The sequence below is a fragment of the Coregonus clupeaformis genome, chromosome 18 (assembly GCF_020615455.1).
Source record: "Coregonus clupeaformis isolate EN_2021a chromosome 18, ASM2061545v1, whole genome shotgun sequence".
Taxonomy (NCBI): domain Eukaryota; kingdom Metazoa; phylum Chordata; class Actinopteri; order Salmoniformes; family Salmonidae; genus Coregonus; species Coregonus clupeaformis.
This window is the reverse complement of record NC_059209.1, coordinates 55,759,212-55,902,987: the sequence shown is the minus strand read 5'-3', so window position 1 is coordinate 55,902,987 and position 143,776 is coordinate 55,759,212. Positions and strand designations below refer to the sequence as shown.

General features: G+C 42.9%; 7 protein-coding genes across 12 annotated transcripts; 4 read left to right on the top strand and 3 right to left on the bottom strand.

Annotated features, from left to right (window-relative positions):
* Positions 1-6,693: 6,693 nt before the first annotated feature.
* LOC121551948 (rho-related GTP-binding protein RhoF-like) lies at positions 6,694-8,799 on the top strand. Its single transcript, XM_041864631.1, has 5 exons — positions 6,694-6,828; positions 7,104-7,191; positions 7,539-7,648; positions 7,993-8,127; positions 8,635-8,799. The coding sequence occupies exons 1-5, from the start codon at positions 6,694-6,696 to the stop codon at positions 8,797-8,799; spliced, it is 633 nt and encodes a 210-aa protein (XP_041720565.1).
* A 1,056-nt stretch (positions 8,800-9,855) lies between these two features.
* Positions 9,856-16,233, bottom strand: LOC121551000 (calcium release-activated calcium channel protein 1). Of its 2 annotated transcripts, none has more exons than XM_041863494.2 (2): positions 15,892-16,233; positions 9,856-11,416 (listed from the first exon to the last, which is right to left on the bottom strand). In XM_041863494.2, the coding sequence occupies exons 1-2, from the start codon at positions 16,003-16,005 to the stop codon at positions 10,859-10,861; spliced, it is 672 nt and encodes a 223-aa protein (XP_041719428.1). In that variant the 5' UTR covers positions 16,006-16,233; the 3' UTR covers positions 9,856-10,858. The 2 variants fall into 2 exon arrangements, with proteins under 2 accessions (XP_041719428.1, XP_041719429.1); XM_041863495.2 differs by lacking the exon at positions 15,892-16,233 and adding an exon at positions 11,595-11,804.
* Positions 16,234-16,535: 302 nt separating this feature from the next.
* On the top strand, positions 16,536-44,934 carry LOC121550397 (lysine-specific demethylase 2B). Of its 2 annotated transcripts, XM_041862634.2 has the most exons (11): positions 16,536-16,728; positions 18,351-18,552; positions 38,139-38,363; positions 38,938-39,081; positions 40,064-40,150; positions 41,686-41,985; positions 42,164-42,975; positions 43,128-43,291; positions 43,431-43,592; positions 43,968-44,186; positions 44,469-44,934. In XM_041862634.2, exons 2-11 carry the CDS (start codon positions 18,499-18,501, stop codon positions 44,648-44,650), a joined length of 2,349 nt encoding a protein of 782 aa, XP_041718568.2. In that variant the 5' UTR covers positions 16,536-16,728; positions 18,351-18,498; the 3' UTR covers positions 44,651-44,934. The 2 variants fall into 2 exon arrangements, with proteins under 2 accessions (XP_041718568.2, XP_045082903.1); XM_045226968.1 differs by lacking the exon at positions 16,536-16,728 and having other exon boundaries at positions 18,189-18,552.
* A 3,644-nt stretch (positions 44,935-48,578) lies between these two features.
* On the bottom strand, positions 48,579-61,799 carry LOC121550747 (E3 ubiquitin-protein ligase RNF34-like). Of its 2 annotated transcripts, XM_041863107.1 has the most exons (8): positions 61,686-61,799; positions 59,461-59,679; positions 57,676-58,059; positions 51,595-51,657; positions 51,219-51,420; positions 51,052-51,081; positions 50,721-50,765; positions 48,579-49,957 (listed from the first exon to the last, which is right to left on the bottom strand). In XM_041863107.1, the coding sequence occupies exons 1-8, from the start codon at positions 61,689-61,691 to the stop codon at positions 49,770-49,772; spliced, it is 1,137 nt and encodes a 378-aa protein (XP_041719041.1). In that variant the 5' UTR covers positions 61,692-61,799; the 3' UTR covers positions 48,579-49,769. The 2 variants fall into 2 exon arrangements, with proteins under 2 accessions (XP_041719041.1, XP_041719042.1); XM_041863108.1 differs by lacking the exon at positions 50,721-50,765.
* Positions 61,800-68,818: 7,019 nt separating this feature from the next.
* LOC121550215 (anaphase-promoting complex subunit 5) lies at positions 68,819-79,674 on the top strand. Of its 3 annotated transcripts, none has more exons than XM_041862364.2 (16): positions 68,819-69,390; positions 69,479-69,558; positions 69,668-69,777; positions 69,917-70,154; positions 70,739-70,907; positions 71,052-71,242; positions 71,344-71,425; positions 71,578-71,670; positions 75,991-76,172; positions 76,418-76,553; positions 76,756-76,830; positions 77,254-77,375; positions 78,261-78,368; positions 78,529-78,676; positions 78,933-79,121; positions 79,237-79,674. In XM_041862364.2, the coding sequence occupies exons 1-16, from the start codon at positions 69,190-69,192 to the stop codon at positions 79,594-79,596; spliced, it is 2,484 nt and encodes an 827-aa protein (XP_041718298.2). In that variant the 5' UTR covers positions 68,819-69,189; the 3' UTR covers positions 79,597-79,674. The 3 variants fall into 3 exon arrangements, with proteins under 3 accessions (XP_041718298.2, XP_041718299.2, XP_041718301.2); XM_041862365.2 differs by having other exon boundaries at positions 78,933-79,095; positions 79,237-79,531; XM_041862367.2 differs by having other exon boundaries at positions 68,833-68,861; positions 69,462-69,558.
* A 563-nt stretch (positions 79,675-80,237) lies between these two features.
* Positions 80,238-128,236, bottom strand: LOC121550216 (glutathione hydrolase 1 proenzyme-like). Its single transcript, XM_041862368.2, has 13 exons — positions 126,593-128,236; positions 91,417-91,593; positions 91,156-91,286; positions 90,980-91,069; positions 90,433-90,625; positions 89,205-89,365; positions 88,910-89,059; positions 88,028-88,164; positions 84,621-84,808; positions 84,256-84,383; positions 83,996-84,108; positions 83,744-83,857; positions 80,238-83,589 (listed from the first exon to the last, which is right to left on the bottom strand). Exons 2-13 carry the CDS (start codon positions 91,587-91,589, stop codon positions 83,443-83,445), a joined length of 1,725 nt encoding a protein of 574 aa, XP_041718302.1. The 5' UTR covers positions 91,590-91,593; positions 126,593-128,236; the 3' UTR covers positions 80,238-83,442.
* LOC121551592 (leucine-rich repeat-containing protein 75B-like) lies at positions 94,662-126,597 on the top strand. Its single transcript, XM_041864295.2, has 4 exons — positions 94,662-95,261; positions 117,066-117,194; positions 119,006-119,121; positions 125,762-126,597. Exons 1-4 carry the CDS (start codon positions 94,977-94,979, stop codon positions 126,345-126,347), a joined length of 1,116 nt encoding a protein of 371 aa, XP_041720229.1. The 5' UTR covers positions 94,662-94,976; the 3' UTR covers positions 126,348-126,597.
* Positions 128,237-143,776: the final 15,540 nt, after the last annotated feature.

Here is a 143,776-nt window from a genome sequence, read left to right as displayed (position 1 = left end):
TTTACGCGCTTCAGCACTTGGCGGTCCCATTCTGTGAGCTTGTGTGTCCTACCACTTCGTGGCTGAGCCGTTGTTGCTCCTAGAAGTTTCCACTTCACAATAACATCACTTACAGTTGACCGTGGCAGCTCTAGCAGGGCAGAAATGTGACGAACTGTTGGAAAGATGACATCCTATGACGGTGCCACGTTGAAAGTCACGGAGCTCTTCAGTAAGGCCATTCTACTGCCAATGTTTGTCTATGGAGATTGCATGGCGGTGTGCTCGATTTTTATACACCTGTCAGCATCGGGTGTGGCTGAAATAGCCAAATCCACAAATTTAAGGGGTGTCCACATATAGTACACACATTGTGTATTTTAGTTATCTGTTCATCTGACTTCGCTCATTGATTTCATTTACTTACTTCAGCAATTTCAGTTTGGTTTTTCAGCATAGTTGTCTAATGTTGGTGGGGCATATTAATCTGTTTTTAATGTTTCTCCTGATTCACTATGTCTATGATAAATATAATAGTTTTCTTCAGTGTATTTTAAACAGAGCAGAGTTTTACTTTGAAGTGCAAAGTGTAGGAATAGGCCTACAGGTGAAATCAGTCATTGATACAGACATGGTGGTGTAGCAGGAAGATTGGAATGCTGTGAACCAAGACGTTGTGAGTTCAAATCCCAGGTGAGGACATTTTTAATTAAATAATAATTATTGTATGAATAAACACACACAATGCAATCATGTGTGTCAAATATGTACGTTGAAAAGCTGGATCAGTGTTTCACCAATCAGGGCCTTGATAGGCGACAGTAGCGAGGGGTGATATTTTTTTGGTGGGGAGGGGGGACCGTTTTCTTTGCAACCATCAGGTGACGTCCCTGGGACAAACCGGGAACTAGACAAAAACCTCCAGGGGGCCATGACACAACGTCCCAATAATGTTCAGGGGCCATGATGACACAACATCCCAAGAATGTCCTAAAAACGTCCCCGGGACAAACTGGGAAGAAGACAAAACCTCCAGGGGACCATGACACAACGTCCTGACGACTTTAGGCGACCATTTAGTGACGTCCCGGGGATATCCTAATGACTCATTATTGTTTGCAGGGATGACTAGCTAAATTATAAAATACGATTTTACAATGTTAGGCTTTCACAAGGCAATTCTGAGAAGTAGATTTTCTTCACAATACAACAAACATACGCTCATTCTGTTCAGGAAAACCCAGGGTATAACCCCACGTCATCTTCTAACTGTACATCAAACATAGTGATCATAAACGTTGACACTGTATATTACATGAGTTTTATGATATGGAAATGTGAAGTGGGCATTTGGACTCACGGGGGTTTGGCTTGCTTGTATTTATTATGGATCCCCATTAGCTGCTGTGTCACGAATTCAGCCGAGGCTGCCCCTCCTTGCTCGGGCAGGTTTCGGCGTTCGTCGTCACCGGCTTACTAGCCACTACCGCTCCATTTATCATCACTCCATTTGTCTTGTCTTGTCAATCGCACACATCTGGTACTCATTCCCTCATTAGCATGTGTATAAGTGTTCCCTCTGCCCCCTTGTCCTTTTGTGAGTGATTGTTTGTTGTGAGAGTGAGTAGCTCGGTTGAGCTACTCTTTACTTGTATGCAGCCAAGGTTGATTTTCCCTTGTGCTAGTTTCGTTCTGTCGCTATATGCGCTACATTATTGTACACTGAATAAACTCTTGATTTCGGTGTTTTACCTCCTGCGCCTGACTCCGTCATTCACACCTCATCACATGCTGCCAAGGCAGCAGTTACTCTTCCTGGGGTCCAGCAGAATTAAGGCAGTTTATACCATTTATCATTACAATACATTCACAGATTTCACAACACACTGTGTGCCCTCCGGCCCTTACTCCACCACTACCACATATCTACAGTACAAAATCCATGTGTACGTGTGTGTATAGTGCGTATGTTATCGTGTGTGTATGCGTCTGTGCCTATGTTTGTTGCTTCACAGTCCCCGCTGTTCCATAAGGTGTTTTTTAATCTGTTTTTTAAAAATCTAATTTTACTGCTTGCATCAGTTACTTGATGTGGAATAGAGTTCCATGTAGTCATGGCTCTATGTAATACTGCGTGCCTCCCATAGTCTGTTCTGGACTTGGGGACTGTGAAGAGACCTCTTGTGGGGTCCGAGCTGTGCGCCAGTAGTTCAAACAGACAGCTTGGCGCATTCAACATGTCAATACCTCTCATAAATACAAGTAGTGATGAAGTCAATCTCTCCTCCACTTTGAGCCAGGAGAGATTGACATGCATATTATTAATATTAGCTATCTGTGTACATCCAAGGGCCAGCCCTGCTGCCCTGTTCTGAGCCAATTGCAATTTTCCTAAGTGGCACCTGACCAGAAGACTGAACAGTAGTCCAGGTGCGACAAAACTAGGGCCTGTAGGACCTGCCTTGTTGATAGTACTGTTAAGACGGTAGAGCAGCGCTTTATTATGGACATACTTCTCCCCATCTTAGCTACTGTTGTATCAATACGTTTTGACCATGACAGTTTACAATCCAGGGTTACACAACTTGCTCAATTTCCACATGATTTATTACAATATTTAGTTGAGGTTTAGGGTTTAGTGAATGATTTGTCCCAAATACAATGCTTTTAGTTTTAGAAATATTTAGGACTAATTTATTCCTTGCCACCCACTCTGAAACTAACTGCAACTCTTAAGTGTTGCAGTCATTTTAGTCGCTGTAGTAGCTGACATGTATAGTGTTGAGTCATCCGCACACATAGACACTCTAGCATTACTCAAAGCCAGTGGCATGTCATTATAAAGTAAGGGGCCTAGACAGCGGCCCTGGGTAATTCCTGATTCTACCTGGATTATGTTGGAGAGGCTTCCATTAAAGAACACCCTCTGTGTTCTGTTAGACAGGTAACTCTTTATCCACAATATAGCAGGGGGTGTAAAGCCATAACACATGTTTTTCCAGCAGCAGATTATGATCGATAATGTCAAAAGCTGCACTGAAGTCTAACAAAACAGCCCCCACAATCTTTTTATCATCAATTTCTCTCAGCCAATCAGTCATTTATGTAAGTGTTGTGCTTGTTGAATGCCGTTCCCTATAAGCATGCTGAAAGTTTGTTGTCAATTAGTTTACTGTAAAATAGCATTGTATCAGATCAAACACAATTTTTTCCAAAAGTTTACTACGGGTTGGTAACAGGCTGATTGGTCGGCTATTTGAGCCAGTAAAGGGGGCTTTACTATTCTTAGGTAGCGGAATGACTTTTGCTTCCCTCCAAGCCTGGAGGCACACACATTCTAGTAGGCTTAAATTGAAAATATGGCAAATAGGAGTGGCAATATCGTCCGCTCTTACATAGTCCTCGTAATTTACAGCATTTCCCTCACTCAGACAACAAAACATTTGCAAAAGTTGACCAATTAGCGGGAGGGATGGGAGCAACTTCTTGTCATGAACAGTGCTCAAATTCAGAACTGCTGTCAGTCAAACCCCATACAGAGCTGTGAAGTGCAGAGCCTGAGCTCTGGCGTCATGTATAGCATGTTACTGTACAACCACTTTGTTCCAATTTAGGCGCGTATCAGTGTCCAAGTCCGCCATTTTCAACCCATACAGTGGGGGGGAAAAGTATTTAGTCAGCCACCAATTGTGCAAGTTCTCCCACTTAAAAAGATGAGAGAGGCCTATAATTTTCATCATAGGTAAACGTCAACTATGACAGACAAAATGAGAAAAAAAAATTCCAGAAAATCACATTGTAGGATTTTTTATGAATTTATTTGCAAATTATGGTGGAAAATAAGTATTTGGTCAATAACAAAAGTTTCTCAATACTTTGTTATATACCCTTTGTTGGCAATGACACAGGTCACAAGGTTTTCACACACTGTTGCTGGTATTTTGGCCCATTCCTCCATGCAGATCTCCTCTAGAGCAGTGATGTTTGGGGCTGTCGCTGGGCAACACAGACTTTCAACTCCCTCCAAAGATTTTCTATGGGGTTGAGATCTGGAGACTGGCTAGGCCACTCCAGGACCTTGAAATGCTTCTTACGAAGCCACTCCTTCGTTGCCCGGGCGGTGTGTTTGGGATCATTATAATGCTGAAAGACCCAGCCACGTTTCATCTTCAGTGCCCTTGCTGATGGAAGGAGGTTTTCACTCAAAATCTCACGATACATGGCCCCATTCATTCTTTCCTTTACACGGATCAGTCGTCCTGGTCCCTTTGCAGAAAAACAGCCCCAAAGCATGATGTTTCCACCCCATGCTTCACACTAGGTATGGTGTTCTTTGGATGCAACTCAGCATTCTTTGTCCTCCAAACACGACGAGTTGAGTTTTTACCAAAAAGTTATATTTTGGTTTCATCTGACCTTATGACATTCTCCCAATCCTCTTCTGGATCATCCAAATGCACTCTAGCAAACTTCAGACGGGCCTGGACATGTACTGTCTTAAGCAGGGGGACACGTCTGGCACTGCAGGATTTGAGTCCCTGGCGGCGTAGTGTGTTATTGATGGTAGGCTTTGTTACTTTGGTCCCAGCTCTCTGCAGGTCATTCACTAGGTCCCCCCGTGTGGTTCTGGAATTTTTGCTCACCGTTCTTGTGATCATTTTGACCCCACGGGGTGAGATCTTGCGTGGAGCCCCAGATCGAGGGAGATTATCAGTGGTCTTGTATGTCTTCCATTTCCTAATAATTGCTCCCACAGTTGATTTCTTCAAACCAAGCTGCTTACCTATTGCAGATTCAGTATTCCCAGCCTGGTGCAGGTCTACAATTTTGTTTCTGGTGTCCTTTGACAGCTCTTTGGTCTTGGCCATAGTGGAGTTTGGAGTGTGACTGTTTGAGGTTGTGGACAGGTGTCTTTTATACTGATAACAAGTTCAAACAGGTGCCATTAATACAGGTAACGAGTGGAGGACAGAGGAGCCTCTTAAAGAAGAAGTTACAGGTCTGTGAGAGCCAGAAATCTTGCTTGTTTGTAGGTGACCAAATACTTATTTTCCACCATAATTTGCAAATAAATAAATCATTAAAAATCCTACAATGTGATTTACTGGATTTTTTTTTCTCAATTTGTCTGTCATAGTTGACGTGTACCTATGATGAAAATTACAGGCCTCTCTCATCTTGGGAGAACTTGCACAATTGGTGGCTGACTAAATACTTTTTCCCCCACTGTATATGGGTACGAGTGTAAAGGGCTACAGAATAGGACTAAATCAAATCAAACTTTAAATGCACTTTAAATAAAGTTTGACTTGATTTAGTCCTATTCTTTACCTTTTGATTCTTGGTTGAGATGGCGACGTGAATCCAACATATAAATTAATAATTTGTATACAAACTGGAATTTGTTGACAACCAAACAACACAATTCAGTATCACTTTTGCAATACAGTAAATAGCCTATTAACTTGATGACAAGTTAACAAATGATACGCTATGTTGGATTCAGGTCTCCAACTAAACCAAAAATAAAAGTGAAAGAATAGGATTAAGCCAGTGGCTCAGATGAAACTATCCAAGCATTAGATATCCTTTAAAGGTCCAGTGCGTCAAAAATTAGATTTACCTGTGTTTTTATATATATTTCCACACTGAGGTTGGAATAATACTGTGAAATTATGAAAATGATAATACCATTTTAGTGTAAGAACGGTTTGAAAGAAATTCCTGAAATTTCAGCCTGTTTTGGTGGCCAATAATAGCAAGGTTTTAGTTTCCCTTCCCCACTCAGACCACTCCCATACAGTCCTAACTGAATTCTTGATTGAGAAATTGCTCTCTTACTAAGAAGCTATTTTTGTTTATTTTTGACCATTTTAATTTAAAACAATCACAGTACGGTACTTAATTGTTACCCAGAAATTATTTTATATTGAGATAAAAACAGCTCCATTGAGCCTTTAAATGTTGATATTTGATTGTGTTGTCAACTAGTGGGTCGATACTTTGAACATAATAAAATAATATCATGATTCTGTCCATATAGGCCTACATTAAAATATAAAAGGTATACAGCTAGGCTAGATGGAAAATAATAGAACTATGGAAAATGTAGGATCAGACGATTTAATTGTTGGAGTAAGTACCTAAATCTACAATAATTCATCAGGTGGCAAAATGAAAACAAACACCTTACAGTGAGGTGGGTCACCACAATTCTACCATATAAGCCATAATGCTATATGGCTGGTTTCCAGGACATAGATTAAGCGTTTCCATTTGTTCACTCTCCCGCTAACAGTTGATTGAGTTCTGCAGCTAATGAACAAGAGGTTGTCAGGTAGTTAGGATAATCTTCCTTTGATTAAATCTCTTCTGGCTTTTATGTGTTCCTTGATGAGGCGTTGGTAATGTAACCATTCATTAATAAATGGGTGGTGGGGCAGTGGAAAGAAGAAGGGCCGTAACAGGTTTCTTTCATAGGAGGGGTAGGTACTCAATCAACAGCAGCCTCCTTAAAACCACTGGATATTCAGCAAAGGTAGAAGGTGACAATGGACAGGTAGTCCAGTGCTATTAACTCACTAGGTTAAGCTAGTTTTCTCACTCAGGGTTTTTTTGCCATTTTATTCTTATCTCAAGTGTCTGCCTCCATTATCTTCTTCAACAAGTGGAGGCTCTTTTGCCACATTTTCATCTAGCTTCTGAGAGAGAAGCATGCTACAGAACATGTCAGGGGTGAGCAGTGGGCATACCAGGAGGCGAGAGGAGTTTAAGGTTGTGATAGTAGGTGATGGTGGATGTGGGAAAACCTCCCTACTCCGGGTTTGCACTAAAGGAGACTTTCCAGAGGTAAGACAACTGACAAAGCCAGCTCATCAGCTGGCTGCTTCTCTTCTCTATTTACACTTACATTTCAGGGAAAAGGGTACCTATTTACATTATTTATTCAGCACTATTATTATTCTGCATGTAGACATTATAGTGAGGACTGTAAGTGACAACACAATTTATATTTGCACACAAGATGACAAAAATAGCAAAGTTAACTTAAACCTTTTTAGCTACCATCTTTGAAATAACATTGAAAAAATACAGGACTTGAAAGAGAACTCAATGTCTTTCAGAAATATGTTCCATCTGTGTTTGAAAAATGTGTCGCCAACGTGAGGTACAGAGGCGCTGAGTTTCGCCTGAACATCTACGATACTGCAGGTAAGGTCTTACATATCCATGCTTTTGAAAGCACCAGTGCACTAACACCTGGCTAAACAGGTATCTTGAGTCTTTAGTGGGCATGTTGTGCTCATAATAGTCAAATATACAGTATCTTAGAAATGCAATAACAGACACCCTCTGGTTGTTAAAGAATCATAATAATGTACTGTACTATAAGTGAAATTCAGGAGAGAGTCATAGTAGATTTTAATGAAAGATAAAGGAATAACAGATAAGGCTGCCATTTGATTTAAGTAGCCAACTAGTCTTAAGAGTTATTTTATTTTGCTGTGCAATTTTCAAGACATTAATAATGCACATCCATCTATTTCTGTGTATTTCAGGTCAAGAGGACTATGACCGATTACGGCCTCTGTCCTATCAGAGTGCCAACATGGTATTGATCTGCTATGATGTCACTTGCCCCTCAAGTTATGACAATTTGCTAATAAAGGTACTGCACTCTTCTCTTCATACTTTACTGCTCCTTTTTCTGTTTGTCCACAGAATGAGGAAGAAACATGAACATACAATGCTATAATTTTCATGACATTTACAACAGAATTAATGTCCCTGAAAATAGGTGACAATGTCAGCTGACTATCAGAAAGACATTTGAATACTTGCTCAAGCAAGCATTTATCAGGTTCATGGTAAATTCGTTTTGCACAGTAGATGCAGTCACTCTCACAGGAATTATTCTATGGGCCATACAAAGATCCCACTGACTATAAATGTATTTTCACTGCATGACGTAGGATGTTTAGAATATCTAACTCTGTTTAGCATATCGTTCAGTGGTTCCCAGAGGTGCATCACTTCTGCCATGGCGTGCCCATTATTCTGGTAGGATGCAAAACAGACCTGCGGAAAGACAAGGTCTTGGCAAAGAAACTGTGGTCTTCAGGCCAGAACCCCATCACATACATTCAGGTAGAGATTTCATACATAGCCTTATGTATAACTTATCGACATTGAATGTACTGTCTATCTGCTGTGCAACTTACATGATAATATGTAATTCGTTTTGGGTTTATTGAAAATGCAATACAAGTGGTTAAATTAGGGTGGTTTGTTGGGAAAGGGAGACTTTGATCAGAAGTGTTTGATCAAAAACACCTTCAAAAGATCAATAGCAGTGATGAGATTATGTTAATGACAGTAATGACAATGCAAATCCCCACTCACCCCAAATCTGTGAGTGATAATCAAAATTCTGAATCGCCCTTTCACATGGACTAAATGTATTTATCTGCCATTTTCTTTTTGGCTAGTTCGTGTCAGGCAGGGAACCTTTGTCATGCAATATTTTCCATTTGCAGTCAGACTGAAAACTCTCAACAGGAAGTTACCTCAGAATAGTCTACTGAGGTAATGTTTTGTTGGCCTCTCTCAATTAGAATCACAACAACTTTTTTTATTTTTTATTCATCTGAGCAGGGTGAAGAGACCAAAATGAAGATCAACGCTGAGCTCTACTTGGAGTGTTCAGCCAAATACAAGGAGAATGTAGAGGACATATTCAAAGAGGCTACCAAACGAGCCATTGCAGCAACAAGGAAGTCCAGAAAGGCAAATTGGAAACGATTCTGTGCCCTTCTGTGACCCAGATACAGACAATGTTCTAGCCCTACTCTCAGGGAAAACACAGATGACAGACTGCGCGACAAGTCCTCTTTCACTATTGATGCTGCATTTCCACTGCATTTTACCCTCTACTAACCCACGTCCTTTGTGTGGTTTTCCTTCCTGTTAATTCTTGACATATCTTCTAAATGTGTTTCTTTAAAAGAAATGGACAATGCCCTCAAGTTATTACCCACAAATAAGGAAATTGGGTCTTGGACAATTTGAGCATGCGTGAGCAGGATGTTGTAAATAATTGAAGGTACCATTGTGTTTTTCATTTTGATGCATCCAATCTTTTCATTCATTTCAAAAGAGAAGGTTGACTCAAACAGTAATTCATTGTACATCATGTTTTTTTTAACTTTATGAATAAATGAAGCAACATAAGAGATTATCTTATATAATTATTTATTCAGTAGGCATAGGGTTGTTATGCATAACGTAATCAAATATACAAAATATGTATATTTTCATAATGTTAATGATTGTCTAATAAAGAGGTAATCTCAATCCAATCCCCTGCCCTTTGGAGAGACTCACCACAATGTAACAGATTTACAGTATAAGACTGATTTGGCACCAGACAATGCAGTATATTCATATGGTAAACATCATTGTGTGGGGTTTCATAAGCCCCAGGCACTCAAAGACAGCATCTTAAAAATCTTGGCCTCATGGCATTTAAAGGGGATGTTAAAATCATCATACTGAGTGTACAAAACATTAAGGACACCTTTCTAATATTGAGTTGCACCCGCCTTTTGCCCTCAGAACAGCCTCAATTTGTCGGGGCATGGACTCTACAAGTTGTCGAAAGCGTTCCACAGGGATGCTGGCCCAGGTTAACTCCAATGCTTCCCACAGTTGTGTCAAGTTGGCTGGATGTCCTTTGGTTGGTGGACCATATGAAATAACACTTCTTCACAATTGACTCATAAATAATAAAAACAGCAGAAGATCATGTGCCATTATTTGATGAAAGTAAATATGTGCACTTGGATCACATTAAAAGGTCGAAGACAAAGATCTGAATATTTTGCCTCCATAAAAATGTATTTATTAATTTGCCCTCTAGTTTGGTGAAGTATTTCCTCTAGAAGTAGCTACTTGTGATTTGTCGTGAATACAAAACAAACAGAGCTTTACAATATTGTTAAGGGAAGTACTTTACGTTGAGGATGGTATTTCAGCCTGACATGAGGAACTGGGAACAATATCCCAACCAACCAGTCTAATAATTCCACAATGTAGAGGAAAGGATAAACAAATACATTTCAAATTCCACACTTGTATTTGTCTATCATGTAACAGTATGTGTGCTTAAAATACATTAACTCATCAAATGACCATCGGAGCAAATCTGATCAATTGTATGGAGTTTAAAATGTTAAAATATAAAAGGTATATATTCCAGACCTGATCAAATGGATTAAGGTCAACTAACTAAAAATCTCAATTCTGCTCTTCCCTTGCACCAGCACTATTACAGCAGTTACTACATTATGCTCTCCTGAGCAGTTTTCCTTTCATGGAAATTGGCTGGTTATCGTTTTGTTAAATTAATAATTCTAGCTACTTCACAAAATGTTCTCTTACAGTATGTTCATCCCACACTTTTGGTGTTCCCCAGCCACCATAGACTAAACTTAGTGTAGTTATGTGTATGTGACATAACTACAAATATCATCTTCTATGTAATGAAGATGTAAAAAATATTTAAAAACTATTTTCATACAGGTGCTCACTCACATTCAGACAATAGACATGCAGCAAAGTAAACAAAATAGTGGCTTGAGTCCAAACTAGTGAACAATACAAAGCAAATTCTTCTGACCTCTCCCCAACTATTTACACAAATAGAAAAAGGCCTAGAGCAGAGTCCAAATCCCAATACAAAACACCTGAAAAAAGGATATATTACTATATAAAGTATCCTTTCTCATGGTGCTCATGCAAATAGATACTTTTGAAATGTTTCATTATAGATTTCTTCCAGCTGCCTACTGCTCTAACTCCTTCCTTGTGTGTGCTCCCATTAGGGGAAGTGGACGGAGGAGGGCTGCAGACTGGTCGTCTCCGCCCTGTGGTCCAGCTGGTTCTGCAGCCGGGTGATATTGGACAGCTCCTCCAGCTCCCGAAACTGACGGTCAGTTTTGTGACTGACTAGAGAGCGGTAGAAGTGCACAGCGAACACGATAAAAACCAGTCCAAACGGCACCATGATGGCGGTGGAGACGATGGCTGCCGCCTCACCAGAATTGACGGTGCTATTTTTATCACTTGGGGGACTGAGGGGCAGGAACTTGACCCAGCACAGCAGAACCACCTCGGCCAGGAAGAGAAGGGTGCCGATGACAGTGGAGAAGGCCCAGGCCAGCTCAATGTAGCAGTGCATGCGCTCATGGGGCGACTCGTTGATCGAGTTCAAGTTGTGAACGTTGCTGACGGCCTCCAGGTTTGGCAGGATGCAGGTGCTGATCATCAGGGCGAAAAGGTGCACTGCCACCAGGACAGTGGTGCAGGCGCTGAAGGCTATCAGCAGCCCTTGGGGATACACATGATTTTGCTCCAGCTGCACCTCCACCATAGCCACCTGAAATAGGCACACATTTTCACACGGTTACAGGCTGACCGAAAGAGCAACGTGCAAACAGGATGATGATTCAGAACAATTTGAACAGAGACAATTATGTAATTTATAGCTCAACCACTGCATGTGACAATTCCATGTTTTTTCTCTATAGAGCGGTTGCAGTTGTGTCACAAATCACCTAGCAACCACACCAGGCGCCGTTGTTGGTAGACCAGTCAGTCTGGTGGAACTTTGTTGCCCTGTGTCCCCCAATCGTCCACATGGCTGGCTGCGTTTTGCTACCACCGAAAAACAATCGGAAAGATTGCCCATTATTTCGTTTTTTTCTAAGCACCCAGAAAACAGAGGCAGTGGGAGAACCTATTCAAGTAAGTAAATATATTTTGAAAATTATAAACAATTATGCACTGTTAGATAGCTAACTTTACATACTGAATAGCTAGCTAGCTAAGTGAATTAAATATCACCACTTAGCTAGCTAGCTAATATGAAGTTAGCTAGCTATCTTGATGTACAGTGCATTCGGAAAGTATTCAGACCCCTTGACTTTTTCCACATTCTGTTACTTTACAGCCTTATTCTAAAAAAGATTATATTAGATTATTCCCTCATCAATCTACACACAATATCCCATAATGACAAAGCGAAAATAGGTTTAGAAATGTTTGCACATTTATTAAAAATGTAAAACAGAAATAGCTTACTTACATAAGTATTCAGACCGTTTGCTATGAGACTCGAAATTGAGCTCAGGTGCATCCTGTTTCCATTGATCATCTTTGAGATGTTTCTACAACTTGATTGGAGTCCACATGTGGTAAATTCATTTGATTGGACATGATTCGGAAAGGCACACACCTGTCTATAAAAAGCTCCCACCGTTGACAGTGCATGTCAGAGCCAAAACCAAGCCATAAGGTCAAAGGAATTGTCCGTAGAGCTCAGAGACAGGATTGTGTCAAGGCACAGATCTGGGGAAGGGTACCAAAACATTTCTGCAGCATTCAAGGTCCCCAAGAACACAGTGGCCTCCATCATTCTTAAATGGAAGAATTTTGGAACCACCAAGACTCTTCCTAGAGCTGGCCGCCCGGCCAAACTGAGCAATCGGGGGAGAAGGGCCTTGGTCAGGGAGGTGACAAAGAACCCAATGGTCACTCTGACAGAGCTCCAGAGTTCCTCTGTGGAGATGGGAGAATCTTCCAGAAGGACAACAATCTCTGCAGCACTCCACCAATCAGCCCTTTATGGTAGTGGCCAGACGGAAGCGACTCCTCAGTAAAAGGCACATGACAGCCGCTTGGAGTTTGCCAAAAGGCACCTAAAGACTCTCAGACCATGAGAAACAAGATTCTCTGGTCTGATGAAACCAAGATTGAACCATATGGCCTGAAAGCCAAGCGTCACGTCTGGAAGAAACCTGGCACCATCCCTACGGTGAAGTATGGTGGTGGCAGCATCATGCTGTGGGGATGTTTTTCAGCAGCAGGGACTGGGAGATTAGTCAGGATCGAGGGAAAGATGAACGGAGCAAAGTACAGAGAGATCCTTGATGAAAACCTGCTCCAGAGCACTCAGGACCTCAGATTGGGGTTAAGGTTCACCTTCCAACAGGACAACGACCCTAAGCACACAGCCGAGACAACGCAGGAGTGGCTTCGGGACAAGTCTCTGAATGTCCTTGAGTGGCCCAGTCAGAGCCCGGACTTGAACGTGATCAAACATCTCTGGAGAGACCTGAAAATAGCTGTGCAGCGACACTCCCCATCCAACCTGACAGAGCTTGAGAGGATCTGCAGAAAAGAATGGGAGAAACTCCCCAAATACAGGTGTGCCAAGCTTGTAGCGTCATACCCCAAAAGATTCAAGGCTGTAATCGCTGCCAAAGGTGCTTCAACAATGTACTCAAAGGGTCATTTACTTATGTAAATGTCATATTCCAGTTTTTGCTTTGTCATTATGGGGTATTGTCTGTAGATTGATGAGGGGGGAAAAAACAATTTAATCCATTTTAGAATAAGGCTGTAACGTAACAAAATGTGGAAAAAGTCAAGGGCTCTGAATACTTTCCGAATGCACTGTATTTATCATTGTAAATAAAAAAAGTAAAAAAACGAACGCCATTTGTAGCTAGCTAGCTAACAGCCATGGCATGGAAGAGGGTGAAATGATTATCAGCGCCAGCTGTCAAAGAAGGGAGAGAGTAGGCTACTCTGGATACGGTATGTACGGTTGTGGGAGGACATTATGAAAAGATTCTCCAGTTCCAGGCCATAGCGAGAAAAGCTATGTGGACAGAGCGATATAGAAAAATAATATTCAGTGCTGTCTAATTTGAGTATAATGAAGCCTGTTTCTTTGTGATGTTTTCTGTCCTCAGATACAGCAAGCTGTGAAATCCTGTATGCAGATGAAGAGGTCCCAATGAATGGCCCAATGTCCCAAGAGAATAAGGGTACATCCTTGTATACCATGTGTTATATGTGTACCTATGTTGGCAAATGTTGTAAATAAAAATAGTTTTAAAAAGTCACACACAATGTATAAACCTATTACAACTGGAGCAGGCCAACCCTTCTGTTCCAGCCAAGCACTAACACAACTGATTCAACTTCTCAAACCAAATTAGTCGATAATCAAGTGTGCTATTGCTGGGCTGGAATAGAAGTCTGCTCACCAAGTCGATTAGGGATCAGTGGCGTGAGGTTGGCTACCTCTGGTATTTACTTTTTTTGTTCACCTGAAATTATGCTTTTGTAATAATAGCCTAACTACTTGTTACTAAAATGTCTAAACCTTTACATACAAGTTAGCTTACTTGTACACTTTGAAATAATATTAAATAAAGTATTGATTCTTTGAAGTGAAGTGTTTAAACTTGTTAACTTAAAACTGTTATTCAAGATGAACTAGTGTCAATGTTGACTAATCACAGATCACAATCCTGCAATAAAGAGGGGAGGGGAATCTGTCTCTGATTAGTCTGTGTTTCTGTGTTGTATTCTCAAATGAACATTACCTTTTTTTTCAGTTGTAAGCTCTCCAATTAGTTTTATTTGATTGTCACTCTCTCTGGATATCAGCCAAAAAGGTTTATTTGCTTTTATGACTGTTCTAGAGTCTTATCTCCTTGGTGTTTCATGATAGCGTGTAATCTGTACAAATATTTTTTTCCCTGTTGTCTTTCCTGCATTGTTAGAGCAGCCAAATACTGCACAGAAATGTACCATGGTGATGAATCAAGTAGTTTTAGGCACCGTTATCATGCAGCTTGGGGTAGCCACTCAGCGGTTGTTGTTGATGCGGTGGTCTTCCAACATGGCCGCCAGGAGGCATCGTCACCTGGCAACCCTCTATCGGGTGCAGGACTGCACAGGAAGATGTACAAATGTAGTTTAGCCTAGCCCCTATGACCAGCTGACAACTGTACTGGGTCCAACTTTCTGTTGGGTGAGTGACTGTCAGATTTGCCTTGTGTATAATTTGCTGCAGTTTATTTATGGTAGGTTAAGGTTTAGATTGGACTCACTAATGCCATCCTTAATTTGCATCTGGCCTTGCATAGGGGTTTAAACTTGCAGATACATTTGAATGCATTCAACTATGCATATGCAAATCTATGCGTCACAAATTGCAATGTAACCGGTTTCATACAGAAATAAATTAAATTGTAGGCCTAATGCATATCGTTAAATATGTCCACTGGTTATTTTCAATCAAAACAGTCTTGGTTTATCCAGCATTATAGTCAAATACTGGTAGGATGCTACAACCTGGACTCAGGAGTAGACGTAACATAGTAAATGTAAATCCGGGACACAGAAATGTGTATGTTTCGTATGGTATGTATTAATTTGAGGCTGTCCATCATCCATTTCGTATGATATGTTACGTATTACAATTCGTATAATATGTTTTACGAATTTGCAAAACGTATGATATGTTATGAATTCCAATTTGTTGTGGCTTACGTTAGCCACCTACCTAACGTTAACCACAACAAATTGGAATAGGTGGCCAATGTTAGCTAGGTGGCTAACGTTAGCTAAGCTAGGGGTTAGGGTTAAGTTTAGGTGTTAGGTTAATGGATTAGGGGAAGGGTTAGCTAACATGCTACGTAGTTGCAAAGTAGCTAAAAGTACTAAGTAGTTTAAAAAATGCTAATTGGCTAAAATGCTAAAGTTGTCCGTAATAAGATTCAAACTCGCATTATTCGCCCAACCAGCCACCCCGACCAACAACCCTACTTTCATTTTTGCCTTAAGTAACCATCTGTCTTATGTAACCATACCAAACGTAACATATCATACTATTTAGAGTGTCCCAGATTTACATTTACGTCTAGTCTATGAGACCAGGCTGGTAGAATAGCCAACCAGTAGGTGTAGTGTCAAGAAATAGTGCGTCATAACACTACATTTTGTCAAGGTTGTCAGAAGCCGCTCCAATCCATATGACTGGGTCCTGGTACTCACCATTGCGAAACCCGACAGGAGAGCTGAAGTTCTGCTCGTAGCCTTCAGCTTTGCTCGACTCAAGTAAAGTTTTCTCCATGACAGAGCTTGCAAAGAGTGCTCGTTCAAACTCATTTTGGTAATAACTTTTCAAGCAGTCAACCTGTAGTTCTTCCAAGTGGATGAGTCGATAAAAAATACACGCGCTGTGGACTCATGCGACTTGACATACAACTGTACTTCTAAACTAGAGATTTGTAAAAGAAAACTATGATTTCAAAAAAGGTTACCCTTCTGCTACTGTAGCCATAACTAATTAAGGAAACGACAAGATATACTACCCACAATCCAATGCTGTTTCTGTGTGCGGCCGCACTTCTTGCGGAAGTTGCAGTAGTTGTAGTGCGCCTTTGTGGGTTGTGTGGCTGGTCTAGATCTGAATGGGTGCATGTTTGAATAGCCCACATCAACTTCGTATAAATAACGCAAACAATGTGTTGAATACCGTGGGGTTATTGTATTTGTTTGTCCATCCATAGCCAATAGAATTGCACAAACGTATACCATACTTTTCACTTCTTGCATTTCAGCCATAGAAGATTGACAAGATTCTAGTACCAGCATTCCATCTGCAACAATTCGATGCATCTGTGACATAGGACGTGTTGTAAGCTGTCTCTCAGTGTGCTATTGGCTTGGTCGTGTTCATTAGTGCAATTATTAATTCATTATCCGATTACTGGATTTGATAGGAGACATGCAATTGAGCAACCATCTTTGACTGCCACCTAGTGGAGGGCATATCCTACATTATGACAAATCAATGGAGCCTGAGCATGAAGGCCTAGAAATCATTTTGTAAGTACCGCTTTTTATCAAATACTTTCATGTGTTTAACTAACCTTTATTGGTCTCCCTTTTAAGCTATTTGGTGTGCACATTTATACTAGTGCAATGTGTTCTTCCCTTTTATATTGCTTTGATTGTATGTGCGCTCTCATACTCGTATCTCCCCTCACACAAGTGCTGCTGCTGGCTTTGAGAGTATCTGCGCTGTGAAACTTCTTCTCATTGGTTTTGGTGACAGGTTTATGCACTGACCAAGTACACAAGACAAGGTGGGTGAGCACACAATCATGTACAATGTCCCTGATGTCAGAGAAGACAAGGCCCAACTAGGCATGCAGAACAATCTTATCGTATCTGTTTATGCCAGTTGTTGGGGGCAGTCTGCAGCCAGTCAAACTCGGTGTTGAACTAAATGTCCTGGCAAAGCGCCTAGAAACAGAAAGTAGATGAAGTCCCTTGTGACCAGCAATGGACAACAGCTTATACTGCCTCCTTTTCAAGAGTTTCATATGATGGACTTATTAAAAGAGTGTGACGGATGGCTGTGGCAGTACATTTGTCATTTTAGTCTCTTGTGAGAATAAATGTTTCTGAACAAACACATGAGATAATCGAAGGCTCGTGAGTCTTTCTCACCTAAACAAACTCTTCCGAGGTTTGTAGAATCGTTGTCCAGTATAATGCGCAGTAGTTTATATTTTGTGGGGTACTCTGTGGGATGGGGGGGATTTGGGAAAGGCGTGTGCAGCTGTCGCTTTGTCCATCATATTTTAATCTAACAATTGTATTATAATATCCTACCATTTCATATGTTCATATGCACAGATGCAAGAAATTCAACAAGAAAAATAAGGTTCTGGGCATTATTAGATCAGACTTGAACAGTATAATGTCTCGTGAGTGGCGCAGTGGTCTAAGGCATTGCATCGCAGTGCTAACTGTGCCACTAGAGATCCTGGTTCGAATCCAGGCTCTGTCGCAGCCGGCCGCGACCGGGAGACTCATGGGCGGCGCACAGTCGGCCAGGGTAGGGGAGGGAATGGCCGGCAGGGATGTAGCTCAGTTGATAGAGCATGGCGTTTGCAACGCCAGGGTTGTGGGTTCGATTCCCACGGGGGGCCAGTATAAAAAAATGTATATATGTATTCACTAACTGTAAATCGCTCTGGATAAGAGCGTCTGCTAAATGACTAAAATGTAAATGTAATAGTGATGACACACTTTTGTTAAATTGGTAATACTTTTGCAGCAATTAATTTAATTATTCCAATGAAAGCACTCAATGTCCTACATTAGTACTTTACTTACTGGAACTACCAAGAAATCACGAGATAGTCAGAGGAACAAAAGGCCTATCTGTAGACATTAAGGAAAGAGCAATCAAACCCAGAGTAGCTGATGGCTTCCTGTATCTGTCACCAAGTGAAAGACATCTTCAATTATTCCTGACCATTCCCTCCCTACCCCCCTCCAGTCCCACCATCTCTGACTCTGGGCGCCCTTTGAAAGCAACCCTGTAACCGAATGCCATCTGTCTCTCCATTGGCTTGGCCTGTCCCCCCACTCCCCTCTCCTGACCTTCCCGACGCATATTCATGAGGCTTCCTGTCGCCTTGTGTGTGTCTGTGCAGCTGCCTGTTCCTGTGTGTGAAGAGAGGGAGAGGGGGGCGACTGAGAGCGAGCTGGCAACAGCAGAACAGAACAGCAGCCGGGCTGGAGGCTTCAGCCATGTCAGTTTTCTAAACAACGCTGGACAGACGATGAGAAGAGAGAGGAACCATGGCCTTGTCACTGAGTGCAGACGAAGAGGATTATGATTCAGAATCTGAACAGGTTAGACAACAGAACATTAACACCGAACACATTGGGTTTCTAATCGGCACGCTGTTGTTTTTCTCAAGAGGGGCTTTGCTTTAGACCTGTAATCGTGAGTAGAATGTATTTTCTCTCCCCACCTTCCTCATTTCTCTCTACCTCCACTCACTTAGCACCATGAGCTGGAATAGTGTGACGTTAGTAATTTGATTAGGGAATGGAGGGAAAAGGGAAACATACTTTGTTGTTCCGGTAACTAATCCACTGGGCGAGAGCTAGCCTAGCTATTTCACAGGTCTTAAGACAGACACCTTCTCCTGTCTCTGGCTCTTGTCGTATCCAGGCGATTTATCTCAGACAGACCGAATAAAGAAAGGAATGAGCTACCCACCAAAGTAACGTTAGTTATTTGATCTCCATACTTGATTTTCTTATGTGATCCAGGATCCTCAGAGCTCAGTTTTTGTGGTCTCTCTGTTGCCTACTAGATGTTTATGTCACACTGACCTGTCAGATTATGTTCTTGGTCAAACTACTGTGATTATGGAAAAGGATCGGCCATTGTGACTGGTATTTTTGTGTGAACAGTGAGGGTGTGGGAGAGTAGTGTAGGAGGCAGCATGCCTGTACATGTGGGGCCTTTCACTTCACCTCAGGCTCAGTATTGACAGTTTGTTACTTAAACTAAAGTAAATAGTTTACACTACCTCAGACCATGCCTGCTGTAGCTCCATTATGTCACATTCAGGTCTAGCTCTCTTTATACACATACTTATTTCTTCCATGTCTCAACTATCTGGATCACTAAGAAAATACCTCATATCCTGTGAATTGTTCTCACATAAGGTGATTTTCTTGTCCCTCTCATTGCTCATATAACTCACACCTCACCATGCTCCGTGCCTTTTAAGAGGGGGATGGGGAGAGGGAACAATGAGCAGCCAGTGTTTCCCCTATATTCATTTAGCAGTGGCGCACCGCAATTTATTAATTACATATTTTTATACATTTTCGGGATGGAAAAATGATTTCAGTGTAAACGTGAATGACTCAAACCAGACAAAGTATGTAGAAAATGTAATTCTCATATATATATATATATATATATATATATATATATATATATATATATATATATATATACACACATACATACAGTGCCTTCGGAAAGTATTCAGACCCCTTGACTTTTTCCACATTTTGTTATGTTACAGCCTTATTCTAAAATTTATTAAATACAAAAACATCCTCAGCAATCTACACACAATACCCCATAATGACAAAGCAAAAACCTTTTTGCAAATGTATTACAAATAAAAAAACAGAAATACCTTATTTACTTAAGTATTCAGACCCTTTGCTATGAGATTTGAAATTGAGCTCAGGTGCATCCTGTTTCCATTGATCATCCTTGAGATGCTTCTACAACTTCATTGGAGTCCACCTGCGGTAAATTTCTATTGATTGGACATGATTTGGGGAGGCACACACCTGTCTATATAAGGTCCCACAGTTGACAGTGCATGTCAGAGCAAAAATCAAGCCATGAGGTCGAATAAATTGTCTGTAGAGCTCAGAGACAGGATTGTGTCGAGGCACAGATCTGGGGACGGGTACCAAAAACTTTCTGTAGCTTTGAAGGTCCTGAAGAACACAGTGGCCTCCATCATTCTTAAATGGAAGAAGTTTGGTACCACCACGACTCTTCCTAGAGCTGGCCGCCCGGCCAAACTGAGCAATCGGGGGAGAAGGGCCTTGGTCAGGGAGGTGACCAAGAACCCGATGGTCACTGACAGAGCTCCAGCGATCCTCTGTGGAGATGGGAGAACTTTCCAGAAGGACAACCATCTCTGCAGCACTCCACCAATCAGGCCTTTATGGTAGAGTGGCCAGACGGAAGCCACTCCAAAGTAAAAGGCACGTGACAGCCCATTTGGAGTTTGCCAAAAGTCACCTAAAGACTCTCAGACCATGAGAAACAAGATTCTCTGGTCTGATGAAACCAAGATTGAACTCCTTGGCCTGAATGCCAAGCGTCACGTCTGGAGGAAACCTGGCACCATCCCTACGGTGAAGCATGGTGGTGGCAGCATCATGCTGTGGGGATGTTTTTCATCGGCAGGGACTGGGAAACTGGTCAGAATTGAAGGAATGATGGATGGCGCTTAATACAGGGAAATTCTTGAGGGAAACCTGTTTGTCTTCCAGAGATTTGAGTCTGGGACAGAGGTTCACCTTCCAGCAGGACAATGACCCTAAGCATACTGCTAAAGTAACACTCGAGTGGTTTAAGGGGAAACATTTAAATGTCTTGGAATGGCCTTGTCAAAGCCCAGAAGTTGAGAATCTGTGGTATGACTTAAAGATTGCTGTACACCAGCAGAACCCATCCAACTTGCTGGAGCAGTTTTGCCTTGAAGAATGGGCAAAAATCCCAGTGGCTAGATGTGCCAAGCTTATATAGACACCCCAAGAGACTTGCAGCTGTTGTCAATTTGTTGAGGTAATCTGAAGAGATTCACCCCATGCTTCCTGAAGCACCTCCCACAAGTTGGATTGGCTTGATGGGCACTTCTTACGTACCATACGGTCAAGCTTTTCCCACAACACCTCAACAGGGTTGAGATCCGGTGACTGCTGGTCACTCCTTTATAGACAGAATACCAGCTGACTGCTTCTTCCCTAAATAGTTATTGCATAGTTTGGAGCTGTGCTTTGGGTCATTGTCCTGTTGGCACACCTGTATTTGGGGAGTTTCTCCCATTCTTCTCTGCAGATCCTCTCAAGCTCTGTCAGGTTGGATGGAGAACGTCGCTGCACAGCTATTTTCAGGTCTCTCCAGAGATGTTCGATAAGGTTCAACTCCGGGCACTGGCTATGCCTCTCAAGGACATTCAGAGACTTGGCCCAAAGCCACTCCTGCGTTGTCTTGGCTGTGTGCTTAGGGTCCTTGTCCTGTTGGAAGGTGAACCTTTGCCCCAATCTGAGGTCCCGAGCGCTTTGGAGCATGTTTTCATCAAGCAGCTCTCTGTACTTTGCTCCGTTCATCTTTCCCTCGATCCTGACTAGTCTCCCAGTCCCTGCCGCTGAAAAACATCCCCACAGCATGATGCTGCCACCACCATGCTTCACCATAGGGATGGAATTGGCCAGGTGATGAGTGGTGCCTGGTTTCCTCCAGACGTTATGCTTAGCATTCAGACCAGAGAATCTTGTTTCTTATGGCCTGAGAGTCTTTAGGTGACTTTTGGCAAACTCCAAGCAGGCTTTCATGCCTTTTACTGAGGAGTGGCTTCCGTCTGGCCACTACCATAAAGGCCTGATTGGTGGAGTGCTGCAGAGATGGTTGTCCTTCTGGAAGGTTCTCCCATCTCCACAGAGGAACTCTGGAGCTCTGTCAGTGACCATCGTGTTCTTTGTCACCTCCCTGACCATGGCCCTTCTCCCCCGATTGCTCATTTTGGCCGAGCGGTCAGCTCTAGAAAGAGTCTTGGTGGTTCTAAACTTCTTCCATTTAAGAATGATGGAGGCCACTGTGTTCTTGGGGACCTTCAATGCTGCATAAATGTTTTAGTACCCTTCCCCAGATCTGTGCCTCGACACAGTCCTGTCCATGAGCTCTACGGACAATTCCTTCGACCTCATGGCTTGGTTTTTGCTCTGACATGCAGTTTCAACTGTGGGACCTTTATATAGACAGGTGTGTGCCTTTCTGAATCATGTCCAATCAATTGAATTTACCACAGGTGGACTCCAAGTTGTAGAAACATCTCAATGATTGTCAATGGAAACAAGATGCACCTGAGCTCAATTTCGAGTCTCATAGCAAAGGGTCTGAATGCTTATGTAAATAAGGTATTTCTGTTTTTTTATTCGTAAAAAGGAAATCCCGGTCGGCCATACCCTCCCCTAACCCGGACAACGCTGGGCCAATGTGCGCTGCCTCATGGGTCTCCCGGTCGCGGCCGGCTGCAACACAGCATGGGATCGAACCTGGGTCTGTAGTGACGCCTCTAGCACTGCAGTGTAGTGCTGCGCCTCTCTGGTGGCCCCGGATTTATTATTTTTTAAATCCATTTTAGAATAAGGCTGTAACGTAACAAAATGTGAAAGTCTGAATACTTTCCAAATGCACTGTATATTTACGTACAATCTTTGAGAATTAGGAATAACCTAAATAAAAGCTAGATAGTCAGGTAGAATATAAAGTTCTAAAAACTAATTTAGGATACGCAGGGTACGTGGGTTCCCCATTGGTTTTGTTATGTTTGAGCATAAGAACACAGAATTAGCCATGCCAAAATGTGCTTTCAAACTGCAAAATTCTTTAGCTCCATGGGGAAAATGTATAGAAAAAAACAGCAAGTATTTTTCTCTCTGCCACCAATTCCATAACAGATTTAAACCCCCCCCCCCTAAGAAAAAGATAAACGGTTAGCTCTTACAGCACTTGACCGCTCTTGCCTGTTTGGCTACGTTTAGTTGTAGGTTACCCCACAAGCAGAAAATACCTGCTAGACCAGTGGGATCCAGGACCTTATGGAGGAAGATGTAGGATTGTTTAGCTGAGTACTGAATCAAACACAACCCAGCTTCAAACTCCTTGCTCTCTCATCTTGAATAAACCGATAAATTATGTTTTCCAGGGGGCTATGAGCTAGGAAGCCCAGTGCATTAAAGGGAAAAAAAAAAAAAATCTACTTCATATTCATCATCTCCAGCACCACCCCAACATCAACATATGTGATGCAGTAAAAAAGAGAGGAAGATACAGTGGGGAGAACAAGTATTTGATACACTGCCGATATTGCAGGTTTTCCTACTTACAAAGCATGTAGAGGTCTGTAATTTTTATCATAGGTACCCTTCAACTGTGAGAGACGGAATCTAAAACAAAAATCCAGAAAATCACATTGTATGATTTTTAAGTAATTAATTTGCATTTTATTGCATGACATAAGTATTTGATCACCTACCAACCAGTAAGAATTCCGGCTCTCACAGATCTGTTAGTTTTTCTTTAAGAAGCCCTCCTGTTCTCCACTCATTACCTGTATTAACTGCACCTGTTTGAACTCGTTACCTGTATAAAAGACACCTGTCCACACACTCAATCAAACAGACTCCAACCTCTCCACAATGGCCAAGACCAGATAACTTTGTAAGGACATCAGGGATAAAATTGTACACCTGCACAAGGCTGGGATGGGCTACAGGACAATAGGCAAGCAGCTTGGTGAGAAGGCAACAACTGTTGGCGCAATTATTAGAAAATGGAAGAAGTTCAAGATGACGGTCAATCACCCTCGGTCTGGGGCTCCATGCAAGATCTCACCTCGTGGGGCATCAATGATCATGAGGAAGGTGAGGGATCAGCCCAGAACTACACGGCAGGACCTGGTCAATGACCTGAAGAGAGCTGGGACCACAGTCTCAAAGAAAACCATTAGTAACACACTACGCCGTCATGGATTCAAATCCTGCAGCGCATGCAAGGTCCCCCTGCTCAAGCCAGCGCATGTCCAGGCCCGTCTGAAGTTTGCCAATGACCATCTGGATGATCCAGAGGAGGAATGGGGAGAAGGTCATGTGGTCTGATGAGACAAAAATAGAGCTTTTTGGTCTAAACTCCACTCGCCGTGTTTGGAGGAAGAAGAAGGATGTGTACAACCCCAAGAACACCATCCCAACCGTGAAGCATGGAGGTGGAAACATCATTCTTTGGGGATGCTTTTCTGCAAAGGGGACAGGACGACTGCACCGTATTGAGGGGAGGACAACCTCCTTCCCTCAGTAAGAGCATTGAAGATGGGTCGTAGCTGGGTCTTCCAGCATGACAACGACCCGAAACACACTGCCAGGGCAACTAAGGAGTGGCTCCGTAAGAAGCATCTCAAGATCCTGGAGTGGCCTAGCCAGTCTCCAGACCTGAACCCAATAGAACATCTTTGGAGGGAGCTGAAAGTCCGTATTGCCCAGCGACAGCCCCGAAACCTGAAGGATCTGGAGAAGTTCTGTATGGAGGAGTGGGCCAAAATTTCTGCTGCAGTGTGTGCAAACCTGGTCAAGACCTACAGGAAACGTATGATCTCTGTAATTGCAAACAAAGGTTTCTGTACCAAATATTAAGTTCTGCTTTTCTGATGTATCAAATACTTATGTCATGCAATAAAATGCTAATTAATTACTTAAAAATCATACAATGTGATTCTCTGGATTTTTTTTTTGATTCCGTCTCTCACAGTTTCAGTGTACCTATGATAAAAATTACAGACCTCTACATGCTTTGTAAGTAGGAAAACCTGCAAAATCGGCAGTGTATCAAATACTTGTTCTCCCTACTGTAAGTGTTTCCAATTACATCAACCAATTAGTAGACAATGCCTATTTAAAATTGGTTAAAATCACATGATGCACACCGACGTCATTGGAAAAATGTATCTTCCATCTTTTTTACTACAAAACATAGAAACGATCCATTTTCACATTATGTTGAGTTTGGGGTGGTGCTGGAGATGATGAATGTGAAGTAGAAAAATTGTGAAATGTCCCATTAAACCCTCTCACACAGTCCATTGTTCATGAAGGTTATTTCATTCTTATTATTTTGGCACAGTTGTATAGATGTCAAAGACTTCACCTCCCCTTTGTGTGCTGTGGTGTGCTGTGGTCCACTGGAGCCAGGCAGAAGGTGAACCATGTGACTACCTCCCATAGCACTGATATCCACAGTGAATCTGTGAGTCGGAGGGCCTTACTCAGATCAGGCCCCCATCTAGGCCTAGTGTTTGAGGGCCTCAACAAACCAACCTAACATTCCTAGCACATTATTCAGCCAAGTTACAGTAAGTGCTGGTCAGTTGTTTTGTTTTTGTTCCTTGTCTTGAACTATTAAAGGTCAAGACTCTGTAGACAAACACATTAGTGTTCATACTTTTGTTTCTATTCCGTACTATTTCAGACCAGGGAGACTATATAAATGTCTTAAAGGCCCAATGCAATAAAATAATTTCTGGGTAACAATTAATTTAATTAAACTGGTAAAAAAATAAACACATTGCTTGAACAATACATTTGCTAGGACTGTCTGGCAGTGGTCTGAGTGAGAGGCCTAATTGGATGAGCGTAATGGGAGGGATTTGTAACCTGAAATCTAGCTGTTATTGGCAGAGAGGAATGAAACTCTTTAATTAACCCAGTCTAAGCTGAAGTATGCCCCAAAAATTATTTTAGTCTTACTGCTACAGTGCATTTGGAAGGTATTCAGACCCGTTGACTTTTTCCACATTTTGTTACATTACAGACTTATTCAAAAATTTATTCAATGATTTTTCCCTCATCAATCTACACACAGTACCCCATAATGACAAAGTGAAAACAGGTTTATAGAAATGTTTGCAAATGTATAAAAAAAAACAGAAATGCCTTATTTGCATACAGTTGAAGTCGGACGTTTACATACACCTTAGCCAAATACGTTTAAACTCAGTTTTTCACAATTCCTGACATTTAATCCTAGTAAAAATTCCCTGTTTTAGGTCAGTTAGGATCACCACTTTATTTTAAGAATATGAAATGTCAGAATAATAGTAGAGAGTGATTTTACTTCAGCTTTATTTCTTTCATTTTCCCAGTGGGTCAGAAGTTTACATACACTCAATTAGTATTTGGTAGCATTGCCTTTAAATTGTTTAACTTGGGTCAAACGTTTCGGGTAGCCTTCCACAAGCTTCCCACAATAAGTTACTTATTGTATGTAAACTTCTGACCCACTGGAATTGTGATACAGTGAATTATAAGTGAAATCTGTAAACAATTGTTGGAAAAATTACTTGTGTCATGCACAAAGTAGATGTCCTAACCGACTTGCCAAAACTATAGTTTGTTAACAACTATAGCCCGTCTGGTGTTCAACCTTCCCAGGTTCTCTCATGTCACCCCGCTCCTCCGCACACTCCACTGGCTTCCAGTTGAAGCTCGCATCTTCTACAAAACCATGGTGCTTGCCTACGGCGCTGTGAGGGGAACGGCACCTCCTTACCTTCAGGCTCTGATCAGACCCTACACCCAAACGAGGGCACTACGTTCATCGACCTCTGGCCTGCTAGCCCCCCTACCTCTACGGAAGCACAGTTCCCCCTCAGCCCAGTCAAAGCTATTCGCTGCTCTGGCACCCCAATGGTGGAACAAGCTCCCCCACGACGCCAGGACAGCGGAGTCACTGACCACCTTCCGGAGACACTTGAAAACCTACCTCTTTAAGGAATACCTGGAATAGTATAACAGTAATCCTTCTACTCCCCCTCCCTCACCCCCCCATTAAAAAAAGAAGGGAAAAAAGAGTGGTTGTCCCACTGGCTATCCTAAGTTGAATGCACCAATTTGTAAGTCGCTCTGGATAAGAGCGTCTGCTAAATGACTTAAATGTTAATGTTAACAAGAAATTTGTGGAGTGGTTGAAAAACGAGTTTTAATGACTTCCGACTTCAACTGTAAGTATTCAGATCCTTTGCTATGAGACTCGAGATTGAGCTCAGGTGCATCCTGTTTCCGTTGACCATCCTTGAGATGTTTCTACAACTTGATTGGAGTCCAACTGTGGTAAATTCAAGTGATTGGACATGATTTGGAAAGGCACACACCTGTCTATATAAGTTCCCACAGTTGACAGTGCATGTCAGAGCATAAACCAAGCCATGAGGTCGAAGGAATTGTCCGTAGAACTCCGAGACCGCATTGTGTCGAGGCACAGATTTGTTGAAGCACCTTTGGCAGCGATTACAGCCTTGAGTCTTTTGGGGTATGACGCTACAAGCTTTGCTTGGCACACCTGTATTTGGAGAGTTTCTCCCATTCTTCTCTGCAGGTCCTCTCAAGCTCTGTCAGGTTGGATGGGGAGTGTTGCTGCACAGCTATTTTCAGGTCTCTCCAGAGATGTTAGATCGCGTTCCACCCGAGCTCTAGGACATTCAGAGGCTTGTCCCAAAGCCACTCCTGCGTTGTCTTGGATGTGTGCTTAGGGTTGTTGTCCTGTTGGAAGGTGAACCGTTGTCCCAATCTGAGGTCCTGAGTGCTCTGGAGCAGGTTTTCATCAAGGATCACTCTGTACCGCTGAAACACATCCCCACAGCATGATTCTGTCACCACCATGCTTGACCGTAGGGATGGTGCTAGGTTTCCTCCAGACGTGACGCTTGGCATTCAGGCCAAATCTTGGTTTCTCTGGGTCTTCCTTTCCTGTGGTGGTCCTCATTAAGCCAGTTTCATCATAGCGTTTGATGGTTATTGTGACTGCACTTGAAGAAACTTTCAAAGTTCTTGAAATGTTCTCTATTGACTGACCTTCATGTCTTAAAGTAATGATGGACTGTAATTTCTCTTTGCTTATTTGAGCTGTTCTTGCCATAATATGGACTTGGTCTTTTACCAAATAGGGATATCTTCTGTATACCCCCCCTACCTTGTCACAACACAACTGATTGGCTCAAACGCATTAAGAAGGAAAGAAATTCTACAAATTAACTTTTAAGAAGGCACACCTGTTAATTGAAATGCAGTCCAGGTGACTACCTCATGCAGCTGGTTGAGAGAATGCCAAGAGTGTGCAAAGCTGTCATCAAGGCAAAGGGTGGCTACTTTAAAGAATCAAAAATAGAAAATATATTTTGATTTAACACTTTTTTTTTATTACTACATGATTCCATATGTGTTATTTCATAGTTTTGATGTCTTCACTATTATTCTACAATGTAGAAAATAGTAAAAATAAAGAAAAACCCTTGAATGAGTAGGTGTGGTTGGTACTGTATATATGAAAGATCAGGAAACATTTGTTGCAAAACAACCGACATGCACATGTTCGTGAGAGTCATCATTCCATAGAGGGGTCATAATAGTTTGTAGGCCAAACCGTTCGGACGCTACAGACGATGTTGTGAAAAGACCGATTTTCGGAATGTCTCATGGTCTGACAGCTCTAGCTCTTTCACTGCAGATGCGGAAGTGCGACATTGGCGGATGCGGTGGACTGTGCACACAAAAAAACATATCTGTGGCTTAAACTGATGGAAGTAAACAAATTAATTGGTTGTATTTTACACCCTTTTTCTCCCCAATTTCGTGATCTCCAATTGCGATCCAATTACGATCTTGTCTCATCGCTGCAACTCCCCAACGGGCTCAGGAGAGGCGAAGGTCGAGTCATGCGTCCTCCGAAACATGACCCGCCAAACCGCGCTTCTTAACACCTGCCCGCTTAACCCGGAAGCCAGCCGCACCAATGTGCCGAAGGAAACACCGTTCAACTGACGGCCTGCCACAAGGAGTCGCTAGAGCACAATGAGCCAAGTAAAGCCCCCACGGCCAAACCCTCCCCTAACCCGGACGACACTGGGCCAATTGTGCGCCGCCCTATGGGACTCCCAGTCACGGCCGGTTGTGACAGCCTGGGCTCGAACCCGGGTCTGTAGTGACGCCTCAAGCACTGGGATGCAGTGCCTTAGACCGCTGCAGCACTCGGGAGGCCAAACTGATGGATTTTCTATGAGTTTTTTTATTATTATGCTAATTAGATTTCCGTTGGGGGTGGGCGCTGACATCGACCTTGGGGGGTTTTAATGGTCTTAACATATACCGCCTGCTGATGTTGCCAGGCAGGCCAAAACTTTCATCAAAACTGGCTGAAATTTCAGACGAAGTTTTCAAACAGCTCTTACTCTAAAACGGCATTAGAATCATTTTCACAATTTCACAGTATTAATCCAACCTCATAGTGTGGCTCTACACTGAACAAAAATATAAACGCAACATGTTAAGTGTTGGTCCCATGCTTCATGAGCTGACATAAAAGATCCCAGATATTTTCCATACGCACAAAAAGCTTGTTTCTGTCAAATGTTGTGCACAAATTTGTTTACATCCCTGTTAGTGAGCATTTCTCCTTTGCCAAGATAATCCATCCACCTGACAGGTGTGACATATATCAAGAAGCTGATTAAACAGCTGAGTTGATGCCAAAGAGCTCAATTTTGGTCTCATCTGACCACAACACTTTCACCCAGTTCTCCTCTGAATCATTCAGATGTTCATTGGCAAACTTCAGACGGGCATGTATACAGTGGGGGGAAAAAAGTATTTAGTCAGCCACCAATTGTGCAAGTTCTCCCACTTAAAAAGGTGAAAGAGGCCTGTAATTTTCATCATAGGTACACGTCAACTATGACAGACAAAATGAGGAAAAAAATCCAGAAAATCACATTGTAGGATTTTTAATGAATTTATTTGCAAATTATGGTGGAAAATATGTATTTGGTCAATAAAAAAAGTTTCTCAATACTTTGTTATATACCCTTTGTTGGCAATGACACAGGTCAAACGTTTTCTGTAAGTCTTCACAAGGTTTTCACACACTGTTGCTGGTATTTTGGCCCATTCCTCCATCCAGGTCTCCTCTAGAGCAGTGATGTTTTGGGGCTGTCGCTGGGCAACACGGACTTTCAACTCCCTCCAAAGATTTTCTATGGGGTTGAGATCTGGAGACTGGCTAGGCCACTCCAGGACCTTGAAATGCTTCTTACGAAGCCACTCCTTCGTTGCCCGGGCGGTGTGTTTGGGATCATTGTCATGCTGAAAGACCCAGCCACGTTTCATCTTCAATGCCCTTGCTGATGGAAGGAGGTTTTCACTCAAAATCTCACGATACATGGCCCCATTCATTATTTCCTTTACACGGATCAGTCGTCCTGGTCCCTTTTCAGAAAAACAGCCCCAAAGCATGATGTTTCCACCCCATGCTTCACACTAGGTATGGTGTTCTTTGGATTCTTTGTCCTCCAAACACTACGAGTTGAGTTTTTACCAAAAAGTTATATTTTGGTTTCATCTGACCATATGACATTCTCCCAATCCTCTTCTGGATCATCCAAATGCACTCTAGCAAACTTCAGACGGGCCTGGACATGTACTGGCTTAAGCAGGGGGACACGTCTGGCACTACAGGATTTGAGTCTGGCGGCGTAGTGTGTTACTGATGGTAGGCTTTGTTACTTTGGTCCCAGCTCTCTGCAGGTCATTCACTAGGTCCCCCCGTGTGGTTCTGGAATTTTTGCTCACCGTTCTTGTGATCATTTTGACCCCACGGTGTGAGATCTTGCGTGGAGCCCCAGATCGAGGGAGATTATCAGTGGTCTTCTTTGTCTTCCATTTCCTAATAATTGCTCCCACAGTTGATTTCTTCAAACCAAGCTGCTTACCTATTGCAGATTCAGTCTTCCCAGCCTGGTGCAGGTCTACAATTTTGTTTCTGGTGTCCTTTGACAGCTCTTTGGTCTTGGCCATAGTGGAGTTTGGAGTGTGACTGTTTGAGGTTGTGGACAGGTGTCTTTTATACTGATAACAAGTTCAAACAGGTGCCATTAATACAGGTAACGAGTGGAGGACAGAGGAGCCTCTTAAAGAAGAAGTTACAGGTCTGTGAAAGCCAGAAATCTTGTTTGTTTGTAGGTGACCAAATACTTATTTTCCACCATAATTTGCAAATAAATTCATAAAAAATCCTACAATGTGATTTGCTGGATTTTCTTTCCTCAATTTGTCTGTCATAGTTGACGTGTACCTATGATGAAAATTACAGGCCTCTCTCATCTTTTTAAGTGGGAGAACTTGCACAATTGGTGGCTGACTAAATACTTTTTTTCCCCACTGTATGTGCTTTCTTGAGCAGGGGGACCTTGCGGGCGCTGCAGGATTTCAGTCCTTCACGGCGTAGTGTGTTACCAATTGTTTTCTTGGTGACTATGGTCCCAGCTGCCTTGAGATCATTGACAAGATCCTCCCGTGTAGTTCTGGGCTGATTCCTCACCGTTCTCATGATCATTGCAACTCCACGAGGTGAGATCTTGCATGGAGCCCCAGGCCGAGGGAGATTGACAGTTATTTTGTGTTTCTTCCATTTGCGAATAATCGCACCAACTGTTGTCACCTTCTCACCAAGCTGCTTGGCGATGGTCTTGTAGTCCATTCCAGCCTTGTGTAGGTCTACAATCTTGTCCCTGACATCCTTGGAGAGCTCTTTGGTCTTGGCCATGGTGGAGAGTTTGGAATCTGATTGATTGATTGCTTCTGTGACAGGTGTCTTTTATACAGGTAACAAGCTGAGATTAGGAGCACTCCCTTTAAGAGTGTGCTCCTAATCTCAGCTCGTTACCTGTATAAAAGACACCTGGGATCCAGAAATCTTTCTGATTGAGAGGGGGTCAAATACTTATTTCCCTAATTTAAAATGCAAATCAATTTATAACATTTCTGACATGCGTTTTTTGTTATTCTGTCTCTCACTGTTCAAATAAACCTACCATTAAAATTATAGACTGATCATTTCTTTGTCAGTGGGCAAATGTACAAAATCAGCAGGGGATCAAATACTTTTTTCCCTCACTGTATATGTCACCAACAGATGCATATCTGTATTCCCAGTCATGTAAATGCGTAGATTAGGGCCTAATTAATTTATTTCAAATGATTGATTCCTTATTTGAACTGTAACTCAGTAAAATCTTTGAAATTGTTGCATGTTGCATTTTATATTTTTGTTCTGTGTGTGTGTGTACAGTTGAAGTCGGAAGTTTACATACACTTAGGTTGGAGTCATTAAAACTCGTTTTTCAACCACTCCACAAATTTCTTGTTAACAAATTAGTTTTGACAAGTCGGTTAGGACATCTACTTTGTGCATGACACAAGTCATTTTTCCAACAATTGTTTACAGACAGATTATTTCACTTATAATTCACTGTATCACAATTCCAGTGGGTCAGAAGTTTACATACACTACGTTGACTGTGCCTTTAAACAGCTTGGAAAATTCCAGAAAATGATGTCATGGCTTTAGAAGCTTCTGATAGGCTAATTGATATCATTTGAGTCAATTGGAGGTGTACCTGTGGATGTGTATACTATGAAAAGTATGAAAATGTATGCACTCACTAACTGTAAGTCGCTCTGGATAAGAGCGTCTGCTAAATGACTAAAATGTAAATGTAAACTCAGTGCCTTTTTGCTTGACGTCATGGGAAAATCAAAAGAAATCAGCCAAGACCTCAGAAAAAGAATTGTAGACCTCCACAAGTCTGGTTCATCCTTGGGAGCAATTTCAAAACGCCTGAAGGTACCACGTTCATCTGTACAAACAATATTACGCAAGTATAAACACCATGGGACCACGCAGCCATCATACCGCTCAGGAAGGAGACGCGTTTTGTCTCCTAGAGATGAACGTACTTTGGTGCGAAAAGTGCAAATAAATCCCAGAACAACAGCAAAGGACCTTGTGAAGATGCTTGAGGAAACAGGTACAAAAGTATCTATATCTACAGTAAAACGAGTCCTATATCAACATAACCTGAAAGGCCGCTCAGCAAGGAAGAAGCCACTGCTCCAAAACCGCCATAAAAAAGCCAGAGTACGGTTTGCAACTGCACATGGGAAAAATATCGTGCTTTTTGGAGAAATGTCCTCTGGTCTGATGAAACAAAAATATAACTGTTTGGCCATAATGACCATTGTTATGTTTGGAGGAAAAAGGGGGTTGCTTGCAAGCCGAAGAACACCATCCAAACCGTGAAGCACGGGGGTGGCAGCATCATGCTGTGGGGGTGCTTTGCTGCAGGAGGGACTGGTGCACTTCACAAAATAGATGGCATCATGAGGAAGGAAAATTATGTGGATATATTGAAGCAACATCTCAAGACATCAGTCAGGAAGTTAAAGCTTGGTCGCTAATGGGTCTTCCAAATGGACAATGACCCCAAGCATACTTCCAAAGTTGTGGCAAAATGGCTTAAGGACAACAAAGTCAAGGTATTGGAGTGGCCATCACAAATCCCTGACCTCAATCCTATAGAAAATGTTTGTGCAGAACTGAAAAAGCATGTGTGAGCAAGGAGGCCTAGAAACCTGACTCAGTTACACCAGCTCTGTCAGGAGGAATGGGCCAAAATTCACCCAACCTATTGTGTGAAGCTTGTGGAAGTCTACCCGAAACATTTGACCCAAGTTAAACAATTTAAAGGCAATGCTACCGATTGAGTGTATGTAAACTTCTGACCCACTGGGAATGTGATGAAATAAATAAAAGCTGAAATAAATAATTCTCTATTATTATTCTGACATTTCACATTCTTAAAATAACGTGGTGATCGTAACTGACCTAAGACTAGTAATTTTTACTAGGATTAAATGTCAGGAATTGTGAAAAACTGAGTTTAAATGTATTTGGCTAAAGTGTATGTAAACTTCTGACTTCAATTGTGTATATATAGATTTCGCTCACTACATGGCCAAAAGTATGTGGACACCCCTTCAAATTAGTGGATTCGGCTATTTCAGCCACACCCATTGCTGACAGGTGTATAAAATGGAGTGAGTGAGTATCAGTTTCAATGACTCATGGATGTGTCATCCAGTGAGGATCACTCATTATTTAGCCACACTATTTACTGCTTTCTCTTGTAATTCAGAGGTTTCACATAACATGGCATATATAGACTATACTCACCCACTTGTTGGTTAAAACAAAATGAGTACTTACCTAAGACAAACAAACAAACTCATGCCCCCTTGGTAGAACAGAATTTTGAAGAACGTCATTTTTTTATATCAATCACATATAATGCTGATGCTGTTGCACACTGAGTGGCGCAGTGGTCTAAGGCACTGCATCGCAGTGCTAACTGTGCCACTAGAGATCCTGGTTCGAATCCAGGCTCTGTCGCAGCCGGCCGCGACCAGGAGACTCATGGGCGGCGCACAATTGGCCCAGCGTCGTCCAGGGTAGGGGAGGGAATGGCCGGCAGGGATGTAGCTCAGTTGATAGAGCATGGTGTTTGCAACGCCAGGGTTGTGGGTTCGATTCCCACGGGGGGCCAGTATAAAAAATATATATATGTGTTCACTAACTGTAAGTCGCTCTGGTTAAGAGCGTCTGCTAAATGACTAAAATGTAAATGTAAAATGTAAAATGGAGCACACAGCCATGTAAATTCCATAGATAAACATTGGCGGCGTAATGGCCCATACTGAAGAGCTCAGTTACTTTCATCGTGGCACCGTCATAGGATGCCACCTTTCCAACAAGTCAGGTCGTCAAATTTCTGCCCTGCTAGAGCGGCCCCGGTCAACTGTAAGTGCTGTTATTGTGAAGTGGTAGGCCACACAAGATCACAGAATGGGACCACGGAGTGCAGAAGCGCGTTGCAACACTCACTACCGAGTTTCAAACTGCTTCTGGAAGCAACGTCAGCACAAGAACTGTTCGTCGGGAGCTTCATGAAATGGGTTTCCATGGCCGAGCAGCCGCACACAAGCCTAAGATGACCATGCGTAATGCCAAGCATCAGCTGGAGGGGTGTAAAGATCGCCACCATTGGACTCTGGAGCAGTGGAAACGCATTCTCTGGAATGATATATTGCAGTCCTACAGACAAATCTGGGTTTGGCGGATGCCAGGAGTACGCTACCTGCCCGAATGCATAGTGCCAACTGTAAAGTTTGGTGGTGGGGGAATAATGGTCTGGGGTTGTTTTTCATGGTTCAGGCTAGGCCCCTTAGTTCCAGTGAAGGGAAATCTTAATGCTACAGCATACATTGACATTCTAGACAATTCTGTGCTTCCAACTTTGTGGCAACAGTTTGGGGAAGATCCTTTCCTGTTTCAGCATGACAATGCCCCCGTGCATAAAGCGAGTCCATACAGAAATAGTTTGTTGAGATCGGTGTGGAAGAACTTGACTGTCCTGCACAGACCCCTGACCTCAACCCCATCGAACACCTTTGAGATGAGTTGGAACACCGACTGCGAGTCAGGCCTAATCGCCCAACATCAGTGCCTGACCTCACTAATGCTCTTGTGGCTGAATGAAAGCAAGTCCCCGCTGCAATGTTCCAACATCTAGTGGAAAGCCTTCCCAGAAGAGTGGAGGCTGTTATAGCAGCAAAGGGGGGACCAACTCCATATTAATGCACATGATTTTGGAATGCGATGTTTGACAAGCAGGTGTCCACATAATTTTGGCAATGTAGTGTGTGTGTATATATCTATCATAAACACAGCAAAATCACGTTGTGAATTGCACTAGGCCTTTTAAAGATTTAACTTTTGATTCTTGGAAGAGGGTCAAACGAGAAGGAGAATAACCTGGCTCAGTGAGTATCAGTTTCAATGACTCATGGATGTGTCATCCAGTGAGGATCACTCATTATTTAGCCACACTATTTACTGCTTTCTCTTGTAATTCAGAGGTTTCACATAACATGGCATATATAGACTATACTCACCCACTTGGTTAAAACAAAATGAGTACTTACCTAAGACAAACAAACAAACTCATGCCCCCTTGGTAGAACAGAATTTTGAAGAACGTCATTTTTTTATATCAATCACATATAATGCTGATGCTGTTGCACACCGCTTTTAATATTTGGAGTAAGAGAGTATCAACTACTTTACTCAAGCACTCTGACAGGGTGAAGATGAGTTTGTTTGTTCCAGGGGAAAAGAGGTCATGCAGCACACATGGGATTCTAGTGGGCCTACACATTGATCATGTTGGTCTATCAGTGCGTTTGATGTTAAGGATCTGTTGTGTTGGATACAATTTTGTAGAGTTCTGTTCAAAGGTCACTGAAAAATATCTGTTCTAGGAATTTTAACAGTTCAAGACAATGCCAGGAATATGTCACAATCGCATTTGAATGTTGTGCAATGCTGATAGTCATAGTATTTGCAGCCTCTGTCTTCCTCCTCTGTCTTTCCATACACTTATTGGTTGATCATATTTATTATGAAAAGCATCAGATTGTAGTCTGTATTTCCCAATCCCTGTTGGAAGTTGCGTCGTCAACAACCTAATACGTTTGAGAATCTCAGTTTGGATCTGGATATATGCCTGAGGATGACCAAAGATGAAAGGTAAAAGGTTATCAAAACAACTCTACAAACCTGAAGAAAAGCTTCCTGATGAATGTTCTTGTGGTATGTTTCCCGTCCCCGGTTAAATGTTATTTTGGTATTCATGAAGGAACACTTTGTTCTCAATGACCCTGTTCTATTTTTTTTTCTTTCTCTTTAAGCCCGCAGCAAGAATTCCATCTGCTTTTGTAAAATGGAGGTTTTTGTCCTTATTAACCATATCTGTCCAGGAGGATGATTATGTAAGGGCTGTGACGTGTGTATCTCAGTGTTTTAGTTTGGGAGTGGAAGGTTTTCACTGTTGTGGATGAATCCTTCATTGAGGAGCATTGCTAGGTGGTAAGATGTTTTTGGTGGACCTGTGTGTTGCTGTCTTGTGATTCATGTTTCTTTTAATTGATGGACTTACTGGCTAATACAGTGGCAGATATTTTTTTGCCAGAAATACACAAGCATGCAGTGTTGACATGCTTGCTTAAGCCTAACAGGAGTGTGATAGCCTTCTGATTTTGCAGTGCTTGATAACAGATTGTGGTTGATTTGGATTTTCTGCAGTCAACTGTCCTCACACCCCTCCCTGTGCCTTGAAGTTCTTGTTACTGAGCTTTTGGTATTTAATTATCTGTGTTCTCTAATTGAAAAGCACTGATAATGTCATTAAGAGCCGTGTTCTGTATGTTCAACAGAATATATTTCCTCCAAACCTCTAGATGAAAACTGATCCAGTGTCTATTGATTGAAAGCTGTCATATTTGGACACCATGCAATTGGTAGGTTGTGTAAACGTTGTATAGGCCTTTATAGATGAGCTGTGCTGGTCACTGATGTCCTTTACAGGAGATAGGAGGCAAGCCACCATGCTCGACTGGGACTGAGACTGAGGGCTCTTTGTGACAACCAGCAGATTCTACTCAAGGTCCATTTCTATTCCATATCCACCACTCCTGCTGCTATAGCCTGTGAGGGAAGGAGAGTGGCCCTCCCTTAGGATCTACCTTCTATTGCACTCATCGATCACATCACATACATTTTTTTTAATGCCAGTAAGAACAGCCACCAGGGGAATGAATAACCCAATCTACAGCACATTCATCTGTTACTTTTTTCCCCAGCATATCTCCCATGGCCTCAAGCTATGTGTACTTTACTGCTGCGAGAGGAGTCATGAAAGTGATCCATTTCAAAACAATCGGAACCCCTCCCATTAAAGCTAAAGTACAGTGTGTCTCTGCTAGTTCCCATCTCCTCTCATTATTTTATTCAAATGGTTAAGAAAAGCAGGGGAACTGTGTTTCCAAGGAAACACTCGCCTCTGCAGCAAAGAAATGCTTCTCAGTAATGGTGTAGGGAATCTCTCATTTTGATGGTTTTATTGTTTTGGTGGCTCTAGGCTTGGGTGAAGAGCATTGAGAATCTTTTTTGGGGGGGACAAAAGCTGATTTACAGATTTGGCATTGTCATTTAGAAAGGTTTGTGGCTCACAGCCGGTGGCCCCTGCACTACCGTCTCACTAGCTTTATGGATGTCAGAATTAGACTGGAATTAGACCATAGAAGTAGAAGGTAGGTTACTGTCTTAGGCAACGGTGTCCATTGAATTGCCCACCTCAACCTGATTTTTATAGTTTTTCTCTCTGCAGCAACATGCAGCCAACCGGCCAAAGCCCAAGATGGGGACGTCAGCAGCGGTCAAGCTGCCGTCCAATCGCAGTGCGTCTGGTGCCAGACGCAGGAGAACACGCTGCCGAAAGTGTGAGGCATGCCTCCGAACCGAATGTGGAGAATGTCACTTCTGTAAAGACATGAAGAAGTTTGGAGGACCAGGGCGCATGAAACAGTCCTGTATCATGAGGCAGTGCATTGCAGTGAGTAAAACCACACAGGCTTTTCATTATCCATACTATTTAGCAGAGAGTTCAGTTAACCAATATTGTCTTATTCAATGATGCCGTGCTGTGCCACATGTAAAGACTGTGCATTTGACATGCAAACCATAATGAGAGGTTCACAGTTCAGGGTTTAAATCAAATAACATGCGCCGAATACAACAGGTGTAGACCTTACCGTGAAATGCTTACTTACAAGCCCTTAACCAACAATGCAGTTCAAGAAACAAGAGTCAGTGTAAGAGAGAACCAACCAGAAGTACAATGATACAGAGCGAGACATCAGGAAGTGAGTGCTAACATTTTTATTTGGCACAGTATGACTCATTCATCTGTCAATGGTCTCTAGATTCTGTTGAGTCCATTCAGTAGATATTTGTCTACGGCTTGGCATAGTCGCCAATGTCTGTTACTGATTCTCCTAAAACAGGAAACAGAATGCCCAGTAGCAGCTTATGAACACTTTTTCAAAATATTATTGCGCACCGGCATAGTAGACTCAATGTGTCTGACTCAATTAGTTTGTCACTGAATATGTATTTGTCCCTTGCAGCCTGTCCTGCCCCACACGGCTGTGTGTGTTGTGTGTGGAGAGGCAGGTAAGGAGGACACACTGGAGGAAGAGGAGGACAAGTTCAACATCATGCTCATGGAGTGCTCCATCTGCAGTGAGATTGTTCACCCCAACTGCTTAAAGGTGAGCTAGGATGAGCATGTCAAGTCATGACTGAACACGAGGAGTTTGATGATTCATAATTTGTGTGAGTGAGATTCACCTGAATGGTAGCTTAGTGGTTAAGAGCGTTGTGCCAGTAACCGAAAGGTCGCTGGTTCTAATCCCCGAGCCGACTAGGTGAAAAATCTGTCGATGTGCCCTTGAGCAAGGCACTTAACCCTAATTGCTCCTGTAAGTCGCTCTGGATAAGAGCGTCTGCTAAAAAAATAAAAAAATAAATGTTTATGATACAGTTGAGAGATTTGATATGCTTTGTGACTCAAATGAGGGCAATACTGTGTCCTGGAATGTTTGCTGCTGTACCAATGGCAGGTGGTTCACTGTGTTTGACTTTCAGACAGTTTTACAAGGCAGCTTGTTGAGGCGGTGTGGTGGGGACTTGCTGTTGTTGTTTGACACTGACTGAACCAGCTCATCAATTTCCCTCCTCCAGATTGACTTACAGAAGGCTACTATAGTCTCTGGGAAGGAGAAGTGTCCAGCTGAAATCACATGACATAAGAATACAACTTTGCAGTGTTGTTGACATTGCCGGGTCGAGCCGGATGCAAATAAAATGCAAAGTCACTCGTGCACTCTTAACAACCATTCTGCCAAACCATAGCATGATCTTGCTCAAACCTGTTCAAATGAAGGGAAGTTGTGACTGCCTTTGGTATTCCAGGCACATAATGTTCTAAAGTGGTAGGTAAAGGATTCCTGAAGAATATACATTTTTCATTTTGATAATAGGAATTTGTGAGAAGGTCTTTATATCAGATGTTAGAGGTTGTTGTTTGCCAGATATTCTCACTTTAAATGTCTGAGAAAAAAGGAAGTGTTTAACTGCCTCACATTAAGTGGTTTCAGTTCCCTGTTTGTCTCTGGTGAACACATTGTACTTTAGTCTAGACTCCCGTTCTGCCCTTCTTCTTAACTAGCTCTTTTACTTCATGCTTTTCAGGTAAAAGATGCCTCTGGCGTGGTGAATGATGAACTTCCTAACTGTTGGGAATGTCCCAAATGCAACTACGCTGGGAAAACAGGAAAAGTGAGTACCTATATGAATTCATCATTTATCCTCAAGTATGTGCAGAAATATCAAAAGTAACAGTCAAAATCAAAAGTAACAGTCAGAATCTGGTGTTTGGCCACCAGCTGCATTAAGTACTGCAGTGCATCTCCTCCTCATGGGCTGCACCAGATTTGCCAGTTCTTGCTGTGAGATGTTACCCCACTCTTCCACCAAGGCACCTGCAAGTTTCTGGACATTTCTGGGGGGAATGGCCCTAGCCCTCACCCTCCGATCCAACGGGTCCCAGACGTGCTCAATGGGATTGAGATCCGGGCTCTTCGCTGGTCATGGCAGAACACTGACATTCCTTTCTTGCAGGAAATCACGCACAGAATGAGCAGTATGGCTGGTGGCATTGTCATGCTGGAGGGTCATGTCAGGATGAGCCTGCAGGAAGGGTACCGCATGAGGGAGGAGGATGTCTTCCCTGTAACGCACAGCGTTGAGATTACCTGCAATGACAACAAGCTCAGTCCGATGATGCTATGACACACCGCCCCAGACCATGACGGACCCTCCACCTCCAAATCAATCCCGCTCCAGAGTACAGGCCTCGCTGTAACACTCATTCCTTCGACGATAAACGCGAATCCGACCTTCACCCCTGGTGAGACAAAACCGCGACTCGTCAGTGAAGAGCACTTTTTGCCAGTCCTGTCTGGTCCAGCGACGGTGATGTATGGTGAGGACCTGCCTTACAACAGGCCTACAAGCCCTCAGTCCAGCCTCTCTCAGCCTATTGCGGACAGTCTGAGCACTGATGGAAGGATTGTGCGTTCTTGGTCTAACTCGGGCAGTTGTTGTTGCCATCCTGTACCTGTCCCGCAGGTGTGATGTTCGGATGTACCGATCCTGTGCAGGTGTTGTTACATGTGGTCTGCCACTGCGAGGACGATCAGCTGTCCGTCCTGTCTCCCTGTAGCACTGTCTTAGGCGGCTCACAGTACGGACATTGCAATTTATTGCCCTGGCCACATCTGCAGTCCTCATGCCTCCTTGCAGCATGCCTAAGGCACGTTCACGCAGATGAGTAGGGACCCTGGGCATCTTTCTTTTGGTGTTTTTCAGAGTCAGTAGAAAGGCCTCTTTAGTGTCCTAAGTTTTCATTACTGTGACCTTAATTGTCTACCGTCTGTAAGCTGTTAATGTCTTAACAACCGTTCCACAGGTGCATGTTCATTAGTTGTTTATGGTTCATTAAACAAGCATGGGAAACAGTGTTTAAACCCTTTACAACTAAAATCTGTGAAGTTATTTGGATTTCTACAAATGATCTTTGAAAGACAGGGTCCTGAAAAAGGGACATTTTCTTTTTTTGCTGAGTTTACTTACTGTGCTACTTACCAATGCCCTGTCTGTTACAGGGGAAACAAACACCTCATTCTCTAGAAGTGGTAGTCACAGTCGATCTAGTTTCACTCTTGTGAAACAAGTACAGTAGCTCAGTTTGGTGACCCCGTAGTGATAAGCAAAAGGTATAAAGTTGTCTCCCCTGTTTTTCCACCTTTTTGGTCTGCAAGCAAAAAAGGGGACCAGGGTTCAAGTATGCGTCCAACCTCCCTGGCTCTCTGCTGAGGGAGCAAAAGGCGGTCAAGGAGGAGGGCGAGTCCACCTCTACGTCTACAGCCAAGAGCAAGCCTGAGAGGGATGAGACTCCCAGACACAGACCTGAGGAATGGGAGCCCCTTCACAGACAACCCCCTGTCCTATCCCCCAGCACCCTGCCTCGGCCCAGACCTGAGGACAAACTGAGGAAGAAGAGAAAGCTCTTCGATGATGACTATGAAGAGGACTTTGGTGTGAGGAAGAAGGTAGAGAGACTCCGATTTCATCATGTGGTTTGTGTTTGTTAGTATAATGTTACTCTGACTATAGGTGGCCATTTTCATGCTGTGCCAAGCAACTCCTTTTGTTAAATGTTTGGATGTTATGTGCTCTGGTATCCATAGTTGAACATGCTCTCTAACTAAACATTCCTATCCCCCACAGGGAAAGTCAGATGAACCTCTGTTCCCCAAACTCCTTCATCAGATCAAGATGGAGGAGGAGGATGAGGTGGATGAGGAGGAGAAGGCCTCTCTGTACCGGCGAGGCCTGGAGAGGAGAGGGCGTTTAGGAGATACCGAGGAGGAGGCAGAGGACAGGGATGACGAGGACACAAAGACAAACCTGTCCAGGCCTCCTCTCAAAACTCCTGTTCTAGACAGTGATCAGTCTCACTGCAGCTCTCCATGGGCCGGCCCCAGCAGTGAGGGGGGCAGTGAACCCCAGGAGAAAGGCCCACGTCCCAAAGCGTGCCGCAAACGCCGATTACCCAACAAGGAGCTGAGCAAAGAGCTGAGCAAAGCACTGAACCAGGAGATCCAGAAGACTGAGGACTGCCTAGCCAATGAGAACCGCCAGCCCCTGAAGGTGGAGCCAGAGAGTGAGAATGAGGAGCCAAAGAGGGGCTTCCGCAACAGCAGTGACCAAGGAGGGGAGCGCCCCCACCTCTGGACCAAGGAAATGAATGGCACCCCCTGGGAGCTGCGCCACTTCTACCCCAGCCAGATCACCCCTCTGGGCTTCAACAGGAGCTCCCCTGGCACCCGGCCCCTGCCCCCACACTCCCCACCCAAGTGTGTCCAAATGGAGCGCCACGTCATCCGGCCGCCACCCATCAGCCCCCCACCAGACAGACTGCCCTTGGTGGATGGGAAAACCCACACGGTGCAGCGAGAGGTCTGGATGAAGATCTTCGGACACGTCACACACAAGGAGCTGTGTATCTGCATGCGTGTCTGCAAGACATGGAACAGATGGTGAGAGCTCCATTCTACTCAGACTGTTACACTTCACATCACAGGTTTTTAAAAACATAAAGAAACACTTAGATTAAAATATACCAAGTATCTAAAACATTCGTCTGTCCATTACAAATAGAGTGTGTATCTCTGTTGTCTATCTCTGCCAGGTGCTGTGATAAGAGACTGTGGACCATAATCGATCTGAACCGCTGTAAATCTATCACTCCCCTGATGCTGAGTGGCATCATCCGCAGACAGCCCCTCTCACTGGACCTCAGCTGGACCAACATCTCCAAGAAGCAACTAAGCTGGCTTATAAACCGCTTACCAGGTATGTACCATGACCATGTCACACTCTGATCTATGGGACAGAAATCTATGTTTTGGGTCGAGATTAGAGACTGTCCACCACTCTGTGATTCTATCTCAGTGTTGAAACTCTTCTGACACTACTCCGCTCTGTCCTGCAGGTCTGCGGGTGTTGCTGCTCTCAGGTTGCTCGTGGGTGGCTGTATCTGCCCTCTGCACCTCTAGCTGCCCTCTGCTGCGAACCCTCGATGTGCAGTGGGTGGAGGGGCTCAAAGATGCCCAGATGAGGGACCTGCTCTCGCCTCCGACCGACAACAGACCAGGTAACCACCGGCAACAGGAGGGGAGAGTTAGGTGAAATTGACGTGACTGTATTATAGCACCCCCTGGTGGTTTTCCTGGGTGTGACCATTAGGAAGAACATGAGGGGATCTTTAGATTTTACATTTGAGTCATTTAGCAGACGCTCTTATCCAGAGCGACTTACAGTTAGTGAGTGCATATATTTTCATACTGGTCCCCCGTGGGAATCGAACCCACAACCCTGGCGTTGCAAGCGCCATGCTCTACCAACTGAGCTACACGGGACTACATAGTTCACATGTGTTTATTTAAAGGATGTTAACCAAAATTAATTACATTACTCGCCATGTTTGACTGCGAGACAGGAAATCACTCATATTTTGTTCCACCCTCAGGTCAGTTGGACAACCGTTGTAAGCTGAGGAACGTTGTGGACTTACGTCTGGCCGGACTGGACATCACAGACGCCTCTCTGCGTCTGATTATCAGACATATGCCGGTACTTTCCCAACTGGACCTGAGCTACTGCAACCACGTCAATGACCAGTCGGTCAACCTGCTGACGGCCGCAGGGACGACAACCAGAGACTCCCTCACAGAGATCAACCTGTCAGGTAGGAACCCTCAGTCAGTCACACTACTCTCACAACGTCAGTATGAGCTATAGGGGCTAAGATAACAGCACAGAGGCTGTTTCTAGTTACTCTGCTATTTTTCTTATTTTTATGTCTGTTAATATAGAATAAGTATTTATTCTTAGTCTGTTATCTCAATTTTATATTAAGAGTTTAACTATAGCTTGCAAGTCTTTATGTTGCATTTTAGCATACATAATATTCAATTCGACTCCGTACACATTTCCTCATGCCTGGCTCTGTTTTTGTCTCCCCCTCCAGTTTGTAATAGGGTGACAGACCATTCCCTTACCTTCTTCAAGCGCTGTGGAAGCATCTGTCACATTGACCTGCGCTACTGCAAACAGGTGACCAAGACGGCCTGTGAACAGTTCATAGCAGAGATGTCTGTAAGTGTACAGTTTGGCCTCAAAGAGGACAAATTACTGCAGAAACTCGGCTAGTTCATTGAGGGACACTGACACAGGCCAAAATGTACACAGCAACAAAGAACTACCTTTTACACTAAATGGAGCAAGACAAGGTTTCCCCCATCAAGCCTGGACTGGTTGGTTTTGTATGTTTATTTCCTCTTCATTGGAGAATCTACTGTGTTAGATTTCTGAACAAACAATGTCACATGAGTTGATGAGAGAAGCAGAGGTGTGTAAATGGACTGGGGAGATTTTTGCATCAATGTCTTTCTGGATGTTGCAGAATCCTTGTACTGATAAGGGGAAGATGTAAAGCTACTAGACAGAAGGAGATGGTGAAGGAAAACAAAGCCTGCATGAGTCTTTCTTTTTGTGTTTGTACCTTTATTTAAGGTTTATTTGTTGTATTGAATTTGTTGGGGAATTTGTTTTCTATTATTTAGGTTTGTTTTATACAACAATTCATGAATTGGGCAAAACATTTTAAGTTTAAGTGAAACTTTATGTGTACCATATACACTCCAGATTTCAACATATGAACAGATCCCAGATGACATGTCTTAGAACTGAATATTGACCTACAGATCTTTTATATCAGTTTGCCTTGACACCAATGGTAATATATATTTTTGGATGCTGTGTTTTACCTGATATCATGTGCCAATTTCTGAAGTTGACATTACAAGTTTTATGGTAGTTACTGACTTGGACTGGATTTACTTTACTTAAAACATGAAAATAAGACCATCATAAAATATGTTATAAATGTCTACAGCTGCAATATGTAACTTTTTGGGTGACCTGACCAAATTCACATAGTTAAAGATCTGTCATTGAAAGCAAGTCTAAGAAGTAGATCAGTTATTTCTATGCTTCCTGTTCTTAAGTTCCGTTTTTGTCTTTTGCTTTCGGTTTTGTACACCAGCCTTAAACAGCTGAAAAACACAATATTTTTGGTTATGGAAAATATATTTCACAGCGGTTTAGATGGTACTCTACACTATACTTGCTTATTTTGTCACAAACTGAAATTAGGCGAACTATTAGAATTTTTGCAACCAGGAAATGCCGAGGCGATTTCTGCATCTTTAAATAAATGTTGAACAAGTGGTTAAATGAATGCAGCTTGAAATTAATCAGTCAATCAATATTGACATAAGGAAAGTTAGTCAAATGTATTTTTAAATCTCTCAATGATACCTTCTGTATTTTCCTGTTTCATACAAATTTCAATGTCGTGTTTCACATGTTTTAGCAAGAGCCCATAATGTGAGTTTGTCAAGTAATTGAATCATTTTCCACCCATACATACAATAAGTGGCCTCCACAAACTTGGTGTGTAATGAGTTTCTTTGAACTAGCATTTGCTCATCCAATAATGAATTCCAAGACCGACAGATCTACTCCTTTGTTGTTGTTTTTTTATATTTGAGAGTAATCATCCATAATTATCTGTGTTTTTTTGCAAATAATATAATTATAATTGTCATTTATCTGTCGTGATTGTGGCATACAATGTCAAGTGAATGCTGTTGGCCACACAGATGCACATGATGTAGTTTTATATTTGTAAATCTAAAACCATGTCATTAAAAGTATATTTCTCTGTATAAAATCAGACTTCTCATACTATGATGACATTTTTGACCTTCAGCAGAGTATTTCCTAAATGCCAGGGTCACTGGTGACCCCGGGTGGCTTAGCTTTCAATGAGCAGGAAATAACATTGGTATTTGGACATATTTTTGGAACCCCCCTCACCCAACTCTGAGATCATGTATCAACCATGCTTGTATTTTTCCATTCAGCATTTGTCACATGGAAGCTGCTCTCTGCAGCTGTCTTCTCCTAGACAACGATATAATCTGGCACTCTAAACACTAGTTCACCCTACAGGATTGCATTCATTTTCCTGAAGCATTTTCCCATTTATCAAATTCTTAATCGCATTTTTCAAAGGGGTGCCAAGAACAAGTGGTCTGGGCATCACTACATATCAGACAAGTAGACAAAGTCAAACTAATGTAATCTTTAATTATCAAAATAAAAAGTTCAACATTCCCAAATACAAAGACCAGACGTTGCACAATTTGTTTAGCATATCCTTCCAACAGGAAGTGCAACCTGCTCAGTTACTGTAATCTCTCGCATGTGACATCTTTTTGGAAATAGCAGCAATGTTGACTGTGTGATACAGTAGAGTGCTTGGTATTTTAAAAGAGAAGGAAACAAACATCAGTAGGGAGATAACATCTCAAACCCAATCTCAGTGCCTATGTCTGAAATGGCACCCTATTCCCTGGCCTACAGTGCCTTGCAAAACTATTCATCCCCCTTGGTGTTTTTCCTATTTTGTTGCATTACAACCTGTAATTTAAATGGATTTTTATTTGGATGTCATGTAATGGACATACACAAAATAGTCCAAATTGGTGAAGTGAAATTTTAAAAATAACTTGTTTAAAAAAATACTACAAAATAAATAACGGAAAAGTGGTGCGTGCATATGTATTCACCCCCTGAAGCCCCTAAATAAGATCTGGTACAACCAATTACCTTCAGAAGTCACATAATTAGTTAGATTGCACACAGGTGGACTTTATTTAAGTGTCACATGATCTCAGTATATACACCTGTTCTGAAAGGCCCCAGTCGGCACCATGAAGACCAAGGAGCTCTCCAAACAGGTCAGGGGCAAAGTTGTGGAGAAGTACAGATCAGGGTTTGGTTATAAAAAAATATCAGAAACTTTGAACATCCCACGGAGCACCATTAAATCCATTATTAAAAAATGGAAAGAATATGGCACCACAACAAACCTGCCAAGAGAGGACCACCCACCAAAACTCACAGACCAGGCAAGGAGGGCATTAATCAGAGGCAACAAAGAGACCAAAGATAACCCTGAAGGAGCTGCAAAGCTCCACAGTGGAGATTGGAGTATCTGTCCATAGGACCACTTTAAGCCATACACTCCACAGAGCTGGGCTTTACGGAAGTGGCCAGAAAAAAGCCATTGCTTAAAGAAAAAAATAAGCAAACACGTTTGGTGTTCGCCAAAAGGCATGTGGGAGACTCCCCAAACATATGGAAGAAGGTATTCTGGTCAGATGAGACTAAAATTGAGGTTTTTGGCCATCCAGGAAAACATTGTGTCTGACGCAAACCCAACACCTCTCATCACCCAGAGAACACCATCCCCAAAGTGAAGCATGGTGGTGGTAGCATCATGCTGTGGGGATGTTTTTCATCAGCAGGGACTGGGAAACTGGTCAGAATTGAAGGAGTGATGGATGGCGCTAAATACAGGGAAATTCTTGAGGCAAGGTTCACCTTCCAGCAGGACAATGACCCTAAGCATACTGCTAAAGCAACACTCGAGTGGTTTAAGGGGAAACATTTAAATATCTTGGAATGGCCTAGTCAAAGGCCAGACCTCAATCCAATTGAGAATATGTGGTATGACTTAAAGATTGCTGTACACCAGCGGAACCCATCCAATTTAAAGAATGGGCAAAAATCCCAGTGGCTAGATGTGCCGAGCTTATAGAGACATACCCCAAGAGACTTGCAGCTGTAATTGCTGCAAAAGGTGGCTCTACAAAGTATTGACTTGGGGGGGTGAATAGTTATGCACGCTCAAGTTTTCTGTTTGTTTCACAAGAAAACATATTTTGCATCTTCAAAGTGGTAGGCATGTTTTGTAAATAAAATGATACAAACCCCCCAAAAATCAATTTTAATTCCAGGTTGTAAGGCAACAGAATAGGAAAAATGCCAAGGGGGGTGAACACTTTCACAAGCCACTGTATATAGTGCACTACTTTTCACCAAAGCCCCATAGGGCATTGGGTGCCATTTTGGACACAACCATTCAGACTGATGTCATCATGCTCTGCTTTTCATTTGGGGACATACCGCTCAAGCAAACCAATGCAGTAACACATTTCAATCCACCTGACAGTGAAACCTTACTCTTTAATAATAAACTAATCTGAGGGACATCTTCAATTCAATTACACATTCAAATCAAATGGAAAAAATATAGATATGTACATCTCATAGTGATATGAAACATTATATGCAACTGTACAGCAAGTCACTTTTCCTCTACATACTTCATATTCCACAAGTGCCAGTTAACTTGCAGCTATATATTTGATTAAAACTACAATAACGTATCAATTAAAAACAGACAATATCCCCTCCACTTCCAAGAAAGGAAACTGAAAATATTCAAAGCATTGTCGCTGCCTGATGGAATTACGTGCTCATAACTCAATTGTAAATTTGCATTTAGTTTTTCCATTTATTAAAAGCAGTAACTCCCCTCAATGTTGTGCTCTGAACATTTGATGACTCTAGGACCAAGAAAATGTATTCGAAATAGCTTCTGAAGTTTCATTATTGTATGTTCGTTAATGGGAAAATATGGTCATTTTGACCATTTCCTGAAAAGTTTGTTTGTGACGATATCCACAAGTTGGTATATTAACAAACAGAAAAAACATATTTGAATGTATTTAGCACCAGTTTTCTTTTTCATCTTAACATTCAGTGCTAAGACTATGACAAAGAGCAGATAAGATATTGGATATTGCCGTTATGACAGAATTAAAACACAAATATGAGACTTCCTTTCAAATCAAAATTGACCTCTATATGGGAAGACATTACATGATGGGTTTGGTCATTGGGACAGGAGGAACAGTGAGTTACAAGTCACAATTAGTGGTTCACTCTGTAGGTACCTGGGAACGATGGTGCGCACTCACAGCTCACATTCTTGTTTAAAAGTCAACATTAGTAAGAAAAAGCATAACATAAAGATACGGTAGATAACAAAACGTCAAGGATGTGTTTAGTAATGGAATGGAATGGGTAAATACAAGGGTAGACTGCTGCTCTCCTTTTCATTGGTCAAACACTGATTAGTCCCCCAAAACATAAATGGAAAAAAATAATGAGAACACTTCATTTCTCAAATTCATGATCAAGTTCACAAATAATGTAAGCATTTCAGGGGATAACAACAGAACACCCACAACTAGGACAGAACAACACAAAGATCTGTTTCTCTGGATGTGAATGTTTTGTTGAAGATGTGACACGGTGGTGGTGATGATGATGGAAGTGGTGGGTTGAGACATTAGGACTTGAAAACGTGCACGGCTCTCACGACGTACTGCCTGCAGATGGGACACTCGCTCATCCGCTTGCCACACTTGGTGCAGGTCACCATGTGACCGCACTCCAGGAGGACGCAGTCGATCACGGCGTCCATGCAGATCCTGCACAGGTTGTCATCCACATTGGTCAGCTGGGCCTTCTCCCCATCTGGAGGAAGACAGAGGGGAGGAATCAGAGAAGAAAGCAAAATAACAGGACATTCCATACATAGAGGGGAGGAGAGGAGAGCGATGATGATGTCAAGCCCTGGAGAGGTAGAAGAGAGTGGCACTGCCAGAGAGAGAGATCACAAAAATATCTCCTTGCTCGCTTATCCAGGGTCCCTTATCTTAGGAAGGTCATGGCTGGTATAAACCAGAGGGCAAGCGCCATACAGGCTCCTGGAAATGTCCCTGTCTGATAAAAAGGCTTCGCTATGAGGGGTTTCCATGACAATGAGACCCCCTTCATCACCTGACGGTGTATCAGTGGAGGTTTGAATTCAGACCCCAGACATCTTACCGCTGTATAGATTTAGCTTTATAGACACGTGTGTGAAATTATCAGACATCTTGGGCTTTCTAAGAGGTAATAAACTTAAAGATGGCGCTTGGATGACTGGTTCTTACTTGGCAACGGAAAGGGGCAATGAGGACCTCCAACAGCTAGACATGCTCAGATGGCATGAAGGTACCTTTGGTATGGATGAGATACAAAGACAGAACGATGGATGTGCAGCAGTAGTAGTGGTGGTGAGACCACATGTAGTAAGTAAGGTGATACTCCCTGCATGCATCACTAAGGGCTGAGGGCTGTGTATGAGGTTGGATGCCTGTGTTACATGCAGGCTGAGGGGCCATGAGATGGTAGGAGTGACCAGGTCAACAGTAGGAGTGACCAGGGGAAGATTTGCCTTTTTCAGATACCTTACCTCCAATCCCTCCATTGCAGATGGGAGGAGGGGGCAAGGCCACCACTTGTGTGGAAGGAGTAAAGCAACAGTCATTAAATACTGATTCTTTTTTATTTATGTTTTACTACAGAAATCAAGTCAGAAACAACCCTTGCTACAAAGCATTGATGGGATACAGGAACTCTGATGGTACAATATTAAAGTACAGTAATGAAGATACTGTACGTCCTGAGCTAGAATATCACTGACAAGGACTGAAGGGTTACATGTCAAGTAGCTGTACTTTCCATTCCTGTTACACAGACTATACATATCATCACGAAAGACAGACAGAGGAGTGATATTTTACCTGCAGTTATAGCTGTGTTCACGTTTTCCACTGGAGGATAGAAAGAAAACACATTTAGATTAATAACTACTGTACACCATTTTGATGTGCAAACATAGTGTGGTAATGACCATAGCAGTTGGCAAGCCAGCTCAAATGGATCTGGGACCAGGCTCACTGCTACTCACATGACTTCCTGTTCTCCTCGGTCTCCCTGTACAGGCGGCTGACACGCTCTACCAGCTCCCACTTCTCACAGCAGCCTGAATAGTTGACAAAGTTCCTGGCCAGGATCTCCTTCAGCTGTCTAACTGACAGGCCCTCGATGTCCCTCAGGCTGGAGATGTCTGAGAGAGAGGCCCGCGCTCGCGTCCGCATCTGAGGGCTCACCTGCAGGAGAGAGAGGAGAGTCATAAGCCATTACATACATGACACACACTGCACTGGAGAGAAAGGGGCAGATAGGACAGGATAAACTTGCACCCCTTTGAATAAGCTCCAGATGCTGTGAGAGGACATTTTTCAACAGTTAGCAGCCTACTGGGAGTGATGTTTATTATTTACCTCTGGTGTGTGCTCACTGGATTCCAGGTTCAGGAGGGAGAGAGACGTGGCGTCTCCTATATCCTGTTCAGACAAAACAAACAAACACATGACTCAGACGGAGGGCTGTGGCAGTCATTACATTTTGTCAGCCGGTTATTGTCATGCAAAAGGCTACCAGTCTCACGATAATTGACCGTCAATTAACATAAACACATTTAGCATCTCCAGGCCTCCATGCATACAAGCCACTGATGCACGCCTTTGGAACATCTACATTTAAAAAAGTAGAATAAATCAATTTAATATACACCATCACAATAAATCCATTATTTATTTTAGGCAGGTCTAAAGAAACATTATGATATGAAGGAAATGTATTTTAGAAGAACAGAATATGAGTTGGCCTACTGTATGTTATCTAGCTAAGCGCCATGCCATAGGCTTGGTCATTTATCAGACAAGATATGCTTATAAGTTCTGTGCCATTATTTTACATTACTTTATAGTAAGAAGAATGTAATCGAACTTAGCTGAATAAAAAAGAAAGGATATTTTTCCCATTACAGAGCGAGTGCGCATATGAAGTGGCTATGTTGAGCATAAAGGTGATCATTTGAAACATGTCCTATAGTCTAGATTCAGAGTTATTTGGCAACTTAAGTTGTGAATGATACAAACATTAGAATGTCTCAGAAATCAGAACATATATGGGCTGCATGATGAGACTATAGGCTATTGTAAAAATAACTTGCGCTCTGTTCCTTGCCTCAGGCTACACACATCAGGTGATCATATTTTCACCCATCAGACTATTCTCAATGTAATCTAGTCTTCACTAATATGTAAAATGTGTTTCGATTTACAATAGCCCATCATCAAATGGGTAGGAACAGGGGCAGGGGAACAAATACATGTCATCTGTATGCACTCTAATGCATTTTTCACTCATGCCGGAAAGGCTACTCCCGTTATGTCACTCCACACATCAACCACTGTTTGAGGAGCATGCAGCCTTTCGCTGCATGACAGGTGATATTCCGCCCAAACTCTGTATGCCATGGGCTCTACAACCTTGTTCCTGCAGCTACCCAGTGCTTAATTTGGGAAACCAAGTGAAATCTGTTCAGGAACATCGATAGTAACATGTTTTCACAACAAAACATATTTAATTAAACTGTTGACATCCCCTCTCTCTGCTCGCTCGTGAAAGGAATGGAGAGAGGGGAGGACAGGGAAATGCATGGTGGTGAGATATTCTGTAGCTAAAAGGTAATGAGTTAGCCTATTAATTATGAAAATACTTTTTTTTTTTTTTATCCCTATTACTAGGCTATTCAAAATCAAATACAAATGCACTATAATTGTAGGCTAACTCTGTAAGCCGCCCTGCACAATTAATGAACCAACGGCATTGCCTAGGCCTACACTTTATTCTCTGTACCCAACGCACTAGAAGACCAGTTCTTAAGGCTTTTAGCCGTATCCTTATCCTAGTCCTCCTCTGGTGATGTAGAGGCTAACCCCTGCAGCCCCCAGTATCACTCCTACTCCCCAGGCGCTATCATTTGTTGACTTCTGTAACCGTAAAAGCCTTGGTTTCTTGCATGTTAATATCAGAAGTCTCCTTCCTAAGTTTGAATTATTCACTGCGTTAGCACACTCCGCCAACCCTGATGTTCTAGCAGTGTCTGAATCCTGGCTTAGGAAGGCCACCAAAAATTCTGAAGTTCCATCCCCAACTATAACATTTTCCGTCTAGATAGAACTGCCAAAGGGGGTGGAGTTGCAATCTACTGTAGAGATAGCCAGCAGAGCTCTATCATACTATCCAGGTCTGTGCCCAAACAGTTTGAGCTTCTACTTCTAAAAAGCCACCTTTCCAGTAATAAGTCTCTCACTATTGCCGCTTGCTACAGACCCTCCTCAGCCCCCAGCTGTGCCCTGGACACCATATGTGAATTGATTGCCCCCCATTTATCCTCAAAGTTCGTACTGCTTGGTGACCTAAATTGGGATATGCTTAACACCCCGGCCATCCTACAATCCAAACTAGATGCCCTCAATCTCACACAAATTATCAACGAACCTACCAGGTACAACCCTAAATCCATAAACATGGGTACCCTCATAGATATCATCCTGACTAACTTACCCTCTAAATATACCTCCGCTGTCTTCAACCAGGATCTCAGCGATCACTGCCTTATTGCCTGCGTCTGTAACGGGTCCGCGGTCAAACGACCACCCCTCATCACTGTCAAACGCTCCCTAAAACACTTTAGCGAGCAGGCCTTCCTAATTGAGCTGGCCCAGATATCCTGGATGGATATAGATCTCATTCCGTCAGTAGAGGATGCCTGGTTGTTCTTTAAAAGTAATTTCCTCTCAATCTTAAATAAACATGCCCCATTCAAAAAATACAGAACTAAGAACAGATATAGCCCCTGGTTCTCCTCAGACTTGACTGCCCTTGACCAGCACAAAAACATTCTGTGGCGTACTGCATTAGCATCAAATAGCCCCCGCGATATGCAACTTTTCAGGGAAGTTAGGAACCAATATACACAAGCAGTTAGGAAAGCAAAGGCTAACTTTTTCAAACAGAAATTTGCATCCTGTAGCACGAACTCCAAAAAGTTTTGGGACACTGTAAAGTCCATGGAGAATAAGAGCACTTCCTCCCAGCTGCCCACTGCACTGAGGCTAGGAAACACTATCACCACCGATAAATCTACAATAATCGAGAATTTCAACAAGCATTTTGCTACGGCTGGCCATGCGTTCCACCTGGCTACCACTACCCCGGCCACCAGCTCTGCACCCTCCGCTGCAACTTGCCCATGCCCCCCCCGCTTCTCCTTCACACAAATTCAGACAGCTGATGTTCTGAAAGAGCTGCACAATCTGGACCCCTACAAATCAGCTGGGCTAGACAATCTGGACCCTTTCTTTCTAAAACTAGCCGCCGAAATTGTCGCAACCCCTATTACTAGCCTGTTCAACCTCTTTCGTAACGTCTGAGACCCCCAGAGATTGGAAAGCTGCCGCGGTCATCCCCCTCTTCAAAGGGGGTGACACTCTAGATCCAAACTGTTACAGACCTATATCTATCCTGCCCTGCTTTTCGAAAGTTTTTGAAAGCCTAGTTAACAAACAGATCACCGACCATTTCGAATCCCACCGTACCTTCTCCGCTATGCAATCCGGTTTCCGAGCTGGTCATGGGTGCACTTCAGCCACGCTCAAGGTCCTAAACGACATTATAACCGCGATCGATAAAAGACAGTACTGTGCAGCCGTCTTCATCGACCTGGCCAAGGCTTTCGACTCTGTCAACCACCGCATTCTTATTGGCAGACTAAATAGCCTTGGTTTCTCAAATGACTGCCTCGCCTGGTTCACCAACTACTTCTCAGATAGAGTTCAATGTGTCAAATCGGAGGGCCTGTTGTCTGGACCTATGGCAGTCTCTATGGGGGTGCCACAGGGTTCAATTCTCGGGCCGACTCTTTTCTCTGTGTATATCAATGATGCCGCTCTTGCTGCTGGTGACTCTCAGATCCACCTCTACGCAGATGACACCATTTTGTATACATCTGGCCCTTCATTGGACACTGTGTTAACAAACCTCCAAACAAGCTTCAATGCCATACAACACTCCTTCAGTAGCCTCCAACTGCTCTTAAACACTAGCAAAACTAAATGCATGCTCTTCAATCGAACGCTGCTGGCACCCGCCCACCCGACTAGAATCACTACTCTCGACGGGTCTGACCTAGAGTATGTGGACAACTACAAATACCTAGGTGTCTGGTTAGACTGTAAACTCTCCTTCCAGACTCACATTAAGAATCTCCAATCCAAAGTTAAATTCAGAATCGGCTTCCTATTTCGCAACAAAGCCTCCTTCACTCATGCTGCCAAACATGCCCTCGTAAAACTGACTATCCTACCGATCCTTGACTTCGGCGATGTCATTTACAAAATAGCCTCCAACACTCTACTCAGCAAATTGGATGTAGTCTATCACAGCGCCATCCGTTTTGTCTCCAAAGCCCCATACACTACCCACCACTGTGACCTGTACGCTCTTGTTGGCTGGTCCTCATTACATGTTCTTCGTCAAATCCACTGACTCCAGGCCATCTATAAATCACTGCTAGGCAAATCCCAGCCTTATCTTAGCTCATTGGTCACCATAGCAACAAGCACCCGTAGTATGCGCTCCAGCAGGTATATCTCACTGGTCATCCCCAAAGCCAACACCTCCTTTGGCCGCCATTCCTTCCAGTTCTCTGCTGCCAATGACTGGAACGAATTGCAAAAATCTCTGAAGCTGGAGACTCTTATCTCCCTCACTAACTTTAAGCATCAGTTGTCAGAGCACTTTACCGATCACTGCACCTGTACACAGCCCATCTGAAATTAGCTCACCCAACTACCTCATCCCTATATTGTTATTTTTATATTTGCACCACAGTATCTCTATTTGCACATCATCTCTTGCACATCTATCATTCCAGTGTTAATACTAATTGTAATTATTTTGCACTATAGCCTATTTATTGCCTTACCTCCATAACTTGCTACATTTGCACACACTGTATATATATTTTCTGTTGTATTTTTTGACTTTATGTTTTGTTTTACCCCCATATGTAACTCTGTGTTGTTTTTATCGCACTGCTTTGCTTTATCTTGGCCAGGTCGCAGTTGTAAATGAGAACTTGTTCTCAACTGGCTTACCTGGTTAAATAAAGGTGAAATAAAATAAATAAAAAATACTTTCTCTCCCAAATGTATGAATAGAAAGATTGGAGCATAGCATAAGGTAACCAATCCATCCAGTATGCATAATAATACAGTCCACACTCAAAGGCGATTAGTAATTTTGGAGTTTAGGCTAGACTAATTACATAGCAAAGACATCTTAAATAATGTTGTTTTTGTTTTTCTGCCATGCGTAATATGCAGTAGGCTATGTTTTGTATAATGGCACAATCATTATTTTAACTCAGGTTGTTTTTTTTTCAGGCTTGGGCTCATACTGTATTTGAGTATGCATAAGCTCTAATATGCATATGGGTGTTCTTGAATGAATCACCTTAGAAAGCCCTGTCCATGTTGTTGGCTTTGAAACAACATCCACAATGACCATGTTTTCCCACTCAGTTTCAACCTGTTGTTGAACTTCTTTCTTCAAATTGATCAACCACAGTAAGGCGAGTTTGATGTGATTTCCGATTGCATTTGCATTGATGTCAGAGTGGTTAGAGGGACAATAGAGCCCCGAGTACCAGGCCATTAGCAACCTGATCACAGGAGGTTGGTGGCTTCTTAATTGGGGAGAACGGGCTCGTGTTAATGGCTGGAGCGTAATCAGTGTAATGTTATAAAATACATCAAACACATTTTTCTATGTGTTTGATGCCATTCCATTTGCTCAGTCCCAGCCATTATTATGAGCCGTTCTCCCCTCAGCAGCCTCCTGTGGACCTGATGGTCGTTAGCTAGTTGGGTACTACCAATGCATGTCCTGAGTGCATAAGAGGACATTAGGGCGGCAGGTAGCTTAGTGGTTAAGAGCGTTGTGCCAGTAACCGAAAGGTCGCTGGTTCTAATCCCAGAGCCGACTAGGTGAAAAATCTGTCGATGTGCCCTTGAGCAAGGCACTTAACCCTAATTGCTCCTGTAAGTCGCTCTGGATAAGAGCGTCTGCTAAATGACCAATTATTATTACCATGACTCAACGGTCACATGGAATTTTATGACTGCCAGTAATATGGTCACCGCAACAGCCCTACTCAGACAGAAACCTCCACTATAAATCCTTAAAGACCAGGCAGGGATTAGGATTAATCACCTGCTGTTCAGTCCATTGATACCTTGGGGACTACTATGTTTCCATTCATAGTAAAACGTATACTGCTCTCTGCACCAGCTGAACAGGTAAAGTACAGGTATTTATAGCAGTCATCTCTTAATTTAGACCTGTCACTTCCAGAGCAGACCTAATACCTTTCACACTCCCTCTCTACCTGCATGACATGTACTGTACCTGGTTGGTAGTTGGGAAGGGTGTATAAGAAGTATGTGTACCTGGTTGGTAGTCCCTGAGCTGTCGCTCCTGCTGAGAGCTTCCCCCTGAGAGGCGGAGACTGAGAGCGCAGACAGCTCAGAGGCGGAGCGTGTGGCGGAGGGAGGCAGGGTGTAGAGGGAGCGGGAGTTGTCGTGGTCCTCCTCCCCCTCGGTCCCCTGGTGACACAGCACCAGGTCCACCAGGTCCTCCTTCTCCCTGCATGTGTCTGTGGGGACGTTGCGTAGCAGCAGGTACTGCCGCAGGTCTTTGACCCTCAGCCGCATCAGCTGTGGTCTCTGGAAGGCCGTCCCCTTCAGCAGGTGGCATGTGGCACATATACGCAGGTTCTCCTGAAGCACGGAGCACAGAGTGCAGAAACTCTTCTTACAGTCGCAGCAGATATGCTGGGGGAAAGAGAGAGATAGTGTGTGCGCATTAAGCAGGTGAAGAGACATGGACAAAGAGTAATGTAGGCTCCAGGGCACACTGTGCCTTAATAGGATCCACAAAGCCTGACCAATACTCTAGGCTAATACAATATTTTGCATGTAGAATTTGTCTCCACTAAAACATTCATGCGGATGGAAAACTAAATCATGTCTCATTCAATTATTAAATCTTGCAATCATCTCCCTCTATACACCTTGAATGTCAAAGCAACACAGGTTCTTAATCTTCAATAGAACTTTCACAGGCTATGTAGGACAGATGAGAGGAATGTGGGGTATTGGAGCTCCAACAAGCCATGAGGAAGCAGAAGATCGATGTCTTTATACCATTACTGCATTTTTCAATCATGTGTATCTGTTCCCCTCCCTCTCCAGACAGTCGGACGGGAGGCAGGCAGTTCATTTCTTTCATGTCACAAACATCAAACAGTAATAACATGCAAATGGCAGGATTAAGCGCTGTGTTGGCATGGTGACTCAGAGCAGCAGAGGGACCAGTTCAGACAGAGTAAAGGAATTCAACCCTGCAATATGGAGATGACATCTCCCTCTGTCATCACAACACAACCCTTTGACTATTTGCATTGATTCACTGCTGCTACTCGCTGTTTATTATCTATGCATAGTCTCTTTACCCCTACCTACATGTACATATTACCTCAATAACCTCGACTAACCTGTACCCCCGCACATTGACTTGGTACCAGTACCCCCTGTATATAGTCTCGTTATTGTGTTACTTTTTTACTTTAGTTTATTTAGTAAATATTTTCTCAACTCTTATTTTTCTTAAAACTGCATTGTTGGTTAAGGGTTTAGCATTTCACGGTAAAGGTCTACACCGGTTGTATTCGGCGCATGTGACAAATAAAATTTGATTTGGAGTGTAGCAATTACCTCTGCTGTGCCATGGGCTTGTAGTAAGTGCAGTCTCATGAGTCTCATGACGTAACTGGCTGTATTCAGCATATCCTATTTTGGCTCTCTCGGAGGACACATCAGATTACGTCTAAGGACAGAACTAATCAACATTGGCCCTTACTTAACAACATGTAGGCCTACTGTAGTAGGGTGTGTCTGAGGATGAGTGGCAAAAGAAACAAGAGGGCTACTCTGATCAAAAGTCTAATCTAATAAAATATCTAAGAATATCGGTGTATTCAATTTGATAGTGTCTCCTCAGTCAACACCAATTATAAACTATTCTATGGCTCAAATACCCAATCAGGTTCCTTCTTGGTCACCCCAAAGCCTATAAAAACACCCGTAACCATCTGGGACAAGCCTACAATCATATAGGCCATTCACACAGTAAGTCTACTAGCTGCCCCAATGGTCCCCAAACCCAACACCTACCTTCCTCCTGAAGACGGAGAAGGCCTGGCCACAGGCCTTACATACGAGGCTGGGGCTCCCTGAGGTTGTGGGTGGATATGTGGCGTATCCTGCGCTGGGGGCAAACCGGAAGGGTCCGGCACCGGCTCCGAACCCAGGCTGCTGGCCTCTAACTGCCCCTGTGCCCATGACTTCATTCAGCAGACCACAGCATGAAGCCCACATGGACGAGGCCCCCGCCTGGAGAACACAGACAGCAGTGTTTAGAGACTGCAGAGCTCCACAGACGTGAAAAGGTGTCACCACCTCAGTGAGGTATCCCTGTCAAACATCACCAGCAACAGTCCTGTAGTGTCGACAAGCCTCCTCTAATTGAGCTGGGACCCATCTGTGAAACACCAGACAGCCTATATTCATTATCACAGTGGAATCTACAAACGGATTGGCTTGATGCCGCAATGTATTGCACACAGGTTATTGCAAGTCTTAAAACATCTCCTAAAAATAGAGTGGACAAGGAAACACTGGCTATTATACTCTTAATATTGCAGCCACAGGAGAGGCTGGAGGCATCACTTTGTTATGGCTGAGGAAATTAAAAGCATAGCCCATAGCTCTGTGGTGACTGAGGACGGCACAATAGACTAGACATGCCCAGGAACTGCATGCTGACAGCCCTAAAATACCTACATCTAGCACATCCTAACAAACTTTCTCTAAATGGGATACTTTGTCTGCAGGGGAGAATGTGTGAGAAAGCAAAGGTGTGTAGTGGAGAAATGATTAATGCATCAGATAAACTAACAGACTAATTACCTCGATGAGTGGCTGCAAATGATAACTTGATATCTGTTCCCTTGCCATTTAATACTAGAGAATGCATTCCCCTGTATTAACATGGGAAGATAATTCCACAAACAAAATTTCAGTTCAGCTCCCATCTCTATCAATGAGGTAATCCGTTTCCAAACGTTGGCCCTATCATTTTCCCATTACTTTTGATCCTAGTCTCTGTTACATGAACAATAGTACTGAGCAGTAGTCAACTAGAGGAATATATTTACTCAGACAACAGGTCAATTTGTGCATAAATTGGTGTACTACTGTTGTTACTACTGTTGTAATACTGTTCCATTTTCTGCTCTCAAGTTGTTAGTCTAAATGTGAGTCTGTATTCATATTTTAAAAAAATTGATGCGTTGTGGGGGTGTTTCTCTTGAAGGTGCAGTTTCTCCTGGTAAATCAGCTTGTGTACATTGACTTGTACCTGCATTGAGCCCCCTACTGATCTGAATTATACAAGGTTCTACTAATCATCCACTCATATCTGCAAAATACCACAGTTGTCTCTAAGTTTGAGATTGTATCATGATTAAATTAAATAAAGTATTTGGTCGTATCCCTACTAATGCATATTCATTGAAGAGAGATAGTACAACAATAAAAAAAAAGTTGAATTAAGTGGGCAACAATGTGATAATTTTATATGAACATTATAACTCCCACTATAAAGGCTAAACGTCAATACACCCAATGAGCGTTAGGATTTCTACAGATGTGGAACCAAACAGCCTAAAGACAACTGTAACATAAATTCCAAAAAATCAATCATCGACAAGAAGCTTTCTTCCTAGGAGGGAGGATTTGAACTATGCATTAAATCACAAATATCAGTCACAAACAAGGAAAGACTAACTGTGCTAGCTAGTACCCTAGCGTTAGATGCAAAACATAAAGCCATTACTGTGCTACTCTTCCTTGGTCGACTCGTGGGGGTAATCATCAATAGCAATGACATTGAACATTAATACTGGTTATCGAGAAACTGCCTGGATACACTGTGTAATCTAGCTAGCTAGCTCTTATATACAGTTAGAGAAGAAAATCTAGCTAAAGTAGCTAGCTAACTAGTTAGCCTATTTCGGCAACATTGTAGCTGTACCTAGTAGCTACATACTGACAGTAGCTGATAGCTAGCTGCATTAGTTACCAAGCATCAATCCTACAGACAGAGATGATTAAACTCAGCTCACTCAACATAGCTAACGTTAGCTGGATATATATAGCTAGTTAGCTATCTATTTATTGTTAGCTAACTAGCGTGTGTAAAAATAAAAAGAACTGTGAGTAAGCTAACGTTAACTAGCATATTTGCTGACAGTCAACTAGCTAGCTTGACAGCAATGACCGACTGAGAATTGCGGTAAGTAGAATTTCAACTACAAATATCAGGAAAATAATTGTACCTTCATAGCAACTCCGGGTTGTGGAATTTGTGGCAAAAAAATGATAATCTGACCATTGCAACAACCCAGAGATCCTCACTTTATTACGTCTTCTGTTCTTCTTCTATGGGTTTTATGGCGGACTACAACCCAAAAAGGTGTATTGCCGCCACCAACTGGACGGGTTGAAACCAACACAAGGTAAAAAAATAAAATTAAAAAAAAATCCATACGTAATAGGGAAACTTAATGCACACAAATAAAAATAGTACATTGACAAAACAAAACTCCCACTTGTTCCTTCTTTCAAATCTCTGTATCTCCCTTCTCAGGCTTTAGGGCTTGAGAGGGTGGTACTGCTTGTGACAAGATTCCATGTAACTCCTTCGCCTAGAAATCATTCAGCCCCAGGAACAGCTCCGCCACATCCACAATGATTTCTATCTTCCTGGACCTTCTCTCCACCTTGGCTGTGTCATTAATCACCATAGCTATAAAGGCCACAAAGTCCACCTTCTTAACCTTTCAAATGTCAGGATCCTGCTGGTGAAAGGCAACCCCTGCAGCCTGCAGTGAAGGCCTATCCACCACCATGGACTCTTCAGGTGCACCATTCAAACCCTCAACCCTTTTAACAGCTGCTGCATATGAAATGCTTTGAACTCTTCCTTCCTTCCACCAGCATCTGGAGCTTTAAGGGAGACAGCGGGCGTGTTCGAGCGGATCAATTTTGTCAAGTCGTTGACGCCTTCCAAAGTGTGTTGCATTATAGGGATGTGCCTACATGACTGCCTGCATGAACTTCATGAAAACCATGTGATTAAAGTTCATGAAGGTTTGACTCCAGTCGACTGCAAATTTCTGCAGTTGCTCTTCACCAACTACTGCCGCATTCATGTGCTAGTTGGAACTAGGAAACTCTGAAATTTCCGACATGGTTGAACGCAGCACGTGCATAGAGTAACACAGTGAGTCATAATACCCTCAAAACCTAGCAGTCAAAAAGGGAAATGGTTCCAATCGTTCACCTGTATATTCACTTGTATTTACCCCCCTAAAATGAAACGCTAATTAGCTGCTAATGTGGCTATCATAAAGAACTAAAAATGCCATGATGATCTGGACGAGACTGAAGAATTGAGGCATGGTTATCAAAATGTCACACCAGGGTAAGCCTAAACAAAACACAGCCCTTATTTTAAGTGTTTCTAAAATCCCCTAAGGGAAAAATGAATGGTGGAAAAACTATTGGAACCATTTCCCTGTTTGACCGCTAGGTTTTATGGGTATTATGACACGTCCACTGTGGGGCTCTATAACTACAACCAGTTAGCAAGTTTTACATTTCAAAGTTTCCTAGTTCCGACTAGCACTTGAACATGGCATTCATCTTGCCGCCATCACCTGTATTGTGGGAGGTTCTATAGACCACGCCAGCCTTGAGTTCAATCATTCCTATGGCAAAAATAAATAGGAAAGGTATAGGGTTTTGGGATAAACGCCGAAAATAAGGTCTGAGTTTAAGACAAGCTTAGGAGATCTTATGTGTTTTGTTCTATGAGATATCAGTCAGTTAACATGATCTTTATGAATTATGACCCTTTATGTGCTTTTTAAATTACCTAAATGCAGAAAAATTGACAAAAAGTGACGTTAGCTGATGTAGATTATCTCATAGAACAAAACATAGAAGATCTCCTAAGCCTGTGTTTACCACAGACCTTATTTTCGGCGTTTATCCAAAAACGCCATTCATTTCCACATAGGATTTGTCCAACGAACCATGGCGGAATTAGTGCCTACAAAAAGACGCCATTGCTATTTCGCTCTATTGTCAACCAATCATTCAGTTTTTTTTTTACCCAGGCAGACGTGACCAAAGATGTGACTGAAACAGGAACCAACTTCATACAGTGGTTATGTACAATTAACAAAACAGAATAAAACAATTAATAAAAGTCCCATGATGGTAGTGACTATACATTACTGCTTATCACGTATTAAACATCATACATTACTTCACTTTAATAAAATATTTCAGTTATTGTGTATATTACATTTCAAATCAAATCAAATCAAATTGTATTTGTCACATACATGTGTTTAGCAGATGTTATAGCGGGTGTAGCGAAATGCTTGTGCTTCTAGCATATACCCAATACACACAAACTAGTAAGGAATGGGATTTAAGAATATATACATATATGGACAAGCAATGACAGAGCGGCATGGACTAAGATACAGTAGAATATTATAGAATAGAATGCAGTATATATGAGATGAGTAGTGCAAGATATGTAAACATTATTAAAGTTACTAGTGTTCCATTTCTTAAAGTGGCCATTGATTTCAATAGGCACCACCCTCTGGAGAGCCCTGCGGTTGAGGGCGGTGCAGTTGCCATACCAGGCGGTGATACAGCCCGACAGGATGCTCTCAATTGTGCATCTGTAAAAGTTTGTGAGGGCTTTAGGTGCTAAGACAAATTTCTTCAGCCTCCTGAGTTTGAAGAGGCTCTGTTTCGCCTTCTTCACCACACTGTTTGCGTGAGTGGACCATATCAGTTTGTCGGTGATGTGTACGCCAAGGAACTTGAAGCTTTCCACCTTCTCCACTGCGGTCCCGTCGATGTGAATAGGGTGCACCCTCTGCTGTTTCCTGAAGTCCACGATCATCTCCTTTGTTTTGTTGACGTTGAGTGAGAGGTTATTTTCCTGGCACCACACTCCCAGAGCCCTCACCTCCTCCCTGTAGGCGGTCTCGTCATTGTTGGTAATCAAGCCTACTACTGTTGTGTCGTCTGCAAACTTGATGATTGAGTTGGAGGCTTGCTTGGCCACGCAGTCATGGGTGAACAGGGAGTACAAAAGGGGGCTGAGCACGCACCCTTGTGGGGCCCCAGTGATGAGGATCAGCGAAGTGGAGATGTTGTTTCCTACCTTCACCACCTGGGGGCGGCCCGTCAGTTAGTCCAGGACCCAGTTGCACAGGGCGGGGTACAGACCCAGGGCCTCGAGCTTAATGATGAGCTTGGAGGGTACTATGGTGTTGAATGCTGAGCTATAGTCAATGAACAGCATTCTTACATAGGTATTCCTCTTGTCCAGATGGGATAGGGCAGTGTGCAGTGTGGTGGCGATTGCATCATCTGTGGATCTATTGGGGCGGTAAGCAAATTTAAGTGGGTCTAGGGTGACAGGTAAGGTAGAGGTGATATGATCCTTGACTAGTCTCTCAAAGCACTTCATGATGACAGAGGTGAGTGCTACAGGGCGATAGTCATTTAGTTCAGTTACCTTTGCTTTCTTGGGTACAGGAACAATGGTGGCCATCTTGAAGCATGTGGGAACAGCAGACTGGGAAAGGGAGAGATTGAATATGTCCATAAACACACTAGCCATCTGGTCTGCGCATGCTCTGAGGACGCGGCTAGGGATGCTGTCTGGGACGGCATCCCTTAATCACGTCGGCCATGGAGAAGGAGAGGCCACAGTCCTTGGTAGTGGGCCTTGTCAGTGGCACTGTGTTATCCTCAAAGCGGGCGAAGAAGGTGTTTAGCTTATCTGGAAGCGAGACGTCGGTGTCGGCGACGTGGCTGGTTGTCTTTTTGTAGTCCGTGATTGTCTGTAGACCCTGCCACATACGTCTCGTGTCTGAGCCGTTGAATTGCGACTCCACTTTGTCTCTATACTGATGTTTTGCCAGTTTAATTGCCTTGCGGAGTGAGTAGCTACACTATTTGTATTCTGCCATATTCCCAGTCACCTTGCCATGGTTGAATGCGGTGGTTCGCGCTTTTAGATTTGCGCGAATGCTGCCGTCTATCCACGGTTTCTGGTTAGGGTAGGTTTTAATAGTCACAGTGGGCACAACATCACCTATACACTTCCTGTTAAACTCAGTCAATGTTTCAGTGTATTCGTCTGAATTATTTTCGGAAGCTACCTGGAACATTTATTTTATCAGTGATGGAAAAAGTACCCAATTGTCATACTTGAGTAAAAGTAAAGATACCTTAATAGAAAATGACTCAAGTAAAAGTGAAAGTCTCCCAGTAAAATATTACTTGAGTAAAATTCTAAAAGTATTTGGTTTTAAATATACTTAAGAATCAAAAGTAAATGTAATTGCTGAAATATACTTAAGCATCTAAAGTAAAAGTATAAATCATTTCAAATTCCTTATATTAAGCAAACCAGACGGCACTATATATATATATATATATATATATATATATATATATATATATATATATATATATATATATATATATTTTTTTTTGTGTATAGTCAGGGGCACACTCCAACACTCCATCATTTACAAATGAAGCATGTGTGTTTAGTGAGTCCGCCAGATCAGAGGCAGTAGGGATGACCAGTGATGTTCTCTTGATACAGTGAGGGAAAAAAGTATTTGATCCCCTGCTGATTTTGTACGTTTGCCCACTGACAAAGAAATGATCAGTCTATAATTTTAATGGTAGGTTTATTTGAACAGTGAGAGACAGAATAACAACAAAAAAATCCAGAAAAACACATGTCAAAAATGTTATAAATTGATTTGCATTTTAATGAGGGAAATAAGTATTTGACCCCCTCTCAATCAGAAAGATTTCTGGCTCCCAGGTGTCTTTTATACAGGTAACGAGCTGAGATTAGGAGCACACTCTTAAAAGGAGTGCTCCTAATCTCAGCTTGTTACCTGTATAAAAGACACCTGTCCACAGAAGCAATCAATCAGTCAGATTCCAAACTCTCCACAATGGCCAAGACCAAAGAGCTCTCCAAGGATGTCAGGGACAAGATTGTAGACCTACACAAGGCTGGAATGGGCTACAAGACCATCGCCAAGCAGCTTGGTGAGAAGGTGACAACAGTTGGTGTGATTATTCGCAAATGGAAGAAACACAAAATAACTGTCAATCTCCCTTGGCCTGGGGCTCCATGCAAGATCTCACCTCGTAGAGTTGCAATGATCATGAGAACGGTGAGGAATCAGCCCAGAACTACACGGGAGGATCTTGTCAATGATCTCAAGGCAGCTGGGACCATAGTCACCAAGAAAACAATTGGTAACACACTACGCCGTGAAGGACTGAAATCCTGCAGCGCCAACAAGGTCCCCCTGCTCAAGAAAGCACATATACATGCCCGTCTGAAGTTTGCCAATGAACATCTGAATGATTCAGAGGAGAACTGGGTGAAAGTGTTGTGGTCAGATGAGACCAAAATTGAGCTCTTTGGCATCAACTAAACTCGCCTTGTTTGGAGGAGGAGGAATGCTGCCTATGACCCCAAGAACACCATCCCCACCGTCAAACATGGAGGTGGAAACATTATGCTTTGGGGGTGTTTTTCTGCTAAGGGGACAGGACAACTTCACCGCATCAAAGGGACGATGGACGGGGCCATGTACCGTCAAATCTTGGGTGAGAACCTCCTTCCCTCAGCCAGGGCTCAAGAATTAGCACATTAAGGACCTGGAGTGGCCTAGCCAGTCTCCAGACCTTAATCCCATAGAAAATCTGTGGAGGGAGCTGAAGGTTCGAGTTGCCAAACGTCAGCCTCGAAACCTTAATGACTTGGAGAAGATCTACAAAGAGGAGTGGGACACAAAATCCCTCCTGAGATGTGTGCAAACCTGGTGGCCAACTACAAGAAACGTCTGACCTCTGTGATTGCCAACAAGGGTTTTGCCACTAAGTTCTAAGTCATGTTTTGCAGAGGGGTCAAATACTTATTTCCCTCATTAAAATGAAAATCAATTTATAACATTTTTGACATGCGTTTTTCAGGATTTCTTTTCTGTTATTCTGTCTCTCACTGTTCAAATAAACCTACCATTAAAATTATAGACTGATCATGTCTTTGTCAGTGGGCAAACGTACAAAATCAGCAGGGGATCAAATACTTTTTCCCCTCACTGTAAGTGTGTGAATTGGATCATTTTCCTCTTCTACTAAGCATTCAAAATGTAACGAGTACTTTTCAGTGTCAGGAAAAATGGATGGAGTGTACTGAAGTAAAAGTAAAAGTTGTTAAAAATATTAATTGTAAATTACAGATACCCATAAAAACTACTGAAGTAAAATATTTTTACATAGATACTTTACACTACTGACTACATTCCTAAAGGTATCTTTGCTTTTACTCAAGTATGACAATTGGGTACTTTTTCCACCACTGAAATGTAGTAATAAACAGATTAGGAATATTGTTTGTGATACTGCATTTCCCTCAGTAAGATTTTTTTGGTTGAATATCTATGGTGATATACTGTAAGGGGAAAAGCATGGAAGATTCCTAACAAATATTGTATCAGTAACAAGGTAAAGGAAGTTTCATTTAAAATGTTAACAAATAATTTATCCCGTGAAACATGTTTAGGAAAGATTCAAGCTGAATATTGATTATATTTGTGATTTCTATAGAATGGAGACCATTTTTCACATGTTTTTTTTACCTGTATTTATAGTATAATTTTTGGGATTGACATACAAAGAAAACATAACATGTTATACAATTGAATGGTTTTGATATAATGATTTATTTCAGAAATTATGATATTGATAAGGATGTAGTATATTTAATTCAACAGCTAATAATAATAATAAGTAAATGTCATATCATAAAATGCAAATGGTCTGATTTTAAAACCGGACTTCTTTCACTTTATAAAGGAATTTAAACAATATGGCACAACTTAAAAAACTAAAAGGCAATTAAAACCTCTAGTATTATTAATGAATACGATTTGTTTGTGTAGGATTTCTGGCAATTTAAAAGGTTTTATGTATGCTTTTTTGTATGTGACTATTCCTCTTTTGTTTGTTGATGTTTGTTGTTTGTTAATAAAAAGAAAACAAATATATCAAGAGTTAAGTATAAATTGTGTGAACTATGTTTAAAAATGGGATATGTACAATTGGGACATTAACATGAATAAGTAGGCCTGACCTACATGAAGGGAAATGATGGTACTATGGCAAATCTAAAATATCATGGAGAAGACGATATCCATCATATTAAAATAATGTCAAATGTAGTAGAAAATAAATGAATGGGAGTTTCTTGTTGTGCTGATAGGACCAATCGATCCACTCTATGTACTGACATCTAGAGGCGTGGCCATGTAGCAACGTCATTAGAGAGGGACAGAAGGAGGGCAGTTTGAAGCAAAACTGACGGGGTGGTAAAAGTAAACATGTTTTAAAATCCATACAGCTAGCTACCAAAATACTACTGTCAATATTGCCTTATGTGGCAGACTATAAATTGCATAAGTCAACTTGTCAAAAAAATTGCTCACAAAAATATAAGATAGTTAGGTAGTCTCTCAAGTAGTTAGCAAGCTAGCGTGTTTAGCTAGCAAGGAAGTCAGCCTAGCTAACGTTAGCTATCTCGATAACATGGTTTGCGAATTGTTGCATGTTTTTCTTGATTATTTGGCTTCATACAACGCAGTTGAAATGTAACTTTATAATATTTAGCAAGCTAGCTAGCGAGTTAACTTTCCAATTTAAACAATGGCAAGCGTACATGAAAGTTTGTATTTCAACCCAATGATGACAAATGGGGTGGTCCATGCCAATGTCTTTGGCATCAAAGATTGGGTGACTCCGTATAAAATCTCCGTTCTGGCCTTGCTCTATGAGATGACCACGTCAAAACCAATTGCTCTTCAGGAAAGAAGGCGCTTGAACAAACTCATCCTGCCTCTACAACAGGTTGGAATATCTATTGATCACATTACAACTTCTACTTTCAACTGTCAATTGCTTGCTTTTCTTTATCAAAGGTTTGTCTGTCTATCAGGGTCCAGACTTGACTCTTGGCCAATTCCTGAAGACTGTGGAAGAATGTTGCCCTCAAACAGCATTTGCTGTGAAACTCCGGTATGGACGAGTCCTTGACTCAATTGCTGTGGCCTAGGCCTATGTTTAGTGTAAGAGGTCAGTGCTGCATGTTATCTGCTCTTTCACCACACACATTTTCTCTTCACAGGTTACAAGAAATGGCTGATGGAGAGCTGAAGGACATGGAATATTTCTTTGCCACCCTCCCCACTCCTTTCAGCGCTATTGATTCTGAGGCGTATAAGACCAGTGTTGTTGGTGAGTAATCGTATGCATCATTTGATTCAAAAGTCCAAAGGTTGGATCAACTGAGCATCGTGTTTAGTTAGAGAGCGGTGCTGTATGATTTTCCTTAGAATTTATGGCACATGATCTTGTCTTCTTTATGTTTTCTCAGGCCTGTTCATGAGACACATGCTCCTGGCCTACAACAAGCTGTCTTTCAGCCAGGTGTACAAACTGTACAAAGCCCTGCAGCAGTACTACCACAGTCACTACGCCCAGCCTGGTGATGTCCAGGTGGGGCTGCCTGCAGATGACTCTGACATGGATCTCACCAGCACAGAGGACACGGTAGGGGAGAGGATGGAGAAGGAGGAGCTGGACACTGCACCGCTGCATGAGTCTGAGCTAAGGTTTGTATAATTCCCTTGTATAAGTAAAAGCAGAGGTGGTTGTAGAGGGAGTACTGTGTTAGTATTGATTACATTTTAGTAATTTAGCAGACGCCCTTATCCAGAGCTACTTACAATTTACAACTCTTTGAAGAGGTAGGGTTTCAAATGTTTTCGGAAGATGGGCAGGGACTCTGCTGTCCTAGCTTCAGGGGGAAGCTGGTTCCACCATTGGGGTGCCAGGAAGAGAAGCGCTTTGACTGGGCTGAGCGGGAGCTGACCCCCGTAGGGGTGGAACAGCCAAGAGACCAGAGGTTGCAGAGCGGAGTGCTCGGGTTGGGGTGTAGGGTTTGAGGATAGCCTGAAGGTAGGAAGGAGCAGTTCCCCTTGCTACTCTGTAGGCAAGCACCAGGGTCTTGTAGTGGATGCAAGCTTCGACTGGAAGCCAGTGGAGTGTGCGGAGGAGCGGGGTGACATGGGAGAACTTGGGAAGGTTGAACACCAGGCATGATGACATGTAGTAATCATTCTCATCAGTGTGATGGTCATCAGCTTATCCTTTGCACATTTCTCTTTTTCCTTATTTGCTACCTTTTGTTCTATAGAAATGAGGATGCCCCGAGCAGAGGCCCACTCTCGCAGAAGCAAGCAGAGTACTTTCTTGCTAGACAGGCGTACCTTCTAAAGAATGATGAGAACAAAGCCCTGAAGCCAGCTGCCCTGCAGGACGAGCTGAACAACATGCTCAAGTTCAACCCTGACTTTGCTGAGGCGGTGAGGCTCTACTATCATATAATATGGACTCACCCAAACAAACATGACATAACATATGTCTTGAACAGAAAGTGAGTTTTTCAGTGATTTCCGGTCAACCTGATTGTGCTTGAGGCAGCTGTTGTGTGTTTTGTGTCTCTGCAGCATTACCTGAGCTACCTGAACAGCATGCGAGTCCAGGACATCTTCATCTCCACCCACAGTCTGTTACATTACTTTGACCGCCTCATCCTGTCGGGAAGCGAGGGAAAGAGCAACGGGGACGAAGGATACGGGAGAAGTCTCCGCTACGCTGCCCTCAACCTGGCAGCACTGCACTGTCGCTTTGGGCACTAGTGAGTAGTGGTGGGGAAAGTCTGTGTCAATTTAAGTTGCAATTTATTTATGCAATATTGATTCATGTCAAAATAAAAATCAACTCCAACTCTTGACTTAGTCAACAGGCTGACCTGGCTCTACAGGAAGCTATCCGAATCGCCCAGGAGTCCAATGATCACGTTTGCCTGCAGCATTGCCTGGTAGGAGCTTTTCCTTTTGTGTTATGCTCTACATACAGTATTTACACAATATGGGTGGTCAAGGTTGGTCCGTGTCTATACCTTATATCACTTTCTCAGCACCAATACTGTACCTGTGTAATCATCTATGAATGTCTTTGTATCTCTTTCAGAGTTGGCTTTATACGCTGGAACAGATGAAAGGATCTGACAGTTCTGTGCTAACTGAGGACTCTGTGAAAATGGCTGCCCACTTCTGTCTACCGGTAAGAATAGCATGACCGTGCAGAGAAGACTGGAGCACTCCAGGTTCTCGTACCGTTTTATGCAATACATTCAGATAATAGGCAGAATCTACCGCACACCCAAAGCTGATTTGTGAAGGTGGTGGAGGCAAAAGGCAAAACAGGAATAAGTCTCCGCACACTTCCAGCCAGATGTTAATTTATTTAAATTATAGCTGAGCTTTCGGTCAGTCGACATTCATCAGAACATATCTCCACAAACAATAGTGGGACAGATAATGCCACACAGCGAGCCAGAGGTAATTGCAGACACCTGTGGTAATCTAAAGTACCCACAAGGGCCACAAGTTCTCATATCAGATAGCAATACAGGATAGAACAGAACATGTTATAGATGTATTTCTACTCTAACAAAAACGCATGTACACAGGGAATGTGGTGTTGTCATAAGGAACCCATACCCTCAAAGAGAGAGCAATAAAGCCGAAAAACTTTAAAAGGAAAGAAAAGGAAAACATATACATCGCTATATACAGTGTATTCGGAAAGTATTCAGACCCCTTGACTTTTTCCACATTTTATGTTACAGCCTTATTTTAAAATTGATTAAATAGTTTTTTACCCTAATCAATCTACACACAATATCCCATAACGACAAAGCAAAAACAAGTTTTTAGAATTTTTAGCAAATTTCTAAAAACATTAAAACAGAAGTTACATTTACATAAGTATTCAGACCCTTTACTCAGTACTTTGTTGAAGCTCCTTTGGCAGTGATTATAGCCTTGAGTCTTCTTGGGTATGACACTGCAAGCTTGGCACACCTGTATTTGGGCAGTTTCTCCCATTCTTCTCTGCAGATCCGCTCAAGCTCTGTCAAGTTGGATGGGGAGCGTCACTGCACAGCTATTTCCAGGTCTCTCCTTAGATGTTTGATTGGGTTCATGTCCGGGCTCTGGCTGGGCCACTCAAGGACATTGAGACTTGTCCCGAAGCCACGCCTGTGTTGTCTTGGCTGTGTGCTTAGGGTCGTTGTCCTGTTGGAAGGTGAACCTTCACCCCAGTCTGAGGTCCTGAGCAGGTTTTCATCAAGGATATTTCTGTACTTTGCTCCGTTCATCTTTCCCTCGATCCTGACTAGTCTCCCAGTCCCTACCGCTGAAAAACATCCCCACAGCATGATGCTGCCACCACCATGCTTCACCGTAGGGATGGTGCCAGGTTTCCTCCAGACGTGACGCTTGGCATTCAGGCCAAAGAGTTCAATCTTGGTTTCATCAGACCAGAGAATGTTGTTTCTCATAGTCTGAGAATCCTTTAGGTGCCTTTTGGCAAACTCCAAGCGGGCTGTCATGTGCCTTTTACTGAGGAGTGGCTTCCATCTGGCCACTCTACCATAAAGGCCTGATTGGTGGAGTGCTGCAGAGATGGTTGTCCTTCTGGAAGGTTCTCCCATCTCCACAGAGGAACACTGGAGCTCTGTCAGTGACCATCGGGTTCTTGGTCACCTCCCTGACCAAGGCCCTTCTCCCCCGATTGCTCAGTTTGGCCGAGCAGCCAGCTCTAGGAAGAGTCTTGGTGGTTCTAAACTTCTTCCATTTAAGAATGATGGAGGCCACTGTGTTCCTGGGGACCTTCAATGCTGCAGATATTTTTTGGTACTCTTCCCCAGATCTGTGCCTCGACACAATCCTGTCTCAGAGCTCTACGGAAAATTCCTTCGACCTCATGGCTTGGTTTTTGCTCTGACATGCACTGTCAACTATGGGACCTTATATAGACAGGTGTGTGCCTTTCCAAATTATGTCCAATCAATTGAATTTACCACAGGTGGACTCCAATCAAGTTGTAGAAACATCTCAAGGATGATCAATGGAAACAGGATGCACCTGAGCTCAATTTCGAGTCTCATAGCAAAGGGTCTGAATACTTATGTAAATAAGATATTTCCGTTTATAATTTTTTATAAATTTGCAAACATTTCTAAAAACCTGTTTTCACTTTGTCATTATGGGGTATTGTGTGTAGATTTTAGGGATTTATTTTAGTCAATTTTAGAACAAGGCTGTAACGTAACAAAATGTGGAAAAGGGGAATGGGTCTGAATACTTTCCGAATGCACTGTGCATATGTAGAACCAGGAGAAATCTAGACAAAACTAGATAAAAGTTAAGGTAACCTGTTGGGGAAGTATCAGCCACTAGGGCCATCATGAATACAGGACACCCTAATACCAGGGAGGGTGTGTGTGAAGCTAAGATGATGACAATAGGAATTACAACATGACCCTCATCAAAATCCTCATAAAGTCCTAACGGCTGTAGGGTGCCTAAAGTATGAATCCAGAGGAGTTCTCTCTAGCAGAGGTTATGGTCATTATCTCCTCCTCTTGGTGACACTTCCACTTTCTCAATACCCTGGAATTGTAGAGAAGGCGCACTGGATAAAGTGAAACGCAACAGAGTAATTTTCATCCTTGCGTCTTATAGAAGAAGTCTTATGTTCACTTGTTCTCTGTTTCAAGCTTCTGTATGTCTTGCCCATGTACATGTTATCACAAACACAGCGTAGGATGTAAATCACGTTTTGTGTTGCATGTGATCATGCCTTTAACACTATATTTTTCCAGACCTAGGGTGTCGGAACTGTTCTTTTTTGGTGATGTTGCACTGAGCACCATTTGCCACAGGGGTAATTTATATCTCTCAGGGGAGTAAGGAGGGTTGTTTAGAAACCCTGTAGACGCTGGCTCGGACTAGTCTACTGCGAAGACTGGGGCCCCGTTTGTAGATTAATAAGGGGGGGGGGGGGTTCTTGAATTCCTGGCTGAGTGCCCGGGTCTGAGGTGAGCATATGCCAGTGCTTCATCACTATGTTTTTAATCATAAAGGCTTTGGGCGTGAATTTACACTGAACTAAAAGAGAAACGCAACATGTGAAGTGTTGGTCCCATGTTTCATGAGCTGAAATAAAACATTTAAAATAGAAAGGAAAACGCCGCACACTGCTGCTCATGCTTTAGGTCTTCATCAGGCGTCCTGATCACCTGAGAGCATGAGAAGCAGTGTGCAGTGTTTTCCTTTTGATTTTCCATGAGTTCACCTACAACTCCAGCACCTGCAGAAAGTACCTGGATGTGCGCATGTTCTTCAGCTTTTGTACTGAAATAGAAAATCCCAGAAATTGTCAGTACGCACAAAAAGACGTATTTCTCTCAGATTTTGTGCACAAATTTGTTAACATCCCTGTTAGTGAGCGTTTCTCCTTAGCCTATATAATCCATCCACCTGACAGGTGTGGCATATCAATAAGCTGATTAAATAGCATGATCATTACACAGGTGCACCTTGTACAGGGGACAATAAAAGGCCTCTTTAAAATGTGCAGTTTCGTCACACAACACAATGCCACAGATGTCTCAAGTTTTGAGGGAGAATGCCATTGGCATGCTGACTGCAGGAATGTCCTCCAGATCTGTTGCCAGATAATTGAATGTTCACTTCTCTATCATAAGCTGCCTCCCACGTCGTTTTAGAGAATTTGGCAGTACGTCCAACCGGCCTCACAAAACCGCAGACCACGTGTAACCACGGCAGCCCAGGACCTCCACATCTGGCTTCTTCACCTGCGGGATCTTCTGAGGGGGGGTGCTGAGGAGTATTTCTGTCTGTAATAAAGCCCTTTTGTGGGGAAAAACTCATTCTGATTGGCTGTGCCTGGCTCCCCAGTGGGTGGGCCTGGCTGCCAGTGGGTGGACCTATGCCCTCCAAGGACCACTCATGGCTGCACCCCTGCCCAGTCATGTGAAATCCATAGATTAGGGCCTAATTTATTTATTTCAATTGACTGATTTCCTTATATGAACTGTAACTCTGTAAAATCGTTGAAATTGTTGCATGTTGCGTTTTATATTTTTGTTCAGTATAGTTGAACTTGAGAACTAGAGAAGCTGTTCACAGAGGAATTCACTAGGTGGTGACATTTCTCCATCACGGTCCTGTAGGTAATATCCCAGTGCATCTAGGCCTTTTTCATGAGAGATATTCGTGTAGAGGCTTTCTAGAGCAGATGTAGCCAATATGATGTTGTCAGGGAGATTAATCAGTTCTGATATTTTATTAATCACATCTGTAGAATCTTTGACGAAGCTGGGAGTTTTTGCACAATCGGCTTAATTAATGAATCAACATAGTTGGAGAGTGGGTCTAGAAGAGAGTCTATACTGGCAACGATGGATCTGCCCTTATGTTTTTAAACTGAGAGGTCAGGCTATGGGAGTTCAGTAGGTCCAGGTGTTTACTAAGCCTCACATTACCTTCAGCCTCTCTCTCTCCTTGTCAGTACCTGGCGTCTCTGGGCATTCAGTCCCTAGTCCAGCAGGGGGCGATCCAGGGCAAGACAGCCCATGAGCTGATGGATGCTCTGAAGGACACAGACATCCTGCACTGGAAGCACAGCCTGTCAGAGCTTATAGACATCAGCCTAGCTCAGACTACGTCCATATGGAGAATGTATGGCAAGAGGTGGGTCTCCTTCACGCATCCTGATGCTCCCTGACAATCAGAATCCACACTGTACAGAATTCTAACCAGTGAGTTTATCTTTCAGTATAAAACCTGTTTTTTACTTGCATAGTAAAAAAAAAAGTGACTGTCAGTTATTGATGTCCAGTCTTGACTAATTTAATTCATCCAACACATATTTACTGACTGCATGTCTCCAACATCAATGTTCTGTCATGTCCTGTTGTACGTATGTGTTCTTCCAGCACCATGGCTCAGCAGCAGGCCCAGCTCCTCCTGAACATGAATAGCCTGGAGCAGGTTAACTTTGGGGTCCAGCAGAACAACACAGAGGCCTTTGCTGTGGCCCTCTGCCACCTGGCTGAGCTGCATGCTGAACAGGTACTGTAGTTAGTACACCTCATCCCACCTCTGTCTCTCCGGCTTCAGTCCCACTATCACATCTCCCTCGGTCCTCGTTTAGTTACTCAGGGCCGTTTCATAAGCATTGATGTGATCCAGATTACAGCTCAGGAGATGTGCACTTGTGTAGGCTGTTAGTGAGGCCTGCGCTAGTTACATGTTCCTGTCCCTCTCCCTCCAGGGCCTGTATGGCGCTGTGTCTGAGGTCCTGAAGCATCTGAAGGAGCAGTTTCCACCTCACACCCAACATGCCAAGGTGAGCCATTCTGAACTCCAACTCTTCTCTATCCACCAACTTTAGACTTGACCTCAATCCCCATGTTTAGCACTTTCCTATTGCTATAGTATACAGAAACACCATTGCTCTCGAGTGGCGCAGCGGTCTAAGGCACTGCATCTCAGTGCTTGAGGCGTCACTACAGACCACCTGGTTCGATTCCAGGCTGTATCGCAACCGGCCGTGATTGGGAGTCCCATAGGGCGGCGCACAATCGGCCCAGCGTCGTCCGGGTTTGGCTGGTGTAGGCCGTCATTGTAAATAAGAATTTGTTCTTAACTGACTTGCCTAGTTAAATAAAGGTAAAATACAAATAATAGGCAATGTCACTGACATGGCTGGTATGAAGTGGGCTGTAGGGAACTAACTTAATTATAATGGTTTGTGTTCTCTATCACCAAGCTGTGGATGCTCTGTGACATCAAGATCCAGTTTGACAGAGCTATGAATGATGGGAAATACCACTTGGCGGAGCCCCATGTCACAGCCATTGCTGCCTTGAACAAAACTGAGGGTCTCTATAGGTAAGGAAGGGTCTTGACTCAGAACAGAGAACACCTTTACACAGTCTTCCAGTGTTGTAGCTATCTGTATGTGTGTCGTTCCACCAATTCAGTGCCTTTTGAGAAGTGTAACTTGGTCCAAAAAACCTTCTTGATTTCACCTAATTTCAACATTCTGTCATGAAGAGCACATGTTCAACTTCATGAAAAACATGTTTTCCCATCTCAAAAAAGGACTATACTAAGTGCCAAATAAAGTAACAGGGTATGCAGTAGCAGGGTTGACGGTTTCATCTTAAATCAGCTATAAATCCTCTCGTGACAGGGGGAATGGAAGCTTGTTTTGTGTAACAAGGAGTGGCAACTGAGCCTGTCTATCTATGGGTGTTACGCTCGACCCGCTCAGTTTTCCACCACAAAACACTAGAACATAAAAAAAAAGATTAGAACCAGCTCACCTGCTTTTTTACGCTATGATTTAACTATTAGATGTTACATAAAAAAAAAAAAAAGGAATAGTTTCACCTTTATTCAAATGAGAGTTCAGTTCACGTAACAGGGTTGACCTTAAAATGAGGTTCAGGCTTAAATGAATCACTAATCACATTAAATAAATAAAAATCTTCCGATATAACTTTGTCAAAGTACCAAAATAATTTGGGCTTTACAATGATGGTGAAACTTGGAGAAATGTGGGGAATATGTGGGTTGAAATCTTCCTAGAAGTGACACAGGGTTGACGGAGGGACATTTATTGAATGTTGTCTATATTAAAGGGCACTTCATTTAATATAACAGGCTTTTAAAATGCAATATTGGCGCACAATTTCTATTTAAAATATCAAAGGGATGCAAAAGGCACTCTTTTCGTGGAACGACCCATGTGTATATCTGTCGTGTTAACAGGAAAGCTCAAGTGCTGAAGGCCTTGAACCGGACCACAGAAGCACACAGTATCCTGCAGAGGCTGCAGCTGTACTGTGAGAAGACCAAGTACACAGAGATGATCATCAGGTAGGCCAGCACTCTCTAAATGAAACACCAGACTCCATATCTGTCGATGGAGTCCTTGAATGTCGTGTGAATGTGTTTATCAAGTTGTCAAGGCTATTTTTGGGGTGTAAGGGTTGTTTATCAGATATGTGTTTTAGATATGTTTGTATGCATTGTGCAGGGTGATGCTGGCCACAGCTGAGCTACATTGGGAGTCGTCAGGTTTTGCCACAGCCCTTCCTCTCCTGCTGCAGGCCCTGGCCCTGGCCAGACAGCACCACCTACAGGCCCTGGTCTCCGAGACCATCCTTCATCTGTCTTTCACTCAGGTCAGCACAACAGACGCACACACGCAATATTTAACCCTGTTATGGCAAACACACCACTGTTTACTCTGTATAAAACCCCTACACATACTCATACACACATATTCTCAGATATACACATCTTCAAACCCTTTAACTTAGACGGAATTGCATACTGTATGCAAAGCAAACTCCCACATTTAGGCAAAACAAGGAAATTCATACTGGTTTATATTTAAAAACTCCAATAGTTTGTGTTCTTCTCCTTCCCCCTGTCCAGTTGATGCTGGGAGTGCCGGAGCAGGCTCTGTGTGTCCTTCATGAGGCGATGGAGCCCATCCTGGCCCATGGAGCGGTCATGGATAAGGGCAGAGCTCTGCTGCTGGCAGCCCGCTGTCAGATGGCCATGGCTGGGACCCGGCCCAACGGCCAGAGGCATGCAGGTACCGCACATCCCCAACACCAAAACGTAATATCACTAACTACCTCAAAGAAATGTACATGTTTGTGGATACAATTACTTTGTCATGTAAGTACACAGACAGGAGTCGTTCAGAGTCTTCCTCCCTGTTGTCTCCCTCCAGCTTTGGGCCTGGCTGTGCAGACATTGGGCGAGGCTGCAGCCTACTTCTCCATGCTGGACTGTAAGGAGCGTCTCCGTGACGTCCACTACCTGCAGGCCCGGCTGCACCACACCCTGGGACAAACCCCCCAACGCAACAAATGTGCCATGCTGTTCCGCCTCCTGGACCAGGAGCTGCAGGCGCCGGGGGCAGCTGTTGCCATGCGACTCTGAACAGTCATCACCACCCTACCTTCTCCGACACAGACCGGTACATAAACTTTTGTACTCTGTCATTGTCATGGACTTCTCATTCTATCCTGTCTTTTGGTTGAAATTACTGCATTACTTGTGTGTTAGAGTAGAGAAACAACTGGTTTAGGGCACTCCCAATTTACATTGCCAACTTGTATCGTCTATCTACAATATAAAGATCAGACTTCAAGTCTCTATAATCTTATTTCTCACGTTTGTTGTCCTTTTTTTTTGCAAAACGGAGAACAAGAGATTTTGTTCAACCTGAAAATGTTTGTCTGACAACCACTAGATGTCAAGCACAGCTATTGGAGAAAAGGTGCAGCCTGGTTTGGCCTCCCCACAAATGTAACGTTTATTTGCAGTAAAAACAGTTCCAACAAACGTAGGTGTTCCCCTCAGGACGTGATGGATAACTGTGCAGGATCCAGAGGCCTCGATATGGAAACCTAGATGCCTCCACTCCTCTTTGAGTAGCACCCACATAGTATTTGAATTTCAGCATACATACCGTTAGACAACAGTTGATCCTTTATTCAGGACCAGAACTATCTGATCCTTTAGAGGTAGTCATTGCCTCTGTTGTAGGATGTGGATAGAATAGATATGGACTATAGAGATAGATAGAGGTCTCGTCTGTGTATCTGTGCAATTATAGCGTCTGTGATGGTATGGGCAGCTCCATTGAGGCTATCTTCATTTTTAAGTAGTACATTTTCTTCACGATAGGCTAATCCCTCCTGATGACCCGGTTGGACATCACTCCAACAGGGTCAACAGGAGGGATCAGCCAATGAAGTTGGTCCCACCCAGTTGACTACATTAACATGGTGGAAGCCCTCAAATATGCTGCCGATGCTAATTCTACCTTTTGGTCTCTAGAGGCCTCTATCATTCTCTATGATATGGACTTGAATGTAGTCATTTATCATGTTCTTCAAAGTCCCAGTGGTGGGATCCCATCATAGGTCAAAGATAGACATACAGAGATATCTAGCATAGAGGATCCGCAGTCTCATCTATGCTTAGAGAATGAGGAAGGTTTAATGTATCTGAGCTGTCGGAGAGGCAGTTTTACCACGATATGATGAATGAGAGTAATATCAGAGCCGGGCAGAAGATGAATATGTTTTAAAGAGAGCATTGTGATTTTTCTTCAGCTGAAAGCATGCCAATGAAAAAGGGAATCATTTTAGCGGAGGAAAATATTTCCCAGAGATATGTGCACATTAATGTAATAGTCCTGAGATTATTTGAAATTTATATCTTTGTGTGTGTGCCATAACGTGACGCAATCTGTGAGAACTGAGCTGAACAATGACACTGCACATTGTTTTTGTTAGTCTGGTGTAGATTTATGCAACCTGTGAGAGTGATCATTTTTTATTAGGTTAAGTTATTCAGCATACTCAGTCAGTGCCAGTCATGAGCGCCATTACGTTTACATTATCTCTTCATAATGGCATTGATCCAAGATCAGGGGTTATGAAATATTAGGATATTTTCAATTTCCCTTTGGTTTGTATACAGAAGAAGCTTAGGTAATGTTTTGAATGCTATTAGACTAACATTGGTATGAAAACACTGAAGTTTTATTACTGATAGGAAGTATTGCCACAGTGATGCAGCCCTGAGCCTTCAAATATTACATTCTGGGTCTTTTCAGAGGTACAAAGCAGAAACAATTTAGTTGAAAGCCAATGGAATATTTAACATTTGAGTGGGCTGGTTTTTGAGAAAGTTCTGCATGTCCCTCTCACATAAATGTATTGTCATCATTACTTGAACCTTTTTTGGTTGATGTCAACAGCTTACATTAGACAAAAAGAAAGTATGTTCCATTGCCCTATCAATCTTAACTACCATGTAGGTTTGGTCCAGATGTTAAAAGTTTTTGTATGTTTATTGGTATGTTTGCACAAGAAGCACTCTCTACGGCCCTGTGTGGGGTCTGAAATAAGCTACACGTCACCTTCGCTCTATAAACACATACAGTAGATCATGGGCCTCCATGGAACAGGAGACGGGACAGAGCCTGTCTGTGTAAATACACACAGACTCACACTGCATAATTCACTCTGCTGTTGTGTGCATGTGTTTATATCTCTAGAGAGAGATGGAGAGGGAGAGACTGATAACGGTAAGCTGCAGCCGTGGGATGGCCTGCTGTGTCTCTTCATCAGACAGCACTAGATAGGGCATGTGCCCAGTGATGCTAAATGTCCTCTGCACCAGTGGCCTCCCCTGTATGTGAGCACTGTGCATCAACACTGACACTACTCTGTTCAGGCCTGTGCTGTCAAGAGGATCACATTAGTCTGGGCCATGAGATATGTTCTATTAGCACAGTTAGATGAGATGTATCAAAGGATTGAAAAAACCCTTGCTTTGCTATTTTTGTATGTAATATACAGCTTCAGTCCCGAATGTGTGATTTATTGGCTATGTAGCATCCTATACATCACTGGTCTATGGAAGCACAGGCAGTTCAATGGCTTCAGTGATTAATCCATTTGGAGGCTTTTGTAAAAGCCACAGCTGGCGCCAAATGCCACGTCTTGCTAAGATTTGTCAGAAGGAAGCTGCTGGGTATTTTGTTCTTCAGACTGTTGAAGGAAGTCGAGCCCAATTTTTTGGTTGTAGGTGTAAAATTGTAGTTCAGTCAGTTGTTTAGACATAATGTAGCTGTTATTAATCTATTGTGTAAACCTTTCAACAGTTCTTTGTTACAGTTATCGATGCAGAGAAAGAGGTCCCTAAGAATATGGGGAACAGGCTGAGTAATGTAAAATATATCTTATTTAAACATTTTTAATAACAAGCATGGCATGAGAACAATGCATGTTTAAAAAAATATATCTGCAAATGTAAAATACTCACTGTACTGCTACGGTCTTACTCGATATTAAACATTAACAATGTATGTGTCTTTCTCAACATTCTGCATCACAAAAAATATAAAAATACCATTTGAATAGGTAAATGGCAGCCATATTTGAGCCCTTACTAACAATAGGCCCCCATGGGCAATGGTCAGAGTTGAGATTAAATCAGAAAACTGAAAACTGTGATTTCTGTTTAACAGATCAGAATCTGCTTTCTCATGAAAGGAAAAATGTAGCTACCTGTGACCAACATCTTCATAAGGCAGATGGTAGACATGTAGCCTGGTTGCCTGATCTGTTTTCGCTTTAGCCAACCCATAAAGCACAAACAGATATAGCAACCTGACCAGTTAAGACCTGAGGTTAAGACCTGAGGTTAAAACATGCAGACCATTTTTCCTTGATGGAGAGATGAAACAGTCAATTCTCTACATTTGATTTGTTCAATGGACAGACAAACTACTTTGACAACCTTCCATATTGGTGTTCATATTCTCCCCTAAAACATTGCTTTTCTTAAATCTCAGATAAATGGCTATTTTTCTGTTAAACAGAAATATCGCTCATCATCACAGAGTAATTTGACTAATATGTTGGCTAATATTTCCTAGGCAAACTATTTCATAATGTATATCAGAAGATTCATGGCGTCCATTTAAGTTCTGGCCCATTGGTATTTACATCCAGCAGGAATCGAAAGTTGCAGTCCAGCGTTCTGCTACCCCACTGCATTGCATTAATAAACTTCTTTCTTCAAGATAATCGATAATGATGATCTCTTGATACAGCTAGGATTAAAACATGCCATTCTCAGTTGCAACCTCACTTCTTTTTCAAAACACAAAAGTTATTGATAAATAATGCTGAAATAAAAGCAGAAATGCTGCCGATTATTTGGTGTGAAGGGAGGAGGTATTGATGTGGAGTAAAGTCATTTTCCATATTGTCTTGAAATGAATTTCAGCTGAAGAACGAGTGGCTGTGTCACCTTGAGGCATTGTTCACGTGTCTTTGCAGATACATAGCTCTGTCCCTGCCTCTTTATGGAGGTACACTCCAGGTTTGGGAAGGAAGGGGTGAGGTTAGACTCAGTAGCCTGCTGGATGGCCCCCTTTCCTGGGGTCGGACTCGGCACAGAGCCACTCCCCCTGTCGCACCACCGCCTGAACCACTGAATCAGGAGTCATCAGCAGCTCTGTCACATGGTTCTTCTGTGCCAGGCCTTCTAATACACTCTTTTACACAAACACATGCATAGATAAACACACAAATAAATACACACACACACACATTATATTCCAGAGCTACCAAATGCCTTTTCAAATCAATAAAACATTATTTTTATTTAATTTAACAATATACGATGCAATATTGTTCAGAATTACCCACCTTTTCAAAGCCGTCCTCCACTACAGTCATATTTGGGTTGAGTTGATTGTGAATTCGAGGTTGTGTCACAGCTTTTTTGAGGTCGTAGTCAAAGAACAAGGAATTCAGAATCACCTATGTAAATGAGAAAAGAAAGCTACTTGTACTCTGATTCATCACAATATCACTATGTAAGGATAGATGGCTGTCATGTGTTAGTGTAGGCTATATCTGTTTTAGAGAGTACATTTATGTGTATGGATCAAGACTTACTAGGGCAGTTGCTGTGGTGATCTTTGTTCCACCAGAGGCTCCCACCACCATTTTCACTCTATTGTCTTTGTCAGAGATAATAGTTGGGCACATAGAAGAGAGAGGCCTTTTACCTAAAAATGAGAGAGATCTAAATATTCAGACCAAAAGGTATTCTCATAAAACAAACCAGCCAAGGATCAAACTGGGGCCATGTGTAAATTGAGAACTTTCAGTAGCCTACCAGCAATAAGGATATCGATTTCAGTTCCTATTCTCACCAGGCTGGATGAAGTTGTTAGGAGATGGAGGGATTCCAAAGCCGTTGGTGATGTATGGAGAGCTGAAGTCATCCATCTCATCATTGAAAATAATGCCAGTGGATCGGGACATGACTTTTGAGCCAAAACTGAAGATAGGAATGATAGTTAAGTAACTATAGGAGTTAAGTAACCTATGCATGTTATTTTTGTGTTAAATGCAAATAGAACATTCTTAGTAAGACCATCGGCAACAAAGGGTGTTTAGAGTGCACATGTATACTATATTAATGATCTGTCTCTGGATATCTATAATCTACCCTGTTGCATTATGTATTCATCAGTCCTATTGTCTCAGAGGAGGCCTTGCCTTGTAGGACTCTTACTATAGATTGATTGTGCTGGTGGCAGCCACAGCACTTCCATCCTCAGCTATGACGGACAGGTGTGCTGTCCCATGATTGTCTGGGACAAAATAATCTGGCTCGTAGTAGCTGTCAGGATGAGTGGTGTCATCTGTGATCTTGCTCCTGATCCCATCAGCAAAGTAGTCTGAGGTCATGTTGTGGATGAGCTGGAGGAAGATAAAATCATCAAACAGGAATTAGATGAATGACAGCAGTCAACAGCATGTCATTATAGAGCCTATTCAGTAAACAACTACAAACCATCTTTTTATTTAATAAATAAGTCAAATACAGTGCATTCGGAAAGTATTCAGACCCCTTCCCTTTTTCCACATTTTGTTACAGCCTTATTCTAAAATTGATTAAATAAAATCTACACACAATACCCCATAATGACAAAGTGAAAACAGGTTTTTAGAAATGTTTGCAAATGTATTACAAATAATAAACAGAAATACTTTATTTACATACAGTAAGTATTCAGACCCTTTGCTATGAGACTCGAAATTGAGCTCAAGTGCATCCTGTTTCCATTGATCATCATTGATGTTTCTACAACTTGATTGGAGTCCACCTGAGGTAAATTCTTGTGTCGAGCCACAGATCTGGGGAAGGATACCAAAACATTTCTGCAGCATTGAAGGTCCCCAAGAACACAGTGGCCTCCATCATTCTTAAATGGAAGAAGTTTGGAACCACCAAGACTCTTCCTAGAGCTGGCCGCCTGGCCAAACTGAGCAATCGGGGGAGAAGGGCCTTGGTCAGGGAGGTGACCAAGAACCCGATAGTCACTCTGATAGAGCTTCGGAGTTCCTCTGTGAAGATGGGATAACCTTCCAGAAGGACAACCATCTCTGCAGCACTCCACCAATCAGTCCTTTATGGTAGAGTGGCCAGACGGAAGCCACTCCTCAATAAAAGGCACATGACAGCCCGCTTGGAGTTTGCCAAAAGGCACCTAAAGGATTCTCAGACTATGAGAAACAACATTCTCTGGTCTGATGAAACCAAGATTGAACTTGATCCTTGATGAAAACCTGCTCAGCACCTCAGACTGGGGCGAAGGTTCACCTTCCAACAGGACAATGACCCTAAGCACACAGCCAAGACAACGCAGGAGTGGCTTCGGGACAAGTCTCTGAATGTCCTTGAGCGGCTCAGCCAGAGCTCGGACTTGAACCCAGTCGAACATCTCTGGAGAGACCTGAAAATAGCTGTGCAGCAACACTCCCCATCCAACCTGACAGAGCTTGAGAGGATCTGCAGAGAACAATGGGAGAAACTCCCCAAATACAGGTGTGCCAAGCTTGTAGCGTCATACCCAAGAAGACTCAAGGCTATAATCGCTGCCAAAGGTGCTTCAACAAAGTACTGAGTAAAGGGTCTGAATACTTATGTAAATGTAATATTCCAGTTTCTTATTTTTTATAAATTTACAAAAAATTATAAAAACCAGTTTTTGCTTTGTCATTATGGGGAATTGTGTGTAGATTGATGAGGGGGGAAAATAATTTTATCAATTTTAGAATAAGGCTGTAATGTAACAAAATGTGGAAAAAATTAAGTGGTCTGAATACTTTCCGAATGCACTGTGTATATACAGTACCAGTCAAAAGTTTGGACACACCTACTCATTCATTTTACATTTAAGTCATTTAGCAGACGCTCTTATCCAGAGGGACTTACAAATTGGTGCATTCAATTTAGGATAGCCAGTGAGACAATCACCCCCTTTTATTTTTTATGGGGGGGGTAGGGGAGGGGGTGGGGTGGGTAGAAGGATTACTGTTATACTATTCCAGGTATTCCTTAAAGAGGTAGGGTTTCAAGTGTCTCCGGAAGGTGGTCAGTGACTTGGCTGTCATGGCGTCGTGGGGAGCTTGTTCCACCATTGGGGTGCCAGAGCAGCGAATAGCTTTGACTGGGCTGAGCGGGAACTGTGCTTCCGTAGAGGTAGGGGGGCTAGCCACCCTTTGCCTTGATGACAGCTTTGCACACTCTTAGCATTCTCTCAACCAGCTTCATGAGGAATGCTTTTCCAATAGTCTTGAAGGAGTTCCCACATATGCTGAGCACTTCCCACATATTTGCTGCTTTTCCTTCACTCTGCGGTCCAACTCATCCCAAACCATATCAATTGGGTTGAGGTCGGATGATTGTGGAGGCCAGGTCATTTGATGCAACACTCTATCACTATCCTTCTTGGTCAAATAGCCCTTACACAGCCTGGAGGTGTGTTTTGGGTCATTGTCCTGTTGAAAAACAAATGATACTCCCACTAAGCCCAAACCAGATGGGATTGCGTATCGCTGCAGAATGCTGTGGTAGCCATGCTGGTTAAGTGTGCCTTGAATTCTAAATAAATCACAGACAGTGTCATAAGCAATGCACCATCACACCTCCTCCTCCATGCTTCATGGTGGGAACCACACATGCGGACATCATCCGTTCACCTACTCTGCATCTCACAGAGACACAGCAGTTGGAACCAAAAATCTCAAATTTGGACTCATCAGACCAAAGGACAGATTTCCACCGGTCTAATGTCCATTGCTCGTGTTACTTGGCCCAAGCAAGTCTCTTCTTCTTATTGGTGTCCTTTAGTAGTGGTTTCTTTGCAGCAATTCGACCATGGAGGCCTGATTCACGCAGTCTTCTCTGAACAGTTGTGTCTGTTACTTGAACTCTGTGAAGCATTTATTTGGGCTGCAATTTCTAAGGCTGGTAACTCTAATGAACTTATCCTCTGCAGCAGAGGTAACTCTGGGTCTTCCTTTCCTGTGGCGGTCCTCATGAGAGCCAGTTTCATCATAGTGCTTGATGGTTTTTGCGACTGCACTTGAAGAAACTTTCAAAGTTCTGACTGACCTTCATGTCTTAAAGTAATGATGGACTGTCCTTTCTCTTTGTCTAGTTGATCTGTTCTTGCCATAATATGGACTTGGTCTTTTACCAAATTGGGCTATCTTCTGTATACACCCCTACCTTGTCACAACACAACTGATTGGCTCAAAGGCATTAAGCAGGAAATACATTCCACAAATTAACTTTTAAGAAGGCACACCTGTTAATTGAAATGCATTCCAGGTGACTACCTCATGAAGCTGGTTGAGAGAATGCCAAGAGTGTGCTAAGCTGTCATCAAGGCAAAGGGTGGCTACTTTGAAGAATCTCAAATATAAAATATATTTTGATTTGTTTAACACAACATGATTCCATATGTGTTATTTCATAGTTTTGATGTCTTCACTATTATTCTACAATGTAGAAAATTGTAAAAAATTAAGAAAAACCTTGGAATGAGTAGGTGTGTCCAAGCTTTTGACTGGTACTGTATATTTGTGAGTGAAACTTTGTATTTGAAGGCTGTGTATCAGGGTTCTCACATCAGTGATATTGAGATAGCGTGGATCCCCTAGTTTGCTCCTCTTGGCATAAGCAAACCGGAAAGCCTCCACGATGCGGTGATACGTCAGAGTCTTTTTCTTGGCCGTTGAGACACTTGTGCCAGTGAAGTTATACCCTGAAGAAAAAACACACAAAAAATGTTGATCTAAAAACTTTTTGACTCTAGGGGGTCATCGGGGATTTCAAAATTCAACGGAGGGCTGCACTGATTTTTTGGGGACCGATTCTTTCGTCAAAATTAATTTGCGGGCCAGAAAAATAGGAGTTATTTGAAATTATATAGGTCCATTATCAAAAAAAATAATAATAATCGGCTGGCGCGTCATATGGGGCCCACGGACCGTAGTTTTCCCACCTTTGATCTAATATATCAGCCAAAAAACAGAACTATATGTTCATTTATCAAAGATACAGTTTTAATGTAATTCAATGTTTCCATCACAGGGTCATTTCCGTCCGATTCCGTCCTTGTTGTTGCACAAACACTAGCAGCTATGGTTGATGTCAAGATGTAGGGGACTAGTGCAGTTTAGTTCATTTCCAGTGAGATAATGTCCAGAGAGCTTACAGCAAATCTCTTAAGATGAGATGAGAAACTGGGAGACCTTGTGAGCTGTTTTGTTTACAGCCAATTAGTGGTGGATGATGATGCCCCTCTGTGTCTAAAGCATGGCTAATGATCTTCTCCATGAGCACACTCTCTGCATCTGGTAAATTAGCTGTAGCTGGATTAGTGTAGAGGGGTGGTGGTTATGGAGGGGGCGGAAACACTGTCCTAGGGGGTACAGTGGAAGGAAACTTGACATCCTCTGGTCTGCATGACTGAGTTCAGACTCAGAGTTATCTAGGCTGCTGCTCACCGTCCACTATGTTGAGTATGAGTGCCAGGACTGGGCCGCTGGAGGGGGCGTCTGGGATGTGCATGGTGTACTCCCCCACGGTCAGCTTCAGTGGGCTCTCATTCAACACAGGCCGGTACTCCAGCAGGTCCTCCAGGGTGATAATCCCACCTGAGAAGAGAAAATAATAACTGCTCAAGAAGCACATCGACAAACTGCCTATCAGATCTGTCTCGCCTGATCATCATCAAAGTGTTTACAGCAAGAATGATGAGCTTTAATATAATATTATAATGCACAAGAAATAGAGAAAGACCTGCTGCCTGGATGTCATCCACAATTGTCTGTGCCATTGTCCCATTGTAAAAAACATCAGGTCCCTCATCCGCTATCCTCTTGTAGGTGTCTGCTAGTTTGGGAAATGTAATGATATCATTTTCCTTCAGGATGTTTTTCTGGGAGTCACAGAACACTTCACTGGAATACAAAAACAAGAGCAGAGAACTTGTCAGGAGTTATCCAAACAAACCTGTAGAATAAAAGGACCAGCATTCCCATGGCATTGTCATCATAGGGTTTACAGCGGCCAATCAAATCATCAATGATCATAATAAATCACAGAGGAAGCCATGAATTTTGGACATCAATGTAATCACATTTTATTGGTTGCACTATATCAATGTGGTACTCTGTGATAAAACCCCACTAAAAATCATATTACAGTTCTTTAGAGAGCATGGATGGACTTAATGTTGAGAGTTAGAATAGTAGATCACACAAGGTGCAACTTCGAAATGTTGTTGTGCATCAGAAGTTTTTCTCTTGTTATGTTACTCAATTAGCCCATGTCAGCAAAAAAAAATTTGATTGGTAAGTTAGTCTAGCCTGCAATCTAAACTTGTAGTAATCATGGTCATATTACTGACCAGGGGACCCCCATTGATTTTGTTATTCACTGTCACTCAGATATCATATTCAAAACTGCAACAAAAAAATCTCCACCTAATGGTAAAATTGGTAGAATTGCAGCAAACTTGCTTTAAAACTGCCACATTTTCCATAGCCGCGGGAAGTAGGGCTGCTGAGGGTGCTGTAGAACACCCTCTATGCCCCATGGCAAAATGTGTAGAATTGCAGGAAATTAACTCTAAAACTTAAATTTTTCTATCTTCTGTCAAGAGGGGGGCTGCTAAAATGTTCTGCTCCCAAGGTGGGGGGGCCCCCCAACAAAATGTAACTTAGGGCCCCCAAAAGGCTAGGGCCGGCACTGACTGCATGTGTGGGTATGGATGTGGGTACACAGACCCGCGAACCACTGCGGCCCCTCATGATGAGTTCAGATTTTTTGTGGCCCCCACCCCTGTCAATGTTGCCCATCCCTGTTATAGAGCATTTACACTGTCATTAAAGGGTAGCTATTATCAACCATTCATATCACTTAAGTCTATCTTTGTCAATATTATTCGATTTGTAGAAGTGGTTGTAGTAGTAATATAGCATTTACAGAATACTTTTTTTCAGTATTTGTTTTCTCCTGTCCTCACCACATATTGGCATCTCCTTGAATAGCCTCCTTGTTCTTGGAGATGGCCTTGGCCAGGGCTTTGCCTATAGGGAAACCTAAGCGTGCCAACGTAATGCTTGGCTCAAACAGCTCCTTCCATGGCAGCCTGCCATGTCTCCTGTGTGCCATCTCGTAACCACGGATCTCCCCAGGAATGGCTATAGACAATCCACCTGTTATGCAGAGAAGACTTTACCACCTTTTGCACAAAGTTGAAATCATGCCCACAAACGATTTAAAATGCGTATCAGCCCATTTCCTCATTTTGATACATCAAACTGTTGCCCCCTTAGCAAAGCATATGATGCAGAAGGTTAGAGCTAATGTTCCTTAGAATGATGGAAGATCAGGGAAGAGGCTGACAGAAGGTTCAAACACAGTGTTATCTTCTCTCTATCCCTGTCTCACTGTGATACATGACAGCTACCATATTACTGTTCAACTGTTATCTCAGGATGGTTTGAACTACAGAACCTTCCTAGCCCACCCTGTACCTGACGTACATTCCAGAACAGTAAAAATTGTACCTTTCCGGGAAAGCTGGGTGTTATTGCCAAACATGTCTTCCGTCGCTTTCATGGGTGCTGTCTCCCTCGCATCAATGGTTTCTACCTTCCCTGTCAAGCAGTGATACAAAATACAGACAGATGGACGTTTGTTAGCATTTTTTCATTTGTGGAGTCTTGAGGACACACTGACTCACCTGTGGACGCGTTGTAGATGTTGAAGAAAAGACCCCCTCCAATGCCCATGCTGTGAGCGTTCAGGAGGCCAACACACAGCAGAGCGGCGATAGATGCATCCACCGCTGAGCCGTTCCTCTTCAGGATGTCCCTTGGTATGCACACACACACACACACTTAATGCTCCTTGTAGAGCTTAATCGTGTCCAGTCATTTGACTAAGCGTGTACCATGAATCATTGTATCAATGGGAATTAGTTGGCTAGTGTTACATGACTTACCTCCCCACCTCAGAGCATGTCCCAGCATCTGCAGCCACGGCAGCTTTTGAGTAGAAATGGTCTGAGGGTGAGATGGGGTTCTTGTTTCCCACCCCCATGAACACCCCCACGAACACTCCTACTGCAGCCACCAACAAAACCACCAGGCCAGCCACCAGGGACTTCCTGACCATTTTCCTACCCAGGGGAACCAACACACCAACACATCTTACAGTTAGACAGGAGCCTTACAGGTACTGTATCTTCCTGATTTAATGTATTATATAATTAGAAGTAGTAGGCTTTTTTTAGCAGCTAATACAGCATGCAGTCAGTCCTAGTGCTGTGTCTGCCTGATGAAACACTGTCAAAGGAACCTGTGAAGTGCCATGGGCATTGTGTCTCAATGTCATCACTATCATCCCAATGCAGAGGTCCCCCATGGAGCATGCTGTGGATTTTTAATCAGATATATTTGACTCAAATCTAAACTGTTGAACCAGAGTAGGCTTCATCCTGCCTTTGTGTGGATGTCAGAGGCTGTCCCTTGAGTTCACTGCATGTGTCACTTAATGATTTCTGTGAGTTACAAAATGGTACCGAGATGGTGGTTTTTATTTGACAAGCTCCATTAAACTTTAAACTCAAGCATAATAAAACAAAAACTACTGATAGATAATAGTGGTAGCCTACTACCTGGGATTGAGGCTGAGTGAGCAGGTAGCAAATTGATGACTATAAGAACCTAAAAATGTCCATTTTTTTTACATTTTTGTCATTTTAGCAGACGCTCTTATCCAGAGCGACTTACAGTTAGTGAGTGCATACATTTTTCATACTGGCCCCCTGTGGGAATCGAACCCACAACCCTGGTGTTGCAAACGCCATGCTCTACCAACTGAGTGTGAATTCCTTGTGATTGTACATTTGTCAAATGATGATACACTTTATTTCAAGTGAATATTTACTTTCACCCATGAAAAATGATAATATTCCTCTCACCTCAATGTTTTGTGATCCTGACCTGAAGTGACCACGTGGATGGCCCCTCCTATAGAGGACACACTTTTTTATCTTGACATGATCACACAGCCCTGTGTCAAACGCTGTGACAACCAACCCTGGTCTCCCTTACATAGGAAGCATAAAATTAAGTGTAAAATACAAGAAATTGAAAATATACACTGAGTGTACAAACCATTAAGAACACCTTCCTAATATTGAGTTACACCCCCCATGCCCCAGACTCAATTCATTGGGGCATGGACTCTACAAGGTGTCGAAAGCATTCCACAGGGATGCTGGCCCATGTTGTCTCCAATGCTTCCCACAGTTGTGTCAAGTTGGCTGGATGTCCTTTGGGTGGTAGACCATTCTTGATACACACAGGAAACTGTTGAGCGTGAAAAACCCAGCTGTGTCACAGTTCTTGACACAAACTGGTGTGCCTGGCACATACTACCATACCCTGTTCAAAGGCACTTAAATATTCTGTCTTGCCCATTCACCCTCTAAATGGCACACATACACAATGCATGTCTCAATTGTCTCAAGGCTGAAAATCCTTCTTTAACCTGTCTCCACCCCTTCATTTACACGGATTGAAGTGGATTTAACAAGTGACATCAATAAGGGATCATAGCTTTCATCTGGATTCACCTGGTCGGTCTATGTCATGGAAAGTAAAAAATGTGTATACCAAACAAAATCCATTGATTTCAAAGTTTAACATTTCAAATGACAGTTTCTGCTATTGGTTAAACTTTGAAATACATTTTAAAGTGAAAAATCTGTCTACACAGAAAACGTGGCAACCACATCAATGTACTCTTCACCATAAAGTACATTGTGTTATAAAATAATTATATTAAGAGTTTGTCTTATCAACCATTTTGAAACACTTACATAATAGATGTAACCCTGATATCTGATATGTGGCCTACACTTTAGAACTAAGCTGTTCAGAAGGGAACAACAATACACTGTAATGAGTTACTGAACACTGTAATGAGTTACATAGTAACATTTAGCCTAGTCCTGTGGTGTCCAGCAGCGCAACTGATTTACAGTATAGAAAACTCCTTACTTTCGGCCTCAACCACGTGTTCTGGTCTCTGTAATTGACCGGTAATCAACATAGCCTAATCAGCATGTGTAATCATTTTTATAACAACACTAAATTGCCATAACCAGCTTTGGCACACGCAACAGCACATTGCCTCAATCAAATGACGTGTTCTGTGTTCAGTAATGTTGATTTGGCCAGACATACCATATTTGGCCAGACAAACACTGGAGACATACGAGGTAGTTGGATACGACTTGATGGGAATTGGGGTAGCCATGTAATTCTAGACCGAACAGAGGGTTAAAACCCAGACAATGAGTTAACAAGCAGTTAACAAATAGTTAACAAACCAAGATTTTTGAGACAAAAATATTTTTCACATTGCATTTTAAACTTGTAAAGTTCATTTTAATCCTTTATTAGATGTATAATATGCTCTTTGAAGGAGTCTACAGTGATTTTAATTTAATCACACAGTAGCCTATTTCACAACGAATTATACAGGATTTCATCATTGCCAACCATGTCATAACACTTGACAGAATTCCAATTTTCAAAAATGAATCTCAATATCAAACAATGATATCCTAATCAATTTGATAGCATAAATCACACAGTTTATAGTTGATGATGAATTTACTTCCATATATTGCTCAAATGCACAGCACAGCATATGCTCCCTTATGGATTGGACAGCAGCTCACCCATAGAAATATAATCTAAATAGTAGGATTCTATTTCTATATGCTTACCATTGTCTATTATTGCTGCATACTGTTCTGAACCCCTGATGGCCCCTGTGACTACATTTGGCCTAATCTAGGGAATTCATGTAAAACAACAAAGCACTGTGGCCCCAACGCAAACTCTGTGGTTTATTCCACATTAAAAACTGGTCTCACTGATCATTTTTATAATAAACAACCCCCATGCAATCTATGTGATTGCTGCAAAAGGTTTAATGCAATTACAGCTCAATGTCACAGTAAATTAAGGTGGTAGAGTTTATTCACAACAGGTGTGTCCTAATAAAGGCTGTGCACTCTGTGTCCGTACCATGCACCTTCCTAAATTGAAGTCGTGAGAAGGGCGTGTCGTAACTTCGTAGGGCGCGCAATGGCACAAGAAGGCTGTGATTGGTTATGCGCGCCACGAGTCTGGTGTCTGCCGTCCAACACTGCACAAACCTAAACAACAGCGTAAAGGCATGAGCATCAACTGCTGGCACACGTAGACCATCAGAGATCATAAAATAAACAGAGCATTCGTCTTTCCTCGTAAATGTGTCACGGGCGAAATAGACAGTCATTGAATATCCGGTAACAGGTAAATCAGGAATATTGTGCTGTGTAGCTGTCTGTATTGGATGTTGTCTTCTGACAACAATAATAGGCTATAGGCTACAGATAATATATGGGCTATTGAACTGGGTTATATTTCTGAGTTTAGACAGGGTAATGTATTATGGTTGCATTGTGCAATTGTAAAATACTGTCGATATAAACACTTAAATATGGGTTCTAGATTAAGCAGACAGAGTAGTCTGGACAATGAGAATTTTACGAAAAGGCGTTGCAAGCATCTTGACAGCACAGGAGAAGGCGACAGAGGTGGAATTCGAGGCGGCGGCGACTTTCTGTTTACAATGATGCTGAAATCAGACAAACTGCCGGGGATGCTGAGGCGGTCCAATCACAGTCCCTACGTGAGGCGAGTGGCATGGATCCGAGAGATACAAAAGCTGCTCCGTGATCGCAGGATAGATCAGGCAACCGACGTGCTTAAACTATTGAGGAAGGTAAGGACAAACTATCTACATTGAATTATTGCGTACGAATCAATCAAAATTGCGCACAGTATGCCTACATCGCGCAAATGTGCATCGATCTGCTGTCATGACAAATGCCTGTCATCACTGCACGTCAACATGTGTGTTGTCAGTCCCATTCTAACAATTTTGATTTGAATTTTTCTAACAGATATATAAACCTTTCTATGCAGCTTGCGTAATTTAGACTGTCGTGGATAAGTCCCAATATTTCCGTTTATGCAGGAGCTCCTCTCCATTATTTAACATACATTTTAAGTAGCCTACCCATCCATACAGTGGCCACAGGTGCTCCTACTGTTGACGCGTTATGGAAGGAGGTGTTTGTAAACTATTAGGCCCACTACTCTCACTGTCAACCCTGGCATCTGATCATTTCCTTGGCACCACAGGTGCTGCTGCTATTTCAAATAAACCTTGAACAATATCACAATTACTATTCACAATATGATAGACAGATTTGTCTGAGTGCATGCACTTTTTCAGAGTTTCTAAAAATAACAGAAACAGGATGCTGGACCAGCTTGTGGGAATAGATGGAATCTGCCATGTATTCTCATAAATAGCCAGTTCTATGTGCAACAGCAGTGGTGTAACACATGGGACTGCAAGTGTCTGTCTGTAGAATGAATGCTGATTTCTTTCATTAACAACATTTTCCTATTTCATTACATTATCTTATGCCATTCCACCTATAATGATGTAATGATAATGTAATATGTTTAGTATTGACATTTGTTGGAAAACCTGCATTTGATTTGGTCAATTTAATTGCAACCTACACTACCAGTCAAAAGCTTGGACACACCTACTGATTCAAGGGTTTTTCTTAATTTTTTACATTGTAGAATAATAGTGAAGACATCACAACTATGAAATAACACATATGGAATCAATTTATATTTGAAATTCTTCAAATAGCCACCCTTTGCCTTGATGACAGCTTTGCACACTCTTGGCATTCTCTCAACTAGCTTCATGAGGTAGTCACCTGGAATGCATTTCAATTAACAGGTGTGCCTTCTTAAAAGTTAATTTGTTTATTTCCTTCTTAATGCGTTTACAGAAGATAGCCCTATTTGGTAAAAGACCAAGTCCATATTTTGGCAAGAACAGCTCAAATAAGCAAAGAGAAAGGACAGTCCATCATTATTTTAAGACAGTGCAGTCGCAAAAACCATCAAGCGCTATGATGAAACTGGCTCTCATGAGGACCGCCACAGGAATGGAAGACCCAGAGTTACCTCTGCTGCAGAGGATAAGTTCATTAGAGTTACCAGCCTCAGAAATTGCAGCCCAAATAAATGTTTCACAGAGTTCAAGTAACAGACATATCAACTGTTAAGAGGGGACTGTGTCAATCAGGCCTTCATGGTCGAATTGCTGCAAAGAAACCACTACTAAAGGACCCCAGTAAGAAGAAGAGACCTGCTTGGGCCAAGAAACACGAGTGATGGACATTAGACCAGTGGAAATGTGTCCTTTTTAGGTTTGAGATTTTTGGTTCAAACCGCTGTGTCTTTGTGAGACGCGGTGTGGGTGAACGGATGATCTCCGCATGTGTAGTTCCCACCGTAAAGCATGGAGGAGGAGGTGTTATGGTGTGGGGGTGCTTTGCTGGTGACACTGTCTGTGATTTATTTAGAATTCAAGGCACACTTAACCAGCATGGCTACCATAGCATTCTGCAACGATATGCCATCCCATCTGGTTTGGGCTTAGTGGGACTATCATTTGTTTTTCAACAGGACAATGACCCAACACACCTCCAGGCTGTGTAAGGGCTATTTGACCAAGAAGGAGAGTGATGGAGTGCTGCATCAGATGACCTGGCCTCCACAATCCCCCGACCTCAACCCAATTGAGATGGTTTGGGATGAGTTGGACGGTAGAGTGAAGGAAAAGCAGCCAACAAGTGCTCAGCATATGTGGGAACTACTTCAAGACTGTTGGAAAAGCATTCCAGGTGAAGCTGGTTGAGAGAATGCCAAGAGTGTGCATAGCTGTCATCAAGACAAAGGGTGGCTATTTGTAGAATCTCAAATATAAAATATTTTTTGATTTGTTTAACACTTTTTTGGTTACTACATGATTCCATATGTGTTATTTCATAGTTTTGATGTCTTCACTATTATTCTACAATGTAGAAAATAGTACAAATAAAGAAAAACCCTTGAATAAGTAGGTGTGTCCAAACTTTTGACTGGTACTGTATGTCATGTCGACTGTGTTTTGTCCATAAATGGCTGAAAATAAGGTTAATTTGCCACTGCAGTTTCTTGTGTTGGGTTGAAATGAAGCACAAATGGCAATTCTCAGTTATGAATCTAAGTGAAATCTGGATGTCTGCAGAGGCCAAACCAATACCCCCACCACAGTCTCCCTAACTCACGGTACAGTCTCCTCTACTGACAGGTCACTGGATGACTACTCTTCTGCTCCTATTGTCTTATTGGACTGGGGGTGTGAGTGCTGCCCCCCGTCAACCCAGCCCTTTATACCCTGGTATGGATAGGGCAGGATCTCACCTCCACTCTCTGCTGTCTAATGCACCCATTAGAGCCACGCATCCACCCTCTCTCTGTCCCTAATGTCTGCCTCCCTACTGCCAGCCCATTCTCTGTAATGGGCCTCGGCTGTTACAGCAGGAGAGTGAACAGCCGACGGTTCCAGAAATACAGAAATCACCCCATTTCATATTGGTTAATTCAAGTTTTGCCTCAGTAAGGGATAAAAGGGTTGTATTATGTAGATTCACATAGGTAAAGTACAGCATTGACATAGTATCTGTATAGATTTAATCGACCTATCCTGTTGGTAATGATTGCTACCAGTGTTGGGGAAGCTACTCTGAAAAGATTGTTTACCAAGCTACCAATTACTTAACACTGAAAGAAGTTAAGCTACAGTAAAGGTACCATTATGAAAAATATAGTTTACTTAACTAATGTTACTTTGAAAAAGTATTTATAAAACGGAGTCTGCTACTCTCTAATGTGTGGAATGGCCACTGGGAGGAGACGGATTCCGGACTGCACTCTGGTCAAAGAGTGATGACAGACACAGAAGCCTAGTCTATGAGTTTTAATGATGAAATAGAGTATACATGTGGTCTGTGTACAGAGGGAAACTTTACTACAATGTAAATCCAATATGCAGTGGGTCTAGGGTATCTGGTAAGGTGGAGGTGATATGATCCTTAACTAGCCTCTCAAAGCACTTCATGATGACAGAAGTGAGTGCTACGGGGTGATAGTCCTTTACCTTCGCTTTCTTGGGTACAGGAACAGTTGTGGACATCTTGAAGCAAGGGGGGCAGTAGACTGGGATAGGGAGAGATTAAATATGTCCGTAAACACTCCAGCCAGCTGGTCTGCGCATGCTCTGAGGACACGGCTTGGGATGCCGTCTGGGCCGGCAGCCTTGCGAGGGTTAACACGCTTAAATGTCTTACTCACGTCTGCCACAGAGAATGAAAGCTCACAGTCCTCGGGAGCGGCCCGCATTGGTGGCACTGTGTTATCCTCAAAGCGATCGAAGAAGGTGTTTAGCTTGTCCAGGAGCAAGATGTCGGTGTCCACGACGTGGCTGGTTTTCCCTTTGTAATCGTGCATGAGCCGTTGAATTGCGACTCCACTTTGTCTCTGTACTGACGTTTTATCTGTTTGATTGCCTTACGGAAGGCATAACTGGATTGTTTGTATTCAACCACATTCCCAGTCACCTTGCCGTGGTTAAAAGCGGTGGTTCGCACTTTCAGTTTTGCGCGAATACTGCCATCTATCCACGGTTTTTGGTTTGGATAGGTTTTAATCGCCGCAGTGGGAACAACATCCCCTATACACTTCCTGATGAACACAGTCACCGTGTCAGTGTATACGTCAATGTTATTCTCAGAAGCAACCCGGAACATATCCCAGTCTTCGTGATCAAAACAATTTTGATGCATGAATTCCGATTGCTCAGACCAGTGTTGAATAGACCTTTGCACGGGTACTTCCTGTTTGAGTTTCTGCCTATAGGAAGGGAGGAGCAGAATGGAGTCGGGGTCTGATTTGCCGAAGGGGGGGCGGGGGAGAGCCTTGTAGCCATCCCGGAAGGTAGAGTAACAATGGTCAAGAGTTTTTGAAGCACGAATACTGCAGGCAATGTGTTGATAGAACTTCAGTAACGTTTTTGTCAGATTTGCTTTGTTAAAGTCCCCAGCTACAATAAATGCGGCCTCAGGATATGCGGTTTCCAGTTTGCACAAAGTCTAGTGTAGTTCCCTGAGAGCCGTCATGGTATCGGCTTGCTGTGACGATGACCGAAGATAATTCTCTTGGGAGGTAATGCGGTTGGCATTTGATTGTGATGTATTCTAGGTCAGGCAAACAAAAGGACTTGAGTTCCTGTATGTTACCACAATTGCACCATGAGTAGTTAATCATGAAACATACAGTACACCTCCACCTTTCTTCTTCCCAGAGAGTTCTTTATACCTATCTGCGCGATGTACTGAGAACCCAGCTGGCTGTACAATTACTGGCAGATCAATAAAATGTCCTTGTAGATCTAATTCAATTTAGCGATATTCTAAATTAAAATCTAACTGGCTTTTACAGTGAGGGAAAAAAGGATTTGATCCCCTGCTGATTTTGTACGTTTGCCCACTGACAAAGAGATGATCAGTCTATAATTTGAATGGTAGGTTTATTTGAACAGTGAGAGACAGAATAACAACAAAAAAATCCAGAAAAATGCCTGTCAAAAATGTTATAAATTGATTTGCATTTTAATGAGGGAAATAAGTATTTGACCCCTCTGCAAAACATAACTTAGTACTTGGTGGCAAAACCCTTGTTGGCAATCACAGAGGTCAGACGTTTCTTGTAGTTGGCCACCAGGTTTGCACACAACTCAGGAGGGATTTTGTCCCACTCCTCTTTGCAGATCTTCTCCAAGTCATTAAGGTTTCGAGGCTGACGTTTGGCAACTCGACCCTTCAGCTCCCTCCACATATTATCTATGGGATTAAGGTCTGGAGACTGGCTAGGCCACTCCAGGACCTTAATGTGCTTCTTCTTGAGCCACTCCTTTGTTGCCTTGGCCGTGTGTTTTGGGTCATTGTCATGCTGGAATACCCATTCACGACCCATTTTCAATGCCCTGGCTGAGGGAAGGAGGTTCTCACCCAAGATTTGACAGTGCATGGCCCCGTCCATCGTCCCTTTGATGTGGGGAAGTTGTCCTGTCCCCTTAGTAGAAAAACACCCCCAAAGCATAATGTTTCCACCTCCATGTTTGATGGTGGGGATGGTGTTCTTGGGGTCATAGGCAGCATTCCTACTCCTCCAAACACGGCGAGTTGAGTTGATGCCAAAGAGCTCCATTTTGGTCTCATCTGACCACAACACTTTCACCCTGTTCTCCTCTGAATCATTCAGATGTTCATTGGCAAAATTTAGACGGGCATGTATATGTGCTTTCTTGAGCAGGGGGACCTTGCGGGCGCTGCAGGATTTCAGTCCTTCACAGCGTAGTGTGTTACCAATTGTTTTCTTGGTGACTATGGTCCCAGGTGCCTTGAGATCATTGACAAGATCCTCCCGTGTAGTTCTGGGCTGATTCCTCACTTTTCTCATGATCATTGCAACTCCACGAGGTGAGATCTTGCATGGAGCCCCAGGCCGAGGGAGATTGACAGTTATTTTGTGTTTCTTCCATTTGCGAGTAATCGCACCAACTGTTGTCAACTTCTCACCAAGCTGCTTGGCGATGGTCTTGTAGCCCATTCCAGCCTTGTGTAGGTCAACAATCTTGTCCCTGACATCCTTGGAGAGCTCTTTGGTCTTGGCCATGGTGGATAGTTTAGAATCTGATTGATTGATTGCTTCTGTGGACAGGTGTCTTTTATACAGGTAACAAGCTGAGATTAGGAGCACTCCCTGGGATCGTCTGCACTATCTGTCCGATTGGCCATGATGCTTGTGGTAGCTGAGGATCCACTATCATGGCCACTTGTCCAACCTTCAAGTCTGGTGTGCCCTTCCGTTACTTCTGCCTCTGCTGAAGACTTGGCAAATAGTTCCGCATGAAGTGGGTACAAAGTGGTCAGCCAGGACCTTACTATGCTTCCGACGGCGTCGTCCGAGAACGTCTCAGTCTGCATATACGGCATGTTGGAGTGAAGCATCATGTCGCCCCATCAAGAGCAGATTAGGTGTAACTGGATCCCAGGTCTGCTACGTCTGCTGAAACATAGCCAAGGGGCTTGGAGTTCAGTATGCCTTCCACCTCCATAAGGATTGTTAGGAGGACATCTTCATGTTGTGTTATACAAAGAGCATTCTTCACACACCTTATCTCCCTCTCCCAGGTGCCTCTGAAATGCGGTGTATTCGAGGGGTTGAACGGGAAACTGATCTTCTGTTCAGCCAGCTGTTCCTGAAGAGCAGGCCTGAGGGCCGTGAAGGCCTCTTGCAGCTCTCTGTCCGCCCCTCGGAAATTGGTCCCATTGTCCGACAGGATCTCGACGGGTTTTCCTCATCAGGCAATGAAGTGGCGGAGAGCCATCAGGAAGGTATCTACGTCCATTCTGGTCAGGAGATCGAGGTGGGTGCAGCGAGTGGTGAGGCACTTAAAGATGACTTCCCACCTCTTCTCTGTACGTCTTTCCATCTTCACTGTAAATGGACAAAAACAGTCTCTGGTAGACCAGAAAGGCGGCTTGTAAAGCCAGAGGCAGGATGGAGGTAAGTCCGCCATCTTTGGGACGACAGGATTTGCTCGCCATTTCCTATACTCCAGATAGGTGTGGTGAAGTTGTCGAATGGCCTCCTGGCCTCGTAATATCCAGAAAGTCCAACGCTTCTTGCACCAGTTCAAGACGGTTGTTGAATCTGACCACAGGGTTGTCCTGCGGACCTCCAAATTAAGCTCAGTATGCATTCAGCTCCAGGAGGGGCATTGAGGGTTGGCGCTTGGGTGCCGCTCGAGATCTTGCCACGAGGAATGAGACATGTACTTGTCCTTGGTCGTCCTCTGTGCGGAGATAGGCCACAGATCCATATGCTTTCTCTGAAATATTGCAGAGGATGTGGATGTCGGTGGTCACTGCGGCGCTGTCTATGTTTGGAGGGACATAAAACCTAGGGATGGTGACCTAGTTCGCACTACCACTCCTTCCACTGGTCTAGTAGGGGTGCTGGTAAGAGTGGGTTGTCCCATCTCCTCTCCTTCTTCCAGAGCTCCTGTAACAGAATCTTTGCTCTCGTCGTGTGGGGGATGATATATCCCAGGGCGTCGTACAGGCTGGCAAGACTACAGTAGATGGTCCTCATGTTGGGCGTCGGCTCCAACACAGGGCAGTACTTGAACCCAATGTGTCTGTAAGACAGTGCCAGCAGAGTCCTAATGTGGGCTCTTCAGGGTCCACACGGTCTTGGGAGAGCCACACCTCTGTGCTCTCAGATCTTGCTTCTTTCTGGAGATGCTCAACAATGGCCGGGACATTACTCGCCCATTTACGGATCTCAAATCCTCTTGTGGCAGAGTCCTCGACTTGGTGTTTTTTCTGGGATGCAGGGAGGCTATGAAGGCAATTGTCGATGTAGAAGGCATGTTCCACTATCTGTAGCACATCCTCGTTACCATCCTTGTGATCTCACACATGTTGCTGCAAGGCTAATGTGGCACTGCAGGGGCTGCAGGTCATGCCAAAAGGAAGAACCTGCCATTTGTAAACGTCTGGTCACTCTTCAGATCCCTCCACAGAAATCGGGGAAGGCCTCAGTCTTGGGGTAGCAGGTGCACCTGATGAAACATGGCCTTGATGTCTCCACAGATAGCCACTGTGTGCTGCCTGAATCTCAGGAGGCTGCCAAGGAGGGAAGGATTCAAGGTGGGTCCTGGTTGGAGGAGTTCATTAAGAACTTGGCCCTTGTACACGAAGGAACAGTTGAACATGAACCTGTTCTTTCCGTTGTGGTGCAACAGATGGTGCGGGATGTACCAGGTCTCCTCTGCCGAGTCAACCTCTTCTTGGGGGGAGCTTGATCACGTAGCCTGCAGGATCTAGCTTCTGAACTTCTTGGCAGTAGATCTTTGCCTGCACTGGGTTCTTGGCTAGGCGTCGCTCGGTGCTCCTCAGATGAGCCAAGACTGCCTCCTTGGGTGCTTTCAAGCATGGAGAGTCCTTAATCGGAGTAGAGGAGTGGCGTAGCATGCAACATCTACAACAGTCACACGTACGGTGTCGGTCTCAAAGGTGCGGATAGCCTCATGATCTTGGACCGGGTCGCTATCTTCTCCTTGCAGTAAGTCAGAGTATTGATCTGCCACAGCTTCTCCACATGGCGGAAGATGTCATCTGAATAAGAGATGGTGGAAATGAACAGACACTTCTGTTCCTTGCTGGAATTGGACGGGAAGTTGGCAGGCGCTTGTAATGCCCAACCAAGTCTTGTGTTGACTGAAACAGGTCCACCTTGAGGGCCCATGCACACCAGTTCCATCGGTGTTAGCAGGTGGGGGTGATCTGAGCCGATCGGGACCAAGGGACTGGCCTTGGTGAAGGTCTTGAAGGGAAGACCTCGGAGGTGTTGGTAACGCTTCTGCAAAGCCTCCACTGGGTAGGAGTGCTCTGTGAGACCTAGGTCATCAGCAGTGAAAGCTTTGCTGATACTGAACTGCTTGGACGGGTTGCACACTGGTGAGAGCTTAAAAGTGACTGAGTGGCCTTTTAACTGCACCACTGCTTGACGTACGGTCCTAAGCTTCAGTTTCGAGATAGGTGCATGATAATGGTCCATTCTAAATCAAAACAAATTTCACACATTATTTAGTATATGTAAAGACAAGATTAAATCAAGAATAGTGTGATGGGTGACAATATTAGCCTATCACTTGTAAATTATATATTATCACTTGTGAATGATGCCCAGCTTAAGGCAAGAAACAGCACATGCTTTTTTTGCGACTTTTTCAAATCATAGTCGCACACCTCATGTAGCCTAGCCCATAGGCCTATATGTTTTGATAAGGTTTGTATCGCAACTAAAGTAGCCAAATAACTTCTTAAAATGAAGCACATTAATCAGCTTTACAACGGGTGTAGCGCCTAACTGGCATACGCAGCACAGAGTTTCAAGTTTGGGGAAGATCATTTTCACCATAAAAATGCACCTTTATAATAAAAGCATTACATGCATAATTGAGAATGGTGTTTTCCTGCTAATGGAACATTCGTGCTTATACTGTAGCCTGCTGCCGTGTTATAATGTGAAGAAATAACCTAATCGTTTATCAAAATTTTAAGCTAAACGTTCTCATCTGTTGCGTCAGGCTCATTGCTTAAAACAGTTTTTTTTTAAATGCTAGTGGTTGTATTAATTTGGGATCTATCACATCCCACAACTGTCCCAGACTATGTTTGGAATATTTATTTCTCGCATAGAATAGAATAGGTCAAGTCATAGTAGATTGACATAGGCTAGTGCTTTTGCTGTTCGTTAGGCCTACTCATCTTGTTGGCTGACGAAAAGTAAATGTTGACAGTTCTTCCAATATCTTCAATATGCGCCTCAGAATTGGATAAGGATGTGCGCAGTTACGTCCCAGATGTGTCTGTCTTCACTTGTAGCCTGTGAGAAAGACCTGATCACCTGACTGAGAGCCATGTGAGTGAGAGGTGCTTCGGCACAGAACCGGGAGAAGGGAATTATAATTATTATATTCAACCCAAAGGCACAACGGCCACTGGCCTCAAAAGGCATGGATTTTTTTAGGGGGCATTACGGCCACACAAAGGTGGTGTAGCCGGGAAATTTGAGGCATTATCAAGTGCTTGTCAAATTGTGAATGAGAGACTGATAAAGTGTGTACAGCCTGTGCAAAAAACAAAGCAGAGCTCATGACTTTCATGCGACTTTTTTCAAATCATTATTAGAGTCGCATCATGCAGCCTTAGAATGTATTAAAAATCGAAACATATAGCTCAACATTTTTATCACAACTAAAGTTACATAAATAACTAAATTAAGCTTATAGGAGTACCTGTTTATTTGTTAACCGCTCAACACAGAATGTGCGCACTCCCTCAAATAGTTTGGAGAAAATATCATTTCTATTTTATTCAGCAATGTTCTATTGTATTCTTCATACTATAAAATAATATAAAATAATGCCATGGAATTCTAAGCAAATCTTGTCTGCTAAATGAACTAGTGTAACCCACAGCCATATGGCATAGCCAGATCAGGGCCTAACATAAGGACAACTCATAGTATGCTATTCTGTTCTTCTGTCATGTTTCTTTAGACCTGTCTAAAATAAATAATGGATTTATTGTGATGGTGTAGGCTATATTACATGGATTTATGGATTAAATGTAGATGTTCCAAAGGTCTGCATCAGTGGTTTATAGGCTATGCGTGGAAGCCAGGAGATGCTAAATGTGTTTATGTTAATTAACGGTAAATTACCGTTAGACTGACAGTTACTTTCATGACAATCACCGGCTGACAAAATTTCATGACCACCACAGACCTAGGTGTGTGAATACTTATGTAAATTAGATATTTCTGTATTTCAGTTTCAATCAATGTGCAAAAATGTCTATACTGAACAAAAATATTAACACAACATGTAAAGTGTTTTTCCCATGTTTCATGAGCTGAAATAAAATATCACAGAAATGTTCCATACGCACAAAAAGCTTATTTCTCTCAAATGTTGTGCACAAATTTGTTTACATCCCTGTTAGTGAGCATTTCTCTTTGGCCAAGATAATCCATCCACCTGACAGGTGTGGCATATCAAGAAGCTGATTAAACAGGATGATCATTACACAGGTGCACCCTGTGCTGGGGACAATAAAACGGCACTCTAAAATGTGCAGTTTTGTCACACAACACAATGCCACAGATGTCTCAAGTTTTGAGGGAGCGTGCAATTTGCATGCTGACTGCAGGAATGTCCACCTGAGCTGTTGCCAAAGAATTAAATGTCCAGTTCTCTAGCATAAGCCCCCTCCAACGTTGTTTTAGAGAATTTGGCAGTACGTCCAACTGGCCTCACAACCGCAGACCACGTGTAACCACGCCAGCCCAGGACCTCCACATCCGGCTTCTTCACCTACGGGATCGTCTGAGACCAGCCACCCGGACAGCTGATGAAACTGAGGAGTATTTCTGTCTGTAATAAAACCCTTTTGTGGGGAAAAACTCTGATTCGGATTGGCCGTGCCTGGCTCCCCAGTGAGTGGGCCTATGCCCTCCCAGGCCCACCCATGGCTGCGCCCCTACCCAGTCATGTGAAATCCAAAGATTAAGGCCTAATTTATTTATTTAAATTGACTGATTTCCTTACAGTAAATGAATTGTAAGTCAGTAAAATCATTGAAATTGTTGCATGTTGCGTTTATATTTTTCTTCAGTATAAAAACATGTTTTCACTTTGTCATTATGGGGTATTGTGTGTAAAAGTATATTTAATCAATTTTGAATTCAGGCTGTAACACAACAAAATGTGGAATAAGTCAAGGGGTATGAATACTTTCTGAAGGCACTGTACACCGCTACATGGCAAAAAAGTAATTAACAACTGAAAAAACTACCTAGATTTGAAGTTAGTTCCACTGTCATCAAGATGCTGCAAAATGTAGTTAAATTACTAGTTGAACTACAAATAGTTCACTGCTCCCCAACATTGATTGCTACACAACATGCTTAGTCATGGTTAGTATCACACTTAGACACAGGAATGCAAGATGTCTTAAACATTCCCAAGCATAATCCATTCTGTCAAATTTGGATTTGGCTCTATTTATTCACTATCTATGCATCATGTTTCTAAGGACGGATCAGGATTTCAAAGCATGTTATCAGCGGAAAATGAGTCATTTCCATAACAATATCGTCAGTATGATAACATGACTATTGTTGCGCTGAAACAGTATCTGTGATAGTTTGTTAGCTCAATCATAAGCCCCTCTCTCTTTCAGAGGTGTCCAATCTGTAGTTAATTACACTGAAGACTTGACAGAGGAGAGTGTAGAAGCTCTTTAATCAAAGCAAGGAGATAACTCAGAGTGCCAAAGCTGCATGACAGCCACACCACAGGGGATCCTCCTTTAAATGAGCTCTGGTTTAATTGAATAAGCTTAATGTTATCAGCATCCAGGCTATTGCAAATCGGCACATGTCTCAATTATATTCTGGTTTGTAACTCAATTTAAAGAGGTGATCCATCATCAACTGTACAGTTAGTGGACATGCTATGGTTAGGTTAGAGTTACTGTAACTGAATAATGAAAATATATGTTTTTATTTATTTATTTTATTTCACCTTTATTTAACCAGGTAAACCAATTGAGAACAAGTTCTCATTTACAACTGCGACCTGGCCAAGATAAAGCAAAGCAGTGCGATAAAAACAACAACACAGAGTTACATATGGGGTAAAACAAAACAAAGTCAAAAATACAACAGAAATACATATAATATACAGTGTGCAAATTTAGCAAGTTATGGAGGTAAGGCAATAAAATAGGCTATAGTGCAAAATAATTACAATTAGTATTAACACTGGAATGATAGATGTGCAAGAGATGATGTGCAAATAGAGATACTGGGGTACAAATGAGCAAAATAAATAACAATATAGGGATGAGGTAGTTGGGCGGGCTAATTTCAGATGGGCTGTGTACAGGTGCAGTGATCGGTAAGGTGCTCTGACAACTGATGCTTAAAGTTAGTGAGGGAGATAAGTGTCTCCAGCTTCAGAGATTTTTGCAATTTGTTCCAGTCATTGGCAGCAGAGAACTGGAAGGAATTGCGGCCAAAGGAGGTGTTGGCTTTGGGGATGACCAGTGAGATATACCCGCTGGAGCGCAGACTACGGGTGGGTGTTGCTATGGTGACCAATGAGCTAAGATAAGGCAGGGATTTGCCTAGCAGTGATTTATAGATGGCCTGGAGCCAGTGGGTTTGGCGACGAATATGTAGTGAGGACCAGCCAACAAGAGCGTACAGGTCACAGTGGTGGGTATTATATGGGGCTTTGGAGACAAAACGGATGGCACTGTGATAGACTACATCCAATTTGCTGAGTAGAGTGTTGGAGGCTATTTTGTAAATGACATCGCCGAAGTCAAGGATCGGTAGGATAGTCAGTTTTACGAGGGCATGTTTGGCAGCATGAGTGAAGGAGGCTTTGTTGCGAAATAGGAAACCGATTCTAGATTTAACTTTGGATTGGAGATTCTTAATGTGAGTCTGGAAGGAGAGTTTACAGTCTAACCAGACACCTAGATATTTGTAGTTGTCCACATACTCTAGGTCAGACCCGTCGAGAGTAGTGATTCTAGTCGGGTGGGCGGGTGCAAGCAGCGTTCGGTTGAAGAGCATGCATTTAGTTTTACTAGTGTTTAAGAGCAGTTGGAGGCTAATGAAGGAGTGTTGTATGGAATTGAAGCTCGTTTGGAGGTTTGTTAACACAGTGTCCAATGAAGGGCCAGATGTATACAAAATGGTGTCGTCTGCGTAGAGGTGGATCTGAGAGTCACCAGCAGCAAGAGCGACGTCATTGATATACACAGAGAAAAGAGTCGGCCCAAGAATTGAACCCTGTGGCACCCCCATAGAGACTGCCATAGGTCCAGACAACAGGCCCTCCGATTTGACACATTGAACTCTATCTGAGAAGTAGTTGGTGAACCAGGTGAGGCAGTCATTTGAGAAACCAAGGCTATTTAGTCTGCCAATAAGAATGCGGTGGTTGACAGAGTCGAAAGCCTTGGCCAGGTCAATGAAAACGGCTGCACAGTACTGTCTATTATCGATCGCGGTTATAATATCGTTTAGGACCTTGAGCGTGGCTGAAGTGCACCCATGACCAGCTCGGAAACCGGATTGCATAGCGGAGAAGGTACAGTGGGATTCGAAATGGTCGGTGATCTGTTTGTTGACTTGGCTTTCAAAAACTTTTGAAAGGCAGGGCAGGATGGATATGGGTCTGTAACAGTTTGGATCTAGAGTGTCACCCCCTTTGAAGAGGGGGATGACCGCGGCAGCTTTCCAATCTCTGGGGATCTCAGACGTTACGAAAGAGAGGTTGAACAGGCTAGTAATAGGGGTTGCGACAATTTCGGTGGCTAGTTTTAGAAAGAAAGGGTCCGGATTGTCTAGCCCTGATGATTTGTAGGGGTCCAGATTTTGCAGCTCTTTTAGAACATCAGCTGTCTGGATTTGTGTGAAGGAGAAGCGGGGGGGGCATGGGCAAGTTGCAGCGGAGGGTGCAGAGCTGGTGGCCGGGGTAGTGGTAGCCAGGTGGAAAGCATGGCCAGCCGTAGCAAAATGCTTGTTGAAATTCTCGATTATTGTAGATTTATCGGTGGTGATAGTGTTTCCTAGCCTCAGTGCAGTGGGCAGCTGGGAGGAAGTGCTCTTATTTTCCATGGACTTTACAGTGTCCCAAAACCTTTTGGAGTTAGTGCTACAGGATGCAAATTTCTGTTTGAAAAAAGTTAGCCTTTGCTTTCCTAACTGCTTGTGTATATTGGTTCCTAACTTCCCTGAAAAGTTGCATATCGCGGGGGCTATTTGATGCTAATGCAGTACGCCACAGGATGTTTTTGTGCTGGTCAAGGGCAGTCAAGTCTGAGGAGAACCAGGGGCTATATCTGTTCTTAGTTCTGTATTTTTTGAATGGGGCATGTCTATTTAAGATTGAGAGGAAATTACTTTTAAAGAACAACCAGGCATCCTCTACTGACGGAATGAGATCTATATCCATCCAGGATACCTGGGCCAGGTCAATTAGGAAGGCCTGCTCACTGAAGTGTTTTTGGGAGCGTTTGACAGTGATGAGGGGTGGTCGTTTGACCGCGGACCCGTTACAGACGCAGGCAATAAGGCAGTGATCGCTGAGATCCTGGTTGAAGACAGCGGAGGTGTATTTAGAGGGTAAGTTAGTCAGGATGATATCTATGAGGGTACCCATGTTTACGGATTTAGGGATGTACCTGGTAGGTTCGTTGATAATTTGTGTGAGATTGAGGGCATCTAGTTTAGATTGTAGGATGGCCGGGGTGTTAAGCATATCCCAATTTAGGTCACCAAGCAGTACGAACTCTGAGGATAGATGGGGGGCAATCAATTCACATATGGTGTCCAGGGCACAGCTGGGGGCTGAGGGGGGTCTGTAGCAAGCGGCAACAGTGAGAGATTTATTTCTGGAAAGGTGGATTTTTAGAAGTAGAAGCTCAAACTGTTTGGGCACAGACCTGGATAGTATGATGGAGCTCTGCTGGCTATCTCTACAGTAGATTGCAACTCCACCCCCTTTGGCAGTTCTATCTAGACAGAAAATGTTATAGTTGGGGATGGACATTTCAGAATTTTTGGTGGCCTTCCTAAGCCAGGATTGAGACACTGCTAGAACATCAGGGTTGGCGGAGTGTGCTAACGCAGTGAATAACTCAAACTTAGGAAGGAGGCTTCTGATATTTATGTGCAGAAAACCAAGACTTTTACGGTTACAGAAGTCAACAAATGATAGCTCCTGGGGAGTAGGAGTGATACTGGGGGCTGCAGGGCCTGGGTTAGCCTCTACATCACCAGAGGAACAGAGGAGGACTAGAATAAGGATACGACTAAAGGCTTTAAGAACTGGTCTTCTAGTGCGTTGGGTACATAGAATAAAAGGGGCAGTTCTCCGGGCGTTGTAGAAAAGATTCAGGGCATTATGTACAGAAAAGGATATGGAAGGATATGAGTACAGTTCAGGTAACCCTAAGCGTTGGGTAACAATGAAAGAGATAGCGTCATTGGAGGCATCGATTGAGCCGGTCTCGGCGTGTATGGGGGGTGGAACAAAGGAACTATATGAGGCAGTTTGAGAGGGACTAGGGGTTCTACAGTGAAATTGTATAACAAGAACTAACCCAAACAGCAATATGCAAGGCATAATTGACATGGGAGAGAGGCATAAAGCAGTCACAGGTGTTATTAGAGAGAGCTAAGACACAACTGGAAATAGCGATAACGTTTGGGCTAAGACTAAACAGAATAAACAGGACAGGGTACCGTGTAAATGTCACGATCGCCGTATACAGAGGAGGACCAAGGCGCAGCGTTGCAGGCAAACATACTCTTTATTAGAGACACGATCAAAAACAACAAAACGATAACGTGACAGTTCACGGTCTAACACAACAGACTAGAAACAAGAACCCACAAACACAAAGGGAAAACAGACAGTATAAATATGGCTCCCAATCAGAGACAACCAGCCACAGCTGACACTCGTTGCCTCCGACTGGGAGTCACTCAGGCCAACATAGAAATAAACAAACTAGAACTCCCAACATAGAAATACAACACCTAGAATGAACACACCCTGGCTCAACATATATAGTCCCAGAGCCAGGGTGTGACAGTACCCCCCCCTAAAGGCGCGGACTGCGACCGCGCCTCAACCAGAGCAAAACAGGGGAGGGCTGGGTGGGCATTCCTCCTCGGCGGCGGTTCTGGCTCCGGGCTTGCACACCACCCTTCCACCATCCCCCCGTGGCGCCCCTGGTCCGGTCTGACGATGCGCACCCCTGGCTTGGTGCGTGGAGTAGGAACGGGCCGGACCGGGCTGACGATGCGCACCCCTGGCTTGGTGCGTGGAGTAGGAACGGGCCGGACCGGGCTGACGATGCGCACCCCTGGCTTGGTGCGTGGAGTAGGAACGGGCCGGACCGGGCTGACGATGCGCACCCCTGGCCTGGTGCGTGGAGCAGGGACAGGCCGGGCCGGACTGGCGACGCACACCGTAGGCTTGGTGCGAGGAGCAGGGACAGGCCGGACCGGGCTGGCGACGCACACCGTAGGCTTGGTGCGTGGAGCAGGGACAGGCCGAACCGGGCTGGCGATGCACACCGTAGGCTTGGTGCGAGGAGCAGGGACAGGCCGGACCGGGCTGGCGACGCACACCGTAGGCTTGGTGCGTGGAGCAGGGACAGGCCGAACCGGGCTGGCGACGCACACCGTAGGCTTGGTGCGTGGAGCAGGGACAGGCCGAACCGGGCTGGCGACGCACACCGTAGGCTTGGTGCGAGGAGCAGGGACAGGCTGGACCGGGCTGTGGAGACGGATAGGAGACCTGGAGTGGAGAGCTGCCACAACCCGTCCTGGCTGAATGCCTACCCTCACACACTCTGTGTGAGGCATCAGCACAGGACGTACAGGGCTGTGTACCCGTACTGGCATAACAGCACGTGACACGGGCGCAGGATATCCGGGACCGAGGAGAGGCACTGGAGGCCACGAGCGCTGAGCCGGCACACTCCGTCCTGGCTGCATGCCCACCTTCGCACAACACGTGCGGGGTGCTCGCACAGGACGTACCGGACTATGCCGGACCACTCGTGGCACAGTGCGCAGCTCCGCATACCACGGAACCTGCCCAGTCTCATGCTGCCATGCCTGAGTACGGGGAGTTGGCTCTGCTCTCCATCCAGGCTCCGCCAACCTGCCTTCTGGCCCCCAAAACCCGGTGGCCTCCTCTCCTAATCTCCCAATTCGCCCTGTGGCAGCCTCCTGCTGCCCAGTCGCCCATGCCGTGTGCCCCCCCCTAAAAAATTATTGGGGGTGCCTCTCGCCTGTCCGACCACGGCCCGGTTGACGCCGCTTCTCCACTCCTGCCTGGGTCTCCCCCTTCATCGCCTTCCGGTACCGGACGGCCTCCTCCTTCGTAATCTGTCCCCAGCCGAGGAGGACATCCACCAGCGTTACCTCCTGCGTGTGTTCCTGGACACGCTGCTTGGTCCTGGTATGGTGGGTTCTTCTGTCACGATCGTCGTATACAGAGGAGGACCAAGGCGCAGCGTTGCAGGCAAACATACTCTTTATTAGAGACACGATCAAAAACAACAAAACGATAACGTGACAGTTCACGGTCTAACACAACAGACTAGAAACAAGAACCCACAAACACAAAGGGAAAACAGACAGTATAAATATGGCTCCCAATCAGAGACAACCAGCCACAGCTGACACTCGTTGCCTCCGACTGGGAGTCACTCAGGCCAACATAGAAATAAACAAACTAGAACTCCCAACATAGAAATACAACACCTAGAATGAACACACCCTGGCTCAACATATATAGTCCCAGAGCCAGGGTGTGACAGTAAAGGAACAGTCCAGCAGGCATCAGCTGTGCAGCTGAGTGATCATAAGGTCCAGTGAACAGCAATATGTGAGTCCGAGAGCAGTTCAAATTGGTGCTTCAGCACAGCTAGCAGGGAGCACAGTTGTAGTTTGCGTGTGCTAGCGGGCCGGGGCTGGCAGATGGATCTTCGTGGTCGTCGCAACGGGAAGCCTGTTGAAACCACATCAGACTATTTCGTCGGCAAACCAGTCGTGTTGGATCGGCGGGGCTCAGTGTCAACACTAGGAGGTCCCGTCCGGTTGACAGAGAGGTAGATAGCCGGGAGATGGGCCTGAGGCTAGCTCAAGGCTAACTGGTGCTTGCTATAGGGCAATGGTAATCAGCCAACAACAGGTTGCAGCTAGCTAGCTGGTTGTGATGATCCGGCGCTAGGGTCCAGTGATTCCGGCAGAAAGTCCAATAAGCTCTGGGTCGATAGCACGCTGGGTCGATAGCACGCTGTGCAGACTGGCCGACGAATTGTCCAGGCTAGAGCTAGAGCTGGCTGGTGGATAATGTAGGCCACGGACAGTGGTGAAGACGCTAACGTTGACTAATAGCAGGTAGCCATTCAGATTGCGGCTGCACTCGTTTCAGCTTACGGTTCTTGATGAAAGTTATACAGAAATAATAGAATCCTTTCCACGTTGGGTGAGGCGGGTTGCAGGAAAGTATATTTAGTTAAAGAATGAAAGTAAAAAATTGAGAAATATATACAAAATAGACAAAAAAAACAAGAAACGGGATATTTACACAGGACGATGAAATAAAAGCGACCGCACTGCTACACTGCTATATGTGTATAGGCAACTGAGTTCATAATGTTACGTCTGCAGTAAAGTAGTAAAGTCTTCACAATATCCCATTAAAAAGGACTCCTCATTGCTTCTCAAAAAAAGAGAAGGAACTTCTTACCCATTTTTTGTCTTGTTTGTGTTTATTGGTGCCCTTGTTAAAATTCAGTAATGGGTGGCTCCCACTCAAACTGTACATTGCGATCAAGGCCTTTTGTTGTGTGTCTATGTGTGTCTATGTGTGTGTGTGTGTGTGTGTGTGCCCATCCTCCATGTCTTTCATTTCTCAGCTCTCTATATGTGCGCGTCCAATCGCTACCCCTCACATACACAGCCTAATTAGGCCTTTGTAGAGGACTTAGGAACAGCTATTCTATGCAGCCTGTGAAAATCTTTCCTTTTCTGTTCCCTATCTACTCTCCTTACTTAATTCTTCATCTCGGCTCTGATCTGTAGCTTGTTACAGACAGCATTCTCACCCAAAAGCCATTCTCTATACCCGTCATGTAGCAACTCTTTTGTGTCTGTCTGCCCTCACAAATGTGTCTGCACCATTCATAGATTAGTTGTTTTTAGACTAATGTTTAGAATGTGTTGCACAATGGCAGACCTAAACAAAAGGCTACATTAAACATCAAAAGAAGAAGCAAATGCTCATCCATCATATAATGTTTATTGAACTCTCATATGCTGCAGGATTCATCAGAAGGACACCATAGGACTAAAGTTAGCGATACAGACTGTGCAATACTGTGGCATGCTAAAACTCTCTGAAACTTCAAATCACTGATGTGTAGGTGGATATCCTAAAATAAATGCTTCTGCCTGGAGCAAGACACATTAAGCACATTATAGTATTCAGGTAGAGCTCTTTTCAGATGAAAGCCTTCACCCCTTCAATTAATATACAGTGGGGGAAAAAAGTATTTAGTCAGCCACCAATTGTGCAAGTTCTCCCACTTAAAAAGATGAGAGAGGCCTGTAATTTTCATCATAGGTACACGTCAACTATGACAGACACAATGAGATTGTTTTTCTCCAGAAAATCACATTATAGGATTTTTAATGAATTTATTTGCAAATTAGGGTGGAAAATAAGTATTTGGTCAATAACAAAAGTTTCTCAATACTTTGTTATATACCCTTTGTTGGCAATGACACAGGTCAAACGTTTTCTGTAAGTCTTCACAAGGTTTTCACACACTGTTGCTGGTATTTTTGCCCATTCCTCCATGCAGATCTCCTCTAGAGCAGTGATATTTTGGGTCTGTCGCTGGGCAACACGGACTTTCAACTCCCTCCAAAGATTTTCTATGGGGTTGAGATCTGGAGACTGGCTAGGCCACTCCAGGACCTTGAAATGCTTCTTACGAAGCCACTCCTTCGTTGCCCGGGCGGTGTGTTTGGGATCATTGTCATGCTGAAAGACCCAGCCACGTTTCATCTTCAATGCCCTTGCTGATGGAAGGAGGTTTTCACTCAAAATCTCACGATACATGGCCCCATTCATTCTTTCCTTTACACGGATCAGTCGTCCTGGTCCCTTTGCAGAAAAAACAGCCCCAAAGCATGATGTTTCCACCCCCATGCTTCACAGTAGGTATGGTGTTCTTTGGATGCAACTCAGCATTATTTGTCCTCCAAACACGACGAGTTGAGTTTTTACCAAAAAGTTCTATTTTGGTTTCATCTGACCATATGACATTCTCCCAATCCTCTTCTGGATCATCCAAATGCACTCTAGCAAACTTCAGATGGGCCTGGACATGTACTGACTTAAGCAGGGGGACACGTCTGGCACTGCAGGATTTGAGTCCCTGGCGGCGTAGTGTGTTACTGATGGTAGGCTTTGTTACTTTGGTCCCAGCTCTCTGCAGGTCATTCACTAGGTCCCCCCGTGTGGTTCTGGGATTTTTGCACACCGTTCTTGTGATCATTTTGACCCCACGGGGTGAGATCTTGCGTGGAGCCCCAGATCGAGGGAGATTATCAGTGGTCTTGTATGTCTTCCATTTCCTAATAATTTCTTCCACAGTTGATTTCTTCAAACCAAGCTGCTTACCTATTGCAGATTCAGTCTTCCCAGCCTGGTGCAGGTCTACAATTTTGTTTCTGGTGTCCTTTGACAGCTCTTTGGTCTTGGCCATAGTGGAGTTTGGAGTGTGACTGTTTGAGGTTGTGGACAGGTGTCTTTTATACTGATAACAAGTTCAAACAGGTGCCATTAATACTGGTAACGAGTGGAGGACAGAGGAGCCTCTTAAAGAAGAAGTTACAGGTCTGTGAGAGCCAGAAATCTTGCTTGTTTGTAGGTGACCAAATACTTATTTTCCACCATAATTTGCAAATAAATTCATAAAAAATCCTACAATGTGATTTTCTGGAAAGAAAATTCTCAATTTGTCTGTCATAGTTGACGTGTACCTATGATGAAAATTACAGGTCTCTCTCATCTTTTTAAGTGGGAGAACTTGCACAATTGGTGGCTGACTAAATACTTTTTTCCCCCACTGTATATATTTTTAAAAATTCCGTTTTCTATCTGTGTCTTATCTACAGTAGCATTACATTATTATTCCTGGAACTTCTCAACATCCTCTTTAAACCGTATATATCCAGCTAGTCCTGCACTTAAAACAGATTTGTCTATTTCATAATAATTTCATAATATATCATCAGGTGTGTCTGTGATAATGCTGCTCTCGTTACACAATGCGTTGTTTTCATAAAATACGAAGAGCGATAAATGTGGCCTTAAGGACCTTTGAGTAATACCGTCTCTTCTTGTCTGATTTGGCAGGATCTGGGCATGGAGGGCACGTCCCTCAATGACATCTTATATAAGAATGCTGCTTTTCTCAACCTGGTGGATCCCATCTCCCATGAGCTGCTGCTAAGCCTGGCTCGCGAGATGCAGTGTCCTAAGAAGGTAAGATCTCTACAACACTTATCTCATGGTGTATTGTCTGCTTAGCTTGGAATCAAACTTCCAAAAATCAAGATGTCAACAGAATAAGTATCATCATGAATAGAAGGATACGCTGTTCCAATACAATCAGTAATGGGGAAAGTCTTCCACATTTGCCATGCAACTGCTTCTCCTCGTGGTTTGGCTTTATAATTATTGGTGCTATATAGGGTTGCAAAGCTACCGGTAATTTACCAAAGTTAGCGGAATCTTCTGTAATTTTGGTAATTAACAGAAAATATATGGCAATCTATGGTAACTTTGGTAATTTATCCTTGGATAACTCATATATAGTATTAATTGTTATATCTGTGTCCATATTGTCCATGAGTTTCTAGTAGATAGACCATATGGTTCAAGAGAAAATATATTATAATAATATATGCCATTTAGCAGACGCTTTTATCCAAAAGCGACTTACAGTCATGTGTGCATACAAAAATAGCTTAGTTAGTGACAAAAGCATCTAATCAACAATGGCATTATTTTCAATTAACTCTTCAACTCTTCCAACTATTGACTTTTTCACAACTGCCACCAGTCTGATGCCAAAACATTGACAACAAATACATATTGACATAGTAAAATAAATACAAGTGTGTAAAGAAATATATAAAGGATTCATGCTGAAACCCTCATATTAAACACCAATGGTATTCACTAAGTTGATGATTTATATTTAGGATCATGTTTTACAGCTTTGTCGTTATATAATTATTTCACATATTTTACATGTGATAAAGCCACATAGAGGGTTCAGAGATAATTACGGATACCTGTCATAATCGGAAGTACCCAAAAAGGCCACTAGATGTAATCTTATAATATTCAAAATAAACCTTGAAAGTTACCGAAATTCTGGCAGTTTACTGGTACACTTCGGAAGTTTCCAGTAATATACCCTCCCTTTGCAACCCTAGTGCTATAATAATGTCAGTGTATTATTACCAGGAAAGAAGATGAGTAGGCGGCCAGTACGTTGCAATAACCTTTAGTGAACTATTAACACTTCCTATATGTATTAATTAGTAATTTTTTTCTGTTAATAGTTCACTAAAGTTTATTGCAACGTGCTGGCCGCCTTCTCGTCTTCTTTTTCAGATGATCTGCCATTTAGGGGCCTACCTTCCCACTGCCCTCTTCTCACCGGTGTATTATTACCATACAGAGGAGCTGGATGTTGTTTGCATAGAAAGATTGATAAAACAATGACATAATAATTGTTCCATTTTGCGACAGTTACACATTGAGTTGAAATGGGATGTGGATGCCAAAAGTAACCGACTTTACATAACAGACAACGGATAGAAAAAACAAGAAAAAAGTGTACACTAGATTTAGTATTGAATCTGGCCTCTTTATTTCCTCACCATGACTCCTGTTTTCCACACTGTTGCACACCAGCTTTGATTAAATGTATTCCAGCAAGGCACCTAAATTGTGTTTTGCTCAGGAACAGCTCAAGGCAACAGTCTCAAAGTAAGACAAAATAACAGAACCTCTTTCCTGTTATTTTGAACGGTTTTGAACTACTTAAGACTAAAGGAACACTGAGGTGGAAATGTCCTTCCATGATCTAAAGCTGTACCTCAATCAAGAAAGCTCTGGTACAATGTATCTCAAAAGTTGTATTTTGCTTATACGTGGTCTCAAAGAGTAACAACCATATTTAGAACTAAACTAAAAAGAGGGCCTCTGGTATTCTTTTGTTGTTACACTTAACGTTTCATTCAGTGTTTTGGGGATTTATCTTTGAGCCTTTCTTTCCCCAGAAGGATGCTGACACCATCAAGTCATCAGATAAGATCTGCAGACAGCTGATCTACCACCTGACACCTCACTCTAAGTGGCTCAGACAGAGCATGTCCAGGCGGAAGTCTCAGGCCTGGTAAGCTCCTCCGTCTAGCCATTAGTCTTTCACACATAAAGCCCTTGCTCCATGCTCCCTAACTATGTAAACTGCCCAAATGCTAACACCACCATCTAAAATGGTGCCAGTGCCACAGCCAGACCTCTGACAACCACCCTAAGTGGGGTTTGAGTGGGTTTGTCTGACATTTAATAGGGCTGGGACACAGCAGCCTCTGGGCTTGCCAGGCAGGTCAGGACCACAGAGGCAACCAGAAGTGTCAATCATTCCTCTGTGTGGTGCTGTTGTCACCACAGCAATGGTTTGTGCAATGGCATCAGTCCTCTTTGACTCAGAACAGTCTCCATACAGACAGTAGCCTGCCTACAAACGTGGCCAGTTTGGTTGGGATGAAATAGAGGGGTTGTATAGAAATAAGATCCATTGGCTCCTTTGATGAAAACACAGTCTTTGTATCAACATGTTATTTTTTTTGTAATCATTGATGTGCAAATCATGAAAATGGAAATAGCTTGCAAATGAATTGACAGGTTATTCTGTTTCCAGGTCTTTAGTAATTATATTGATAAAAAATAAGCAGGATATGATTACGCTTCTTCCAGTATTTGCTCATTTTACATTTTTACAGATGAATAGACAGTGGAAACAATGCATTTTCTAAAGAGGAAATGATCAGTAATAGAAAATAAGCGGAAGAGAACACTGATGAGTCAGGCTCATTGTGCTTCAGTCTGAGGTAACAGCACTGAAATACAGACAGAATAATAAGGAAGTAAGAAAAGGATAGTAACAAAAGGATAGTAACTTAAGGGTCAATTTAAACAATACATTGATTCACACGTCGCCTTGTCTTGCTGTACAACTACATTTAAACCCACGCAGGGCTTTGATGTGCCTGCAGACTTTGAAGTTTGAAGTTTTAATGTCACGTGCACAAGTACAGAGAAATACCTTTCTTGCCATCTCCAAACCCAACAATGCAGTAATCAATATCAATGTAGCACTAAAAAGAACAAAGGTACGAGAAATAAGAAGAACACGAGAAAGTAAGAAGCTATATACAGGGTCAATTCCAGGGTCAGTTCCAATACCATATTTACAATGTGCAGGGATACTGGAGTGATATAGGTATATATGTATAGGGGTAAGGTGAGTAGGCATCAGGATATATGATAAACAGAGTAGCAGCAGCGTAAATGATGATTTTATGTGAGTGTGTGTAATGGCAGTGAGGGAAAAAAGTATTTGATCCCCTGCTGATTTTGTACGTTTGCCCACTGACAAAGAAATGATCAGTCTATAATTTTAATGGTAGGTTTATTTGAACAGTGAGAGACAGAATAACAACAAAAAAATCCAGAAAAACGCATGTCAAAAATGTTATAAATTGATTTGCATTTTAATGAGGGAAATAAGTATTTGACCCCTCTGCAAAACATGATTTAGTACTTGGTGGCAAAACCCTTGTTGGCAATCACAGAGGTCAGACGTTTCTTGTAGTTGGCCACCAGGTTTGCACACATCTCAGGAGGGATTTTGTCCCACTCCTCTTTGCAGATATTCTCCAAGTCATTAAGGTTTCAAGGCTGACGTTTGGCAACTCGAACCTTCAGCTCCCTCCACAGATTTTCTATGGGATTAAGGTCTGGAGACTGGCTAGGCCACTCCAAGACCTTAATGTGCTTCTTCTTGAGCCACTCATTTGTTGCCTTGGCCGTGTGTTTTGGGTCATTGTCATGCTGGAATACCCATCCACGACCCATTTTCAATGCCCTGGCTGAGGGAAGGAGGTTCTCACCCAAGATTTGACGGTACATGGCCCCGTCCATCGTCCCTTTGATGCGGTGAAGTTGTCCTGTCCCCTTAGCAGAAAAACACCCCCAAAGCATAATGTTTCCACCTCCATGTTTGATGGTGGGGATGGTGTTCTTGGGGTCATAGGCAGCATTCCTCCTCCTCCAAACACGGCAAGTTGAGTTGATGCCAAAGAGCTCCATTTTAGTCTCATCTGACCACAACACTTTCACCCAGTTCTCCTCTGAATCATTCAGATGTTCATTGGCAAACTTCAGACGGGCCTGTATATGTGCTTTCTTGAGCAGGGGGACCTTGCGGGCGCTGCAGGATTTCAGTACTTCACGGCGTAGTGTGTTACCAATTGACATCCTTGAAGAGCTCTTTGGTCTTGGCCATGGTGGAGAGTTTGGAATCTGATTGATTGATTGCTTCTGTGGACAGGTGTCTTTTATACAGGTAACAAGCTGAGATTAGGAGCACTCCCTTTAAGAGAGTGTGCTCCTAATCTCAGCTCGTTACCTGTATAAAAGACACCTGGGAGCCAGAAATCTTTCTGATTGAGAGGGGGTCAAATCCTTATTCCCCTCATTAAAATGCAAATCAATTTATAACATTTTTGACATGTTTTTTTTTCTGGATTTTGTTGTTGTTATTCTGTCTCTCACTGTTCAAATAAACCTACCATTAAAATTATAGACTGATAATTTCTTTGTCAGTGGGCAAATGTACAAAATCAGCAGGGGATCAAATACTTTCTTCTCTCACTGTAAGTGTGTGTGCATGTTATCTGTGTGTTATAGTGTCAGTGTGCGTGAGTGTGTAGAGCAGGGGCGCAACTTTCACTGGGGATGGGGGGACATGTCGTCGTCGCCCCCCCCCCCCATATTCTGAAATGGCATTTTGGTCCCCCACAGTTTTATCATTGGAATGTCATACAAAACGAGGCAACGGTGTGCTTTAGGATCATGCGGACGCCCCCGAGCGGTCGGGTAGGCTGTTTGGAGTGTTTATCTGACTGGATAAAAAATATATATATTATTATTATTATGTCCCACCCCATTTCTTAAACCAAAGTTGCGCCCCTGTGAGTGTGCATAGAGACAGTGCAAAAATAAAAAATGTATACAAGGGTCAACTCAGAAGTCACCCTGATTTAGGAGAGACATTAGATTAGGTTGAGACTGACTCACTCACAGCGAGTATGTGAGGACATGTTCCCATGTTGAACTTGTAGCTGAAGTGGTTATTTTCACTGAGCCATTCAGTTGGTTCCATAACACCTGCAGAGAGAGACTGTCTCACACAGTCTGAGGTAGGCAGCAGGACAAGCATTAGTCATCACCTCCCATCGCTTTTATGTTCAGCTCTAAGGAAACTACACTCACCCATATTCAATACTTAAATGGCACTTTGTAAGGCGTTCCCGTATTCAGAGTTATTTGAGTTGTAGCAAAGCATAAAATAAAGGATTTCTGTTTCTGGCCAAATATACTTGAACCCAGATATTATCAGAGGAGCTCATTTAACAGTCACAAATCTAATGCTATGCAATGCACACAATTATACCACACTGCTAAACTAATGCGTAATAACCACCGACTATGAAGTTTCATTACAATACATCTAGCTGCTATAGCTACATCCAAAGATATTTCATGACATATTCTATTTAAAAATTGTTTTTTTCTCTCCCGGCTAATTTGCAAATTCGTCTTCATAGGTTTAGACATACTTTTATTTATATACTGCCGTAAATGAGATTAATGAGGATACAGGTTTAGTATTTGTATTTATTATGGATCCCCATTAGCTGCTGCCAAGGCAGCAGCTACTCTTCCTGGGGTCCAGCAAAATTAAGGCAGTTATACATTTTAAATACATTCATAACAGATTTCACAACATATTAAGTGTGTGCCCTCAGGCCTCTACTCTACTACCACATATCTATAACACAAAATCCATGTGTACATGTGTGTATAGTGCGTATGTTATCGTGTGTTTGTATGCATGTGTCTATGTTTGTGTTAATTCACAGTCCCCAATGTCTGTTTTTTAAATCTAATTTTACTGCTGGCATGAGTTACTTGATGTGTAATAGAGTTCCATGTAGTTCCATGTAGTATACAGTATCTGAGGCCCATCATTACATGGCAGGTCAATCTACAGGGACCCTGTATACACAGGAGGAGGGCCACTTCCTCTCTATCTGTCTGTCACATGTTGAAATGTCAGACCTGCAGCAAGCCAGCAGGAGTGCAGCAGACACCTGGGGTGAGGAGGGGGAAATAAGGGGTGGTAACCTGACTGATCAGTCTGACTCGACTTGACATTCTGCTCCTGTCCCACTGCTCTGAGTTTTACTGTGGTTGTGAAGGGAAAATATGAATGACATGTTTACTGTTTAAAGAGCAATGCTTAAAACATGAATGACTTTGCAAAAACAAAATGATGTGAGCTGTGCAGTAGCCCAGGGGAGATATGGGGATAAATTATTCTCAACTATAGTGCATAGCAGTATTACTTTTTCATGGCCATCTGCCTCTGTAGGGGCTCTTCATTTTGACAGTCACTATATTTAGCAGTTTACCCTGCCTAGGTAATTAAAAACAGTATTTTTGTATTGATTCTGCTTCATTTATGACTGAATCCTGGTATCCACTTATCATTGCTCCAATTACATTTATGAATGCTCAAGTAGCCTAGTTTCAATTATTTCATATTCCTGGAAATGTCAGACCTAGATTGGGACACAATTTTACAGCAACCCTCAGACCCTCATAAGAAATTCCTCTGGATTTAATGACCACAATATAAATTCCTTGAAAAGGGCCGTAAAGGAGTGCAGGGCTCAATTAAGATCCTGTTTCTACACTCTTAGAAAAAAAGGTGCTATCTAGAACATAAAAGGGTTCTTCTGCTGTCCCCATAAGAGAACCCTCTGAAGAAGCCTTTTTGGTTCCAGGTAGAACCCTATTGGGTTCCACATAGAACCCTTTCTCCAGAGGGTTGTACATGGAAGGCCAAATAGTTCTACCTGGAACCAAAGAGGGTTCTACCTGGAAATAAAAAGGGTTATTCTATGGGGACAGCCGAAGATCCCTTCTGGAACCCTTTTTGATTGATACATTGATACATTTTTAATTAGGCCAAATCAAGTCTGACATTTTATAGTGAAAATTACTAACTTTAGAAGCCTTTTTAAACCTCAAATACACTAAAGTTTGCATTTCCTGCTGTGCAGGAAAATTCCCAGCAACAAAAGAGTGATCAAATTAAGATCCTACATCTGTAAAGGGAACAAAATGAATAAGGAATGGAGGGGAGGGAGAGAGAGAGCAGGCTCCACAGACAGGACTTGTATTATTAAACTCACATTAGAGAGTCATATGTTCACCTTTGTGTCACAGCACTGCTGTAACACTTACATGTGAGGTAAGCCTTTGGAAATGACATTTCTACAGCTGATTTCTATTCCTGTCAGGTCCAGATGCATTACTCAGAGGACAGAAAGGATAGCTCTTTGATGAATGTCTCTTTATGCTATGATCATTTGTGCAACAATTGTTGTTATTCTAATCTTAATTAACAACATAAATAATGTAAAGTATATAACATTTATGTTGCTTATCATCACACATTGCTTCCACAGTATCTTGAATAAATCATATATACTATACTGCGAATTATAAAGCCAGGTTAAAATAAATGTCAATAACTTATAGCATCTCTCTATTTGAAAAATGCCCTCTAGTTGAACAAGTGGTCAGGTGGTGCAATGGATGTCACTGTAAATCACTAGGTGCTGGGGGACGCTGTAATTCAAACCCATACTAAATCAGAAACTCAGGGCTCTTCTGTCAGCTCTAGTGGAACATATTATTACCAAACAGGCTGGAGAATGGGGATTGGTTAAGCACTGAAGTATGAAATATTTGGCATGGGAAAAAGTTGTTATAGGGTGGTATGCAGATGATATACAAATGTCATGTGTTTTTATGAAGCAGAACAGTGCAGTAGATCAATGGTTGTTGCCCTTATCTCTCTTCCTCATTGCTCAGAATGAGTCACTGCCATGATATGCCAACTCCTGGAAGTCAGCATTAAAGCAACATCAAAGTGCAATACCTTTAATATAAATCCAGCCATGGATTCCAACATCACACAAATGTCATCTTTCAAAAGGCATGAGGATTTGCCTCTGATAGGCTCATGCTGTGAGGCTATGCACTGAGACAGATACCCAGCCATAAGAATACATTTTGTCACATTTAATTTCAGTCTCATATCAAATGGAACCCACACCTGCCATTTACAGAAATGTAGTTAAATCCACTGAAGCAACACAACTTACGCAATCAAATACATTTTATATGCCAGCAACTTTAGTTGATTCAAATTTCTTCCATTTCTGTCTGTCTAGGTATGTTTTGTTTCATGTTGTTTCAATCATTAAAACAGGATTGTAATTTCATGGTTTGACTTTTGAATCAAGCCAATAAATGTTGATGGTAAATGTTTTTGGCTATTGGTAATAAGGAACGCAATGCTTTTCACTTTCTGAATGAGGAGGTTGGGTGTTTCGTATGTTTTGGCCCTTCACTGTGTCCACTGCTAAATCCTCATGCTGGAGAATCTATGTCAGCCTTCTGCTCCAAGTGCCCAACCCCCCTCCTTTATACAACACAGGAAACATTATATGGCATGAGGGCCATGTTCCCAGGTCACATATATAGATGATACAATTGACCAACATTTCAGCACTCAGCCCCTCTATATCCCTCATTCATGTTCCCTAGTGTACTTTCATATCCAAGAATGTCTCCATTCTTTTTCAATATCTTTTTTAAAAATCCCTTTACAGTCTCAAGACGGCCCTGCAGAGAAAGGTATCCACTGACACAGTCGACTTGTCTAGTATCCCTCTCTCCAGTCGAGACGTCCGCCACGTGGCCTTCTACCTCCAGAACAGTGGGGATGCAGTGGTTGCTGTAGACATCAGTTTCACTGAGCTCCAGGATGAGAACCTCCGTATCCTGCTACCCCACCTGGGGTCTCTGCCCAAACTCAACACCCTGGCCCTCAACGGCAACCGGCTGACCCTGGCCATAGTCAAAGACCTGACTGAGATTCTGAAGGACCCCAAGAAGTTCTCCAGCCTGGCTTGGATCGACCTGGGCAACAACTTGGACATTTTCACCATGCCCCAGCCTCTGTTAGTGGCCCTGCGACGCCGCTGCAGCCTGAAGAGCAGCCTGCCCACCATCTACGAGTACACAGAGGGCCAACCCTACTGCTACCACATGGAAACATCCATCGAGGAGCCCAGCCACTACGAGGAGGAGGAGGAGGCGGAGGAAGAGGAGGAAGATGAAGACGAGCTGGAGCCGTGGGGTATAGGAGGGGAAAAGGTTTCAAAGGACTTCACCCTACACTACTGTGAGAGGTGATGAGGTGACCTCCCCCTGGCTCGGCTCAGCTGTGTTTGAAAGGCCTTCCCACAGCTCCCAGTTCCTACCTTTCCCCTGTTGCCCCTCACACCATGAGCCCAGTCACCCATTGTGGCACGAGGGATGTTCAGCGCCACACATTCAGAGGCCCTCGTCCCGACACAGCCACCAAATAATTTCTCACCATCTATGAGTTAACCCACACAAGACCACCACAGTAACTGACGATTATGTTAGTGACTTACTGTGTTGGCGGATGGTGCTCCTGGGAATGAGGTGTGGTTTCATTGGAGGGGAGCTGGAAGAATTTTGGAAAAGGTGCTCTCTCTCTTGCCCTTTTAAAGTAGCAGCTGTGGAGCAAATCCCAAGGACTTCAGATCAGACGGCTTGATGGAGGAGCGGCATAATGCTGGTGGTCTAATGAGCTGCTGTTGGTTTGGAAGCAGCAGGTCCCAACCGGGTTCTCTACCAGGACTGTCACTGAGACTATCCCTGGCAGGCAGGGCCTAGCTCCACATTGTGTGTTCTCTGTTAATCTCTCAACAAAGGCTATGAAACAAGTTCAACAGACTATACAGCCGACGACCCGTCACGTGACGCCGGCAAAACTGCTAAGTCAAGACTTTTTGCTTTTTCCCCCCCTTTCGAAATGTCCACTTGTGAATACCTACGTAGATGTAAATGATGACACAAAACATGCTCTGTTGTATGTCCACAGGCTATTTTAATGCACTGCTGATGAACAAAGCCATCTTATAAGACAACAGGTAGGACTCAAAAATAGACAAATGTTTTCACTGATTATTTGCGGTTGCCAAAACTCTGAGATTCACTACTCCATTTAGCTATTTTAGTCATTATCATATCCACTACATTTCAGGATACATGTGGGATGAATGACAGTACAGCCAACCCCCAAGGGTGGACCCATTCATCTCTTTGTAGTAAGGGTACCCCAAATGTAAACACGTACTGACCACCCTTTATACCAATATGTCGTTATTAACATTTATATGTGCTTACTTGTTTGTTTGTTGTAAGGGAGGAACATAACTGTTACATTTCAGTTGTAGGTTAAATTGCCAGGGCTGATAATCAGCATGGTGTGCTGATGATAGTGCTGAATAGAAGTGGTCTTTGAAATAGCACATACTAGTCAAGTTGGGTTTACCAACTGCATCTGCACTCTATGTTGCATTGCACTTAAAGAAATTTAAGAAATGTATTGACTTCAGATCCATTTCAAACTCTCATTGATGCATTAAACTGTTGCCAAGTCATCTAATAATTTTTCACAATGATATTTAAGAAGCTTAACCACACTGAAACCATAATATACATAAGGGTCATTCAGCAGACTGATATTAATGAAGTCAATGCATTGATAACAATAATTGAATACCAAAGTAATATACTTGTATCATCTGATTGAATATGTGTAAAGGTGTTTAATGTGTGTTTGCTGCTGTCTAATGTCTGATTACTGTTGTAACTGTTTGTATTATTGCTTTGACGTTGTGTCCTTTGTCGAACCATGCAATTACCGTAATTATTCTAATTGTGAAAATGAGCACACTATCCTACTCTGCTGGAACAATTAGGGGACACACAAGAGGAAGGTATTAATAAACTAATGACATACCACTACTGTCATTGACATTACATGTACACTGAAATGTAGCACAGGAAAGTGCTTTGTATGTAAGGTATGTGTATGTTTAAAAAATACAAGATCAAAGGTGTTGTAATGGGAGAGAACTATGACAGAAAAAAACAATTCTCACACTGTATATATGTTAGGGTTGTGTGTCATTGTTATACTATTTGTCAACTGGGTCGTTGTACGTATATCTCATGCCATGTCTTGAATTACATTTTACTGCCAATAAAAACAGTGAATCGAAGCAACTGTTTGGAGGCTGAAGTTGACCCGAAAGAGAATGTAAGATCAGCATCAGGGTCACAAGAGCCTTAATCATTTCTATGTTAAAGTCATGATTGAGTGTTCAAGTGGGAGCTGGTATAAGCAAGAGAGGATGTAATTTATTAACTGTGATGAGCTAATTGTTTGTCTCTATGGGTTGTTTTGACACGTCTACAACTGCTCGTTTCAAATTTCAAGTTTTATTAGTTGTATGTATCGGATACACATAGTATACACCGTCCAACGGAATGCTTACTTGCTGGTTCCTTCTCGACAATGCAACAACAATAAGAAATAATAAAAGATAAAAATACGAACATAAAGTAAATGGCTCAGTAGAATAGAATAAATATTTTAGCATAAATATAATATAGGAAGGCACAATATATAGTCCAATATTTACGTGTTTTCAGGGAGGGGGGATTGAGGGGCAAGTGTTTAAATTGTGCAGTATAAATAATAAGAGTCTTGTAGCAGCAACAGTTGTGGTGTGTGTGTAGTGTGTCTGTCTGTCTGTCTGTCTGTGTGTGTGTACGTGCATGTGTGTTAAGGTGCGGAGAATCAGAGCAGGTGGTCAGTCCAGTTGAACTGTTCAGCAGTCTGATGGCTTGTAGATAGAAACTGTTTCTGAGACTGTTGGTATCAGACCTCATGCTCTGATACCATCTGCCCGACGGTAATGGAGTGAACAGATTGTGACGGGGGTGTGTGGGTTCCTTGATGATGCTGCGGGCCTTCCTCAGGCTCCATTTAGAGTATACGTCCTGGATGGGTGGGAGCAGGCCCCAGTGATGTGCTGGGCCGTCTTCACCACCTGCATTGAGGGCCTTGCGGTCGTGGACGGAGCAATTTCCGTACCAGGCCATGATGCAACCGGTCTGGATGCTCTCGATGGTGCAGCGATAGTATTTGGAGTGGACCCGGGGTGGAATGCCGAATTTCTTCAGCCGCCTTAGGAAGTAGAGACGCTGTTGCGTCCTCTTGACAAGAGTGGTGGAGTTGTTGGTCCATGTCAAGTCCTCCGTGATGTGGAAGCCGAGGAACTTACAACTGCTGACTCTCTACTGCAGTCCCGTTGATGTGGATCGGGCCATGTTCCCTCCTCTGCTTCCTGAGGTCAACAATCAACTCCTTTGTTTTGCTGACGTTGTGGGAGAGGTTGTTGTCCTGGCACCACAATTCCAGTTCACTTACCTTCTCCCTATAGGCTGACTCATTGTTGTTGGTTATCATGCCTAGAACCGTGGTGTCGTCAGCAAACTTGATGATGGCGTTGGTGTCGTGCAAAGCCACGCAGTCGTGGGGGAACAGGGAGTACAGCAGCGGGCTGAGGACACATCCCTGGGGGGCCCCTGTGTTGAGTCATTTTGGAGGAGGCGTTGTTACCAATCCTCACAGCCTGTGGTCTGCCCGTCAGGATGTCCAGGATCCAGTTGCAGAGGGTGGTGTCCAGACCCAGGGCTCTGGGCTTGGTCTCGAGCTTGGAGGGAACAATAGTTGAATGCTGAACTGTAGTCAATGAATAGCATTCTCACATAGGTGTTCCTCTTGTCCAGATGTGTTACGGCCGTGTGAATAGCAATGGAAATGGCATCTTCCGTGGATCTGATCTCGTTGGCACAAACAAGAGGATGTATAGAAGTGTCAATAAACAACAGAGCAACACTATAAGCTTTAGAGGTGATGGATGTGGGTGGCTAGGTTAGAGCTTTTGGAGTTGGGGGGTACTGTGTGGCTGTGTGCAAGGGCAGGGGGTCATCTGCGTTGTTGCATTCCATTAGTAAAAACCCGAAGCTCCCATCATGCACCAGCGCGAGGCAGGGTGTCAGTCACGAGGTTAGAGTTAACCCTGTCCCTCGTCCTCTCCTCCCAGGCCTTTTGTTCCTGCTGCCACAGATGGTCACGGCCCAGTGTGACTGTCACATCCCCCAGGTCGCAAATGCCATGGTCTAGATCAGACATACACATTGTAACAGTCCGCAGGAATGCCACTCTGTAACTTCATCACATATTGTAGATTTTGTCTTACTCACATAACATATATAAGTCAAGCATCATACATGTAGAAGTCTTAGTTCGCTTGTTATTAATATTTTAAGATGAGCAGATTTGCTGTATCTCATATGTTCACACAGCTCATGACTAGATACTTCCTGGGTATTCTTTGAAGAGTGAATCACAACATGTATCTGAAGGTCATAAAATACAGTGTGTTATACTATTCATTCGGATAGAGCCTCATCCTTCTTGTCTGATAAAGCAATAATGTTTGCATAATGGGTTAGGCGGAAGCACACTTCAATAGATTATAGAATCAAGCCTGCTTCTGCTAAAACAAGGGGAAGACATTTTTGTGTGATTCTTTTTTTTCTGTATAGTGTAGCTACAGTGCCTTCAGCCCGCTCCTGTACTCCCTGTTCACCCATGACTGCGTAGGCAAGCACTTCTCCAACTCAATCATCAAGTTTGCAGACGACATAACAGTAGTAGGCTTGATTACCAACAATGACGAGACAACCTACAGGGAGGAGGTGAGGGCTCTGGGAGTGTGGTGCCAGGAAAATAACCTCTCACTCAACGTCAACAAAACAAAACAAAGGAGATGATCGTGGACTTCAGGAAACAGCAGAGGGTGCACCCCCCTATCCACATCGACGGGACCGCAGTGGAGAAGGTGGAAAGCTTAAGTTCCTTGGCGTACACATCACTGACAAACTGAAATGGACCACCCACACAGACTGTCTGTGTGGTGAAGAAGGCGCAACAGAGCCTCTTCAACCTCAGGAGGCTAAAGAAATTTGGCTTGGCACCTAAAACATTTTTATAGATGCACAATCGAGAGCATCCTATCGGGCTGTATCACCGCCTGGTACGGCAACTGCACCGCCCGCAACCGCAAGGCTCTCCAGAGGGTGGTGTGGTCTGCACAACGCATTACCGGGGGCGAACTACCCGCCCTCCAGGACACATACAGCACCCGATGTCACAGGAAGGCCAAAAAGGTCATCAAGGACATCAACCACCCGAGCCACTGCCTGTTCACCCCGCTCTCATCCAGAAGGCGAGGTCTGTACAGGTGCATCAAAGATGGGACCGAGTGACAGAGAAACAGCTTCTATCTCAAAGCCAACAGACTGTTAAACAGTCATCACTAGCACATTAGAGGCTGCTGCCTATAGACATAGACTAGAAATCACTGGCCACTTTAAGAAATGGAACACTAGCCACTTTAATAATGTTTACATAACTTGCATTACTCATCTCATATGTATATACTGTATTCTATACTACTCTACGGTATCTTAGTCACTTTAATAATGTTCACATATCTTACATTACTCATCTCATATGTATATACTGTATTCTATACTATTCTACTGAATCTTAGTCCATGCCGCTCTGACATCGCTTGTCCATATACAGTGAGGGAAAAAAGTATTTGATCCCCTGCTGATTTATTACGTTTGCCCACTGACAAAGAAATGATCAGTCTATAATTTTAATGGTAGGTTTATTTGAACAGTGAGAGACAGAATAACAACAACAAAATCCAGAAAAACGCTTGTCTAAAATGTTATAAATTGATTTGCATTTTAATGAGGGAAATAAGTATTTGACCCCCTCTCAATCAGAAAGATTTCTGGCTTCCAGGTGTCTTTTATACAGGTAATGAGCTGAGATTAAGAGCACACTCTTAAAGGGAGTGCTCCTAATCTCAGCTTGTTACCTGTATAAAAGACACCTGCCACAGAAGCAATCAATCAATCAGATTCCAAACTCTCCACCATGGCCAAGAACAAAGAGCTCTCCAAGGATGTCAGGGACAAGATTGTATACCTACACAAGGCTGGAATGGGTTACAAGACCATCGCCAAGCAGCTTGGTGAGAAGCTGACAACAGTTGGTGCGATTATTCGCAAATAGAAGAAACACAAAAGACCTGTCAATCTCCCTCGGCCTGGGGCTCCATGCAAGATCTCACCTCGTGGAGTTGCAATGATCATGAGAACGGTGAGGAATCAGCCCAGAACTACACGGGAGGATCTTGTCAATGATCTCAAGGCAGCTGGGACCATAGTCACCAAGAAAACAATTAGTAACACACTACGACGTGAAGGACTGAAATCCTGCAGTGCCCGCAAGGTCCCCCTGCTCAAGAAAGAACATATACAGGCCCGTCTGAAGTTTGCCAATGAACATCTGAATGATTCAGAGGAGAACTGGGTGAAAGTGTTGTGGTCAGATGAGACCAAAATCAAGCTCTTTGGCATCAACTCAACTCGCCGTGTTTGGAGGAGGAGGAATGCTGCCTATGACCCCAAGAACACCATCCCCACCGTCAAACACGGAGGTGGAAACATTATGCTTTGGGGGTGTTTTTCTGCTAAGGGGACAGGACAACTTCACTGCATCAAAGGGACGATGGACGGGGCCATGTACCGTCAAATCTTGGGTGAGAACCTCCTTCCCTCAGCCAGGGCATTGAAAATGGGTCGTGGATGGGTATTCCAGCATGACAATGACCCAAAACACACGGCCAAGGCAACAAAGGAGTGGCTCAAGAAGAAGCACATTAAGGTCCTGGAGTGGCCTAGCCAGACTCCAGACCTTAATCCCAGAGAAAATCTGTGGAGGAAGCTGAAGGTTCGAGTTGCCAAACGTCAGCCTCGAAACCTTAATGACTTGGAGAAGATCTGCAAAGAGGAGTGGGACAAAATCCCTCCTGAGATGTGTGCAAACCTGGTGGCCAACTACAAGAAACGTCTGACCTCTGTGATTGCCAACAAGGGTTTTGCCACCAAGTACTATTTCATGTTTTGCAGAGGGGTCAAATACTTATTTCCCTCATTAAAATGCAAATCAATTTATAACATTTTTAACATGCGTATTTCTGGATTTTTTTGTTGTTATTCTGTCTCTCACTGTTCAAATAAACCTACCATTAAAATTATAGACTGATCATGTCTTTGTCAGTGGGCAAACGTAATAAATCAGCAGGGGATCAAATACTTTTTTCCCTCACTGTATGTATATATTCTTAATTCATTCCTTAGAGTTGTGTGTAGTGGGTATATGTTGTGAAATTGTTAGATATTACTTGTTAGATATTACTGCACTGTCGGAGCTAGAAGCACAAGCATTTCGCTACACCCGCAATAACATCTGCTTGATTTGAGAAAGTATTCATACCCCTTGACTTATTCCACATTTTGTTGTGTTACAGCCTGAATTCAAAATAGATTAAAAAAAAATAATAATATCAACCATTTACACACATAATGACAAAGTGAAAACATGTTTTTAGACATTTTTTCAAATGTATTGAAAATGAAATACGGAAATATCTCATTTACATAAGTATTTACACCTGAGTCAATACTTTGTAGAAGCACCTTTGGCAGCGATTATAGCTGCAAGTTTTTCTAGGTAAGTTTCTAAGGGCCCGATTCCAACCTGAGTTAAATGTGCGTAAATGGAACGTAATTCCCTTTTTATGCACTTTTCTCTCTATACATATTCTGACCTTGAACTTCAGCATGAGAATAGCATGCTATTCACCTGCTATTCATTTGGGGTGGAGATCAAATAAATGAAGGTGTGGCGGAGGTGTGTCTACAGATACGCTGTATTCTGACCTTGACTTAATTCCCTAATAATTCCACCACCTTTACATGTGAGGAAACCATAAATACAGTGGGGGAAAAAAGTGTTTAGTCAGCCACCAATTGTGCAAGTTCTCCCACTTAAAAAGATGAGAGAGGCCTGTAATTTTCATCATAGGTACACGTCAACTATGACAGACAAATTGAGAGAAAAAAATCCAGAAAATCACATTGTAGGATTTTTAATGAATTTATTTGCAAATTATGGTGGAAAATAAGTATTTGGTCAATAACAAAAGTTTCTCTATACTTTGTTATATACCCTTTGTTGGCAATGACACAGGTCAAACGTTTTCTGTAAGTCTTCTCAAGGTTTTCACACACTGTTGCTGGTATTTTGGCCCATTCCTCCATGCAGATCTCCTCTAGAGTAGTGATGTTTTGGGGCTGTCGCTGGGCAACACGGACTTTCAACTCCCTCCAAAGATTTTCTATGGGGTTGAGATCTGGAGACTGGCTAGGCCACTCCAGGACCTTGAAATGCTTCTTACGAAGCCACTCCTTCGTTGCCCGGGCGGTGTGTTTGGGATCATTGTCATGCTGAAAGACCCAGCCACGTTTCATCTTCAATGCCCTTGCTGATGGAAGGAGGTTTTCACTCAAAATCTCACGATACATGGCCCCATTCATTCTTTCCTTTACACGGATCAGTCGTCCTGGTCCCTTTGCAGAAAAAACAGCCGCAAAGCATGATGTTTCCACCCCCATGCTTCACAGTAGGTATGGTGTTCTTTGGATGCAACTCAGCATTCTTTGTCCTCCAAACACGACGAGTTGAGTTTTTACCAAAAAGTTCTATTTTGGTTTCATCTGACCATATGACATTCTCCCAATCCTCTTCTGGATCATCCAAATGCACTCTAGCAAACTTCAGACGGGCCTGGACATGTACTGGCTTAAGCAGGGGGACACGTCTGGCACTGCAGGATTTGAGTCCCTGGCGGCGTAGTGTGTTACTGATGGTAGGCTTTGTTACTTTGGTCCCAGCTCTCTGCAGGTCATTCACTAGGTCCCCCCGTGTGGTTCTGGGATGTTTGCTCACCGTTCTTGTGATCATTTTGACCCCACGGGGTGAGATCTTGCGTGGAGCCCCAGATCGAGGGAGATTATCAGTGGTCTTGTATGTCTTCCATTTCCTAATAATTGCTCCCACAGTTGATTTCTTCAAACCAAGCTGCTTACCTATTGCAGATTCAGTCTTCCCAGCCTGGTGCAGGTCTACAATTTTGTTTCTGGTGTCCTTTGACAGCTCTTTGGTCTTGGCCATAGTGGAGTTTGGAGTGTGACTGTTTGAGGTTGTGGACAGGTGTCTTTTATACTGATAACAAGTTCAAACAGGTGCCATTAATACAGGTAACGAGTGGAGGACAGAGGAGCCTCTTAAAGAAGAAGTTACAGGTCTGTGAGAGCCAGAAATCTTGCTTGTTTGTAGGTGACCGAATACTTATTTTCCACCATAATTTGCAAATAAATTCATTAAAAATCATACAATGTGATTTTCTGGATTTTTTTTCTCAATTTGTCTGTCATAGTTGACGTGTACCTATGATGAAAATTACAGGCCTCTCTCATCTTTTTAAGTGGGAGAACTTGCGCAATTGGTGGCTGACTAAATACTTTTTTTCCCCACTGTAAGGTCCAGCGAACCTACCGGTTCCAAGTGGAAACAGCATCTACTTTCAGATAGAAATAACACCATTCTCCATAGACGGGTTGGTTGATTAAATCAAATCAAATTACATTTTATTTGTCACATTACCGTGAAATGCTTACTTACAAGCCCTTAACCATCAATGCAGTTTTAAGAAAATAGAGTTAAGAAAACATTTACTAAATAAACTAAAGTAAAAAATAAAAAAAATTAAAAAAAGTAACACAATAAAATAACAATAATGAGGCTATATACAGGGGGTACCATGTCATGTGAATTTCTATCTCTAATTCGACCTAAGCTTGAATCATTACCAGAGGTTGTAAAGCTCTGGTTTTAATCATCAATGATTCAAGGTCCACAATCCACAAGTAATTATCGGTAAATTTTATTCAAGGAGAGCTCTGCTCAAAAACACAAATATCCTGTTTTTTATACCCCTTGACAAACAAAGGCACTATGCTCCTCCCACCTTTAGGTGGCTTTCTTAAACAGTTCCCGCCTTCCCCCTTGAATGGTTAGTAACGCCCCCTCTGTTAGTGGGTTGACACTACATGATAATTCTAACATTTATACTGTGTTTAGGGTGAAATTCTTTAGTCATTATTCTTAAAATCCAAATTAATCTAACAATCCACCCCTTTGACTAAATATTCCCACATTCAGGATAAATGTATTTTACAAGCATGATTAATCTCAGAGATCACATCAGAACTAATAAACATTTCATCCAATTGCGGTCTTTCAGGGTCCAAATCCTCGTCATCCACCAAGCCTGGAGGATCGTTTTTCACATTCCCCTGGTCAGAGTCCGAGTCAGTCCATCTCTCATCATTGTTTAGATACTGCATTTCACCAACGCCTGACTCACCAATCCTCGGACACAGGGAACAAGACAACAACCACATAATACAAGAATACCCATACAAACACTGATCGCTCCTAAGATGGTGGCTGCTAGGGTTTTCCATTTACCAAATATTTAATCAAACCACCCTATCCACAATGTACTAACTTCTGAGTTCAGTTCATCCTTCACTTAGTGCAGTTAATTCTGTAAGAGCTCTGGTGACTGTCCCATCCGGTGTGGTGTTGTTAGGGATAAATATGCAACAATGGCTTATCTTTCTATAGACACCGGCCCTTTCTGCCTGATCTAGAACCAACCTCTACTAAGTTATGAGCGGGATGGCGGATAATCGCTCAGAGATCCCCTTTACTGCATCTCTAGTCTTGTCAATAAATCGTTGTTGGTTGTAATAGATATAATTTATCCAATCCATATTTTTGTTTGTCACCCACCAGAAAAATGTTGTAGTAAAACTCCCATATTTGATTTATAGCTTTGTATTCGTCTGGAACACCCCTGGGGATGCCTATACCATCTATCCAAATTGGGCTATTTCCTTCCTGACTTATTTATTTTTCTCCTAATTATTCTTCCTGTCACTGGTCTTTGATGACCAATTCTTACAGGTTGGACCAACAATACTGGTGCACAAGTACCCACCCATCCCTCTGGTAATGTCTGCCGAATGCTCCCTTTTTTTTAGTGCATGCCCACCACACATCAGTCAAAGGGATGGTTAGGTTCCTAATTTTTTTCCCTTCCTTCCTTATCTAAATCAGTCACATTAATTATCTCCTTACAGCCATCAAAATCACCCAAGTTACGGGTGCCATTTCTATGTCTGTAACACTGGTATTCGCCAGGAGTTAAAGTGAATCTAGGTAGGCTGGCCGAGTATGTCAATTTTGCCAGCCCAATCCCTGTGCAATTTGGCTCTTTTTGATTGGACCCCAGGTCTAATACACAGGGAAACATTGCCTTTGGCATTGGGGCGGTCAACATTGTTGGTCGCCCAATGGAGCATGCATAACAATTGGTCTCCCCCAAGGCCCTAGCGGTGTATTTCATCCACTTTAACCAGAGATTCTCATCAGGGACCCCCTCCACTTCCCCATTGTTCCATTCTTGGAGGAGAAAATCTTTCATAGTGGACGGGTTAGTTGAATTGACTCCGTCATCCCTTGACTGATTTACTCGGTCTATTGCTGTTAGTGGATTAATGACAGTACCTGCTCCCTCTATATCTTTTGACTCCATCAAATATAATCTTAGACAAGTATCCCGTCCGTATACGTCCGCGCAAGCCCAGTAAGTTCTTCTCATGTCCTCTTTAGTGACTTTTACTATTGTTACTACCATTTCCGTGGGGATGTCGTTATACCTTCTTATCCTCCATCTTGACGTCCAGCCCCCCCGTCTCATCTCTCCGTCCCCCAGTATATCTAAATACCAGAGCCCAGGAACAATCTGCCGAGGGAGCTGAACATAAATACAACGGGATCTTATAATCCCCTGTTGCTTGCTTATCCGCTCTGATAAGATCCCTAATCCTAATTTTGAATCTTACTCCCCACCCCTCTCTGACTCCTATTTTGTAGATCACTCGCCCTTGACGGTCAGTATGTCGGGTCGCTTCCCTTTATTTCTTAAAAATGTTGTAAGGCCATAGCGTAATTGGTGCGAGGTGGTGGTGGATTTTGACCTACCACGACTATTACCGAGACTATGATGCAGCTCAGGGTCACCCATATTCCCAAAAACCGCCAACCCTCTCCTGTCTTGAGTCCTTCTGCTCAGTACCACCCCATACTCACACCCTAGGAACACACTACAGTGATGATAGGTCTGGGTAGGAGATCTTCGTTGACAGAGATGACCCCCGCACCCTGTGGCGCAGTTCCGCTCGTCAACTCTGCGTGTGCTAAGCGGTGCTTGTATGTGGTCCTACCTTCTTGCAGTGGGTAACATGGACCCAGGTTCCTCTCTCTGCTATTCTAATGGCCAAGGTGGTTACCAACATAACCTGATAGGGCCCTTCCCAACAGGCCTGCTTCCAGTTTTCCTTCTAGTGACTGGATGCTCACCAGTCACCTGGTTAGATAGTGGGTCACCTTCTCCTTTAGTTCACCTGTGGGGCACAAAACCTCTGACATACGGGTGTGGTTAATAAACTATCTTCACACATGTTCAGATTAATGTAACAATTTCTGACTGCATTCTCTTTTTAGACTATCTAAAAAATGTTTTTTTTTTTAAATGTATTTTGTCCTCTCCTTCGTATATTATCTAATACAATTAGCCTCTTCCCCCCTCTTGACACATAGTTCTGCATATGTGTCAATTTTTTCCACCTTCCTAAACATTCCCTTAGGTTATTTATCAACCAATTGCCATGCCTTTCATTTTTGAGATTGTCTTTTGCTTCTTTATTGCTCCTCCCACTTCCTTTGTCTTTATGGCGGCTAAATTCGACTTTCATTCAGTTCAGAATCAATTAGTAATCCAATCAAACAATCTCTTATCTTGTAAAAACACTTATGTTTAGTTCAACCTCTGTTCTACCCCGGCTCTCCCGGGCTTGACCTGAAGACTGATTGTTGGACATGACAAGTCCATTTTTTTAGGTCACCTAAGTATTCTGCCTAGCAACAAAGAATAAAAACCTCTATGTTCGTGATTAACCCAGTTATCTCTAATAGCCCACCAAAAAAAAACATCATCTTTAAACCACGACCAATGTCATCCCTCTTTACTCTCTACCATTTGGGTAACATCCCTGATATATTTATGAAAAGCTAAGACTGTTTGGGAAGAGAGCAACAACATAACCTGTTCTTCCTCCTCAGAGTTCCAAATGATTTTACCATGGGCTGCCATTGCCTTCCCATAGATAAGATCACTTGATTTACCCATATGCAGTACATAATGACGACCCAAGCTTTACAGCAGTCTATCCTTACCAAAAAGCTCATCATTCTTCATCTAATATTTTTCTTCCTCTAGTCCTTATCTACCTGACCCTATTGCAAAATCAATGATCTAGGCAATAGTTGTCTCGCCTTAGATTGTACATTCTTCTGATTACTGCAGCTTATTCCATGAATTTAGTTTCAAATATCACCCAATAAACCGTTCCATCCCACAGCATAGTAAACACCACCTATGAACTGTTGAAAATTCCCTAAATTCAACATAACAACCCTTTATAAACATCATGCTGGGTGTGTTTTTATTTTATTTGAAAAACCCAATTGAAAAATAACAATCAAAGATAGTTAGGCTCAACTTAATTTGGTAGCTCCCTCTTATGACCTAAATACTGCCTAACTTTATAAAATCCCTCAAAATTTCTCGAGTATACAATGATTATTTAATTGATTACTCTAAATCTGCTACATGTGATCTCATTCAAATGATCCATTATCAATTATTTGATCCACCCCTAGTAAAATATCTCTCCTCTTCTATTCTGGAGTTCTACCTCTCCCAGCTATTTCCCCTAGTGGCCATTAAATACTCTGCTCTCGTCTGTTCCTTTTCTTACTCTGTTAGTCTCTGCTTTTCAAGCTCCAGAAACTGTTATCTCTGTCTCTCAGCCTGCTTGTTTTTCAAACCTAAACAGTTTCCTTCTCTCTTTTTCTTTTATTCTCTCCCTCTCTAACTTCCTCTGTCTCTCTAAGTCTGTCTCTGCCTCTCCTTTTTCCCGCCAACCAGAGCCACAAATCATTCTCCTTGTCCTCAACTCAACCCTCACAGCTTTATCGCTACTTCCCTCCTATCATTACTGAATCAATGATAATACATTTACATTCTAGTCACCCAGCAGACGCTCCTATCCAGAGCAACCTAGTGAATACATTTTTATTATTTTTATCTTTATCTTTTTTTTCTTTCTGGCCTCCCCCCGTGGGAATCGAACCCATAACCCTGGCGTTGCAAACACCATGCTCTATCAACTGAGCTCCATCCTTGCCGGCCATTTCCCCCCCTACCCTGGACGACGCTGGGCCAATTGTGCGCCGCCCATGAGTCTCCCGGTCGCTGCCGGCTGCGACAGAGCCTGGATCCGAACCAGGATCTCTAGTGGCACAGTTAGCCCTGCGATGCAGTGCCTAAGACCACTGCGCCACTCAGGATAATAATAACTGCAATAACTATCAATAATAATTATAATAACTATTACGATTTATATTGTCCTTTTTCTGATGTTCCAATTGTAGTCTATTCATTTTAGTTTAAAATATAAAGTTATTTATAACAAATCCAGAACCCACCACAGGCTGGCGTTATTCCCCCAGCACAACAGCCAATGCCACTTGCTTCCCTGTAACGAAAATAAATTATCGTTTTAAAATCTTCCAACCATTTGTATTTTCCTGTCTCTCCCACCTCAGCTCGCTATTCAATATCTTTAACAGTTTTCTCTGATTCGGCCCCAATCAACAAAACAAATGCTTGATATTGTTCATCAGCATACACTTAATGACATTCCTACCATTTGAACTATGTCCTGTCTCTCACTCCCCCCCCTCTCCTGCTTCTTCCTACATTATGGGGGAGGCGCGGGAAACTTCCCTACAATCTTCCTTCTTAGGAAATAATGTCATTCGTACTTATAACATATTTTCATAGACCTATCTAATGCAACTTTTAATACACATAAAAAACTCTCTCTCTCCACCCATTCCTTATTGAATAAGTGCGTCTTCCTAGTTACCCCATAACCACGCCTCAAATATTTTATTTAGCATTTAACCAACCAAATACTAAGTAGTATCCGGTTATCATTTATACCCGCCGTTGAATTTCCTCATACACACATATTTCACCTTATGCCATTCAAATGCCCAACACGACAGAATAGTTCAATTCAACTCTCTATTGGTTTTTCAAGTCGCTCCGGACCAGAGCGTCTGCCAACTGACCAAAAATGCAAATATTCTCTACTTTTTCACTCATTACGTACGTCTACGTTTGAGTGCGAAAGTTCATACACATAATATGCCATCTAGCAGACGCTCCTATCCAAAGCGACTTACAGTCATGCGTGCATACATTTTTGTATATGGGTGGTCCCAGGGATCGAACCCACTACCTTGGCGTTACAAGTGCCGTGCTCTACCAGCTGAGCTACAGAGGACCACAAGCATCGTTGGACTTTATAGGTACCTCTCAAATAATCGCTTTGTGGTGTTTTTAGCCAATTCTTAATTGACACGAATCCTTTTTTCAAACATTTTACCCGTTGAACCAAAAATTGACTGTCCTCCTTTTCTTTACCCATGCAGTCACGATGGTTAAATATTCCTTTGTTTACCGTTAAAGCACTTTCGCGCTTAAAAAAACGCTGTCTCCAGCCCCTCCTTTCGCTGTTTTATTTTTCAAATTCATTTGATATGCATCTGCCTACTAACTTTTTTACTTCGAGATGCCCAATAAATTCATACCTCTTCTCCCAAATGGATCCATAACACATATTTCTTCGATCTCCTTAGAAGTTTTATTTCCCACGGTGGAAAAATAAAAATCCTCCCTTTAGTAATAATTCCCAGAATTATTGTTCTAGGAGCTATTATTTTAGTGCGTCTTTTGAGCCAACGTATGATTTGCTTTTGTAATTAACCATTTAAAATTATTCAACCCCTAACCCAGAGCTTTTATTTAAAACTCCGGTTTCATGAAAGGGGTCGATAACCATTTTTTCTCACGCAACCTATTTTTTTAGCTCCTTCCTATAAATAATTATCACGTATACTGATGGATTCTTAAGTCTCACACGTACACAACATTATACAATCATTTGCTAAACCTATTTGTAACCTAGAGGTCATAACTGCTCTAGTTTCATGAAACACACAGAGTTCTAGCAAATCCCCAGCCGTATACGCGACTTTTGAACCGTCCATCCATAGCACACGACGAAAATCATCCCTATCCCTGTTTATCGTAGTACTGTACCCAATACAGTCTCAATAAAAAACTAGTTTACATTGGTGATGGCCTTCACCCCTTGTCATTTCGGACTAGATTATTCTGGTAATAGCTATTTACCTAGGGTCAATTGTGGACCCTCCCTGTTTCGTAATAATTATTACTTCCTTTGACTTTGGTAACTAAGTTCAACTCATTTTACCAAAATCCATGAATAAAAATTACTGACCTTTTCCTCGCAGTCTGGATTAAAATGCTTTTTCAAACTTGTTAACGTCTTTATCGTTCATAAAGAGTAATCACCGCCTTTTAATCATCAATGATTCAAGGTCCACAATCCACAAGTAATTATCGGTAAATTTTATTCAAGGAGAGCTCTGCTCAAAAACACAAATATCCTGTTTTTTTATACCCCTTGACAAACAAAGGCACTATGCTCCTCCCACCTTTAGGTGGCTTTCTTAAACAGTTCCCGCCTTCCCCCTTGAATGGTTAGTAACGCCCCCTCTGTTAGTGGGTTGACACTACATGATAATTCTAACATTTATACTGTGTTTAGGGTGAAATTATTTAGTCATTATTCTTAAAATCCTGTACGCACTACCCTCTGTACGCACTACCCTCTGTAGCGCCTTACTGTCGGATGCCGAGCAGTTGCCATTGTGAAGGAAATGTTACTTTGTGAAGAAAACGTTAATCTTGTCTTTGGTGTAAACAATCCTTGGTTCCTGCCTGTGCCTGGTAAAGATATGGGGGGGCGGGGGCGTCATGACCTCCTCCTTAGGACCATCTGGCAGAACGCCCAGAATATGTTCTTTAAGTTAAGATAGGAGACGGTGCCAGACACATGCCGGAACGAACCCTATGAACTATGCCTATGTAACGTGTCTGTAACCAGTATATAAGGGAACTAACGGGACTGCCCCGGAAGAGCTCCTGATTTACATGTGTACTTGGTGCATTGAGTTGGTTGAATCCTCTCCAGCGTGCTGAAAATAAACAATGATTCATTTAAGATCCCCCGTGTTGAGGATCAGCGTGGCAGATTTGTTGTTGCCTACCCTTACCACCTGGGGCGGCCCGTCAGGAAGTCCAGGATCCAGTTGCAGAGGGAGGTGTTTAGTCCCAGGGTCCTTAGCTTAGTGATGAGCTTGTGGGCACTATGGTGTTGAACGCTGAGCCGTAGTCAATGAACAGCATTCTCACATAGGTGTTCCTTTTGTCCATGTGGGAAAGGGCAGTGTGGAGTGCGATTGAGATTGCGTCATCTGTGGATCTGTTGGGGTGGTATGCGAATTGGACTGGGTCTAGGATTTCCGGGATGATGGTGTTGATGTGAGCCATGACCAGCCTTTCAAAGCACTTCATGGCTACCGACGTGAGTGCTACGGGGTGGTAGTCATTTAGGCA

Excerpts from the sequence above, each read along its gene's own strand:
- LOC121550216 (XM_041862368.2), bottom strand. The coding sequence starts at position 91,589 with ATGGTCAGGAAGTCCCTGGTGGCTGGCCTGGTGGTTTTGTTGGTGGCT. Across the intron at positions 88,165-88,909 it reads CATACTCAACATAGTGGACG|GGTATAACTTCACTGGCACA; the intron begins GTGAGCAGCAGC and ends TTTTTTCTTCAG. Across the intron at positions 83,858-83,995 it reads TCACCACAGCAACTGCCCTA|GTGATTCTGAATTCCTTGTT; the intron begins GTAAGTCTTGAT and ends TCATTTACATAG.
- LOC121551000 (XM_041863494.2), bottom strand. The coding sequence starts at position 16,005 with ATGAGTTTGAACGAGCACTCTTTGCAAGCTCTGTCATGGAGAAAACTT. Across the intron at positions 11,417-15,891 it reads TCCTGTCGGGTTTCGCAATG|GTGGCTATGGTGGAGGTGCA; the intron begins GTGAGTACCAGG and ends TGCCTATTTCAG.
- LOC121551592 (XM_041864295.2), top strand. The coding sequence starts at position 94,977 with ATGGGTTCTAGATTAAGCAGACAGAGTAGTCTGGACAATGAGAATTTT. Across the intron at positions 117,195-119,005 it reads AGATGCAGTGTCCTAAGAAG|AAGGATGCTGACACCATCAA; the intron begins GTAAGATCTCTA and ends TTCTTTCCCCAG. Across the intron at positions 119,122-125,761 it reads AGGCGGAAGTCTCAGGCCTG|TCTCAAGACGGCCCTGCAGA; the intron begins GTAAGCTCCTCC and ends ATCCCTTTACAG.
- LOC121551948 (XM_041864631.1), top strand. The coding sequence starts at position 6,694 with ATGCTACAGAACATGTCAGGGGTGAGCAGTGGGCATACCAGGAGGCGA. Across the intron at positions 7,192-7,538 it reads GAACATCTACGATACTGCAG|GTCAAGAGGACTATGACCGA; the intron begins GTAAGGTCTTAC and ends TGTGTATTTCAG. Across the intron at positions 8,128-8,634 it reads ACCCCATCACATACATTCAG|GGTGAAGAGACCAAAATGAA; the intron begins GTAGAGATTTCA and ends TCATCTGAGCAG.
- LOC121550397 (XM_041862634.2), top strand. The coding sequence starts at position 18,499 with ATGGCCTTGTCACTGAGTGCAGACGAAGAGGATTATGATTCAGAATCT. Across the intron at positions 41,986-42,163 it reads ACTTTGGTGTGAGGAAGAAG|GGAAAGTCAGATGAACCTCT; the intron begins GTAGAGAGACTC and ends TATCCCCCACAG. Across the intron at positions 42,976-43,127 it reads TGCAAGACATGGAACAGATG|GTGCTGTGATAAGAGACTGT; the intron begins GTGAGAGCTCCA and ends TATCTCTGCCAG.
- LOC121550747 (XM_041863107.1), bottom strand. Across the intron at positions 51,658-57,675 it reads GCTCAGGGACTACCAACCAG|GATATAGGAGACGCCACGTC; the intron begins GTACACATACTT and ends TTGTCTGAACAG. Across the intron at positions 49,958-50,720 it reads CTGCAATGGAGGGATTGGAG|ATGGGGAGAAGGCCCAGCTG; the intron begins GTAAGGTATCTG and ends GTCTTCCTCCAG.
- LOC121550215 (XM_041862364.2), top strand. The coding sequence starts at position 69,190 with ATGGCAAGCGTACATGAAAGTTTGTATTTCAACCCAATGATGACAAAT. Across the intron at positions 69,391-69,478 it reads TCATCCTGCCTCTACAACAG|GGTCCAGACTTGACTCTTGG; the intron begins GTTGGAATATCT and ends TCTGTCTATCAG. Across the intron at positions 71,426-71,577 it reads TTTGCCTGCAGCATTGCCTG|AGTTGGCTTTATACGCTGGA; the intron begins GTAGGAGCTTTT and ends TATCTCTTTCAG.